This window comes from Saccostrea echinata, unplaced genomic scaffold (assembly GCF_033153115.1).
Source record: "Saccostrea echinata isolate AGI-Se365-2 ecotype Australia unplaced genomic scaffold, CSIRO_AGI_Sech_v1 ptg000054l, whole genome shotgun sequence".
NCBI lineage: Eukaryota > Metazoa > Mollusca > Bivalvia > Ostreida > Ostreidae > Saccostrea > Saccostrea echinata.
In genome coordinates, this window is record NW_026889803.1 from 11,196,568 (window position 1) to 11,320,885 (window position 124,318).

At 33.4% G+C, this 124,318-nt stretch overlaps 4 protein-coding genes across 5 annotated transcripts; 2 read left to right on the forward strand and 2 right to left on the reverse strand.

The window, feature by feature from the left end:
* The first annotated feature begins 64,180 nt into the window (after nt 1–64,180).
* LOC133205500 (uncharacterized) lies at nt 64,181–91,790 on the forward strand. The gene is made up of 5 exons (XM_061341328.1): nt 64,181–64,241; nt 68,616–68,669; nt 81,010–82,246; nt 88,584–88,649; nt 91,403–91,790. The coding sequence occupies exons 3-4, from the start codon at nt 81,028–81,030 to the stop codon at nt 88,604–88,606; spliced, it is 1,242 nt and encodes a 413-aa protein (XP_061197312.1). The 5' UTR covers nt 64,181–64,241; nt 68,616–68,669; nt 81,010–81,027; the 3' UTR covers nt 88,607–88,649; nt 91,403–91,790.
* A 5,164-nt stretch (nt 91,791–96,954) lies between these two features.
* On the reverse strand, nt 96,955–100,377 carry LOC133171613 (uncharacterized). Its single transcript, XM_061306400.1, has 4 exons — nt 100,278–100,377; nt 100,005–100,145; nt 99,080–99,196; nt 96,955–97,293 (listed from the first exon to the last, which is right to left on the reverse strand). Exons 1-4 carry the CDS (start codon nt 100,365–100,367, stop codon nt 97,141–97,143), a joined length of 501 nt encoding a protein of 166 aa, XP_061162384.1. The 5' UTR covers nt 100,368–100,377; the 3' UTR covers nt 96,955–97,140.
* A 3,826-nt stretch (nt 100,378–104,203) lies between these two features.
* LOC133172572 (large ribosomal subunit protein eL14-like) lies at nt 104,204–107,825 on the reverse strand. The gene is made up of 5 exons (XM_061307494.1): nt 107,752–107,825; nt 107,209–107,304; nt 105,723–105,917; nt 104,642–104,695; nt 104,204–104,332 (listed from the first exon to the last, which is right to left on the reverse strand). The coding sequence occupies exons 1-5, from the start codon at nt 107,764–107,766 to the stop codon at nt 104,237–104,239; spliced, it is 456 nt and encodes a 151-aa protein (XP_061163478.1). The 5' UTR covers nt 107,767–107,825; the 3' UTR covers nt 104,204–104,236.
* Nucleotides 107,826–108,036: 211 nt separating this feature from the next.
* LOC133205762 (probable D-lactate dehydrogenase, mitochondrial) lies at nt 108,037–121,693 on the forward strand. 2 transcript variants are annotated; one of them, XM_061341629.1, is made up of 12 exons: nt 108,037–108,154; nt 110,592–110,719; nt 111,822–111,963; nt 112,219–112,360; nt 112,514–112,673; nt 113,124–113,229; nt 113,678–113,771; nt 115,038–115,166; nt 115,313–115,440; nt 116,144–116,234; nt 119,085–119,196; nt 121,524–121,693. In XM_061341629.1, exons 1-12 carry the CDS (start codon nt 108,071–108,073, stop codon nt 121,690–121,692), a joined length of 1,485 nt encoding a protein of 494 aa, XP_061197613.1. In that variant the 5' UTR covers nt 108,037–108,070; the 3' UTR covers nt 121,693. The 2 variants fall into 2 exon arrangements, with proteins under 2 accessions (XP_061197613.1, XP_061197612.1); XM_061341628.1 differs by lacking the exon at nt 119,085–119,196 and adding an exon at nt 119,223–119,337.
* The last annotated feature ends 2,625 nt before the right edge of the window (nt 121,694–124,318 follow it).

Sequence of the window (124,318 nt, forward strand, 5' to 3'; positions counted from 1 at the left end):
CAGTCAGGGATAAACACAAAAAGTGGTACATCTAACTACTACAAATCTTGTCACCATGAGCGAATATTTCTCAAGAGTACTGATGTGTAACCTCAAATGTGCCTTCATCAACTATCACTCTTAGTCTCTTACAGAGCAATTGTAGTAGATGATGTGCAATAGAAACTGTATTAGCAAACACTGGCAATTGGGTGTATCTTGAGCAAAATGCCAAAAATTGAGAGATTCGGTGTGATAGAGACTTCAAACTTAATATGGGTATAACATCCTACATCTTATTTCTGCTCTTAAAATAAAGGAGCATGCAAATGCCTCAGGCCCTCTTTTATGACAAAAATATTATTAACAATTGTTAAATGCCACAGCTGTATCACCATCAGTGACAAAAGCTAACTTTCCTATCTGATGCATACTAATCAAGTATTTCAAACCTGGAATGCGTTACTAATTGCATTAGAATCACACATCAGCAATGATGTGTGTTCAATATCCTAAACATTTTCACCCTTCGTTAAAACCTGTTCCTGTCACTTATCTCAGATCTTTCCAATAAAAGAAAAAAAAAGTGCAAGATTTTATAAAATGTATGATCTTATACCATTGATATGCAACTTGTTCTGTGTTTTTTCTTTAGTAAATTGCTTTTCCACCATTTTGGGTCATTGCTTAAGCCCATAATTTGATTACATACTTAGTGTATGGTGAAAGTATTGATCCATGGGCAAAGGATTATTAATGCCGAATAAACCCCTAGTCTCAAAGAACATTTTCAAACATTTTACACTGATATGTCTTATTTCACATATAAAACAACATTATTAGATGTTAAAATATTTTTTTTTATTTAACATGCACATACCTTAATGGTTATGGAAGCTTTTTTCTTCAAATAGAACTCTGCTATGACACCAAGAAGTGCAACACTCACTTCCAGCTCTATATTTAAAGTCAGTGAGAATTATCAGCCACCTAATTAGTGAATTATGTAGCTTTACAAGATTAATAATAAAACACACTGGATCTGCAATAAATGCCTCCAGTTTTTTGGGTAGGAGGGTTTGCATTCAATATAACCTTTTTACTTTTTGATTGGAGGAATGCTGTGAAACTTCTTTTTATTATAATTGACCCTCTAGAAGATAAGTGTCTTAATTACAGCAAGCCTCCACAACTCTAACCCTGTCATAATATTATTCATTGAATTTTTTCTCGATTTGTCGTAATGGAGGATTAATTTGCATAACCGTTTGGAGGAATTGTTAATTATTCAGCATTCTGTCGGCATTCAATGATTGCAATTATTGTCATTGTCTTTGTTTCTTTTTTATTCTGAAACTGATTTGGATTAGTATCAAGCCTGCAGATACTAAATACATCATGGAATTTACCATTTAAATGACCAATCCCTCTGCCTTTGGTCTAGCTGATTCATGTTGGTTTTCAAAAATCCATAATTAATTAAACTGAAAACGGCTAGAAACAAAACATCCACAACAACAATAAAATCTCATATAGGAAATATAATTCAATCTCTGAAAGTGCAGCACAATTAGAAAATTTCTAATACTGCTCTTAGAGAGTGCAGACATTTGCATAAATTGGAAATTAAGTATATTGCATTTGTATTTTTATACATTCAATAGAAATTTTCTTCATTTATATGTAGTGCATTTGCCAAGGGCATCTTATTTTATTCAGATTCAATCAACTTTCTTGAAAATGTCAAATAATTGGCATTACATTAAAATTTAACTGCCTTTAGGATAATACACTTAATGAATATCAAGAATGGGAAATAATAAACACTGGAATTTAAACAAAAAATGCAAATATCCATGTAAAATTGGCAATGAAATTAAAAAAGACAAGAGAAAGACGTGTTCTGTATGTATAATGTGTGCCACTTCTAAATTATTTTCTCAGAGATGTTTCATGCTTAGTGGAGTTAATCTTGATCATCAATCAACAATGTCTCATAATGTACCCCACACTGCATCCATACTCAACTGGATTCTCAATGTGACTTTATTTATTCCCTACCTGGTTCATTATAAATGTGATTGTGATATACATGGGTTAAATCAACTCATAGAAAGATTGCATTACTCATGAAAGATTGAATATATATCATTTCTGATTATTTTAGAATACAGTGTAGAATACAAAATATAATTTATGAACACAAAAATAGGTCTGCTAATAACGCGGCACAATTGGTACCCATGGAAATTCCAACAGAATTTTGGAAGACCTGATCTCCAAAAACTACATAGATATTGTCAAACAGAAACTCAGGCGTCTTTCTAATATCAACTTCAAAATTAAAGTGAACCTGCTTGCAAGTTTACCAGAGTTGGTGCAAATAAATGTTGTGGTATGGCCCAGCCCTAACCAACCATCTTTATTTTGGGAATCGGGGGGACTGGTGACTGGTTATAAGCTTGCAATAATATTTGCATAAACATCCCTCCCCTATTTTTTGAACGCAAAGTTGAAATTACAATGATTGATGATTGCTGCCTCTTTAGGAGCACTGGGGAATGGTTATTCTACTATTCAATAGTTAAGCACTTAAGTAAACTTGAATCCATCTCACCCAGTGATGTTTCATAAAAAGTTTGGCTTAACTGGTCCTCTGTTTGAACTAGAGAAGAAGTTGAAAATGTGAAAAGTTTACAGACTGCTCAACACTTCAATCTGGAAAGCTCACTCAAGCTTTAATGGCTCAGGTGAGCTAATAAATACTATTTTTCTTGATCCTTTAGCTCTTTTGAAGAAAGCAAAACAATGACATACTCTAAACATAGTTCTTGTTAACCTCAAGGGGCAGCCATACTTAGTATTTGTAACATATCCAATATTGTTATTCTTTTATCTGAAAAATATCTTATTATGACAGAAGCATTCCACTAAGAACATGTTAAACATATTTAATATAGTACCAATATAATGTTTACTTGTGATAAAATATCTACTTCCTAAAAGACATGCATGGTCTTTGTTTTTTTCCAAGAAAAAAAAAAAGAAAAAGAAACTTTCATTAGAATCAGAGTCCAAATTCTGGAATTCAGTCACTCAGATGATTGTTCTATCTGCATAAAGGGTCTATAACTAAATGCAACAATTATATACACAAATAATTGTTTGTTTCATTGACATGTTATAATGATTTAAAAAAAGAATTTTTGATATCCTCAATGTGACACAGCAGAGCAGCTAGTATATGTATCTCATATAGCACCTACTCAATCCTAGTATCAAATTAGTCACTTTACCTATGTTTCCAAGTGTCAAGAACTCTATATTTCAATTCAATAATACCCACACAGTTACATAAACAATCTAAATGAATTAAAAAAGGAACTGTGAAAAAATCCACTAAATTCTCCTGTATTTATCAGTTATTTGATCGGGGTATTTTCGATTAACATAAGCTAGCTGTAATAAATATATCATTTCTGTAAAACCTTAAATTGACCTTATTACAATAAGAAATTCTTTTGTTTTCATTGTTTCTATTATTTTTCTTTTATAAAAAGGGTTTTCAAATTATATTAGCCTTGACATGACTTTTAAAATCCAATCCAGTAAACTTGACTTAGAAAGATGACCAGAGTCAAGATCATACATCTTTAGATAAATATCATTTAAATTAACGTATCAATAATAAGAACATAAAAATATCATGCCATTAAAAAAGGAATAAAGTCAATTCTGTGTTATATGTAGTTGAAATATATAGTTGCAATTTAGTTCTTTGTTTCTTACATTATATATTTAGCTGCAGAACTGTAGCTCTCTGATTGAGAAAATTTGGACAGACAAACCACAGAGAGCTACAGATCCAAGCATTGTAAAAACCCTTTGATTTATGGCAACACTTTTTGTCGCTTGCTTCGGGGATATTTTCTTGTATTATATGTGTCCCCCCACTTAAAACATGGTTTTCATTAGTTAACCATACACTGTGAAATCACTGATTTTCATGGGGGAGGGGGGTCATTTTTTCATGGCATGGACATACCCATGAATTCAAGTTCACAACAAAATGTTTAAATTCAACATTACAAGTTGATGTTTCTTCTACCACAAAACTGAATCCCCTTGAACCAATATTTTTTTCCTCAAACCATGAAAATTTGACCCCATGAAAATAAGTGATTTTACAGTATTTTAAAAATATTCCTGGTACTTTATTTACTTTTCAACTGTTCTAAACAGGCCTACATGTATATGGCCTTTAAAACTGACATTTCGACATCCAAGTCATAGTCTTCCTAGAAAATACCCTGAAAGGTAAATAAAGTATCAGGAATATAAGAAAAAGATATGGTTAATTAACAGAAACCATGCTTTAATCGGGGGAACACATATAATACAAGAAATTATTCTTGTATAGTGACAAAAAAGTGTCACTGAAAATCGGTTTTTACGATGCTAGGATCTGTAACTCTCTGGTTTGTCTGTCTGAATTTTTTCAACCAGAGAGCTACAGTTCTGCAGCTAACATTGTATAATATGATCTCTTACACACAGTTAACTGTCAATCATTCTGACCAAACTAATCTAAGGTGAACATGTCATTTAGAAGAGATGATTATAACCCAACTAAGTCACCATATGTAACTGTCATCTGGTTCAAAACAGGATGTCTTTTGAGATTAAAGCAAAATATTTTTAAAACCATTCAAAATTTTGACACACCTACAATAAATGTGAAAAAATTATCCTAATGACAATTTAGTTATTTATGAAAAAAATAATAATTTTAAAAAAAACTAACCAAACACTACAAAAATTTCACAAAATTCCAAATTAATTCATTGGAATTTTCAGCTTTTATTTTGCCCTAAAGTAGGTTTATAAATAAATGAATATATATATAGCCACAGAAGGCATATCTCTATGGGGCCATTTTTAATGGTAAAATTAGCAATACCAGAGAGAAGTGCTTTGATTTCTGTCTGAGTTGTCATACTTCATCTCTCAAAGGAGATAAATCAACGCAGATAGATGTCCATTAAAAAACTCTCTCGTGGTCAGTGTATTAAGTAAGTCTGATATATATATATATGTATGTAATACAGACATGATCTAGGTGTGAGATTATGTATGTATTATTTCATTTTTTATTTTTGGCCTCCAAACTGTTCCAATGTGGAGCATGAACTGAATGGAATGTAGTCATATAGATAAAGATGTTTTTTATTAATTTCACTTCACACACCTTTAAAATTAAAAAAAAAAACTTCAAGTAATAGCTAAAGTCTTCCTGGTACAAACAATAAAATCTATAAATGCCCCATTGATAAATGGTATGTCCCTTGATACATCCCTCCTCCTATTACAAACCATATGTTCCTTTTTCTTTTACTTAAGAATAAACAAATTTTATTTATTTTACATATTTATGCACATTTTTTAATTTGAAAAATACAAGTAAATTAATTCATTTGTTGATGAGGAAATGTTTAATAAAAGGACTTTAAACAAGATGTATATTGGAAGCTCAAAGCAATTACTCCATTTGAAGCCATCTTGACCTCATTTGACCTGTTGCAAAGAACTTACCATATGACATCTAAAATATATTAGGCTGGATTTTCCCCTTAGTGGTCCACATAATGCATATATAAAATCTTAAATTGGGCAATTACCTAAAGGAGAAAACTGTTACATCTACAATAATGGATTTTGCAAGTTAACATGAATATTTTTATCTTTTTTTGCAACCTTTATTTTAATTTTAAATCTATATAGAGAATCAACAACTTTTTATTGATATATAAAATGAAGAATATCCTGTTTTCTTGAAGTGCTTAATCACACTTAGAGGCTTCAATGGATTTTCCTCACCTCTTTTTCAAACAAAATTTACAATTCTTAAAACTTTTCTTTGTTCATTCAAAATTAAATTTAAAAAGTCAGGTACCCCTCAAACATAGCATCATGTGTTTTGATTCAGCGGAGATGCTTACCTGTTATCTCTGGTCAGACTACTGGCCACCGTCCATCTAACCTGTTGTGTCAATGCTGTGGCCTTTGATATAATATTGTTTAATTAATTCAGTGTCCAATTAGTGACCCATGATTCATCTTTCACCTTTGATCCAGTCTAGGTCTACATCTATATTTTATTCACATGGTCACTAGCAGTCTGGCAAAAGAAGACTAATGTTATATGTCATTAATTAGTCTGTCTTTCTAATTAATTCAGGTCCCTTTCCCTACAGAGGGGAAAGATTGTCCATTACATGCATTTTATGATCTCAAATCAGCATATTTTCTTTGTGTTAAAAACCTTTTGTTTTAATATGTCTTGGCATTAGTTCTACAAAGCTGTTGGGGCTTCAGACATAACTCTTGAATAGAAACTTTGTATTTTTAACTAATTGTCTCAACAATTTTAGCAATATTATATTTGACACTTAACCCACCTTATATTTTATCAGCAACTTTTTTTTTCTTAAAAACTTTATCTTTTAATCAAACTTCTGCATTTAATCTAAATTTTCCATATGCTAAGATGAAAAACATATTTCAAGATAATGAATGCAAATGTTATAAGGGAAAATGTTCTAATTCTGAAAATTATGTTTTCATTCTCATCAATTTTCCCTGTACTTCCTTATCAGTGATAGTGGCCAACGATAACAGAGAAATCAGCTATACCAGGCACTGAACAAGAATTTTATCTCTTCCCACCAACTAAATTAGAATATTCTGTAATTGCATAAAAAATTCAGCCCAGCATTCTATTTACAAAAATCCTAATATTTGTTTCCTTAATCATAATGAAATAAGGGGGAGAGGGAGATATCACTGCCGATATATTCATCAGCTTTGATAATATTAAAAGACTTCACCTGGGTACTGTCTGAAAAAGAGATAAATATCTCGAGAAAGAGTTCTTTGCAAATCCATTAATACAATCCGAAATACACAATCGCTAAAACACAGTGCTGAAAAATGACTAAATTCACAAAATTAATTCCCCATGACATCAAAATCTATCTTATCATGAATTTTGCCCGTTTCAATGTAAATAAATATACATCATCAATTATCATTCAACTCCCTAAGACATTTGCATTATCTTGTGTGAGCTAGAGAAAACACACCCTAATCTAGCAGTGCAAGAATTTATAATTTCGATGAGATCATCCAAATGTTTATTATATTCGATGAAAAATCAAGAAATCTAAAAAAAAAAAAAAAAAAAAGTCCCTCATTACCAACACCTATGTTGTGATCACTTAATTATCTATGATTTGAGGATCCACTCAGAGTCAGGAAATTTCTTCAAAAATCAAAAGAATACTACTTTGAAATGTGTAAAAGATAAGCCTTATAGTGTTGCATCTCCTCTTATTAATTGACATAAGGGCAAAATAGTTTCGAGTTCCAACACTTCATTCAAAGGAGCTCGGGTATTGTCACTTTTAACTGATAAAAATGATATAACTTAAATCTTCATTAACACTTGATGATAAAATTTTTAAATAGGACATGAAAGAAATACCGAGAGAGATTTTCTCTTGAAGTCAATGAGAAATGAATTCTTAATTCTGATAAATTTCACCGATAACTATTTTTAGAATATTTTTCATATTAACACAAGTGTTCGATGTGTTTAATTCTTCTGAAACCTAATGACGTCAACATAGTCTATGAGAATGAATACAATTGTATCTTTATTTGATAAAAAGACAAGACAGATATTTGATCAAAACATAAATTAATCTTAAATCTGGCAAATCACCAAAGTTTCACTTTCTCTATATTTTATTTAGATATATAGATATTTATGTGCATTTGTGTGTGTGTGTAGGGGGGGAGGGAGGGAAGGGGGGGTAAAAAAATAATTTTAATATTGTAAAATGTATCTGATCTGACATTCAGTTTATTCTCGATATTTATGATCAAGCAAATATTGAATACTATATAAGTTTAATGGTCACATTTGAAGTAAATTTACTAACCACAATTATCCAATCAGGGTTTGAAAGATCAGTGCCAACTAAAAGTCTCATCAATAAAATCGTATCAAACCACAAATCATACTCTTCCTATAAGAATTTAGCATTATAGAAATCATCACTCCACATTTAAATAATAAATCTACAAGACATTAAAACAAACCTACTTTTTGGGTTCAATATAAAGGTAAGTGTCTTCCAACACTGTGGTTCTTGGAATATTTTCAGATAATTTAAAAGTCAAACTATTTTTATGATTTCTTAATTATCTCCCTTGGAAAGGAAAAGCCCTTCATTTAATAGGAAATTAAAAAAAAAAGGTAAGAAAAAAGAATCTTTTCTAACGAAGAACGTTTTCTGCCAGGTTAGTTAAAATTGCCTAAAGGTTCTGGGAAAAATATCACATGTGAAAAGTTTTCAGATGGAAGAAAGGACTATTTTGTATACAGACAGACAGACAGACAGCAAACTTTGATCCAAAAGGTTCATATGAACTCAGGTAACTTCTTTAAAAGTATTGAATATTCCTAACTAGTAATAAGTCTGGCAAAATAACTTTACATTCAAAATACTGTCATGTACTTGTTTCTTTTTAGGCTATAAATTAATCTTATTTTAGGGACCCACCAGTCTTGCTTTTAAAACTATTACCTGTGACTTCGAGGGAAATGTGTGCTATCAACATACTGATAAAAAAAAGAAAGATGTGAAAATGAAAAAAAAAAATGTTTCAAATCATAATTTGCAATACACAGACATATAGACGAACATTAGATTGAAATGTGGACTGAATCTTCACATGTAGTTACACAGTACATTCTGAAACAATATCCAAGTTTCTTTAATGCATTTCATTACACAAGGTCATTAAATTAAGTGCAGATGCCGTATGAGGGAAAATGTGACGCCAGTAAGATCATAAAGTCATTTATCTTCTTTCCTCCCAATATTTGAAATCATTGGAGTTTAATTCCTTTTAAATTCTAGATGAATTTCAAATTCAGACAAATCCTTGGTGACAATTAATAAAACTTCATTGAATGTGCAAACGTAGGGGAACAGCAATATCTGACAGAGGGTCCTCTGTCTGTCCGCTTCATAATGAATTCATTAAGTTAGAGACAGGGTGGAAAAAGATTAGAAAACTTTAATATGGATTGGCAATGCCAAACAATGCAAACACTGGAGAAGGTCCTAAAACATGTTAATGACATATGCACATCACACAGGATTACAAACTTATTGTGTACAAAGGGGCATACTATCTCCTTAAGATTATTCTGGTGAGAAAAACAAGTTGAATAGGTGTAAAATTATTTCAGATGAAGACAGAACCTCATAGGTAACCGGTCATTATATCTGACACTCACTGGGTGCAGTATATTCATTTCATTATTTCTTTATCTATGTTATTATCTGAATGCATTAAAACATTTTACAGAAAATCCCCATCTTAGATGAACCATGAGGTGTAAATATGTTAATTAAGACTTTGGTACAAAATGCATACCGAGAACGCCTAACTTCCAAAATTACTGAAAATATCAAGAAGATATCATTAAAAAACTGAAACAAGATAAACACTCTGATGAGGAATTATAAGAATTCCCTAGTAGGCTAAAGTCATGAAACTCACCTTGTTCACTGACAATCAGTGATAAAGGGGCATATGGTGTCACAATTATGTAGGTAATTGTGCATAAATATGTAGTCTAAGATCATATTAGATAATAAGACTGCAAAGTCAAGAACTGGTTCACTCTGGCAAGTTCAGAGCAAAATAGATTTTTTTATCTTTCAAATAGATACCATCTATTCAAAATTTTATTTTTTCTCTATTTTAAGAATTGCATAACTGCAATCAATCACTGTGTATTTGAAACTGATGCTTTTGAAATATGATGCTCAACTAATTTAGGAGTTCAGGGATGAACTTGCGTACATGTACTGTACAAAGAATTGACCAGACATATATTATTACTATTCTTTAAAAAAGTTTACTTAAAAAACTGTTCATATTTATTTATTTTATCTATGGTTACTGCACTTCATAATCCCTGTGCACTTTAAAGGTGACATATAAATGAACAAGAGATGTTTGTGAAACACTTATGCCCCCCCCCCCCCCCCCAATAATTGGAATTTTTCAAAGTCCAAGGGGCATAATTCTGTCAAAAACTGCTCGATTGTATCCAAAGCAGAACTTGACCTAGATATTCTTATGATAAATCTGTATACCAAATTTCATTTCAGTATGTGTAACCTCTGCAAAGAAAATGAACGGAAACTGTTGGTGGACTGACAGACCGACAGACAGACAGCAGCAAAGCAATAGGGGGGCATAAATATAGAGTGGGAAAGAATCAAATACTCTGCACCTGGAATTCCACAGTTTGCACAATACCCATGGGCATTCTTTGGGTAAAGCTGGGCACAGAGGAGGTAAGCTCTGGGCATGTGTTCTTGGACAGACTTGGCCCATAGCATTATTTCAGGCATCCCTTAATTTTGACCTCTCATTTAACAAGCATTTTTTAAGTCTTGCTAAAACAACATGTCATCTAACAGCTCCCAAAAAATCAATGCATAAATTATGACTGATTCCTGATATAAAACAAACCTGAGAATTCTGCAAATTTAAAATATATTAGTACTATGAAGAGTAGTCATAATGGACGTTGTGGCATCATATCTCGTTATGCCTAGCCTTAATATTTTGAACTATTCTTTGTATACAACAATGTTCCAAATGAATGTACATGAAAATTTGTTGAAGTGTATGAAGTATGATGACAATATCTTGAATAGTTTCTTTAAAACTGAGTTTACACACAATAAATAATGAAAGACAAATTGCCATTGGGAAAGTCAAGGTAAAAGAGATTTGGACAGGTTAATAAATTCTCACCAAATTATGTTACAGTGAATAAGCTTGCATAAAAATATCTTGAATAATTTCTTTGAAACTGAGCAAAATGCAAATTTAAGAAAAGTGAGGTCCAAAAAAAAAGAAGTTCAAGGTCAAAATTTATTAATGCAGTTGAATAGCTCTCATCAATATGTATTAGAATATTTGAGTTTGATGAAAATATGTATTAGCATATGCAGTTTGATGAAAATATCTTGAATAGTTTCTTTGAAACTAAGCTAACCCTAATTTAAGAAAAGTGAGGTCAAGTTCGAAGAAAAGGTCAAGGTCAGAAATCTTGATGAAGTTGGAGTTACATTTAGATGTATCAGCATATAGTTTCATGAAAATATTTAGAATGGTTTCTTTGAAACTGAGTGAATCACTAATTGGGAAAATTGAAATCAAAGTCAAAGGAAAGATCAAGGTGAAGAAAAATGTTGATGAAGTTTAATAGCTAACATCAATATATGTATCAGCATATAAAGTTTGATAAAAATATCTTGAATGGTTTCTTTGAAACTGAGCAAAACACTTATTAAGAAAAGTGAGGTCAAGGTCAAAGGAAAGGTCAAAATGTTGATGCAGTTGAATAGCTCTTGTCAATATGTATCAGCATATAAAGTTTGATAAAAAATATCTTGAACAATTTCTTTGAAACTGAACAAAATACTAATTTAAGAAGTGAGGTCAAAGTCAAAGGAAAGGTCAAGGTCAAAAAATGTTGATGCAGTTGAATAGCTCAATATGCATCAGCATTATGAAGTCTGGTTAAAATTTCTTGAAGAGTTTCTTTAAAACTGAGCTTAAAGGAAAGTGTGACAGAAGGACAGATGGAAGGACAGAAGACAGACAAGATAAACACTATATGCCCTGGCCATATTCATGGCACTGGGCATAAAAAATCTCTTCACAACCTATGAAATACCTCTACATTTGTTAATAACTTAGTAACTTCAGTCAGCCCCAATATACATCATTAGAAATGCAATTTTTCAAACTTAACCAGCCTTGCCTCATTTATAATTATTCCACAGAATGTCATTCTTAAAATCAAAGTATAAAGAGCTACAAGCTCTCCCTGACAAGGGTCAAAATTCTGTTAACCTGAGCTGTCATGTTTAACAATTTAATGACAAAACTTTGTCACTATGATGACATGATATGCATTTTATTAATTACATCAAAGGTAACTATGTCAATGTCTTATCCTCATTGTACTTCTACAAGAAAGCATTTTCTTTGACTTCATTAATTAACGATCATTTCTTAATACATAAGAATCAAGATAAATCATATCATATTCTTATATGATTTGCATAATCAATAGTAATTACCCCTTGCCCCCCCCCTTTTTTTCTCACCACAATGCTAATAAAGAATTATTAGAACCTTTTCCAATTTTTTAAAGGCATTCCCTAAACTTCTAATTACAATGATAATGAGCAGAGATGAAGGCACTTTCTGGTCTTTCACCCAATTCATTACTTGCTTTTGATGTACTGTTCTAACATCCCCCCCCCCTTTATCCTTAATAAGCATCTGATTCACAGAAGTTCATATACAGGTGGGTTGTCTTAAACAATGGAAGATCACTCATGGTAAATACATATTCCTGGCCATGTTGGGATTCAAATCTGAAAAAACTGAGTTGACCACTGTCTCACTACTTCCCATAATCTCAAATTCATTAAATCCCTTGGTAACTTGTAACCTTGATTTAAGCGCAAGAATGTGTATTATGGTTTTATACATTGTTAATTTTGCCTCAAAATGAGAGATAATTTGTCACTCATTTACTGAAAAAAGGGTTCAGAGAAACTGCAATAGCTTTTGCCAAATCATAACAATTTTTCATGGTCAGACATAAAATGGAAACAATGTGCTATATGAGGTCCATGTCAGTAGGTGACAATGACTTTTAGATCTACTTGCACATAGAAATCAACTACAAAATCACTAAAAAAAAACATTCACTAATTCATCACAAAATTACTTTATAAATTACTTCAATTATAAGTTTAAAGTAAATTCTTTGAATATAAAAATGAGGAAATGATTTATGAATCAGCCACATGCAGAAAGCTAAAATAATGTACATCATATTAGAATTAATTACCTTTAAAATACACCATGTATTTCTTTCAAAACCAAGTTTTACAACCCACCAGCAAGTTTAACAATAAGGGGATTCAACATTCTTGTTGATTGAACTCCATGCAGTTTTTCTCAACATCAAATTATACAACCCTCCCAATTTCTGACTTTTTAATGACTACACCTCCTAATATTTACTTTTAAAATATAAGGTGACATTGCTTTTTTCTTCACAGGAAAATCGGTTCCATAAGAATTAAGAGGAACATCAAACCTTTAATTACAGACTTTAACATCTACTAATTGTTTACTCAATACCTGACCCTTCATTAATGAGGAAGCAATTGCTTTCTCCAAGTAAGAGGGCTACCAGTGGGGAATGAAGATCGCAAACAATTCTCTGCTTGGCAGAGAAGGTGTGTTTCACATGAACAATAATTAAATTTCTATTGAAGTTTCATTCACCCTTACTCAAAAATCACAAACATCAATTTACAGAATATTCTTGATAATTAAGATGAAGATTCACCTGTGTGCCTTACACGGATATAAACATCACCTTAAATGTACAATTAGGTATCAACAAAACCCTGCGACAAGATGTCTGGGTTTGATAATACCTCATAATTAATTCTGCATTTTCCACTTTACATTTTAATTCTGCCTTATTAATCTATGTCTTTGGGCCACTTTTGTTGCAGCAAACATCAGTGTCTGATCTGAAAATAATTTTTTTAAAGTCTAGAGGGTCACAGGCCGGACTGGAAAAATCTTTATACCAGGGTAGTCTATTCATCAACACTGATGAAAATAACATTCAAGTCATCATTTTATTGAAACCCACTTAAATTGCATGAAGTGAAGTTAGAATTTAATCTAACTGAAAAAAAATATATACTTTTTCCAATATATCATCATAAAAACCTTTAAACCTCTACAACTATACACTGCATCTAGATGTATAACTACTTTGTTGTATATTTTGAAATTAGTTAAAATTAACCAATCTCATTTTTTAACAGAGGACCATTCTGTATTCAGAAAATTTTTGTCTCAGTGTTGACCATTTTACACAGTTCTGCTTTGATCTTTGTCTTTGATTTCGAAAATTAGCTATAGGTCATTGCACACACTTTACTCTCTGGTTAAAGTACGATCCAAATTTGACAAAAGGGAGAGAAAATATGGTCACAAGGATTTCATACAAATATCTGCATTGACCATTGAATTACACCTTTACCGTCTGGCACTCTTTGGGAGAAATATGAGCCAAATGAAACCAAGGGGAGAGAAAATATGCTCATAACAATGATTTCACAAAGTGATTTAATAACAATGATTTCACCAAGTGATTTACTATGATCTTGACTTCTGACCTAGAAACTTGGTTCAAGGAAAGTGCACACCCTTTAACCACGGGAGGACCAAAATGAGAGAAAATGTGATTCAGACAATACCTTTACACATCATTTGTTTTACCTTTACCTGTGATTTAGAAGTTAAAATGGTTCAAGGTCACTGCACACCCTTTATCCACAAGCACTCTATGGTGAAGTTTGAGCAAGACAAGATCAAGAAGACAGAAAATATGGATTTTCCTCAGAGGTGCAATATTTTTTACCTTGACCTTTGATCTAAAAGCCTGTTCAAGGTCACTGCATATCTTTATCCATGGACATTCTATTGGTGAGGAATGAGCCAGATTTGGCCAAGGGAAGAGAAAATATTCTATACAATTTTTTGACCTTGACCTTTGACTTACAAACTTGGTTCAAGGTTACTGCACAGATTTTATCCATGCAAGGGCACTCTTTGGCTGAAGATGGAGCCAGATTTGGCCAAGAGGAGAAAAAATATATCTGGACAAGGATTTTACAGAGGTGTATTTTTATTTTACCTTGACCTTTGATCTACAAACTTGGCTCAAGGTCACTGCACATCTTTTACACACAGGCACTTTATGTGTTATGTCTGAGGCACATGGGGCTAAAGGGAGAAAAAAATATGCTCTGGAAGTGATATCAGATGGCTAGACAAGCAGACAGACTGATCTCACAGAGTGTGACCCCAGTTACAAATAGACTTTCTGTAATTTGTGTGTGGAAAGCAAATGAATGGTTTAAGTACACAGTTGGCTTTTCTATAGACTATAATAAATATTTTGTGTGGATATAGCAATACCACTGGCGGATTTAAGGGGGGGCATGGGGGGCGCACGCCCCCCCTAAAATTTTCAAAGTATGACATGACTAATATTAATAATGCCAAACTTTGGTTTTATAATTAATGGTCAATTTAAAAATGGTAATTTATTTAATGACCAAAAATCTGTTTTCTTAAAAATCAAGTCTGAAAACCTTGCATTCCGTAGGCTATGGATATTATCTCATAATTATTCAAACCGGAAAACGTCTCCCGATTTCGTTTGAAGGGTAGACTGCACTTGTCAATTTCCTATCATGATGCAAGGAAAAAAACTGCAATATTTAAAGGCTGGTCGAAGGTAAATAAATGAATTTAAAATCAGACGGTCTACGTTACAAACCCTTCCACTGATTGATGTATTTATTTATCAAATGGTGTAAATATGCAGTAATTTATTTACATAGATACAAGACTTTTTTCATTACACACATCTCATAATCTTTCCATATAAATGGAATTTAACGTCAGGATATAGGTAAGGATGGTGTAACTTCGACCACCTGGTCATAAATACCTTAAAATAATTTGTTCTATTATAGTGTACACACATCTATTTTATGCAGAAAGAAAATGCATTTTTCATATACAAATCAATGTCGATTATAATATGCGAAATTTATTTCTTTACTGGAAAATTACATCCAAGATTTAGAAGAAACTTTATCCCCCGAAAAATTACGGACGAGTATTTTTAAACCATTGCGGGGAATTATCAGTTTATCACCTCTGAAAATATCTTGTATATATAGAAAGACACAGTGGATATTCCTGGCGTGAAATTTATCAGCTATGTTTAATTTTGCGACTTAAATTCATACCTTTTTAATTTATAGTATTTAGTTTTTACAAATAAAATGCAAATCAGCTGAACAGAAATCGGCCGAAGTTACCCATGCATGAATACGGCGTCAGCGGGTAACTCAGTTCGACCAATGAAAATGACGCAATGCTAAAAATCATGGCCACAGTTCGTATAAAAAATTATTAGGATAAGTATTATGTACAAGAATACTCCGTAGAAACTAGTTCTAGAACAGTGAAAAAATCATCCGTTCTGTTTACATGTGGTTTAGATGCCTGCGTATATATATATACATTTGTAGCATGCCTTGACAAATCGGTAAATCAGTCTCTAGGCACCTGGTGCACTTAATGTCTTCAAATTAGGTACATTTTGAAAATCACTTCTTTTTTTGTCAGCATTTTTTCACAATCTTTTATGTTTTACAAAAGAATAATTTAAATTAATATATATTTTTGAATTAGAGATGACATGAATAATTTCACTGATATTTGCACATTGATTGAAAATACCCCGTGTGCGGTCGAAGTTACCCAACATACATATCTTGTAAATGTTTTTGTGTGTGTGTGTGTGTGTTTTCTTTTAAAAAGTGAAATATCATAGTGTACATCACTAATCAATACCACTATTTTTGTGCCTGGTTTTACTCTTAAAATTCACGAAAACCCAGGAGCTTCCGGGGACTTCGCCCCCTGGGCCCCCACCAGGGCTTCGCCCTGGACCCACTGGGGGCCTTAAGGCGGCCCCCAGACCCCCTGCCTGAACGAAGTTATCCACGCCCCCCCTAATCACAAATCCTGTATCCGCCCATGAATACAGCAATACAAACCAACTAAAATCAAGAGAGAGGATATTCATATGCTTAGTATATGTGTTGCCCAATCTTTTTCTAATTTGAATAAAATATTAATTACATGAAAGTAATAAAACCCATTATTTTAAATGACTTTGAGAAAAATTGCCAGTGCAAACCAAAAGAAGCTACTAAAAGGGAAGTAACTCTTGCAAAGGCAATAAAAAGAGCTATATGAAGAGTACACCCAGAGTGTTTTAATTGTTGTTCACAGTTTTTCAAGAAGAGCAGCAGATAACACAAGATGATTCTGGGCATGCTTACTTGACCCCTTATCAATTCTGAAGTGCTACATGGAGAAAAGCTTCAAGTGAAAAAAACTTAACTAGATAAGCAAATCATATATCACAAATGATAAAATAGTGTCTGCTCAACTCAAGTTCATCTCGTGAAACCCTCATCAGTGGCCGAGCATGACCAGTAAGATGCAATAAATGGCATACATCATCTACTTGACATGAACAGCAGGAAGTTAAACATATGTTTTACTTCACTTCCGATTAGCAGTTTGAAATCAAACTTTAAAACTATCTTCTAACTAGAATTCGCATTTGTTTTCATCATCTTTGGCTAAGTCATTTTACATACATATTTTTTTCGTGCACTCATTAAACATGCATAAATATTGAAAGAATATGATAGCTTACCAAAAAAAACAATAAGGTCAACACCCCCATATCAGTTGAAATTTCTATTTTATATGGAATTCCTTTCCCAAGATTTCATCAGTAGCAATAGGAGTCACCATCAGGGTTGTCAGGTTTTTCATACATTTGCAATATATGAAAATTTTTAACAGATTCAAACTTGGAACAAAAACATAAACTGTAATCAAATCAGCAAATCTTTAATCTGTGTATAAATGTAGAGGTATCTCTTTATCGCATCATAAAAGCACAACCATAAACTAATAATCTGTTCACATTTAAATTTTACTTTTTGTGAAATTTGGTTTCTAAAAAAAACATTGCTTCATCTATCAGTAAGCCTGTCACATTGCCATAATGCATTAAACATAATTATAACATTTTTGCCTCACAGTGTGTTTCTTATTTTAATTTACCTCCCTTAAATTTCTACTGATTACTAATCAGGGAAATGTCATTTAAGCCTCTGTTATCTCTAAAGCACTGTATCGTCTTTGTCCAAGGTCTGGTAATGAGAAAATTCTGATGAGAGAATGTGTGTTTTTTGGTAACCATTTCCAATTTTAATAGCCTTTATTATCTAGCTTAAATGAAAAATATACTTTATGAAATACTTGGCATGTACAGTTTATAATGAATAAATGTTAATGGTTGATAAAACTTGATAAGGCAAAAAACAGAACAGTTATGCATTAGCTTTAAGTAAAAGGCTCTTGAAGGGAATTCTTTGCACAAAAATTGGGAGGAATTTCTTGTTATCAAAGTTTTTAATGTACAAAAATGAACAGTTATTCTAATATTTCATCTTTTGTCAAGATTCTTTCACATTTTTTAATTAAAGATTAAAACATGAGAATTTCAACTCAATTCAAATGTGTTAATTAAGCTTCATTTGATCAAATTTGTACTATGAATTGTGCTTATGCCACTAACCATCTACATAGAAAAATTAATAAGCAGATGTAGATGTCAATTTACAGGTCGAAGATTTCCTGCAACAGCTGTTGACAAGATTAAGTCATCAGTGTACACCTAGTTAATATTATCAAAGTCTGAACTTCTTAGTCTTTTCTCCTTAACTTTCTTTTCAACCAAATTAATTCCCAATCGACTTTGCAGCTGTTGTGTTTTCAATCTCTATACATAACATGAAGCAATATGAAGCTAATTAGCAGTTCTGCAATAATACTGCAAAGAAAAGCATATCAATGAACAGTTTTTTGGAGTTAATTTTCATACCTTCGTAAAACCCAGATGAATTGTGTTTCGATGGTTATACAAAATGACATTTTCAAATTCAGAGCACAGTTCTTTAAAATTTCATTTATTAACAAGTACGTAAGAGAGGCCTGTGGGCCTTAGCTGTAACCTGTATATCATCATGATACTTTTTTTCTGTGACATACATTCTTAATCACCTCCATTTCATAAGCATGCTTCTGCTACTTCTCAATTACAAAATTTCACCTAAATATGACTATATTCTTGAGAAGATTTTTAAAGATTGTTTTCTTACTTTGATACCCTATTATTGTGGCCCGAACATACTCCTGGAGCCATGATATGAACAAATTTGAATCTGCACTGTCACTACCAAGGGTGATTGCATTTTAATATCATTATTAATTACATCCAGTTGTTCTCAACAAGAAGATTTTTAAAGATTTGTTATGTATTCAAATGTATAAAACTTTGATCTCCTATTGTGGCCCCACTCTACATCCTGGGGTCATGATTGGACAAATTTGAATCTACATTTAATTATGTCAGTAAGCTTTTACATAATTCCATCTTTTCTGGCTCATTGGTTCTGGAGGAATTACCTAAGCCTATTTTTTGCATTTTCTTCATTGTATCCCCTTGGAAGAAGGCTTGGCCCTTCCATACATTCATTCAATCAATCCTCTCTGTCCTGCCTGGTGCTTGAGACGAATGCAAAGGATCTCCACCTAGCTCTGTCTGCAGCTACTCGAGGTGCTGTCTCCATGGTCCTGGGCTTTCAAAAACATTAGAGACAGACAGTACTTTTGCAAAAAAAAAGAGGTGCCTTGTGGAAGCGATTTTAATAAAATATGTAACTGAATTTTTCTCAACTGAACATTTTATTGAATGTTTTTGCCAGTACAATCAGGATTTCAGCCAGGTAAAAGTACCAGGTATTGGCAGATTTTGAAAGGCCTGGTAGTCAGACCTCTGATCTTCAAGTCTTTGAAAAATGGCTCACCTCCAGGTCTCCTGTGGTCAGCCTTTGTTCCTTTTTCCCTGGAACAAAACCAAGCCATCACCAGCATCTTGGATGGTCTGTGATATTGTTGACATCCTGGTCCCATTCAGCAGTTCTTCATTAGAGATGGTGATAGGCCAAAAAAAACTGAAGAATATGTCTAAGAGATTTGGTTTGGAAGACTTCATTTTTTTTCAATGGGCAAAGAGGTCTTCCAGCATTCTGATCCATACAGAAGGACACTGAAGACATTGCTGTTGAGAATCCTAATCTTGGTATTGATGTTAAGTCCTGTGGATCTCCTTATGGGCTTCAACATTGCAAAAACTTGATTTGCCTTGCTGATCCTGGTGTTAATTTCCTTGTCACAGTGGCTCTTAATTGTGGCGTCTTTGCTTCTGAGGTTTGTGAACTCCTTAACATCCTTTAATGGCTTAACTGTTGATCATTACTGGATTGCTGTTGTTAGTGCTGTTCACTCATAAGTTCTGTGTCTTTCTAGATGTTGACCTTCAATCCAATTGTGCTAGCTGTGGCACCAAGAAGCTCAGTCTTCTGCTGGATATTTTGGGTCTGTTAGTAGGAGGCCATGTCATCAGCATAATCCAGGTCCTCTAGGACTGAGTTCAGTGCCCACTGCAATCTCTGTCTTCTACCTTGTGTAACATTCCTCATGACCAAGTTGATTGCTACAGAGAATAGCACAGGGGACAGAACACATCCTTGTTTCACTTCAGTGTTCATTGCAAATGGCTTTGTGAACTGGTCACTTGGCACTAAAAAGTTCTCATAGAGAGACTTGATGATATGAACTAGTTTTTAATGGATGCCTTAGTGATGCAGGATATTCCAAAGAAACTTGCATTGTAAGCTGTCGAAAGCCTTCCAATAAAAAGTTTGGTTATGTTGTTCCACTTGCATGACTGCTCCAGGATCTGCCTTAGGAAAAATTGTGGTCGATACAGGATTTTCCCTTTTTGGAATCTGGCCTGCTCCTGGTGTAGGATGTCTTCTATGGCAACTTTGATGCACAGTAGTATGATGCATCTGAAGACCTTGCTGAAAGAGAGAAGTATAACTCGAAGCCAGTTATTTCAGTCTCGGAGGTCAATTTTCTTGGGCAGTTTGATGATGACTCCTTTCTTCCAGTCATCTGGATTATCCTTTAGGCCCTTCACTTGAAGAAAACTGAATCTTTACCACAGGAGTTTTTTTTTGGAATGTTTGGTTGAAATTATCCCCGGGAATTATTTGGAGAAAATGTCGAAAATGTAAGGAAAAAAGTTAATAGACCAATAGACAGACAGACAGATATTGGACAACAGGTGATTAAAAGAGCTTAAATGAAATCTGGAAACCATTTCATACCATGTATGAATTTGTTATCTTGACCTTTTACCCTTTTGTCTCAAAATCAATAGGCTTCTTCCTTAAGATAGAATCACCTTATTTTTCATTGCAAAAGCTCAAAGAAAACTTAAGTTATCATCTTGAAATTATTTTATACAATATATGAATTTCCTACCTTGGTCTCAAGACTTCTTTGGCCCGAAAATCAAAAGGCCCAAATAATCTAAAAAGTTGGAAGTTTGTCACAAATAACATGTTTAAATTTTTGTTTTTCTTTAAAGTTTGTGAATGTGAAAGAATGAAACTAAATTGATACCAGGTATATGGAAAGATGCAAAAGACAAACAGGAGATCCATGGTCTTCTTGATACAATTCATACAAAAAATTTTGAAATGAATTTTAATTCAATATTAGATAAAGTTTTTAACTTCATATTCTCATGACATTAATTTTTCTGCTGTGATATACATCTATGCCAACCAATCTTTATACTATATACGTACATTAATATGTTGTTTTATTAGATTCATCATCTTAAATAAATACAGAAAGATGGATAAATTGAGGCAATTAACAAGACCTGTATCTAGAAGCTTTAAGTTTGAAACATATGTTTTCAAGGTTTGCTTACACTTGACATGTATCTAAGGATTCAGAGATGAAAAATCTGATTAATTCTTTAATTTCCTTACCTTTTCATTAAACCCAACACAAAAAATATTATTGATGAGGAAAACCTCATTAATGTACTGGAGAAAACAAGTGTTGCTTCTAATGACTTATTCATATCTAATAGTCAAACAAGCAATTTATTTAGATTAATATTGGTGCAATATCCCCCAAAATCAATAAATTAAATCATTTAGATTATTTATTTTCCTCTTACTTTTGTTTTTCTCCACCTTTATGAGATCTGATAAAGTCTGCATAATTCCCTTTTTCCCCCCAATGCCATGGGCAGGTCATCTTTAAGGGTCAAGTGGTCACTAAGTTTATTGTCCTTTGCAAATGAAGACTTGTTAGGATGTATTAATACAACAATATTGATCATCAGCCAAAAAGTAATTTAGAAAATGGCCTCCATTTTTGTACAAGAATTATGATTTTTGCACCAATATCTAAATTCACACCACAAATCAGAAAGATTTTGTATAGAGTCTGATCAGGAAGATAAAAAATACAACATTTTTAAGGGTGATTAAAAAGAAATGAAAGGGTCAATTTACTTAAGTACAAATTTGTTTCATTTTTTATCTTGATAACAAAGACAGTAACCATTGTTAACGAAGGAGGCAAATCCATAATGGATTTCTAGGAACAGACTCTAATTAGTGCAGTCTTATTCTTTTCATCTTCTTCCTGACTGTAGTTTAACAAAGCAACTTAATGAGATTGCACTTTCTTAATTCTTTCTGTAGAATATAACAACTTGATATCGCTGTTTGACAGACACACAGAACATTTTGCCATCAATAGAAAGCCCAGAAGGGAAAAATATAACATAAAAATTCCTTAAAATCAATTGAAAATGGAGTTTGGTCATTACTGAGAATTCCTATATGTAATGTGATTTAATGTTTTTCTTTGGTCCTGTCTCCTTTTTTTTTTGCTTCTTAACTGCACATATCTGGTTCAGGTTCATGATGATAGTCCCTTATCTTCAATTAAAATGGTTGTCTTGAAGCAATAAAAACACCTCTCAGTACAATACAGGCAATTTCAATATGCAGTGTTTGGATAATTCCGTGATTTTGTGTGGGAAAAAGTTTTCTTGAAACAAGATCTCATGTACTTGTCAAATTCGTCATCAAACCTTAACCTTGGATAAAAATTTAGATATGTATGCCCAGATACAAAACAAAATGCTTGAAAAATTTAACAAGGTTATTTCTAACCATTCCCATTCAACAGAACCATGGCTCAATGCTCTGGCTTTGCAAACTGAGAAAAAACATTCTGACTTCATCATCAGTTTACCAACTACACACTTTATTCAAAAGTTTTAGTAGTCTTGAGTTATAGGATTCAGAAGAAATAGAAATAGAAATACACACATTAAGTATGAAACACGTGAAAAGATACATAAATGGATATATTTTTGGAAAGGCTTAAGGAATTGATTGTTGTAGTTTTAAGTTCCTTTCAAGATTATTTCACTCATATGAGATGTCACCATATATTGGTGAGGGGTTGGGACTATTGAGCACTGCGAAGGATGTTTATCATGCCAGAGTCTGCTGTGAAAAAGGCCCTTTGTTTAAGGTCTCATCTGAAGACCTGCAACTGGCAAAGGAACATTTGAAAGGCATGAAGCTTGAAAAAAATTGAAAAAAATATATATATAATTTAATTGTCATAATAAGAAATAAATGCATTCGATTTACAAGATGTATGTGTTGGGTAACTTGGACTGCACACAGGGTAATTTTGACCACTGCGCCAATATAAACCAAACTAGATATCATTGAGATGGTGGCCATCTCAAAGGGCCCCGCTTTCAGCAACGAACATGAAAATGTAAGGTAGCTAAAAAGGGTTTATTTTGAACATTTGTGTACTATTAAGGGATGTGTTGTTTGAGTCTAAAGGGCTTCTATGTCATCCTTGTTATAATAAAAAAATAGCACAAAAATCATGAGTGCTCCATACCCTCTATCAAAAACGGCACAAAAATCACGAATGTTGTATATCCTCTATGAAAATTGTAGCATATCCTCTATCAAAATATGGAAGGAAAATCACAAATGTTCTGTACCCAAGTCGATTGGTTAAGTTTGAGGCTGACTGGACTTAAGGGAAAGAAATTATGCACCGAACAAATATTTTAAACAGAGAGGCTATTTTTGACCTTGACCTAGAAACTTTGTTCAAGGTCACTGCACATCCATTGACCAGTGGCACTCTGAGAGTGAAGTATGAGCCACACTGGACCAAGGGGAGAGAAGATATGCTCCGGACAAGGATTTTTCATAGCTATGACCTAAACTTAGACCTAGAAACATGGTTCAAGGTCACTTCACATCCTTTACCCAAAGGCACTCTGTGGGTGAAGTATGAGCCAGATTGGGCCAAGGAGAGAGAACATATGCTCCGTACAAGAATTTAAACAGAGAAGCTATTTTTGACCTTGACCCTTGACCTAGAAACTTTGTTCAATGTCACTGCACATCCATTGACCAGTGGCACTCTGTGAGTGAAGTATGAGCCACATTGGACCAAGAGGAGAGAAGATATGCTCCAGACAAGGATTTTTCATATAATTCTGCTATGACCTTAACCTTAGACCTAGAAACATGGTTAAAGCTCACTGCACACCCTTTACCCAAAGACACTCTGTGGGTGAAGTATGAGCCAGATTGGGCCAAGGAGAGAGAAGATATGCTCTCAGATGGACAGAAGGATGGACAGAAGGATCACTATAGGGTGCCCGCAGAACAGGACCCTAACAATTTGCGTCAACTCAAATAAAAGAAAAAGTATATGGATTCATATTATTCTGTTGTAAAACATAAAAGATTGATGTAAAAATACTGACAAAGAGAGACGGTCATTTTTAAAATGTGACTAATTTGAAGACATTGAATGCACCTATCAACGATGGTTACTGATTTGTCAAGGCATGCCACAAATGTACAAGCATACACATGCACAGATATCTAAGCCGCATGTAAATTGAACAGATGAGTTTTTCACTATTGTAGAACTAGTTTCTACTGAGTATACATGTACAAGATACTTTTCCTAAATCTTTTTACACGGTCATGAATTCTTTCTGGTAAAAGTCATATTGCTGCAGATTGTACATGTATTGCATCAATTTTTCACTGGTCGACGTTACCCACTGACGCCGTATCCGGCATGGGTAACTTCGGCCAATTTCTGTTCAGTTTTTCCATTTTAATTTGTAAACAAGAGGCCCAGGGGCCACATCGCTCACCTGAGCACTCTGGCTAGGAAAAAGCAGCAATCAGTTTAGTGTTGGGGGTCATGATTTGAACAAACTTGAATCTACACTACCAGAGGATGTTTCCACATAAGTTTCATCTTTCTTGGCCCAGTGGTTCTGGAGAAGAAGATTTTTAAAGATTTTTTTCTATGTATTTCTATGTAAATCTTTGACCGTCCATTGTGGCCCCACCCTACCCTGGGGGTAATGACTTTAACAAACTTGAGTCTACACTACCTGAAGATGTTTCCATATAAGTTTCATCTTACCTGGTCCAGTGGCTCTTGAGAAGAAGACTTTTAAAAGATACCATTAATTTTTCACTAATTCTTAATTATCTCCCCTTGGAAGAAGGTGTGACCCTTCATTTGAACAAATTTGAATCACCTTTACCCAAGGATACTTTGTGGCAAGTTTGGTGGAAATTAATGGCCCAGTGGTTCTTGAGAAGAAGTTGAAAATGTGAAAAGTTTATGCAAGACGCACACCCGCACGATGACGGACAAAAACAAATAGCCATAGGTCAACCGAGTGATTCAGGTGACCTAGAATTACATTTTGTTTCTGCATAAAATAGAGATGTATGTACACAATAAAAGACTATAAACAAAATATTTAAAGGTATTTATGAATGATCAAAATTACCCTGGTGGTCAAAGTAATACCACCCTACCCTAGACAAAAAAGCCAACAACTGCAGCAAAAACTTGAATATAATGTCTTAGACTTAACTAATACTGAGAATTAAAACATCCTACTGGATATTATTAATCTTTGGTCAGAAAAAAAACAGTTAATAATTGTATCCAAATTAATACTGTCAAAGCAGAAATTACAAAATTGTGTAATTGTTTCTGACTATTAAACTGTGTATTTGTTACTGTACGACAGTGTACGTCCTATTAAATTGTGTAATTGTTACTGAACTGTGTGTTTGTTACTGTACGTCCTATTAAATTGTGCAATTGTTACTGACCATTAAATCTCATCAGACTTTATATCACAGATTTATTCTTTAAACAGTGTATTATTTGAATTTGGAATTATTTTGATTATTGGAATTTGGGGTTTTCAAGAAAAAAGCCCTTAGTCAGACTAACTTAGACAACTAACAAGAATTTCCATTTCTTTTTGTGTTAGTCTTAACTAACTTAGTTAACTAACAATAATTTTTCTAATAAATGTTGGGTTAGTCTTAACTAACTTTGCCAACTAACAAGAAATATTCTAATAAATGTTGGGTTATTATATAGTAATACCACTAATAATATGTTTGAATTCATTCTTTCTCTTTAATTTATAATGATTTTGTGTTTATCAATTTTATTTTTCTTATATAATGTTGTTTGTGCTGGTGTTCTTTTTTATTTGGACTTTATTTTGTGGACTTGGCCTAAAACCAAGGCTTAGTCAGTGTTTGTTCAGTCTCAGCAGGGTTAGTTAGCGCACGCGCACCATAGGGGTTAGTTGTGCCAGGCATGACTAACCCCCTCGAGCCTTCAACACTACAACAATAAAAAACGTCCCAAAATCATTTCAACATCCGTGTTCTGAATATTATGCAGTCTTTGCACTCAAGATATTCAAGAATCCTCACCAACATGCGTAATTTTCGTAATTTCTATCGCAAGTCATTTCACTGGGCATGTCATTTCAACGTTCTCGAATTTTTCACTAACCTTGCAGATTACATTCGAAAAATCCCACCTGTCGCGTCAATATCGCCGAGGAAATGCTGTAGTAAACCAGAAGTCTCTGATGAGACTGTAGCTCTACTGGTCTGTTTGTATAACAAAAGAAAAGTAGCACTTGGATTTGAAACATTGCAACATGCAACAATGAATAGAATTATGTATTTTAATGTAGTCTACTTCTGTGCCAAGTTATATTGAAATCCAATAAAAACTGTAGGAGGAGTAGCGTTTTGAAAGTATTTCACGGAAATTTCTATTTTTAGTAACCATGACAACACCACTCACCCAAATAAAAAAAACAGAAATACATATTATGTATCGTAGTGTATTCTAACTGTGTGCCAAATTAGATTGAAATCAGACCAAAATTGTAGGAGGAGTAACGTTTAGTGGGAATTTCACAAAAATTTCTATTTTAAGTAACCATGGCAACACTGTCCATCGAATTCAAAAACCAATGCAATAAATTATGTATCTTAGTATAGTCTTCTTGTATGCCTAATTATATTAGAAGCAGACTAAAACTGAAGCAGGAGTAGTGTTTAAAAGGAATTTCACAGAAATTTCTATTTTTAGTAACCATGGCAACACCGTCCATTGAATTCAAAAACCGATGCAATAAATTATGTATCTTAGTATAGTCTTCTTGTATGCCTAATTATATTGAAATCGGACCAAAACTGTAGGAGGAGTAGTGTTTTAAAGGAATTTCACAGAAATTTCTATTTTTAGTAACCATGGCAACAATGTCCAACGAAATCAAAAACTGATGCACTAAATTATGTATCTTAGTGTTGTCTACATGTAAGCCAAGTTATATTGAAATCGGACCAAAACTGTAGGAGGAGTAGCGTTTTAAAGGAATTTCACAGAAATTTCTATTTTTAGTAACCATGGCAACACCGTCCATTGAAATCAAAAACCGATGCAATAAATTATGTATCTTAGTGTTGTCTACTTGTAAGCCAAGTTATATTGAAATCGAACCAAAACTGTAGGAGAAGTAGCGTTTTAAAGGAATTTCACAGAAATTTCTATTTTTAGTAACCATGGCAACACCGTCCATTGAAATCAAAAACCGATGCACTAAATTATGTATCTTAGTGTTGTCTACTTGTAAGCCAAGTTATATTGAAATCGAACCAAAACTGTAGGAGAAGTAGCGTTTTAAAGGAATTTCACAGAAATTTCTATTTTTAGTAACCATGGCAACACCGTCCATCGAAATCAAAAATTGATGCACTAAATTATGTATCTTAGTGTAGTCTACTTGTGTGCCAAGACATATTGAAATTGGACCAAAACTGTAGGAGGAGTAGCGTTTTAAAGGAATTTCACAGAAATTCCTATTTTAGTAACCATGGCAACACCGTCCATCAAAATCAAAAACCGATGCACTAAATTATGTATCTTAGTGTAGTCTACTTGTGTGCCAAGTTATATTGAAATTGGACCAAAACTGTAGGAGGAGTAGCGTTTTAAAGGAATTTCACAGAAATTCCTATTTTTAGTAACCATGGCAACACCGTCCATCAAAATCAAAAACCGATGCACTAAATTATGTATCTTAGTGTAGTCTACTTGTGTGCCAAGTTATATTGAAATCGGACCAAAACTGTAGGAGGAGTAGCGTTTTAAAGGAATTTCACAGAAATTCCTATTTTTAGTAACCATGGCAACACCGTCCATCAAAATCAAAAACCGATGCACTAAATTATGTATCTTAGTGTAGTCTACTTGTGTGCCAAGTTATATTGAAATCGGACCAAAACTGTAGGAGGAGTAGCATTTTGAAAAATTGTTTACAGACAGACGGACAGACAGACAGACAGACAGACAGACAGACAGACAGACGGACGGACGCCGGACACCTTACTATCGCATAAGCTCTTCTGGTCTCTGACCAGTAGAGCTAATAAAAAATGTTAACAATACGATTACATGCGTTGAAAATACGGCAAAATACGAAGTAATGTAGCTGCCTTCGTCCTAAACACAGCCACTGCAGACACAACTCGGCGTCACTTCCGCTGTGACGTCATATTCACTCCCTGCACTGAGTGAGAGTATGTAGGTGGATCCAAGTGTAACGGGAATTGCAATTTCATTCGTAACATACTTAAGACGGTGTTAGGCAATAATTTATCCAATGTTAATAAAGGCATACACATAGAGACTTGTAATGAAAAGTTTTTGAAACTCTATCACGCATAATTTAGTTTTAATGCACAATAAATTTATCTTTCTATTGCAGCTAATATTACAGGTATTTCTGTTCTTCTAATTGTTCACTTTTCATCTTTTGTTCACTCGTATTTATTGTCGAGTTTGTTTTTTCCTTGGTGAATGTTGTTTTCATAAAGATGAAAAATACGTCAGTTCAAGAATATTTATTTTGATGCAAGAATAAAATCTGATAGTGTAGAGAGATACTCCTTAAAGATAGTGGCAACATATCACAGGAGGAAATGATACTACTATGTTTTAGTGCTTAAAAAAAGCAACGAAAAAATTGAAGATCTGTGATCCACCTATTCATTTCACTGTCAGTTAAGAGACGCAATTTAGGATGCAAATCTTGAACTTTGGTATCAAAAGTGACGTATTACTTTATTGTTACGTCATAAAGTAGCTACAAGTGGAAAAGGCTGTAGAATATTGAAGCAAAGAAATCGCAGACTTATAGCTAGGTCTAGGATAATTCATATATCTTATAATTGTAAGCATGGGGGAATACAGGATTTGTGATTGGGGGGGGACGTTTTCCAGTTTGAATAATTATGAGATAATATTTATAGCCTAGGGAATGCAAGGTTTTCAAACTTGATTTTTAAGAAAACCGATACTTGGTCATTAAATAAAATTACCATTTTTTAAATTGACCATTAATTATAAAACCAAGTATGGTATTATTAATGTTAGTCATGTCATACTTTGAAAATTTTAGAAGGGGGGCGTGTGCCCCAGCCCCCCCCCCCCCTCCCCTTAAATCCGCCAGTGGTAAGTAATACAAATAATGAAAAAAAAAACGCCGATATGTGTTCATTTTGTTTTGATATGTCATATTATACCGATGAATTAGCTGTATCGAGGAAAAGGGAGACATTTATATACTATATCTATACTGTAGTACTATACTTCGGCCAAAGAAAACTTTCCTACATGTAAATACCTTAGATCCAAAAGTTTTGTTTTTTTTTAAACAATGAATACGAACCTCAAAAATTGCAATGGCCTGTTTTTACATTTATTTGATATAATGTCTTGTGATGATTCCGCAGATTCTCGGGATATGAAGAGTTTTCAAATTTCTGTAAAACGAAAGAGATTGAAAACCTTGGAGACACCCGACACCCCTAGGAAACAAGGACCCCTGGTAATATATATATAATCTCTTTTATGCTTGTCAACAAATTTCTTAGTCCGGCATTTGTTTTGGTTGCTGTGGACCTCACCCCTTGAAAAGATTCCTGGATCAGCACATGGACTGTCGCGGTAAATAATGGACATCACAATAAGTGAGAAGCTTTGAAAAAAAAAATTGTGTTAATTGCAGCTGAGGCATACTCAAACAAAATTTACTTCCAACATTTTTTTATTTCACTATTTATTATCCGGAAACTCGTAACAATTTTTTAACACATGTATAAGCTCCAGACAGCTTAGTATTACGTTAAGCTACAACTCCATATAATTATTCGTAAGGGAAAAGTAGTCCCGGAGAATTGACATTGTATGGATGTGGAACCCCCCCCCCACCCACCCCCCTTCGCACGTTGTACAATATGAAAACTACATGTAAAGGACAATAAAAAGGTAATGCAACAACTGAATGTATGTATTTCTAGTGTCAATGGTCATGAATGACACAGTATTATAGTACGTATACCTTTGTTTGATTTCAAGAACAATTTATATGTGAATATATTTTGCGGATACTGTAATAACAAATTTAGGGATGATACTAAGTAATTAAAAAAGTACATAACATCAGTTACATCACAAACTTAAGACGACAACTTTTGTCAGCCCTATAGAATTCCCGGTCTTATGTTGAACACATGATCTTCATTCTCGATATGGGGGCACCCTATAATTTTGGTTGCTATTAAAGGTGATTGAAATTTTCGGTATAATATGACTTATATGTTTTTATAGCATTTCACATGGAAATAAAGTAAAAAAAACAACAACTTATTTTGTCTGGAAATTATTGAAACTACAAATTTCGGGACGCGTTTGATTGACACATCTATGCACTTTCACAAAGTAAACTTTATCCTCAATACTTAAGAAAAGTAGAAATTTTGTTGTGCATTAAATAGAGAATAATACATGACAAAATCTGTATCACACCCCATATCAACCCGAGACTCCAATATCAGCCCGAGGGCCGAAGGCCAGAGGGCTGATATTGGTCAAGGGTTGATATGGGGTGTGATACAGATTTTGTCTTGTATTGTTGTTTTTATTATATATTTGAAAATAGTGTCCTAAAAATCATATATAAACTTGTAAATTAATTACTGAATTTTTAATAATTGAATGTGTTCTGTTTTTGTTGAATTTCCGTTTCTCAATCTTTTTTAAAGGCATATAAATGCATTCAGCGATACGAAATGAAATTATTATAAATCAAACAAATGATTATTTTGAATAACATAATATGTCTGATGAAATAAAATTACAATTTGAATAAACTTTGGAAAGAAATAGGAAAAGATCCGAGGTACTCCGAATGAAAAATACAGAGGTGTTCCGGAAAGGTGTAATAAAGGGTCTGATAAAGGGTGAAATATAGGGTGCTGATACAGGGTGTGTAATACAGGGCGCGTGCCTGTGCTCATGTTAGGGATGCAAAAATCCTGTATTATATAACAAATATATTTTATGAAAAATATTAAACTATAATCCAGAAAATAAAGAGTAGAAATGTGAGAAAGCAAAACCTGTGAAACGTAAACTGTTTTTGTAATCAGGGCAAGAGCTCTGTTATTGTTAATGTTTAACGTTTCACCGGGTGTGTTCAATTTTAAACTCTGCACACATCACTGAGAACGGACTGACAGTACTGGTGAGTTGGTTTTGCTTTCTTACATTTCCACTCTGAATTTTCTGGATTATAGTTTGAATATATTTCATTAATATACAAAAAAATTTTTTACTTTTCTTAAGCATTAAGGATAAAGTTTGTTTTATGAAAGTGCTAGGATGTATCAATCAAACGCGTCCCGAAATTTGTAGTTTCAATAATTTCCAGATAAAATAAGTTTTTTTTTATTTATTTCCGTTCGAAATGCTATTGCAACATATAAGTCATGATATTATACCAAAAACTTGAGAAAATATTAACTTCAAATCTGTGTCCAAGCACCTTTAAATCCACATAGGACTCGTGCATGGAGCTTCAGTAACACCTTTTTTGGATCCGCTCCCAAACATCAATATGACAATATATCATCAACAGTCATTTTTAAGTTTCCTCGTACAGATATTTTTCGGAATCCTAGGTCATCACCACAGTGAGGATTGTGTGAGATTTTAATGTATGATCTTTGGGTCATGATGTCAACATTTGTCCTCTGTAAGATGCTCACATGTGTATTTCTTACGAACTCAAAATTTGCAAGTATTGTGACCCTAGTTGGATATTCATCTTAAAAAGCATCTTTATCTTGGACCGTTTGACCTCCTCAACATTGTAGAGCAAACTGAAGAATCTAGGTGCTCTTTTGTCAAACTTCAGATGAAAATATGCGTGAATTTATTTTACTTAACAGGAATAGGGCCAAAATTCTCGAGGTCGATAAAAAGAGGAACCGAACATTAACAGAGAGCTCCGAAAGATCATAGACACTGAAAATAGAAAAAAGAAATAGAAAAGAAAGCACTGTATATAATACTGTGTCTACATCATAACAAAATGCAAAATATACCGTACGGACGTAATGCTGAAAGGATTGGGCATAATATTTAAATATCATCATCACAATCATAAAAGAAATACTACATATTACGATGAATATACTGTATATAATATGAGAAGTACATTATATATCGTTTTATTGCTGTTTCTCGGTCCATACGATGATTTAGCCACCTGAGGAATACAATATTCACCGAGCCAGAATATTGCATTTCGAAGGTGGCTAAATCATCGTATTGACTGAGAAAACAGCAAAAATTGTTTTATTATATGCATGATTCAATGATTAAGCATTCCATGCCATCTACATGTAATCCAATAGATCGCCGGTCCGAAATTTGCAAATTATTGACTGGCAGTCAATAGATCACTGGTCCGAAAGTCGCAAACTATTGACCGGTTGTCCAATAGAGCACTTCGAAGTTTTCTTTTACTTTTAAATACCAGTAGTTAGAATCGATTTTTATAAGGTCACTGCTATGAAAGATTTCTTATATGTGTCAAAGGTCAACTGTTTCAGTCTTCAATGTAACATATACAGATCGATAATACAATACTTTACATATTTCACCCTTTGAATAATTTATATATACATATACAAAATGAAATGACTTTTATGGCGATTAAGGGTTGCAGTTATTGCAGAAAAAAATGATTACATGGATTATGTATTTTTTTCTAGATTGTCGCAAAGTTAATCATCGTATCTTACTATTAAATGAGAATGCTTATGGTGGTTGAAGGGCTTATTATATAACAAAAAAAAATGTTGAATGAAAAAAGAATATACATTTTTAAGGATGTGTTTATGCATTTGTCCGAGAAAGGCCGGAAAAGAGAGGAAAGGGGGGGGGGGATCGTCAACCATATGACAACTTGTAGCAGATTGGGGTGGGGTGGGGGGCTGTAGACACCACTGTATGTTCTGTTGGAAAATGATGCGGGGAGTACCTATATATTTAAATATTAATTTAATGTCCTAAAAACGATTTTTAAATCTTTAACTTTTCCTCCTCTTCATCTTGTTCTAAATATCTACTCGCCAACCTTTGTCCTTTATGGAAATTAAGAACAGGCAGAATTGACTTAGTGATTATACGTTTTGAGGGGAAGACGATTTTACCTCAGGCTATGTATCAGTTGAAGTATACTTTTAGTGTATCACTCATGAACCACTGTTTATGTACTACTGCCAGCCATAGTCTTACCTAGAACCAAACCTCTATACCGAAGAAGGGTGTTGCTAAAACGCGGAACGGAACGGAAAATCTTGTATCAAATTATTTACCTCATGCATAAATAAATCATACAGGAACCAGTATTCTTTATCATACAGTTTATATCTCATAAAAAAATAACATAACAATGTAATTTATTCTTGACCCCCCCCCCCCCCCCCAAGAACCACATGCGCTGGTCAATGAAATACATACTAATTAGACACACAGCCCAAGTACATGTATCTATCTGAACGCCTTATTCATCACTCGTCCAAATCTAATTTTTAAAGCTTAATAATTCACCAAAGACAAAACTCTTTTTTTAATTATGAAACAGGCGATGGTGTTTTAAAACAGATGGAGGGAGGGGGCAGAGATAAGAGAATAATTATGTACACATTTGTGTTCTATACAACGATCACTGGCATTAAGGAAAGAATAAAGGACACGCTTATTACAACTACAGGCATCTGCGGATTTAAAGGGGGCTAGGACCTCCTGAAATTAGTGGAGTTATGTTACATAGTAAAGTAAATAAAAGAAAAATGACCTTGCCCCCCCCCCCCCCCCCCCCCCCCCCCGTGAAGTTAATGGTAAAAGTATACATTAAACGCTTTTTTTGACCCCCCCCCCTCCCCCCGAAAAATATCCTGGATCCGCGCTATCCAAGAGTGCATTTTCTGGAAAATGTGTGATTCCTCCATCATAACAATTTCAATGTTATACTCTGTTGTTTTTCTAGTTTCACAATTTGGCCAAATATGGGGGATGGGGATGCAGAGCTGTACGATATCATGGTTATCCACGCTTTTGGAACCTGTGTATCGAAAATTAGGCTGTGTTCGCCCGTATAAATATCGAATACTGGCCATTCATTTTGATCAGAGTGGTCTTTTAAAAAGTTACTTCACTCATATTTTACCACATTGCTGGTTTTTGAGGTCAATACGACGATTTAGACACCTGAGGAGTACAATATTCACCGAGTCCGAAGGGCGAGGTGAGTATTGTACTTCGAAGGTGGCTAAATCATCGTATTGACTGAAAAAAGCAATAATTGTTTTATTATATGATTCAATGATTAAATGACACACACTATTAAGCAGTCTTACTTGTTCACATCTGCTGAAGTACTAGCCGAACATAATGAAAGAAACGGGCTTAAAAAAAGCAGTTGTATTGTATTACTTTGAAATTTTTTGTTCTAGTTTAGGTGCTATGTAGAAAAAATAAATGTCAGGCACATGTATACGATTGATTTTGAAAAAGGGGGCATTTAAAGGGGGAAAAATGACGACTAACCTGAAAACAAATCTTTGACTAGCCCCCCCCCCCCCCCCCCCATAAAAAAGGAAAAAGGAAAAGAATTATCTCAAATCAAAATTTTGTTTGGTGGGATGTAAAGGTCCATAAACTTTTTCGAGGGGATGGGGGGGGGCTTTCATTGAATTTTTTTTATCCTTAGAATTTAAATAAAAACTTAACATTCTGAAAAGGTGGGGAGAGGGGCAGGCCTCCTGCAACCCCCCACCCCCGACCTCTTACCCAAGAATCAATGTGCCTTAATGTTATGGTCATATGAGTGGATGTCAGGTGCAAGTGAAATAATTTTCCAAAACTATTTTCATCGATTTGGAATTTCCCTATCTATTTCTGGTCCAATGTAGAATAAATAATTCTTTATATTGACCTGGAAGATCACGTGCAGGTCAATTTAACGTAGTATTTTTCTAACATTGTTGGATCTCAGCCAATCAGAGATGGGAAATATTCAATCATATGATAATTTATGATATACATGTATATGTACCATGTGTACCGCATTATATTTTGTGTTTTCAGTATACCCTTTGTTTTGCTTTTTGTACAGGAATCTTCATAAGAGAATAAACATGAATAAATCAATTCGTTCTTGATAATCAAGGTTAAATATGAACAACATACATGTATATAATGTATATCGGTTTGGTATATTTTATATATTTTCAAGGGATTAAAACTGGTATCATATTTTCTGTTTTCCGTTCCGTTCCGCTTTCCGTTTTTGTACAGAAATCTTCATATGAGAATAAACATGAATAAATCAACTCGTTCTTGATAATCAAAGTTAAATATTAACAACATATATAATGTATATAGTTTTGGTATATTTTATATATTATCAAGGGATCACTGTATATGTTATCAAGGTATCATATATTCTGTTTTCCGTTCCGTTCCACTTTCCGTTCTGCGTTTTAGTAATAACCAACGAGGAAGCGTACTTCCTCACTCAGTATATTCTCATTTATAGTCAGAATCATACATAAACATTGTTAGTCACATTGGTTTGTGAAGAATTCAAAATGGTAGATCAATTGCACCCATGTGCGGATCAAGAGGGTAGTAGATCCGGACCCCATTTTGAATTTTCAGTTATCAGGCCCGTAAACGCGGGGGTGGGGCGCCCCCCTCCCCATTTTTTTTCTGAGTATAGTATTTAGCTATAGAAAGTTTACCTTTAGATGCTGTTTGCCTCCCCCCCCCCCACTTTTTGTTGCTGCATGTAAGGTTGAGCACCGGCAAATTCCGGGATTTGGGCAGTAAATTGGGGGGGGGGGGTGTTTTAATATTTTGTTTATTTTTTTTGCTTTGTCAGTTTATTTTGGGAAGGTGGCCCCCACCCCACACACTCAGATGATCTTAACCCCCCTCCCCCGGAAACTCAGCCTCCTTTTAAGTTGTAACTGCATATAAATACTTATACCCTTGCAAGACACTGTGTACACTTGTATGAAATAATGCGAATTGTCAGATAAAGTTACTATACCCAGTAAATAAAAAGATGCCCCCTTCTTTTTTGGGGGGTCGATTTTTTAAAGGATGGACACATCCCAACCCCTTTCCTCCAAAAATTCCTGGTTCTGCATATGGCACCGGTCACATTCTATCGCAAGGGGAAAAAATCCGTAATACCTACAATATTAAACATGCTTTTAATATATTTCCTCTGCCTTTTTTCTTTTATTGAAATATTTTATCTCTGGAGCAAGGTTAGTAAAACAAGATATTTGCTATTATTTTCGAAAGATTGGCAAAGTACGTGTAGTTATAGATGTAATACCAAATTTTTCAGATTTAGTTACAATCACTGCATCTTACACATGTACTTGGTGATATTTCTACAAAAGTCAAATCAACTTTATGAATATTTTTTATTTATTTATTTATTTTTGAAACATGAAAGTAGGTGGTTGTATTTCTGACATAAAACATAATTTTTCACAGGGGCTTAACCCCTTCATAAATTCCGTATTTAGCATATTTTAAAATTTTTCAACTGACTTATTTTACCTAAATTTAAACAACCTTCACCAAGGAAAACTCAACATTGAAAACGAGTGAACAAAAGATGGAAAGTGAACACTTAGAAGGACAGAAATACCTGTAATATTGGCTGCAATAAAAACTGAAACACTGAAAGATAATTTATTGTGCATTAAAACTAAATTATGCGTGATAGAGTTTCGAAAACTTTTCATTACAAGTCTCTATGTGTATGCCTTTATTAACATTGGATAAATTATTGCCTAACACCGTCTTAAGTATGTTACGAATGAAATTGGAATTCCCGTTACACTTGGATCCACCTACATACTCTCACTCAGTGTAGGGAGTGAATATGACGTCACAGCGGAAGTGACGCCGAGTTGTGTCTGCAGTGGCTGTGTTTAGGACGAAGCTAAGGCAGCTACATTACTTCGTATTTTGCCGTATTTTCAACGCATGTAATCGTATTGTTAACATTTTTTATTTACTACAGCATTTCCTCGGCGATATTGACGCGACAGGTGGGATTTTTCGAATGTAATCTGCAAGGTTAGTGAAAAATTCGAGAACGTTGAAATGACATGCCCAGTGAAATGACTTACGATAGAAATTACGAAAATTACGCATGTTGGTGAGGATTCTTGAATATCTTGAGTGCAAAGACTGCATAATATTCAGAACACGGATGTTGAAATGATTTTGGGACGTTTTTTATTGTTGTAGTGTTGAAGGCTCGAGGGGGTTAGTCATGCCTGGCACAACTAACCCCTATGGTGCGCGTGCGCTAACTAACCCTGCTGAGACTGAACAAACACCGACTAAGCCTTGGTTTTAGGCCAAGTCCACAAAATAAAGTCCAAATAAAAAAGAACACCAGCACAAACAACATTATATAAGAAAAATAAAATTGATAAACACAAAATCATTATAAATTAAAGAGAAAGAATGAATTCAAACATATTATTAGTGGTATTACTGTATAATAACCCAACATTTATTAGAATATTTCTTGTTAGTTGGCTAAGTTAGTTAAGACTAACCCAACATTTATTAGAAAAATTATTGTTAGTTAACTAAGTTAGTTAAGACTAACACAAAAAGGAATGGAAATTCTTGTTAGTTGTCTAAGTTAGTCTGACTAAGGGCTTTTTTCTTGAAAACCCCAAATTCCAATAATCAAAATAATTCCAAATTCAAATAATACACTGTTTTTATATGTATAAGTTATCAAAAATACTTATATCCTATCAGTCATATTACTACATAATTAGAACAGTCAAGTGCACTGTTAGAATACTAAGAACAGCAACTCCTACTGATTCTCCTCCTACTCTATGTACAATACAATCATTCATCATCTAAAACCATACATCTAAAATGGTCTTATTATTCTATGACAACCATACTACAAAATAATCAGATGTCTTGGATATCCCTTGTAGATCAATGGGGTTACAAGGAGATATATCATATAGCATATTGTCATTAGTCATTATCTATATTTCTACTGGATACAGTTCTCAATATTATTACCAAATAATTCTACATGATGTTGATTTATTTTCAAACATATAAATCTAGGAATTTTATATGGCAAGTTAATACTCAATCTATTCCTATACAAAAAGGACTCCTTTTTTTTATTCTTGCACAATCCTTATTGCTTGTGTTGAATTTAACATCAGATATGAAATCTAAATTAAGCAGGTCATTCACTTTATTATCACTAGCCTTGATTTGCCTTCTTGGAAAAGATATCTGAAGTCATTTGAATCTCCTTCACTTAAGAATCGTTGTAGAATGTTTGGTTGAAATAGGCCCACTAATTCTGAAGAAGATTACAAACAGCTAGTGGACAAACAGACAAACATACAGTCAGATGGAACAGAAAAGCTCACCAAAGCCTCTGTGGGATGTAAATCGTTTTATTCTTTTAAATTTTGTTCCAGTTTATGAATATATTTACCTTATTTCCAAGCAAGAGGCCCAAGGGCCTTAATGGTCACCTGAATATACTACAACCCTGTGAAGGATCCATGGAATGGTAAATGATTCATTAATTGAACAAAATAAACTGAAACTCTAAACAAGAGAAATAGGATGATCAATAAAATAGTCTGGTAATCAGCAACAGCTCCAAAACTTGCTGATATATGCGAGTGCTATTTACACTCTATTTATACTATCAACAAATGTAATATAACAATAGTACTTCACCTAAAAATACAATGTTATTAAGCCTAGCACAATCCCCATACCATTGGTCTCTCTTGGGTCTTTAAATAATATTTAATAATTCAACTATTATTTACAAGTCTGCCTGACTATTAAAAACTATGAAAGTAATTATTCTATTACCATATTTGGCCCAACATAAAATGCATTGGTGTTAAATACGCACCACCCTATTTGGGCCTAAAAAATTCGGGGAAAAAAGCAATTCTGTTGTATTATATGCAGTCCAAAAATTGATCAAGCTGTAAACTTGTCTTTTTTTTATATTGTGGTGATTTTTACTGAAAATCTTCGTGGAAATAATGTATAGAAAATTTAAGCAGGATAATTTTTCATTTCCGGATTTTGTTTTTTGAGCTTATGGGAGTCCTGACTTTATGCATGGTGGTATTCTTTGTAGTAAAAATTAGATTTTAAAGGGTATGAAATATTTTTTGCATTTTTTTAAGCTAATGGCAATGCTGACTTTAAAAATCGTGGTTTATTTTTATTTCAACAAAGCACAAGATGTTGCAACAGTTCCATTAAATATACCGGGTAATACAGGCTAAATATATTTTTTAAAGCCCATGACAATCTTGAACTTAAACATTGTGGTAATCTTTGTCTGGAAATGATTTTATTCAACAAAGCACAAGATATTATTGCATTATTTCTTTTTAGCTAACTGAAATCTTGACCTTATACGTTGTCTTAATCCTCACAGAAATAATATTTTTTCAACAAAGCACAAGATAATGTTGAATTTCAGTTTGAGCCAATCAACTTCAATCTTTATTTAGCAATGTTAATCATAGCTTTATCAGTTTATACATCACAGTAATCTTCACAAAGAAAATCTTATTTTCTACAGAGTACAAGTTATTATAATATGGAAGTTTTAACAGACTTGATATTTCCTTTATAACTCTCAATTAATTAAAGAAGAGGCCAATTAATATAATGAAAAGGTAAAATAACATTTAACAAGTGTTTAATGACACCTATACACACGGAAGATGATGTACAAAGTTTATAAATCAACCACTCAATTACTGTAAACTAACTATTATTCGCATCATCTTTTATTCGCAATTCGTCAGTTTGAAATCAATCAAATTAATGAAATCAATGATTAATTTTCGCGACGGAAGAAACATTCTCTACAAATACAAAGCAAAATAAATGGTCCGCAGTGATTAATATTCGCGAGTTAGAGTAGGTCATGAAATTCGCAGATATTTCTTGCATGCAAATAAAAGTTGGTTTACAGTATAACAATGAAAACAAACAAAGCTATTAATAAGGGCAGTAAATAATAAGTGTTGTTACTGTAAAAACAAATGTTTTGGAATGGGTAGACAATTTCTATGTGACAAGTGACAAGAGCATGTGTTCACAACAATACTTGTAATTGGGACGCATATATAGAGGGGGTGTTAATGCTGAAATGAATTTTCACTGCGTTATTTGAATGTCATTGAATTCTTAGAATATTTGTGTAAGTTCAAATCATTAAACTGAAGTTATTTTTTTTAATAAAAATAGACACTTAAAATTGTAAACAATGCAGCTGTGTCCAGGCTCTTTTAACAGTGAAAGTTATGAAAATATTTTTAGTAGATATAATATCCAGCCATAGCCCAACAGCAAGAAATTTAGTGCAAATCTACTTCAAAAACACATATTTTATTCCCTTCACAGGGATTGAAATTAGATCAATATCTGCTATCCAATCAGTTTATATGTCAATTCTTTTCACTTCTTTTCTATATAAATTTATTTTGCAAAGTACACACAGTACATGCACTGGGTCATATTATCTTGATCAACTAGTTATACAGCAGGAATTTTCTGATAAAACAAAGTCTCCCAGAAAATCATGATGTAAATCAGGTTGATAATTAAATAATAAAATGTGCACTAACTATTCGCCATTTTCACAGTATTTGTGCTAATTGTGTTGCACTTGGACCAAAAAATAAAAAGTCAAACAGCACATTATTGACATGTTTTCTAGAAAGTACAATACCTATGCAAATGAGTCCCAAATTTTTTTTATATAAGCATTCTTAAGAAAAAAGTTATGCGAAGTCAAATTTTGGGCGAGACCTTGTGTTGTGGACACTACATTACACCTGTTATGTCTAAAATAAAATATTAAAGATATTTATTTATTCCAAACTTCTTGCGGGTTTTGATTATGTACCTAATTGCAGTGAAATAAAAGAAAAATCTTATGGTTCTCTTTGAAAACAAAAATTTTATTCACATTAATAACTTGCTATTTTTTTTGCCTAGTTTATCTCCCTTCCTTAAGTTTATCTACCTTTACAATCACACATAAGACCAATATAATCATCATGTGAAAATTAAATTGAATACTTCTAAATTTCAAATACATTTGTCATAAACCCTGGATATCTTCGTTTGTATCTTGTCTAGCTTTGAAAATGCATAGCATTTTTGTTGCGGACACTACAAGTAACCATAAGAATAATCTTTTGTCATTTTTATAAAAATAATTGTTGATAAATGTTCATTTCTAGGCTGAATTATATACCACCAGATCAACTCTTGAAAATGTATCATATAAAAATATGCAGAATGTGGTTTATTGAGATGAAAATAACCACATAACAAGGACCATTAATTATTTCTTGATGTATAATTGTTTTGCAGTTTTAAAAAATGTCTATGATTTTACTTATTTTAAAACAATTAAAGAAGTTATAACAAATAGTTTTATAGATAAATTCAATGAATTAAAGAATTTACTGAGGCATCCATAATTTTTTTTCAGTATTGAAATTGTTGCGGACACTACAATATATTGAAATATTGCTATATGACACCATATTTGGTTTTAATGGAGTAAACTGAAAATCTTAATCTCTAACTAGTTCTATATGTACAGTAAATGGTGTTACATTATAGGGAAATAAAAAAGGCTAGTCAAAAATGGCTATCCGGCCTGGAAAATAAAACCCATATATATACCAGTAAGTTTGAAGTGTTATTTTGTACAAAAATCACCATTTGTTATCTTAATCCAGTTAACTAATTGTATTATCAAAGGACCAAAATATCAGAGAAGTGTTTTACATTTCAAAAATATTTAATGAAATAAAAAGTGAAAATAATAAATGAATGTGGTATATAGTTATTACTGTAGTGTCCGCAACACAACTGTATTAATTAGAACTAGACTTATTAATTAACAATTAACATCTTGATATATTCTTTAGTTTCCACTTATTCAGTTTTAAATACCACATGAAAATATAACATAAGACTGACAATTGAAAGATTTTGAATATTATGTATAAACAAGTCGTTATGGGTGTTATTCAAAGTATGAAGTTATAGTTCCACTAAGTTTTGTAACCTTACACATTTGTATTGAATATTTGGACAATTATAGTGATGATCAATTGAAATCATGTTACATTTCTTTGAAGAAACTGTGAATTTAAAAAGCTGTTGCGGACTCTACAGCGTTGCGGACTCTACAAAACACAATATATTTGCCAGAATTCCAAGCAACACTGAGCTAAAGTCTGATATTTTTTGGTAGATAGATTAGTAGCTGTACTGGCCTCTTACATGTAAAATAAAAGAAATATAATTCATAATGCATTCCAGAATAAGCACATGTTGCGGACACTACAGAATTTTGGGACATTTTTATGCCAGTAAGAAGAAAATGTGTCATTTTCTAAAGTTTCGAAGAATCCACTCAAACTTTTCTTTATTGTTTCATTTATCATTTAACTCTAATTTTAAAATGAACCTAAAGTAAGAGTAATGCATTAACATATATTTTTTTAAACTGCAAGTTCAAACAGTAGAATTTTATTAAATTTCATAACGTATCTGCATTTTCACATATTTAAACATTATTTCGCTAATATTTTGTTGATTTACATACAGTAAATTGCATATAAAAGAGGGATAATTTCACAGTGATTTGACATCTATAACTAAGAGTTTCTGTTGTAAATCTCCTGAAACAAAAACTGGAAAACAAAGCAATTTTTCAGCTGCAACAGCATAACGCAAAATATACCCCATATTTTAGGTAGTAAATCTTTAATATTTTTATTGTCTAGAACATGGGAGTGTTATATATCATTTAACTTGTTAGGGGTACCATTTTGTCATAATTTGGTCATAATTGTTAGGGATTTAATCATATATTTTGATGCAGAGTGCATTATAACATAAGTGAGTATGAAAAAACACAAATACTGTGAAAATGACCATTATTAAGAAATGAACTAGATGTCGTAATGCCACGAATGCCCCCGCATGCAGCCAAAATTTCCAACGCCATATTTAGTTTTAAAGGACAAGTGCACTTAAGCAATAGAGATTGGACCCTTTTTCAGTGCCGTTTTAATACAGAATATAGTAGCGAATGGCACAAAGCGCCGCTTGTCAATAGCTCTTACAGCAATGCCTGGGTGAAGAGAAAATTCGGACTTTGCACATTGATCCAAATGATTTTTTTTTCCGCAGTAACTCTAGACCCACGATGCATCGCTTGTTAAAGCTACGTTCTTGCGAGAATAACAACAAAAGTTCACAAAAAATAAACTCACCTTGATTCATTGGATATTTTGCAGGTAAAATAGTAAACTAAAACGTTCTTCATTAAAATCAGCACTGTTCAGGCTTCAGTTTGGTAATGCAACCTAAATATGACGTCTTGTGACGTCAGAGTCTAGAGGTACCAAATATCACGTGTGATTTGAAGAGACGGGTCTAAATACAATTTATAAACAGTACACTGAAAACATGGAAAGGTATCTGCACTCGCCCTAACGGTCGCACCATCAACATATTATCAAATCCTTCTCTGTTGGTATTAGTTAAACATTGGTGGATATTTCTAAATTAAAATCATGTTAAACATCACCTACATCAGCATGCATTTTAAACAATTGATGATTTTTAATTTTAAATGCCTATAGGTACCCCAAATCATGAAAAGTCGTACCGAACCTAATGAGTTTTGTCTATTTAAATCAGGGGAAGGAGACATTAAAATCAGCACTTGAACAATCTGGTGGTGGATCATCGACGGGGGTGTTTGCCAAATGATACATCTCACATTATTCTACCTACCGTACGTATAATCCCTATTAACGGCGCTTAGAAAATTGCGAAAAGGGGGCGGTTATTTTGGTAGTCTAGTTATAATTTTTTATGTCATATTTTTACTTCAAAATATCTTTTGAAAAAAAATAAATTCAGAGAACCACTAAAAGATTGTCTAACTTTCCTTTAAGTTAAGATAATCTATCAAAATTATGCTATATGATTCATTTTTCCACCGAGAAATTAGAGAATACACAAGGAGAACAAATTTTATGGGTAACTTTCACTTTCAGAAAAACATAATGATTAGGTCATTCTAAAAATCTTTCACTTTCAGGAATACTTTACATACGAGTTACCCAAAAACCAAGTTTCATTTTCACTTTCTTCAAATTATGGCAGACCTTCGATACGATTCTGGATGATTTTAATTATTGTACAGAGTTCCCACATTTCCCGACAGTTGAAAAAGACCTAGGGGGGCGCTTATAGAGGCAGGGGCGTTTAATAGGGATTATACTCTAATAAAACGATGTGTCATTAACGCCAGGAATGCCCCCGCAAGCAGCCAAAATTTCAAATGCAATATTTAGTTTTAAATTTGTATTCAAACTTGACCCGTATATTCTGGTAAAATACCTGCATATGCAAAATCAACCTTTTACATACATCCCTACATAAGTTAGAGCAGAAACTGAAAATTTCTTTTTTATTAAGTTTAATAGGGATAACTCTTTCAAAAATCATGGGACCATGATCAAATTCGAACTTGACCTGTATTTACTAGTAAAATCCCTTTATATGCAATTACAACCTTATACATACATCCCTACAAAAGTTAGAGAGCAGAAACTGAAAATTTCTTATTTTTTTTAAGTTCAAGAAGGATAACTATGTCAAAAATCATCGGACCAAGACCAAATTCGAACTTGACCTGTATTTTCTGGTAAAATCCCTTTATATACAATTACAACCTTATACATACATCCTTACAAAAGTAAGAGAGCAGAAACTGAAAAATTTCTTATTTTTTCTAAGTTCAAGAGAGATAACTCTGTCAAAAATCATTTGACCACGACCAAATTCATACTTGACCTGTATTTTCTGGTAAAATACCTGCATATGCAATTTCAACCTTATACATATATCAATCCCTACAAAAGTTAGAGATCGGAAACTGAAATTTTTTTCCCCCCTAAGTTTGAGAGGGATAACTCTGTCAAAAATCATCAGACCATGACCAAATTCCAACTTGACCTATATTTTCTGGTAAAATACATACATATGCTGAAATGAACAGAAATTCAATGACAGAATTAACGGAATGACAGAATGATGGAACAAGGTAACACTATATGCCCCACGGCATATTTAGCATTCATAAAAAAATGCTACACAAAACAATTAAATTTTTTAAGGCCAAAAAAAATTAATCAATAGTTTCTCAGGCACATCAGGTCAAACACTGCCGCATTGATCAATTTTATTGACATATTGAAAAGGGAAATAACTCAATTTCGTATTTTTCCAAGTTGATAAAGAAAATTGAATTATTCCCCTTTTCAGAAATGCTAATAGACATTTTTTATAAGATAAACAGTACATTTCTTGTTAATAGAGTGTTTTATGAATTAACTTTGTTTGGAATAACATTATTTAAAGTTACATGCATATTATAATTAATGTATGAGTACAAAAAAGTAAGAATCAGTTGATATCATCATTTTCTTGAATGACTGACATGAAAATAAGGTATATAACACCTCCTTCCAAAAAAAAAAAGAAAAAAAAAGAACCTGCCTGCCACATTGAATTTCGAAATTTTTGGCCTGAGACACTATTTATTAATTTTTTATGGCCTAAAATGTGATTTTTGAGGACTAATAATAGTCTGTAGAATAATTATTAACAGACAATTCATTCTAATCAATTTCTTCTAGTCGATTTGCACTTATATTAAGTTACTGGTTTTAGCAAAAGAAAACATAAAACAATTTTGAATTTCTTTCCTTCTATCCAAATATATTGTATCAGAAATAACCATACCATGACAAATTTATACAATACGTATTGTATCATGAAAGAGGCCTATGATTTCACCCCTATCTATCACTTCATTTCTCAAATCAACTGCCTGTGACACCAGCTTCATATGCAAAAAATTCTTCTTTTAAAAAAACGATTAGTACTTGACTTATATATAGAACACAAGGTATGATCTAGATAAGAAATAATATCTGTTTTTCATCAAGAATAAATTGGATTTAAATCATTTGACCTTTCATAAATGTTAAAAGTTTGTTTCTTGATGCTGGTGAAAGACCAAACAAACTGCAAGATCAGCGAAGTATTTTAATTTTAATTCCTCTCATCAATTGTATCAGCTAGTGTTAAAAATCTGATAAAAATATCTTACTTTTTTAAAACTTACATAACTGCAAAAAGAATGATGAGGCTAGGGTTACTAGAAAGGACAAGGTAAGAAAATAAATAATGACACAGGTGAATTGTTCTCACCTATATGTATCTTTGAATGAAATTTATAAAAATTTTCTGAAGTGAAGTTCAAGGTCATGGTAAAGTATAAAAGTCATATGAAAGTCAAAGTAAAAAAAATGTGCCAGAGTTTAATTGTTCCTCTAATGCCCTGTTCACACAAATGTGCATTAAATATTTAATTTGCAGTAAATTAATGCAAAGTAAAATAATTCGAAATACACTAACGAAATTAAATTACTTTCACACAACAGTTAATGCGAAGTTAACTAATGCGCATTAAAGTTTTATTTCTAAGGCCATTATGAGTCATTTGCAAATCATGTCACCTTATACAGAGCAGCATATAGTTTAAATAATGTCATAGTATTTGTACACATTTTGGAGATAAGCATATTTTTGTCTTCGTTCTTCACTACAATATAGCACAAGTATCTATATCTGACCACCGACATTGGCATGTGACTTAAATTTGCCATAACATGTGTCAAAATTTTAATTTGAATTAGCTTCCCTTAGCATTCACATGGACCTAACGCAAAATATTTTAATGTGAGTAAATTAACTCAAATTAAACTAATTCACATTAAATTCTCTGTGTGAATGCGGTTAAAATTTAATTTGCAGTAACTTACATTTAAATTGAATTATACTCTCCATGTAAACAGGGCATAATCAATATGCATAGTCAAAAAATAATGACACAGTTGAACAGCTCCCAATTTGTATTGTGTATGGTTTGATAAAATATTATGAACAATTTCTTCCAAACTGTGCTAAATGCAAAATATTTAATTGTGAGATCAACATCAAGGGAACAATAAAGTCAAAGCAAATTATTAATTGACACAGTTGAAAAGCTAGAACTCATCAATTTGTATCTTAATTTGTATAAAGTTTGATGAAAATATCTTGAACAGTTTCTTTCAAATTATAATACAGCAAAATTATGATAGAGGGGTCAAGGTCATAGGGAAGGTCAAGTTCATAAAATTATGTCACAGTATAATAGTTCCATCAGTATCTATCAATTTACGAGTTTATATAGAAAAAAAGGACCCATCATGAAACACAAGTTTCAGAAGTTTCTAATGAGACTGTAGATCTCCTTTCTTTTGATTACGAATTATGCTAGGAAATGTAAGGACACATTTAGAATTTAAATTTCATATTCCTATCTTTAAGTGATATGTAAAATATAAACCACATTTAAGTCACACAGAAAGGAACAGCACTTCTAATGATAAATCAACACAAATCTTTTACTTCATTTTGCAGAGTTTTCAATTTTTACATTTTTATATACAGCCAATCTTTATCTCAAACTTGATGGGACTGAAGAACAAGAGGCCCAAGGGCCTTAACGGTCACCTGAGTATAATACAACAATTTAGAGGATCCATAGAGTATAAAATGAACTGAAAGGTGAAGCTTTATTGCCCAAAAGCAAGAACAAGAGGCCCATGGGCCACAACGCTCACCTGAGTCAATATGGCCCTGCTGTTCTTTGTCAGCAGATTTCTTCTTCTATATATTCATACGTAAAGCTTTGATCAACTGTTCTAGGCATAACCTATCCCCATTTGCCATGTTTTGAATGAAATTGAATCTAAACTTTCTGAGGATGCTTCTATATTCATATAACTAATCATGGTTTTGCTGTTCTTGAAACGGAATTTTAAAGATGTCTGCCATCCTACCCTGGGGGGAAGGAAGGGAGGGGGGGGGGGTTCAAGATTTGAACAAACTTGAATATACACTACCTAAGGATGCTTCCATATCAATATGACTAATTATGGCTTTGTTGTTCTTGAGAAGATTTTTTAAGATATTTCTTATATATATTCTTTTGTTAAACTTTGATCCCCGATTATGGCCCCACCCTACTACTGGAGGATGCCTTGAAAAAACTTGAATCAACAATACTTGGGGATGCTTCAATATCAAAATGACTAATCACGGCTTTCCTGTTCTTGAAAAGATTTTAAAAGATTTTTCCTATTTATTCCTATGTAAAACTTTGATCCCCCATTGTGGACCCACCCTACCCCCGGGGGTCTTGATTTCGACAAATTTGAATCTACACTACCTAAGGATGATTCCATATCAATATGACTAATTGTGGCTTTGTTGTTCTTGAGAAGAAAATTTTTAAAGAATTTTCCTATATATTCCTATGTAAAACTTTGATCCCCCATTGTGGCTCCACCCTACCCCCGGGGGTCATGATTTGAACAAACTTGAATCTACATTACCTGAGGATGATTCCATATCAAAATGACTAATTGTGGCTTTGTTGTTCTTGAGAAAAAGATTTTTAAAGAATTTTCCTATATATTCCTATGTAAAACTTTGATCCCCTATTGTGGCCCCACCTTACCCCCGGGGGTCATGATTTGAACAAACTTAAATCTACACTACCTGAGGATGATTTCATATCAATATGACTAATTGTGGCTTTGTTGTTCTTGAGAAGAAGATTTTTAAAGAATTTTCCTATGTATTCCTATGTAAAACTTTGATCCCCCATTGTGGACCCACCCTACCCCCGGGGGTCATGATTTGAACAAACTTAAATCTACACTACCTGAGGATGATTTCATATCAATATGACAAATCATGGCTTTGTTGTTCTTGAGAAGAAGATTTTTAAAGAATTTTCCTATGTATTCCTATGTAAAACTTTGATCCCCCATTGTGGCCCCACCCTACCCCCGGGGGTCATGATTTGAACAAACTTAAATCTACATTACCTGAGGATGATTTCATATCAATATGACTAATTGTGGCTTTGTTGTTCTTGAGAAGAAGATTTTTAAAGAATATTCCTATGTATTCCTATGTAAAACTTTGATCCCCCATTGTGGACCCACCCTACCCCCGGGGGTCATGATTTGAACAAACTTAAATCTACACTACCTGAGGATGATTTCATATCAATATGACTAATTGTGGCTTTGTTGTTCTTGAGAAGAAGATTTTTAAAGAATTTTCCTATATATTCCTATGTAAAACTTTGATCCCCCATTGTGGCCCCACCCGACCCCCGGGGGTCATGATTTGAACAAACTTGAATCTACACTATGTAATGAAGGTTTCCCATAAGTTTCAACTTCTCTGGCCCAATGGTTCTTGAGAAGAAGATTTTTAAAAAAAGACACCAAATTTTCACTTATTCTTAATTATCTCCCCTTGGAAGAGGGCATGGCCCTAATTTGAACAAACTTGAACCCCCTTCTTCCAAGGATGCTTTGTGGCAAGTTTGGTTGAAAATGGCCCAGTGTTTCTGGAGAAGAAGTCGAAAATGTGAAAAGTTTACAGACGGACGGACGGACAGACGGACAGACGGACTACGGACAAAATGTGATCAGAAAAGCTCACTTGAACTTTCAGCTCAGGTGAGCTAAAAATACTAGGGTGATCAGGATCAACAAAATAATTAATCTAGTATTCATTGATAGTTTATGAATTAGGTTCTAATCTGTTCCCCATTTATCACTATCACTATACAGTGTATTAAAAACCTATCAGTGCTTCTGTACTATTTTGATTTCTTGTTGAAATCTTTTACATTGGCCTCTCTTGGTCTTTGATGAACATTTAATAAGACAAGTTATTTTTGTTCCATTTTTATTTATCTATTAGTTACAAGTCTATCTGATCATTAAAACTACGAGAATACTTTTTGTATTATACAATAAAAATTCTTGCTTAATTCTCTTATTCTATTAACCTTTCAAGTACATTGTTTACAGTGATTAATTATCAAAAGTAAATGGCAAAGGGGAATAACTCCTCTCAGTAGAATACAAATTAATAGAGCCCTGGCCAGGACCAGAACACTTGAACAAATGGTCCAGATGTTCAAAAATCTGGTAAAAATACCCTTCCTATTAAAACTTTTAATCTTTTTGCCTCTGATATGCCCAAGTGCAGAGAAAATTTTTAAAGAAATAATGCATTTTTACTTCAGATTCACTATATTATCAATAGAGCCCCCCCCCCTCCTCTCCACCAAGAAACACTAGAGTCCCTCACCCTGGAACCAGAAGTTTGCTCATCATAAGTAATCACTTTGTTTATCTGCTTAACACTAAGGAGCAGACAGGATTATTTAATAGAATTAATGCATTTTAACCAGGCATGGGCACGATTACTGAAAAATGTAATCGATTAATAATCGATTACTTAGAGGAATTTTGTGTAATCGATTATTAATCGATTACATTCTTTTTTGTCCTGTAATCGATTGTAATCGATTACTTTGGAAGTTGTAATCGATTAATAATCGATTACTTCCAAGTTTTTATCCCCTCAAATTAAATTATTTAAAGTTATATGGAAATGTTGATGATATCCACTAAGTTTGAATGTGTTCCTGCAGATTTAGTGCAGATTCTTGTAAGGTTTTATTCTGGTTTCATTTCATATTTTAGACCTATTATTTTCACTAAATGCCCAAACGAGGGATTCTCTACCATGGACAGTGGAGACATGCTTCCTGCTATAAAGTATGAGAGAAATAAATTATTACTTTCGACACTGGATCTGAACCTCCATATTTATTGACTTTGTTTGTAGAAATTATTTAATAATTTATTGTGTTTTGGAGGATTTGGACTGCCCGCATGTTGGCAGTACACATAAAACATTCCTGTCTTCTCTCGTAAATAATAAGTTTAGAACTTTTATTAATATACATGTAAATTAAATGTGCCTTTAAGTAAAACTAATAGCACAATTGCATTCTGTGTTGAAATATTTTAGTGTTTTGAGAGCTATTAATTGTTCTAATAATATTGTTTGTCTTCAATGGAACTATCAATTATAAAAGTTAAACAATAGGCAGGTCAAAGCTCACACCTCATTATCTACATGTCAAGGATGCCCCAGACAATTAGCCAAGATAAACAAACACGGTGACTCTTATCCCCTGTCTTTAAAAATACAGACACCCATAAACTTTCACTGACAAAACAAGTAACCTTTCAATTTTGAATGAAATCATGAGAATGATTTTAAGGTTACTAAAAGCACAACAAAACAGATATGAATATTAAGTATTTTCATCTTTTTTCCAAATATAATGTAGTTTATTTGCCATATTATTTATATCTAATACTGCACTTTAAATCTGTTTTTGCTATTTAATATATTTTTATGACAAGACAAAGTTTTTCAACATCTGAAATACGAAAAGGACATACATGTACACCAAGAGGACAGTGAGTCAAATGTAAAATGCACACAAAAAAATTGTATATTTTATTGATAAATAATTGAAATATACATCTGAATTATTTAATACTAGACCAGTAGGCCTGTAATGCAAATTTTATTGTGAACATTATCAAACTTTTGATCATCATAATAAAAGTTAGGAAATCAACACATATCACTAGGTAATTTTTTTTAAATATTTATATGTGACTGACTGGAAATTATTCTCCAAAATAACATTAAATTTTATTTATGTATAAAGTAATCGAAAGTAATTGAAAAAGTAATTATAATTACATTGAAAATTTTAGCTGTAATTGATTAAATTACGATTACAAGTAATCGAAAATCTCTTCGATTACAGATTACTGTCGATTACTTGAAAAAAAGTAATCATTACAATCGATTACGATTACTCGATTACAATTATCCCATCCCTGATTTTAACTATATTATCAAGAGCCCCACCCTTACACCAGCACATCTGACCCGGGTCATGCAATTCACTACTCTTGCTCATTATAACTATATACTTAGCTTCTTTGCTTTTTAACCAGAAGCAGAAAAGAATATTTTCAAAGAAATTGTGCTTTTTCACTATATAATCAATAGAGCCCCCCCCCCCCCCAACCTTTTCATTAGAACCCTTGATCCTGGGGTCATGAAATTCACAATTTTGGAAGAGGCATCCTTGTGTATCATAACAATGTATTTAGTTTGTTTAAATAGTACCCAGGGGCAGAGAAGAAGATTTTCAAAGAAAAAATTCACCTTCACTATAGGATCTATAATAGCCCCACCCTAGAACCAGAACCCCTGTCCCTGCATGGGGCCATGAATTTCACAATTTTGGAAGAGGCATCATTGCTTATCATAACAATGTACTTAGTTTGTTTCAAAAATACCCAGGAGCAGAGAAGAAGATTTTTAAAGCATTAATGCATTTTCACTATATAATACATAGAGCCCGGCCCTATCATCAGAACCCCTGATCCAAGGGTCATGAAAATCACTATTTTGGAAGAGTCACCCTTCCTATATCATAACTATAAATTTAATTATACCCAGGAGAAGAGAAGAAGATTTTCAAAGAAATAATGCACTTTCACTATATGAGGCCATTCCAAGTTTTTTCTCTGTTTAGCGTCCACCCATCTTTCAAAAACCTAGCTACCTATTCGCAAAAAAACACACAAGCCAAAAAATCAAACACAGACTTTAAAGTCTTAAAAATGACGTCATTCAAAGCATTTAATTTCATTAATCTAATTTTCTTGAAGAAAAATCTATTCTTTAGCAAAATCAATGTATTAAATGCTTAAAATAAACATAATATGATATATTGTAGAAAAATATTTATAGAAATTGATATAATTTAAAGAATTTAAGAGATTTTGACCAGAAAAATCAATTTTAGGGCTTCTTATTTTGTTTGTTTTTTCTGCTATGTGGTGTCAAAAACCAAGGCGCACGCGGACGCTAAACATAGAAAAAACTTGGAATGGCCTGATCTATATAGCCCCACCCTAGCACCAGAACCCCTACCCTGGGGCCATGAATTTCACAATTTTGGTAGAGTCACTCTTGCTTATCATAACTATGTATTTAATTTGTTTCAATAATACCCAGGAGTAGAGAAGAAGATTTTCAAAGAAATAATGCACTTTCACTATATGATCTATATAGCCCCGTCCTAGCACCAGAACCCCTGACCCTGGGGCCATGAATTTCACAATTTTGGTAGAGTCACCCTTGCTTATCATAACTATGTATTCAATTTGATTCAATAATACCCAGGAGTACAGAAGAAGATTTTCAAAGAAATAATGCACTTTCACTATATGATCTATATACATGTAGCCCCCCCCCCCCCCAGCACCAGAACCCCCAACCCTGGGGCCATGAATTTCACAATTTCGGTAGAGTCACTCTTGCTTAACATAATTATGTATTTAATTTGTCTAAATAATGCCAAGGAGTAGAGAAAAAGATTTTCAAAGAAATAATGCACTTTCACTATATGATCTATATAACCCCACCCTAGCACCAGAACCCCTGACCCTGGGGCCATGAATTTCACAATTTTGGTAGAGTCACTCCTGCTTATCATAACTATGTATTCAATTTGTTCCAATAATACCCAGGAGTAAAGAAGAAGATTTTCAAAGAAATAATGCACTTTCACTATATGATCTATATAGTGCCCCCCCCCTCCCCCTAGCACCAGAACCCCTGACCCTGGGGCTATGAATTTCACAATTTTGGTAGAGTCATTCTTGCTTAACATAACTATGTATTTAATTTGTCTAAATAATACCAAGGAGTAGAGAAGAAGATTTTCAAAGAAATAATGCACTTTCACTATATGATCTATATAGCCCCCCCCCCCCCCTCCCCACCTAGCAACAGAATCCCTGACCCTGGGGCTATGAATTTCACAATTTTGGTAGAGTCACTCTTGCTTATCATAACTATGTATTTAATTTGCTTCAATAATACCCAGGAGTAGAGAAGAAGATTTTCAAAGAAATAATGCACTTTCACTATATGATCTATATAACCCCACCCTAGCACCAGAACCCCTTACCCTGGGGCCATGAATTTCACAATTTTGGTTGAGTCACTCTTGCTTATCATAACTATGTATTCAATTTGTTCCAATAATACCCAGGAGTAAAGAAGAAGATTTTCAAAGAAATAATGCACTTTCACTATATGATCTATATAGTGCCCCCCCCCCCTCCCCCTAGCACCAGAACCCCTGACCCTGGGGCCATGAATTTCACAATTTCGGTAGAGTCACTCTTGCTTAACATAACTATGTATTTAATTTGTTTCAATAATACCCAGGAGTAGAGAAGAAGATTTTCAAAGAAATAATGCACTTTCACTATATGATCTATATAGCCCCGCCCTAGCACCAGAACCCCTGACCCTGGGGCCATGAATTTCACAATTTTGGTAGAGGGCTCAATGCTTATTACAATCATGCCAACAGTTTGACTGCTTGATGTCCAGGAGTAAAGAAGAAGATTTTTAAAGATTGCATTAATTTTGGTGGTTTTAGCCCCACCCCTCAGGCCCCAGGGGAGCAGGGACCATGATATTCAAAAATTTTGTTCCCCTTCACACATAGATGCCATATGCTAAAATTGGTTGAAATTGGTTCAGCGGTTTCAGAGAAGAAGCTGAAAATGTTCAAATGTTAACACACGACGGACGACGACGGACAAAAACAGATAGCAATAGGTCACCTGAGTGACTCAGGTGACCTAAAAACTTAAATAGCTAAGGATTCAAGATATTAAGTGTAAAATACTTAAAGAATATGTGGCTGGGACTTCTTAATCACTTCAACATATCCATGGTATTCAAGATAGGTGTTCAAGATACCGGAGATCAATATTTTTGACAAATTAATAGGACTTGCATATAAGCTCTTCTGGTCTCTATGTAAAGCTATACACCAAGAAGTTGGTACTATTCTTCACTTTCTAACTAAAAGTGACGCCCCTTTTCCCTTTGACACAAAATTGCCTAATTTTTTTCTACTGTTGTAGTCAGCAATATTTATTTTGCTATGGTGTCATCAAATTTTTCAAGAACAAAGTATTCCTGCTTTATTACCTTTAACATCTACAGCTCTCTTCCAAATAAAACCTCTTAACAGTCAGATCAATTCTGGGATTGTAAAAAGTACTTTTGGCATATTCAACTCACCTGAAATTTTCTGTTTCTTTGCGTATTTTTTTAAAACTGTACTGTTGAAGTAATGGACCACAGCGCAGCACATCTACAGGAAAGAACTCTCAATCTAAGCCACAGGAACCATTCACTACCAACTGAAGATGGAGAACATTCAATGAAAGTATGTCATTAAAAGATAAAGAAATAATATGTGACCTTAATGAAAGGAAAGTTTTCAGGCTACCGTTTCTTCCAAGACAGTGACCTAGACTTGGAATAATGTAATTAGCAGCATTTTCAGGCAGACACCAAAAACTCTATAGTTTTTATGGAACTGATTAACATATTAATTAATCAACACATGCTCTGGTAATTCTTCTATATTGATTTTGGCCAGTGTGGTTCTTTAATTTCTTTGGTATGACTCACATTCTCTTCGGTATTAATTTGTCCTCTGAATGCAATTAATGAATCCAACCAGTCTACTTCATTAGATCCGAAATTTAACTATTTTTATACAGGAAGACTTAACACAGCATATTTATGTGAAATTATTTCTCCTGTTACGTTTTAGTTGTAAGTGTTTATTTCAATGTCCGAAATTTATTGATTAGGCATTTAGGTCTCAACTGATCATGACCCACACTGTAACTATAGTTAAAACCGGTATATAATTGCTGCATCTTTGTCTTCATCTTTTTCTTCGCCCCATTTTAAAGATTATGAAGAAATTGTGTCAGTTTATCACAACTCTCAATTTAATTTCTGCATAGTTTTCAATTAACAAGTAACTTTTGAACAAGGTGTTTCATTTGTGGTTCTCATAATACATGTAATGAATTTTCTTAGAACTTGTAATTCTTTCTTAGAGAGCTCCCAAAGTAGCATGCCGATTCAGAATTAATGCCAGAACAACATGGTATATAGATAAACATGACCTTCTTAGAGGAGTCAATTAATCTATTAATTGTCTGGAAATTTTAGACAAGTAAATCAAGATCTGGAGTTGGGGCAAATTTCTGTTTTAGCCGTTTGTATGTTCTTCATCATAAAATGTAACACATGTTACCAGAAATGTTTATAAAATTGTCAATTAAGTCAACACAGAGTTAGGGAACAAGATCCTACCATTATAAACAAATGGTCTACTGTAATTATTAAAGTTAACACAATTATCTGACAGGGGTGGATGTTTGAAATTAATTAGTGCACCTAGTCTGCCACCATAAACAGGTGGAGGCCACACCATGGGGATTAAATTCCTTGATTTATATTTTTTTCTATGCATTGCAAAGTCTTCTTTTGCAATTCAAAACAAATCCACAATTTTCTAATTAAGCTGTTCATTTTTTTAACTTTAAACTATTTATTCAACAACAGGCTGATGTGTCTATAGCTTCCTCTTGCAGATTCAATTGAATTAAAAATGCATGCAAGCTTAAGCAATATTATCATACATTTTACTCATGGACTAATATTCCTTTCTTTAGTTTATATTCTGTCTTGAAATTTTTTATCAATTATACATTAATTTGTAATGCTGTATATATATTATATACACATATAAAAATGTTGCCAAAAAGTTCAATTAACTTCCAAGACCACTGCAAGAAACCTGCACATACTGATCAATACCCATTTCTCGTCCTAATACTACCCCCTTCCCAACTTATTTTTATGCATTAATTAATTAATATAAACAATATACATATTTTTGACAGTTTGGACACTTGCATGCATGGCATGCATGGCTATTGCCGACAAAATAAAGATAAAGAAAAATAAAGTCCAAAATTTTGATCATCAAACTGTATCCACTGCATGGTTACCTCAGAGAAATAATTACCATGAAAGCATTACTTTTCTTCTGCTTATACACTTTTACTGATGCAAAATGAACAGTACCTGTCACTATTGTACAGTTCAGTGTGACACAAGTTGAAGAATGTCCCCACCTACTGCAGTCCAAACTATCAGCATAATTGCAGTAATTAAGATTTTACGCATCTAAAATATGTACTAATATATATATTTTCAAGAGATTATTTGGCACCAATATTTGACTAGTCTTGGATATGACAAAAATACCAACGCAATGACTAAATGCAACCCAAAAATGACCACTTTGGGACTCTCCGTTATTTATTATGAGGTTCTTTACTTTTTTACATTTCTTCCAATTTACATTTGTCTGGTTATCAGTTTCCCAAGAGAAAGATGGCAAATAAAAATTGTCTGCATTATGCAATGTGTGCCCGTCAAATCTGAGAAAGCCATGTATAATGTAATAACAGTGCAACAATTTTGATTTGACCAATCTCAGATATGCCTAATTGGGCGGAAACTTGCCATTCTATCCTGGCTAATCAAGAAAATATACAGAACTCTGGAAGTCTCCAAAGACAGCCAGACAAACAATATATAAATCTTTTGTCATAAAGCTAGCTTTTAATGAATTATGTCAGAATTAATACTAACAGGGGATAGCAATTTTCTAAATGAAAGTTAAGGTTATAAGGATAATTATCTTTTATGGAAACATCAAGCAAAGAGATGTTAAATGATGGAAGATCAATATATATAAAACAATAAACCATAAAAATATATGTTAGATAAGCCTTATTTAACAACAAAAATGGTCCATCCATCCTGACATCCTCAATATTTATCTTACGTCCATAATTGTTAGGCTCTGATTTTATAACAAACTTTAACATTTATATCTGCAGTGAAACTAAATGTTTGTTTTGGACAAGAAGTCTCTGAAGGGACCATATACCTATAACTTTTTAAAACAAAAATAGTCTAAACATTCCTTTTCCTTACTTCCTGAAATTTTCATTGAAAACAGACATAGAAATAATATTTTCAAAATTTTGAAGTTCCTACTGAAAACCCAGTTAAAAATTATACCCTCCACTGCATTTTTTTTAAATGCCTACATGAATTTTTCTTAGAAATGTCCTTGAATTTGCCACAATGACCTTGGTTCAAGAAAAATCACATCCTCTAAACTTCGACTTCCAATATTTCTCCAGAAAAAAAGTTGTGGATTTGATATGCATTTCATACTCTTCTCAGGACACTTTAAGCACTTTGGTAAGGAAAAAGCAGAAATCAGTTCAGTATATTGAAAAGTTTGGCCCCACCCTACCCCCAGGAGTCATGATTTGAACAAACTTTATCCTGCACTACCAGAGGATGCTTCTATATAAATAAGATTAATAATGGCTTTGCTGTTCTTGAGAAGAAGACGTTTAAAGATTTTTCCTATGTACAGTGATGATTCTGTGAATTGGCCAAAATATCTGAAAAAATTCGGGGATCGAGGGGCTGACAAAATATGGACTTTAGCAGGGGTTCAAAATTCCTCAAGCCCGACGTCCCGGACTAACAAATTCCGGATCCGGACTCGGCATTTAGAATCGCCAAAAGCCCTGGGACTTGGCAATGTTTCTTGTTTATCTTTTATTTAAGTTAAGAAAAAAGTTCGTAAAACTAAAAATAAAGCAAATTCTCAAATGTATTGAATAAAAATGTGGATTTTTTGGCGTTAATATACCCACAAAACATTACGAACGTCTCAAAAATACAATCCGTCTTTTTATGTTCCGTTGCGGTTACACACCTGCTTTTACGCAATTTCTCATTGTTTCCTCCCATATGACGTGAGTTTGTTAAATTTTGGTTTTACCAGTAAAGGAACGAGAAATAAAAGACCCCGTGAGGAACATGAAGCTGGGGATCAAAATAACAATTCCAAAGACGGAACCTATGACAAGAAGAGAGTTCGCGAATTCCAAAGCCACTGGCGTGATGATAGGCCGTGGCTTGATTACAATGACAATACGAAAACGATGTTTTGTTCATTTTGTCAGTTTTCCGATATTTAATGATGGTTTAAGTAAATATAATTTTATCTATCCTGAAAATATGGACTCAGAAATTTCTTCCTCGGACTTGCCTAAAATTTACTCTTTAAGTCCTGGACTTGACCGTGATAAAAAAAATTTTGAACCCCTGCTTTAGCAATTCCAAAGTAAGTTTAAATGAGTGACGAAAATTCAAGTGTGACAGTTTGTTCAACAACTTTTACATCCTGACCAGGCTGAATGAACCCGCTGCGCCATTCAAAGGAAGTCTGAATCATCCCCAAGTTTGTGTTTACCTTACTTGCAGATAAAAGCAAACGCTGGATGACGCAGACTAGATGAAACACGGATGAAACAATTTGAATTTCTTATGCAGACTATAAAATGGAAACAGGTCGCTGCAAAAATATAAAGTGCTGAAATATAGGAAAACACTTGTTAATATCGTATTCTTGGATTCAAATAAGCGGAATTCTGCTTAATATCGGAACAGAATCGTCACTGTATGTATTCCTATGTCAAACTTTGATCACCCATTGTGGCCCCACCATACCCCTGGGGGTCTGATTTGAACAAAATTAATTCTACACTACCTGAGGATGCTTCCACATAAATATGACCAATCATGGCTTTGCTGTTCTTGAGAAGAAGATTTTTAAAGAATATTCCTATGTATTCCTATGTAAAAATTTGATCACCCATTTTGGCCCACTCTTACCCCAGGGGAGGGGGTCATGATTTGAACAAACATGATTTTACACTATCTAAGGATGCTTCCATATAAATATGACCAATCATGGCTTTACTGTTTTTGAGAAGAAGACATTTAAAAATTTTCCCTACAAATTCCTATCTCAAATTTGATCGCCATTTGTGACCCCACCCTACCCTCGGAGGTCATGATTTGAACAAACTTGAATCTACACAAGTTTCATATTTTTTAGCACAGTGGTTCTTGAGAAGATGCCATTATTTTTTCACAAATTCATAATTATTTAGCCTTAGAAGAAGGCATGGCCCTACATTTGAAAAACTTTAATCCCCTTTACCCAAGGATTCTTTGTGGTAAGTTTGGTTGAAATTGGCCCAGTGGTTCTTCAGAAGCAGATGAAAATCTGAAAAAGTTTAACAAGGATGAGAATGACAGACAACAGACAGACAAACAAGAGGCCCATGAGCCACAGCGCTCACCTGAGTAACTTTGGCCTTGCTGTTTTTCACCTGATTTCTCCCCCCCCCCCCTCTTAGTACTTATTGTGGTCCCCTTCCCTACCCCTAAGGGTCATGATTTGAACAATTTAGAATCTACACTACCCAAGAATGTTTCCACATTAGTTTCAGCTTTTCTGGCCCAGTGGTTCTTGAGAAGAAGATTTTTACTACATATTTCAATGTAAAACTTGGATTCCCTATTGTGGCCCTACCCTACCCCCGGGGGTCATGATTTGAACAATTTAGAATCTACACTACCTCAGGATGCTTTCAAATAAGTTTCAGCTTTTCTGGCCTTGTGGTTCTTGAGAAGAAGATTTTTAAATATTTTTACTATATATTTCAATGTAAAAATTGGATTCCTTATTGTAGCCCCACCCTTCCCCCGGGGGTCATGATTTGAACAATTTAGAATCTACACTACCCAAGGACGCTTCCAAATATATTTCAGCCTTTCTGGCCCAGTGGTTCTTGAGAAGAAGATTTTTAAAGATTTTAACTACATATTTCTATGTAAAACTTGGATTCCCTATTGTGGCCCCGCCCTACCCCCGGGGGTCATGATTTGAACAATTTAAAATCTACACTACCCCAAAATGCTTCCACATAAGTTTCAGCTTCTCTGGCCTAGTGGTTCTTGAGAAGAAGATTTTTAAATATTTTTACTATATATTTCAATGTAGAACTTGGATTCCTTATTGTGGCCCCACCCTACCCCCGGGGGTTATGATTTGAACAATTTAGAATCTACACTACCCCAGGATGCTTCCACATAAGTTTCAGCTTCTCTGGTCCGGTGGTTCTTGTAAAGAAGATTTTTAAAGATTTTTACTACATATTTCAATGTAAAATTTGGATTCCTTATTGTGGCCCCACCCTACCCCTGGGGGTCATGATTTGAACAATTTAAAATCTACACTACCCCAGGATGCTTCCAAATATATTTCAGCCTTTCTGGCCCAGTGGTTCTTGAGAAGAAGATTTTTAAAGATTTTAACTACATATTTCTATGTGAAACTTGGATACCCTATTGTGGCCCCGCCCTACCCCCGGGGGTCATGATTTGAACAATTTAAAATCTACACTACCCCAAGATGCTTCCACATAAGTTTCAGCTTCTCTGGCCTAGTGGTTCTTGAGATGAAGATTTTTAAATATTTTTACTATATATTTCAATGTAGAACTTGGATTCTTTATTGTGGCCCCACCCTACCCCGGGGGTTATGATTTGAACAATTTAGAATCTACACTACCCCAGGATGCTTCCACATAAGTTTCAGCTTCTCTGGCCCAATGGTTCTTGAAAAGAAGATTTTTAAAGATTTTTAAAGATTTTTACTACATATTTCTATGTAAAACTTGGATTCCCTATTGTGGCCCCGCCCTACCCCCGGGGGTCATGATTTGAAAAATTTAGAATCTACACTACTCCAGGATGCTTCCACATAAGTTTCAGCTTTTCTGGCCCAGTGGTTCTTGAGAAGAAGATTTTTTAATGACCCCACCCAATTTTTGTATTTTCTTGATTATCTCCCCTTAGAATGGGACTTGGGACTTCATTTTAACAATTTAAACTCCCCTTTACCCAAGGATGCTTTGTTCCAAGTTTAGTTAAAATTGGCCCAGTGGTTCTTGAGAAGAAGTTGAAAATGTGAAAAGTTTACAGACGGACGGACAGACAGACGGACGGACGGACGACGGACAACGGGTGATCAGAAAAGCTTACTTGAGCTTTCAGCTCAGGTGAGCTAAAAATAGCACTTTAATGAAATCTTTCTTTTTTGGTAAAAGCACCGACCAATATAAAGGAGGCTCATAACACCACTTCTTGATGACATACTACACAGAAAAATAAACCTCCATTGTTCGTCCATTTTCTCCTGGAGACAAATTGTACAAGTTCCCTTATAAATATGATCTAAATCTTTCAAACACTTTAAAAATAGACTAAACATGCGATGTTGTAAACAGTGAAAACAATTAAAGTAACAGATTCATTATGAATTATAAGAAAGACTGTTTTTAAGTAGACACCAAAGAGAACAACAGTCAAATCTTCATTAAACAAGTAATGTTCAATTTAATAGCGAAAACAGCGAGCTCTACCAATGAAAACATGTATGTATGGAGGAAATTCGAGTTCATAACAATGACCTTGTTTAATTAAATAATAATTGACTTCGCTATTTACAGTATTCTTGATGATTTATATACTTGTCTTTATTTTTTTTTAAAATATATACTCTATAAATTTTAGCCTCAGTCTGAATTTTAGATGTTCAAACATCCCTTGTGTTTTGAGTCTAGGGGAAATAGGAAAGATAACTCTTGCAAGTGGACTTTTAAAACCAAATATTTTTAAATTGGAATTTTCATTTCGATAAACATTCTTCATTCAATATTTGTCAATTGTTATTCATTGAAATACATCCTTGTCTATTTCTAACTGATTTTCCAAATTATTCATGTACAGATTAAGAAGAAAATGCCATTAATTGTTTGTTTGTTGTTGTATTTTTAGGAGAAAACTATTTTTAATTTCTAATAAAGATAATACTGAATGTTATGAAGTATTGTCATTTTGTGTACATGTCTGAAGAAGATGTCCATCATTTGACACTGACATTTCTGCAATAAATAATAAACTTGAAATAAAGCATTTAGCTAAAATCAGAAAAAAAGTTCTTAAAAAATTCACAGAAAAATATTTATGGTATCATAACCTCCATTTGGATATTTGAAATCTACATTATAAGTTGTGCTCTAGGATAATGAAATCTACTTTGATAAACTGTGGGTGAAATGAGTCTCCTTAAACATTCTTAAAGATTCTGAAGAAAGGTATTTTCAATAAAATCAATATATTCTGGCTTCCTTTCACAACAATAGAGGGACAAATTCTGAATTCACTTCCAAGTTTGTGTGTTACTCACTTTTATTTCAGAGTACTTTCAATTTTAATCGCTCGATGCAATACACACTGAAACATTTCGCATGCGTTACACGCTCAATATCCCTGACATAGCAGCTAATTCGATTAGTATGCAAAAGAATCATACATAAATATATTCAAAAATATCAAATATACCTATATCCCATGCATTTAATTGCATGTTTACATAATGTTGCAGCATCCTACAGAAGCTTGAGATATGCACGATTTCAGCATGAGCATGACACGATGGCGGGAAAGAGAACTCTTCAGTGAAGGAGTAACATTTGATGGTCTTCCAACTAATGCATGCATGCGAGATTAGCTTCATTTCTCTTTAGGTAAATTTATCAGTCTGTATGTTACTGCTTATATTTATTTCTTTCAATTATTCTAAAAGCTTCAAAAGAAATAATATGTCATTTATAAAATATTAACGAAGAAGTACGAAATGTAAGGTATTTCGAATTTCCTCTATGATGTTACATCCTGATCAAAATGCTCATTAGGTTATTTTTAAAGTATTTGACTTAAGCATGCATTCAGGTATCTCTATAATCAAGTATCGCGAAAGCTGAATATTGAATTCTTTGTGGCATATTTCTGTGAAGCTTAAAATCAACTGGGTGAAGGTCCATGCTGAAATACAATCCAACAAATTAACCTTCTGGGGTCTATGGCAATCATGAGTTGTCTATGTCAAATTTTTAAACAGTATTGTCACTTTCCAAAATTATGAACCATGCATTCTAAGATTAAGAGCTCAAAGTTTCATGTAAAGTTGGTTTGAATTCAACTCTCTTTGTGGCGGTCAGGCAGATTTGATAGCCAGATAGCTCAGTTAGTAGTAGAGCACCTGTCTAGAGCTCAGGGGGCCCAGGTATGATTCTTGCATGGTATGGTCTGTCACATTTTCTCCCTTCCTGTTACATTTAGTGATATTATACTTTTAGTTTCATGTATATTGATTAAATCTGATTTGTCAAATTCTAAACATTTGATATTAAATACTGTTACCCTCTCAATGATGAAACGGGCATGCCCTTCAGCATTATAGAACATAGCAACAGTCAATATTATTTGATGATGGGTGGTATTCCTAAAAAATGTTGACTTATATGTGGAATTTATGCGAGTACGGTTCAATATTATTTGTATAATAACATATAACAATTACTGCACATAGTTGAGGGTAACATTGAAAATTTTCTCCCCAAGAAACCATTGTCAACAAAGGTTGCACAATAAATATATATAATATGACTAGGATATGACTTGTATAATATACTAGGGAAGACCCTGGGTTGATGTGTCTTAGAGGGAGAATTTAAGGCTTTTAAGGAGGGAAGAATAAGGGGCTTATAGGCAGGTTGGATCAAGTAAACTTATTCTGAGTGGATATAGTAACTTGCTTGTGTGTGTGTTCCACTTTGCGGTGCCCTTGTTTTTAATTGATTTCAAGACAGAAATTTTGTTTATATCATAAGCTTTTTAGCTTTATTGGTCAGAGACCAGAAGAGCTTGTGGGATAGTAAGGTGTCTCGTCTGTCTGTCCATCCATCTGTAAACAATTTTTCAAAATGCTACTCCTCCTACAGTTTTGGTCTGATTTCAGTATAACTTGGCACACAAGTAGACTACCTTAAGATACATAATTCCCTATATCAGTTTTTGATTTCGATGAATGGTGTTGCCATGGTTACTAAAATATAATTTTTCTTGAAATAATTTCAAAATGCCACTCCTCGTACAGTTTTGATCTGATTTCAATATAACTTGGCACACAAGTAGACTACTCTGAATTACATATTTTTCTTTATTGATTTTTAATTTTGTTGATTGATGTTGCCATGGTTACTAAAATCAAAATTTCTGTAAAATTCTTTTAAAATGCTACTCCTCCTACAGTTTTAGTCTGATTGCAATAAATCTTGCCACAAAAAGAGACTAAACCAAGGATCATTATTCTATTTATTGCTGTTGCAAAGTTTCAAGTGCAGTGCTTCTTTTATCTTTCTTTTGTTATAAGTACAAACCAGTAGAGCTACAGTCTCGTCAGAGACTTCTGGTTTTAATTTCATATTACTGGTAATTGAAAATTAAAAACACATAACAGGGATAATTAAGTCCTGTTATTATTGCGGGTATTATAGACTTGTTAATATAATAATTTCTACTTACAAACAGAAAATTTTTCATTGGTCTCTACTGTACATGTTCCTAATGATTTAATTTTCAGTTTGGGTGTGGAAAAATGAAATGAAACATTTGAAGATTTACCGGGTACTTACATAATTTTATAAGGTGATCAGTACTATGAATGTTAACAAAGTGTTGGGAACATACTTCCCTTTTTTTGCCTTTTTTTTTCAAAAGGTGTCACAGACACAAAAAAATACCCCACCCCACCTATTCTAATAAATCTCAAGGTTCACATTGCCACCATCTTGTTTTTCTTGGACAATTATATCAATTTTTAGCTTACCTAAGCTGAAAGCTTGTGAGCTTTTCTGATCACCTGTTTTCCCTCATCTGTCCGTCTATCTGTCCGTCTGTCTGTAAACTTTTCACATTTTCAACTTCTTCTCAAGAACCACTGAGCCAATTTTAACCAAAGTTGGTACAGAGCATCCTTGGGTAAAGGGGAGTTTAAATTTAAAAAACAAAGGGCCAACCCTTCTTACAAGGGGAGATAATCAAGAAAAGACAAAAATAGGGTGGAGTCATTAAAAAATCTTCTTCTCAAGAACCACTGGGCCAGAATAGCTGAATCTTATATGGAAGCATCCATAGGTAGTGTAGATTCTAAATTGTTCAAATCATGACCCCTGGGGATAGGGTGGGGTAACAAAAGGATATCAAAGTTTTACATTGAAATATGAAGGCAAAATCTTTAAAAATTTTCCTAATAATGCCTAATTTTAGAAGAGAGAGAGAGAAGAGAGTGTAAAGAAGTAATACCTGCTTAGAACTTCTTCTGTCTCGAGTTGTAATACAACAGTCGGTAATTACTTGAACGTTACAAAATGCAACAGCTGCAGACAATTAATAAAGGACATGAAACAACACATGTAGTTGATCCCTCTACTGAAAATTAAATAATGCTGCAATCAATAATAATATTATTTATCAAGACTTAATTTGTTATACTGTGTAAATGGATAGGAAGTACTTATTGGTGATAAAACCAATGGGTTTTTTTTTTCCTAACAGCTAACAGCTGCTCTTATAAACACCCCTAGATGGACATGCACGCATGTTTTCAAATATAATTAAATTCAAGAGTTTAGTTTACTTGTTAAGACGGTTGAATATGTGTCTAAGCTTAAATACCCCTCCACTTGATACACAGTATAACCATATAATATAATCATATAATATAACCATATAATATATGGTTCTGAAGATGCTATTATATAAATATTGCATGTAGTTGAGTGTAACATTGAAAAATTTCACCCCAAGAAAACCATTGTCAACCGAGGCGCAGCCAAGGTTGACAATAGTTTTCGAGGGGTGAAATTTTTCAATGTTACACTCAACTACATGCAATATTTATTATATTATACTGAATGTTTTATACAAATACATATAACAGTGAACTGTGCGTGCATAAATTCTGCGCAGTCACTATTTTTTTGGAATATCACCCGTCGTCAAGCATTAACTGTTGCTACGCTGGAGGGCGTGGCTTCATCATTCAGCGGGTAACAGTGTTTTTTAACAAATGTTTCTCGAATCAGATTCAACTAATCTACATGAAGGTATAATATTATACACTTATCCACTGACTGTGAGTGGGATAGCTCTTTTATCAAACCCACGACAGGAACTATTCCCCGAGGGCTTGCCCGAGGGGAATAGTTCCTGTCAAGGGTTTGATAAAAGAGCTATCCCAGTCACAGCCAGTGGATAAGTGTTTTATTATACTGATGTATATCATAATTTCTGAGGGTTGGATTTACCTGATACTACAGTTCTATAGTAAAAACATGAAAAAAAAATTATAAAAGTCCTGAACAAGTATCTGGAATAAGATAACACTGCTAGAATGAGCTGAAATCCTGATGACGTCACAATGCTACTGAAGTCAGTATGACATCATAAGTCTATAGATTGATTACAGGAAATCAAAAATGACGGCAAAAATTGCATGAAAATTTTCCGAGGGGTGGATAGCAAAAACTATATCCCGGGGTATAGCTTTGCTATGTGTGGAAATTTTGAGACTATAAAGATAGTTATTTTACCTTCTTAACTTTATATAGGAAACATTTTAACAGAAGTATAATAAAAATTAATGTTTTATTCCCAAGAAGGTTATTCTTGTGATATGATAAAGGTTTTTCAATTAAATGCTAAATAACTTTATTGACTGTAAAATCACTTCTTTTTGTGGGGTCAAATTTTCATGGTATGGGGGGATATTCTTGGTTCATGGCCTGATGGGGATTTGATTTTGTAGTTGTACTATAAATAGTTTTAAATTTTAATGTTTTGTGGAGGTCATGAATTTGTGGATTTTTTCATTCCACGAAAACAGCGAAAATTAAACTTCCACACTGATTATTGATTTTACAGTATTCATTGTTTATACAAAAAGCAAGAATTAAGTTTTTAAAATAACTTTCAACTTTTTTGCATTTATCCCATAAAACTATTTTTATAGTGTTTAAATTATTATATTGGAGTTAATTTTTTTTTTTATTTTGCAGTAGGAGAGGGTTTTGGAATAATCACCTGGGAACACAAGACTGATTGTTTTCTAGGTAGGTCTGTCTGCATTGGTAAACTCTACTGTGTAACAAAATGTAGCTAAGTCAGATGTATCTCTTCAGAACCAATGAGCCATATTTTTTTTTTTTACCAAACTTGTATTTTAGCATCCTTTTCAATGAGTTTCAAGTTTATTTGAATGAAATGTCATGCCTTCTTCAGAGGGGTTTTTGTTAGGGAATAAGAAAAAAATAGGTTGAAAGAGTTAAAAACCAGTGGACAAGAAATAAACTTATTTCCTATGTAACTTGTAACACAAGATTTGTTAACAAGCTGGGTGTTTATCGGCCTGTACACTGGACCGCAGTCAGGGGTAAAAAACATGACATCACAATGCATTGTCTCTCTACAAAAAAGAATAAGAATAAAGTAAATTAATAATCATCATAATTCTAAATTATAAGTATCATTACAAATTCAATACAATTAGTATAAATTTCTTTTTTTTTTTCTCCTGAGTTTTCAAGAATACAAAGTGGACCAGCTCTTACAAGCATTGCAGCTGGCTTGACGGCATGTACAAAATGTTGCATAGTTTACGAGTAACATTTTACACAAAATGCTGTATGTTTTACATAGGAAATAAGTTCATTATCCATTTTCTCTCAAGAGTGTACAGGGATTTAACCCGTGTCGTACTCCCTACACCCTTCGGTCTTCTGTCTCAGGGAATACAACATGGGGTAATTTTAAATCCCCATACACTCTTGATTGAACCAGGGTAATAATATGCCATGAATATGTTCGGGGCATATAGTGATTGTCATGTCCGTCTTCTGTCCTTCTGTTGCACTTTGCATTTACCTCAGTTTCCATTAAACAAGATATTTTAATCAAACCTTTAAGCTTATATGCTGATATTAATGAGAGCTATTCAAATGCATCAACACTTTTAACCTTGACCTTTCCCTTGACCTTAACTCCACTTCTTTTTAATTTGTTTAGCTCAGTTTCACCTTTCCTTTGACCTTCACTCCACTTCTTTTAAATTTGTTAAGCAGTTTCAAAGAAATGTTTTTATCAAACATTATATGCTGATGCATATTGATGAGAGCTTTTCAATTGCATCAACATTTTTGACCTTGACCTTAATTTTCTTTGAACTTGGCCCCACTTTTCTTAGATTTGTATTTAGCTATGTTTCAAAGAAACTATGCAGTATATTTATTTATCATATTTCATATGTTCATACATACATGTATTTGTGAGTGCTATTCAACTGCATCAAAAGATTTTGACCTTTGTGACTTTAACCTCTCTATTCTGAAATTTTTGTTAGCTTAATTTCAAAGAAATTATTCAAGATAATTTTATCTGAGCATATTTTCTGATACATATTGGTGAGAATTTATAAATTGTGTCCATTTTTTTCTTCCTTGACCTTCCTTATGATCTTTACTATTTGTTGTGTTTAAAATTCAGTTTCAAAGAAACTATTCAAGAGATTTTCATCACCTTCATAAACTGATACAAATTGTGAGGGCTATTCATGTGTGTCATAATTTGCTGACATAAACCTTCCATGTGACCATGACCTCACTATTCTTCATTTTTAGCTCATTAGCTCACCTCAATGAAGTTGGGGGAGCTTATGTAATACCCTCGACATCGGCGTTGGCAAATACGCATGGAGGATGCTTTTAGTATGTTTCATTGTACCAGTCAGGGTTTCAGATGCTGCAATTTCAGCTGAAGAATGACCAGGTTAATGTTTTTTGACCAGGTTAAAGTTCTTGGAGCAGGTTAAAGTTTTTGGAGCAGGTCTTATTTCCAAGTAACTATAAGCCTTATATTGACCAAACTTGCATGGATGATACATCTAAGGATGCACACTACCACGCTTGCTTCGAGTGCTGGACCTACATTTTCCGTATAAATGACCAGGTTAAAGTTTTTGGAGCAGGTCTCATTTCCAAGTTACTTTAAGCCAGATGTTGACCAAACTTGCATAGATGATACATCTAAAGATGCACACTAGCAGACTTGCTTCGGATGCTGTATCTGACCTACATTTTCCAGATGAGTGACCAGGGTAAAGTTTTTGGAGCAGGTCTCATTTCCAAGTAACTAAAAGCTCTATGTTGACCAAACTTGCATGAATGATACATCTAAGGATGCACACTACTGGACTTGCTTCAGATGCTGGATCTGACCTACATTTCCCGGTTGAGTGACCAAGTTACAGTTTTTGGAGCAGGTCTCATTTCCAATTAATTATCAGCTCTATATTGACCAAACTTGCATGGATGATACATCTAAGGATGCACACTACCATGCTTGCTTCGGATGCTGGATCTGACCTACATTTTCTGGTTTAGTGACCAGTTTAGAGTTTTTGGAGTAGGTCTCATTTCCAAGCAACTGTAAGCCATATGTTGACCAAACTTGTATGGACGATACATCTAAAGATGCACACTAGCAGACTTGCTTCGGATGCTGTATCTGACCTACATTTTTCAGATGAGTGACCAGGTTAAAGTAAACTATAAGGGCTATCAGAATCAAACTTGCATGGATGATGTATCACTGGATGAACACTCTCAAACTTGCTTCAGATGCTGGATATGACTTACATTTTCTGGATTAGTGACTAGTTTAAAGTTTTTAGGTAAGTCCATTCCCAAGTAACTGCGGACCAGAATTGCATAAATGTTACATCTAGTGATGCACACTACTAGATTATTAATATGGGACTTTGTCTTACTTAAAGACAATATTCGTTGAGGTGAGCTCTGTAGTCTCTGATTACCTATGTTCCCTAGTCTTAAACAAAGAGGCAAGTGCATTTTTTCTTTTCATGTTGCATTAGTAATGGACCTTGGGCAGAGCATTCATGTCCTATGGAATATTTCTGTTTTTTTTTTTTTCAAGCTTCCTCCTGAAATGTAAATTTATACTTATCTTGTAAAGAGGCCACAGAAACCTGAATGTATGGCCAATAAGAGTCAAATTTTACAGAGCTATATTCAGTAAAACATGCTTATAATGACGCTTATAGCGAAGTGATTTTCATTTCCCTTGACTTTAAAATATATCGAACACTTAATGATATTTAAGAAATAAACAACAATGTTAAAAAGTTCTCTGGGAAATGAACTTGGTCACGTGATCAAATCCTGTGAAGCCTGAAGGGCTTCTCAGAAGATTTGATCACGTACCAACCAAGTTCATTTCCCAATGAACTTTTAAACATTGTTGTTTATTACTTTTATTTACATTTGAGACAAATTTTCTGAAAGAACTGCATTTATTACATTAACGGCCCCCCTTATTGCTATGTTGTGACACGCAATGACCTAGAAGCTGTTTAGTCTTGAGAGTTCGCCTCGCTCCAACATTTGAATACTTACATTGATGTTCAGCAGTACAGTTCAGGAAATATCTGTTCATAATGAAAAAACAATGATCGCTACTGAGAATAATCTTACTATTATTGTATGAGTTCTTTATATATGAAGTCAAAAGCGGTGGTATCGTCTTCAGTTTACATACCTTCAAAGGAATTTCGGGTTAAAAAGGTAAGCGTGATTTTAGGCTAATTAAAAACATTCTTCACACCAAAGAAAGAACTAATGATCATTTGTTGAATATATGTTTCAATAATTTTATCTTTTTCATCGCTTTAACGGCTTAGAAGTTCCGAAACCAGTGTCACGGGGACAGAAATATGTAGACAAGATATCATCTCGCTGTTTGATTTCGGTCACGCCATGACCTCTGACCCCCTAATAAGTTCACACAGAATGGAACATATTTTCTCTTCAATAGGTTCATCTAAGAAAAATATTTGCAAATGTAAATAAAAAGAATTACGCTTATAACGAAGGAATTTTTTCATCCCTGGCATTTCATTATATGTGTGTTTTACTCTACTGCAACAAAATTTCTTTTGTAGAACTAGTCTTCAAATTGTTTACACAACTTGGGGGGGGGGGGGGGTTATTGTTGACTTCAACCTTTGATCTTTTGTCCTAAAAATCAACAGGCTTCTTTCCCTTACCACGTATTATGGAAATATCAGTCAAATTGTTCTCTTTCTATTTTTTCCACTAAATAAACTTGAAAATACTACTTTGCATTTCCTTTGGCAACTTTTCTTGCAAGTTAGGGATATGAAAATACTATTCTGCAATTCTTTTTGCAGCTTTTCTTGCAAGGTAGAATATGAGAAGACATGCTTACTTATTAACAAACTATTATGGAATTATTTTTTGTCTTTTTAATTCAGATTTGAATCCTAGGAAACTATGATGGGTAGAGGCTTAAAAGAGGAATAAATTTAGATATATCTATATAAGGAAAAAACTTAAATGAACAGGGGTTTTCTTTGACCATAGAGTCTGCTATGAAACTTTATTATCATTAACATTTGGAAAAAAAACATTTGTGGGGCATATTCTTTGTGTCATGAAGGCTTAAGTGACTTGAAATTGTGCCAAGAAAAATGTTTATGCAGGTGAGCACAATGGTCCACAGGCATTGCTTATTAAACTGTGTATTCTTCCAACCACTCCTATTTTATCCATAGCTATGACGTACTTGTGAATATAATTTACTAATTAGCAGATACATATGTAATACATTTTACTAATTAAAATCATACAGGAAGTACATTATTATTGTAAGTCCGTAGAATTGACATAAATACTTTAATTTTAACCTTTTTGTTAACATAGTGCAATTTGATTACAACAATTGATACAGTTTAATTTTTAGCTCTACTGGTCAGAGACCAGAAGAGCTTATGCGATAGTAAGGTGTCCGTCGTCCGTCCGTCTGTCTGTCTGTCTGTCTGTCTGTCTGTCTGTCTGTCCGTCTGTCTGTAAACAATTTTTCAAAACGCTACTCCTCCTACAGTTTTGGTCCGATTTCAATATAACTTGGCACACAAGTAGACTACACTAAGATACATAATTTAGTGCATTGGTTTTTGATTTCGATGGACGGTGTTGCCATGGTTACTAAAAATAGAAATTTCTGTGAAATTCCTTTAAAACGCTACTCCTCCTATAGTTTTGGTCCGATTTCAATATAACTTGGCACACAAGTAGACTACACTAAGATACATAATTTAGTGCATCGGTTTTTGATTTCGATGGACGGTGTTGCCATGGTTACTAAAAATAGAAATTTCTGTGAAATTCCTTTAAAACGCTACTCCTCCTACAGTTTTGGTCTGATTTCAATATAACTTGGCACACAAGTAGACTACACTAAGATACATAATTTAGTGCATCGGTTTTTGATTTCGATGGACGGTGTTGCCATGGTTACTAAAAATAGAAATTTCTGTGAAATTCCTTTAAAACACTACTCCTCCTACAGTTTTGGTCCGATTTCAATATAACTTGGCACACAAGTAGAGTACACTAAGATATATAATTTAGTGCATCGGTTTTTGATTTCGATGGACGGTGTTGCCATGGTTACTAAAAATAGAAATTTCTGTGAAATTCCTTTAAAACGCTACTCCTCCTACAGTTTTGGTCCGATTTCAATATAACTTGGCACACAAGTACACTACACTAAGATGCATAATTATTGCATCGGTTTTTGAATTCAATGGACGGTGTTGCCATGGTTACTAAAAATAGAAATTTCTGTGAAATTCCTTTAAAACACTACTCCTGCTACAGTTTTAGTCTGCTTCTAATATAATAAGGCATACAAGAAGACTATACTAAGATACATAATTTATTGCATTGGTTTTTGAATTCGATGAACAGTGTTGCCATGGTTACTTAAAATAGAAATTTCTGTGAAATTCCTTTAAAACGTTACTCCTCCTACAATTTTGGTCTGATTTCAATCTAATTTGGCACACAGTTAGAATACACTACGATACATAATATGTATTTCTGTTTTTTTTATTTGGGTGAATGGTGTTGTCATGGTTACCGGTACTAAAAATAGAAATTTCTGTGAAATACTTTCAAAACGCTACTCCTCCTAGTTTTCATTTGATTTCAATATAACTTGTCACAAAAGTAGACTACATTAAGATACATAATTCTATTTATTGTTGCATGTTGCAATGTTTCAAATCCAAGTGCTACTTTTCTTTTGTTATACAAACAGACCAGTAGAGCTACAGTCTCATCAGAGACTTCTGGTTCTTTACATTGATTGGAAAAGTGTTGGGTTGGTTCCAATCAAAAACAATGTGTTATTATCATATACAATTAGGCCAGCTCCTAGAATCGATTCCTCTGAAACAAAGCTTCACACTTCTGAGCGCTAATGACATAAAATGATATCAGTCAAGTTTTGGTCATTATTTATGTATGGATTATGCGGCTTGTTAATTAAACTTTGCAATCATCAAGGATAGAAGACTCGCTGAATCAATAGGCAGTGGTATAACACATATTGAGCATTTAGAGACAATATCAACTGAACCCCAATCTTGAACTGCTTATAATCCCTCACTTGTTTTGCTAATCAATTAGGGTACAATTTTACAAGAAGTATAAGGGAGGGAGATAATTTGCAAGATGATGCAGGCTAAATTATAATTATGGATCGTAATGCAATGTGATGGTTGATATATCGATCTGACTCTGACTCAGATAAGAGAAGTTTAATTTCTCTTTTTTGCATAAAAGAATATTACATTCTTGTTCTTTTATAGGAAGATTGCTCTACAATGTATTAGTTATACATAATTTCCCCAAAATGCAATCCGTGTAATTTCTTGTGAATGTGAGAGCATTTCATTCCTCTAGAAGTGTATCACTTACAGTCAGTTTAATTATTTGGAGTAATATTAGTTGTGGATTCAACAAGGCTTTTAACATAATTCAGAAAGAAATGTTTGTATGGATCCCAGGAACAATTTTTTTAATGTTAAAGGCCCGGTGTGCAGACATTTACAGTCGAACTTTGTTATCTTGACCTTATTGAGGCTAAAACAAGATCCAAGGATTTGAGATATAGAGGTCAAAATACATAAAGAAAATTTGGTGGTGGGGTGGGGGTTACACAAGTTTTGAGATTGTAGCTATCCAATGATAGAGGCACAAAAATGAACCATGGCTAGGGCTTTTAAAATGAATTTAATGTTAATGAAAGATTATTGTGTATAATGTCAAGCAGTGATGATTTGGATGATTATATTGAGCAACCGGTATACACTTTACATGTTTTACAAAATCTACTTTCAAATAAGTTACTTGAAAGCAAAAAAAAAAACCTTCATAGTCTTTGTGAAATAGACTCGACTCTTCCATATTTGTGCAAACCTTTTTCTAAAAGGGTAGTAGTCTTTGAAATTATTATAAAACTAGATTCTTTAAAATTATTTACTTCTTATTGGCTCACCTGAGCTAAAAACTCAAGTGAGCTTTTCTGATCACATTTTGCCCGTTGTCCATCTGTCTGTCCATTCATCTGTAAACTTTTCACATTTTCGACTTCTTCTCCAGAACCATTGAGCCTTTTTCAACCAAACTTGCCACAAAGAAAGCATCCTTGGGTGAAGGGGATTCAAGTTTCTTCAAATGAAGTGCCACACCCTCTTTTGAGGAGAAATAATTAAGAAGTAGTGAAAATTTGGTGGCATCAATTAAAAATCTTCTTCTCAAAAACCACTGGGCCAAAAAAGTTTAAACTTATTTGAAACCTTCTTTACATAGTGTAGATTCAGGTTTGTTCAAATCATGACCCCAAGGGTCAGATGGGGTCACAATGGGGGATCAAAGTTTTATATAGGAATATATAAGGAAAAATTCTTTAAAAATCTTCTCAAGAATAGCAAAGCCATGATTAGTCATATTGATATGGAAGTATCCTCAGGTAGTGAAGATTCAAATTTATTTAAATCATGACCCTCAGGGTAGAGTGGGCCACAATGGGGGATCAAAGTTTAACATAGGTATATAACAGAAAAAATCTGCTGATGAAAAACAGTAGGGCCATAATGATTCAGGTGAGCATTGTGGCCTATGGGCCTCTTGTCAGTTTTAATTTTGTGATGAATGCAATTTGCCCATATGTATTTATATCTGCTAAAAAAAATCTATTACTTAAACCTTGCCCATTACTTTGAAACCACATGTGATGGAGAATTTATATTTGATGAAGGTCAAAGCTGATACCATATCAAGGTCAGACTTTGTGATTGAAGGTCAGACAAATCTTTACCAGCCCTTGGAACTAGCCGGAGTAGAGGACCATTGTTTGTTTATCTAAAGTAGATTCTCTTGCCATCTGTTTCATATGGTTGCATAAACAATATAAGTATTATGAATTAAAAACTATATAGTTTGTAAATACAGTAAGGTAATCTATTTGGACAGGTAGAAATAAAATAAATATTGGAAAACTTCCTTAATATCAATTTTCATTCAATTTGGCATGTTTCATATTTTGAGACATTTTGACCTTTGGATATACAAAATATGTAATGTATTACTATATAGTCATAGTGATACGATACTTCCATATGCACTCTACAAAGTATTAGTATATATTTCAAAGTTAATCTACATATAAACACCAGCATTGCACAATAATTTAATTGCTTTAGATAATTATATATGGCAAAGTATTGAGTTCTACCATATTAGAGTACTGGAGATGATAATGATTTTTCTGGTATACATCAGAAGCTGCATGAGTTAGTAATCTCTGTAATCTTGCTGTACAATTATTTTTACATATAATTTCAGTAATTATGCTGTGATTGGAAATCTTTATCCTCATTAATTCTATTTAATTGACAGAGCTGTAGATCATTTTGGTGTAATATCCATTAACACAGCCAATATCCATGCTTTAATCAAGGCAGAAAGATCAATTAATGTATTTGTAGATCATCCTTTTTTTTTACCAGGGGAAATTTTACCAGTTAACTACAGAACATTTCAAATCCTGGCCTTTTAATTACATCAGAGAATGTAATAGGTTTCTTGGTACAATACCATGGTATCTGGTGTCACAGAAACATACAGTATGGAATGGAGATTTAGATTTCTGTCAATTAATTACTGACTTGTTCAGTCTTAAATCTATAGATAGCTCTTATAAATAAAATCTGCACATGCATTATTTGATATTTTGAATATTTAATAGATAAAATTAAAACACATTTCATTTTGTTGTTCATTGTTATGCCCCTCTTCGAAGAAGGGAGGGCATATTGCTTTGTTGCTGTCTGTCGGTCGGTCTGTCGGTCCACCAACAGTTTCCGTTCATTTTCTTCGCAGAGGCATGTACTGAAATGAAATTTGGTATACAGATTTATCATAAGAATATCTAGGTCAAGTTTTGTTTTGGGTATGATTAAACAATTTTTGACAGAGTTATGCCTCTTGGACTTAGAAAAATTCCAATTATTGGGGGGGGGGGGGGGGGGAGCATAAGTGTTTTACAAACATCTCTTGTTTTTGTTTTCTTTTTCTTTTGTATTTTGTTTGTTGTTTGTTTTACTTAATGATAAAAAAGAAGAGTCAAGTTGTTATATAAAGTTCTGCAAAAGACATTGTTATGATGATCAGTACCTGGTATTTATCCTAGACAACACGCAGTGCTGCAAGATGTTCTATAAACAATGAAAAATGATGATTATCTGCTTTTCACAAGCTAAGCCTTTTTTATTGATATTAATGGGATAAGTGGACCTCCTTGCTAATCCCTCTTATGATCTGTTTTGGCATGTTTAAACTTTGTTTCTTAGATCTTTTAAGGCTGACCTTGGCAACAACAGAATTTCCTTTCTAGGGAATTTTAGCATCATTTGTAGGTAAGGAAAAATTCCCATCAATTTTGGAATCTACATTATGTGGAAGATGTTTATTAAGCTGATAAATCTCTAGTTTTTTTACATTCAGGAATTATTAGGTACATTGATAGCCAATAGAAAAAGAAATGTTTAGATTTAAAGTTGGTTGAGTGAAAGAAATTTGCTATTTACATGTATATGTGCACATTCACAAATAAATGGGTAGAATTGATGGGCAATGAAAAAAATCATTGGTAGAGTCTTTGGAATTTTGTCATTTTCTACAATATTTTCAATGATATTTAATTAGCAAAAGAAATATTCTTTAGTTATTTCAAACTGACATTTTTGTGACAAATCTGTCTTTTTATTCTGTTCACAGGGAATAAACATACTGTAACTGTCAATTAAGCCAACAGATTATTTAACTGTGTTCTTTTTGAAAATCTCTTAACATGGCTGTCACAGAAATATTTCAAAGATCATTGCATTTTAACCAATCTAACTATATGGAACTGAAAAATGAGAAGATATTACCATTTTCTGTTGATTGTCTAAGTATTGACTGTGCATATGTGGTCCTATAGTAATGAAAGAGAGACAACTGTTTTCTGTGGAGAGAAAATCGGATAAAAGTCATTTGTGATTTTATTTGTACGTAATGGTTGGTGCTGTCATAATTCCGAGATTTATTATGTAATATAAAACCCTTGTTTTCTGGCAGTAAGTCCTCATTAGTAATTGCCTCAACAGATTCCCTTTGATTTTAAGATAATCATGTGTATGGCATGTCATTTGATCAGAGATTGACTTCTAATGACATAGGACAGATGAAAGTAAACCGTGTTGTTTTTAAACCAACTTTCCTTTATGTTCGTGTTCTGAGACTAAATGAGGGCTGGGCTTTAAAAAGAAAATAACAATGTATAAGGGTACAAAATTTCAAGAGATGAATATATCATTATAAATTGTACAGAATTAACTAAAAGCTCTGATTTACATATATGGGAATGTTTTAACTTATGAAATTGATATAGTTTAAGTTCTTTTATTGAACAAAGGCAAACAGAATTTGACGAATTATTCGACACCAGTATGCATCATGCGATAATCAAGTTTTGATGGCTGTGCCTATAGCGTTGTGTCAGTTTTCATTAGCCCAAGAATTCGTTTTCACAAATTGCAGTCTCTAATTTCTCCTACTTCAAGCGACTGCTGGCATTTATGATTGATATTTCATTAGAAAAGCAAAATGCAGAAGGACTTGTTTGGAAGAATTTCTGGTTTTGATGTCCGATAGTTAGGTCTGATTTGGTAGTAATTATAACTGAGTTAGGGTAAATTTATGAGCTCCACTGTTGCGCTCATTACATCACGAAGTCTTAACTGATCCCATTTTGGACTCATTTGCATTACAGGAAGGTTTAATGTATAAACTTGGACTTATCTTTGGCTTATATGGGCCAAATTAGTCTTGTGTCTGTTTCAATCTAAAACATGTGGTGCTACATGATGAAATTAACCAACATGTTTTACGTATATGCACTTCTTAATTTATGTCGTGTATTATTATGTAATGTTTGTTGATACACAAATTATTTTTATAAAGTTCTGGTATCAGGAAATTGTGAAAAATGTTAGCTCGCGTGCATTGGAGATAAGAAATTGTTTGAAATGAAAACACTTGAAGACCTGTGTAACAACAATACTTAACAACTCTGCCTTTTCTTAAACTTAATATACTAACATTTGTATTAAATTTGAACAGAAAGTGTAACTTGAAGAACCCACTGTACAAAAGCACTGATTAAAAGCCAAGGTTACTTTCTTATATATATATACGAGTGTATATATATATATATATTTGATTTTGCTGTTATTGGGACCTAGATATGGCTGATAGTTAGTCATTGACACAAGCTACCAAAGTTTCAGTTGCAATTGTAATATTGACAGAAATCTTTATTATCCCCTGCTTTCACTTAAAGTGGGTGATATTGATTTTGGTTTGTCTGTCAGTCATTCTGTCTGTCTGTAACACTAGGTCCTAAATGACACCTTTTAAAGTCCTCTAGCTTTAGCAATTTTGCAATTCTTAAAGAATTTGAGGTCAAAAGGTCAAAGGTAAAAATCAAAAGTGGCTGATAGTTAGTCATTGACACAAGCTACCAAAGTTTCAGTTGCAATTGTAATATTGACAGAAATCTTTATTATCCCCTGCTTTCACTTAAAGTGGGTGATATTGATTTTGGTTTGTCTGTCTGTCATTCTGTCTGTCTGTAACACTAGGTCCTAAATGACACCTTTTAAAGTCCTCTAGCTTTAGCAATTTTGCAATTCTTAAAGAATTTGAGGTCAAAAGGTCAAAGGTAAAAATCAAAAGTTCACATATTACATAAGATGGTTTCAAGATTTAGAGCTTTTGCAATGAAACTTAAAATGTTGACACTCTCTCTTTCTGTTTAAAGAAAGACCCCATTGATTTTGAGTCCAAAATGGTGAAAGGACATGGTCATTTTAAAAGGACATTTTTGAAGTAATGGGGATATATTTAATTTTAAAAAAATACTTTCATGTGTAACATCCATAATATGTTTGTGTATGCTTTTCAGGTAAATAAAGTTCTGAAGATGGAGGCAGACATGAGTTTACATTTCATTGATCATAGAGAGACAAAGGAGAGCTTTCCTGAGAGGCAAAAAGTTCATTCCCCAGACAAAAAGAAAATATTTGTTATGGAAGAAGTGAAAAATGATATGAATGGTAATCCAGATGTGATAAAGAACAAACAGGATACAGAAGTTGAGAAAGATGAATCTGAAGTTTTGTTGGAAGAGCTTCGTCGTTCAGATAGTACTATAGGGAAGGAGAATAAAGTTCATATATCCCAGGCCCTGGAAGATTCAGGGTTTGAGGAGAAGGAAAGTAGGCCGGAAGTGGAGCCAATCAGTGGGAAGAGTTGTGAGGATAGAAATGTTACAACCTTGTCAGAACATAAAGAGAATACGAAAAAGTCTGACTCCTTGTATGAATTTACTAGTGCCTCATCCATGTTCTTGTCGAATGAAAAAGTCAACAAAGGTGCTGAAACTTCAACCAAAGAGAAGAAAGATGATGTAGTGTCCGAATCCAGTGAACTTGTTCAGTCTCCTCTGTCTTTGCAATCAGAAATGATCAAACAAAGTCTTCAGAAGAATCAATTTAGCTCACCTGATCAGAAGCATTCATCTCCTGGACTTGATGATTCCAGTGTTTCCATTGAGGAAGATGAGGAAAAAGTCATCATACATTTAGATTCAAAGCTGAATGAGTCTGTCAGTGGCAGTTGTGAGGTTCCTCCTCTATGTCCAGTAGAAGTAGAGAGAAAGTTCAAGGTCACTGCAGATACCAAGATCAAACTGGTAGAAATTGGTGCTGAACTCCACAAGGAGAAAGTCTTTTTTGACAAGTACTATGATAATCCCGATTATGCCCTCACTCTGAAGGATTGTTGGTTAAGACAAAGAAATGGATCTTGGGAATTGAAGGTTGTAAATGGACGCCTTACAAAATTTTCTACGCAATATCAAGAAATTACAAACTATAATGAAATAGTAGACTTTCTAGTCAATCATTTCCGTAGAGAAGACCTCGGTGATGCACCGATTGACCAAGTGATACAGAAGCTAGATTTAGTACCATTTGTGGAATTCACAACAACCAGACAAACCTACTTCCTCCCAGAATGTACCATTGACCTAGATCTGACAGGATTTGGATACCAGGTTGGAGAGATTGAGGTCATGGCATCAGACAAATCACAGATTCCAAGAGCCTTGGACACAATCACCTCAGTGGCTGAAAAACTAGGTAATTTATATGTATATATATCTCTGTTTAAAACAAAATAATCTAGTCATTTACTGGATAAATAACTCTATAAGAAAACATTTTCCATACTTCTTGCAATTATTAAATGGGACCAAAACTTAGTAAATGTACAACTTCTGTAGTTGGCATTTGATTATCATTAATATTGATACATTTCTCTTAAACTTTGGAATTTAAGTATTGTAAGTATATTTTTACCAATTACAGATTTTTAGCTAGAAGCTACTGCTAGGAATGGTAGTTATAATATCCACACTCTTGTTTGATGCTAGGGTGTGCTCATTTGAAATATTTCTCCTTTTTTCTTTTTTTTTTGGGGGGGGGGGGGGCAGAGTTGGGTTAAGGTAATGCAAATTTTAAATTTAGATGATGTAAAACTCACCTTAGCTTGAATGTGAAGTTGTTAAGTATAGGGTGCTCATCAGCTTTAAAATTTAGGTCACAAGCAGCATCTGAAACAAGATTTGTCATATGTGTATCCCCCCAATTCAATCTCTCTGCAAGTTTAATCATTGTTGAGCTTGTAATTATGTGAAACTGAACCTCTGTAAGAAATTTACACCATCTTACTCATCTCGAAAATATAGGTCTCCTGCAGCATCTGAAGCATACTTAATGATATGCATCCAAAGGTGCAGTATCTACGCAAGTTTGGTCAATATAAGATTTACACAACTTCAGAATTAAAATGTTTATGTTAATGAAGTATTGAGGCAAATTATCCTTCCTTAACGATATGTTATCCATGAAATATTATACATTTATATACTGGGTTCGAGGGCAAGGTGTGTTTTGTTGGACCCAAGAACCAAACTGTTCTCCTCACAGCCTCAAGCAAACAGTTTGGTTCAAAGGGTCGATAAAACACATTTCGCCAAAGAACACAGTCAATAAATGCTTTGTTATACCCTTTACTCTTTTGACATACATGTATCTTGTGCTGGCTTCCATGATGTAAATTTTCTTTTTCCCAAATTTCGGTAAAACTTGGTCAATTCTGTTGAACACCAATGAATGCAAATAAGATTTAGCTGATCCCGCCCACAGTATGATGTAAGGAGTCCAATATCTCATCGACAAGTCTGATATCTCACTGCGGTCAAACAAAGATTCTTTATGACGGCTCAGAAAAACTTTTGAAATGCTACAATTTTTTAGTATAAATTAATATAGGAACCAATTTTTAAAGGTATATGTATAACGATGATCATTGTAAGACATATATTCACTTGCAAACTGACTTACTCTAAAAGTTTAAAATTTGATTATTCATTTGGTAAATATAGGTCAATTGCAGCATCAGAAGCATATTTAATTGTACACATGCTTGCATTATCGATGCATCTTTGAACAACATTATAGAATTTTAGATACTTTGGAGTGGAAGTATACTGTCAAAATTTTATTAATCTACTCACTCTTCTAGAAAAATGAGGGTCAAATGCTGCATCTGAAATATGATTGGTAATATGCTTCTGAATGTGCACAATCTATGCTTGACTGTTCACTGTAGAAATTTCTGGTATTTGGGACAGAATCTTCATACTTGTAATGCTGTACGTGACCTATATTTTCTGGATGAGTGAGCAGAAAGATTTTTTTTTTTGGAGAAGATCGATTCCCATTGGTAAAAGTCCTGGCTGGACCCATTTTGTATAGATGTGCATCTTAAGATTCATATAAATGATGGTTTCATATTATATAACCATTGAAAATTGATTATTTTAGATATTTAATCATCAGTACATTTAAGTTTAAATGTATATAGTAGGCCATTGGCAGGGACTTTTAATTAATGGTTTTCAGGTACTTGATATAGATATCCTGTTATCTTAATTGGTCACGTTAGCTCCAACTTCCTTCTTAAGGATTGTCTCTCAAATTAAGTAAGTTTATGTCTACAAATGCTTTGTGGCACTATTACCTCATGAATTTCATTTCTCAACAGATAATTCTCATATTTGACCAAGAAGTCATTATCTTTTGCTTTCATTAGAAGTTTCCAGAAATGCTATCATTATTTTAATGTTTTATTAGGACTGGCTGTGTTTTGGATTGGATGGGTAATAATGAATTATGATATATAGCCCAGCATTGATTGCAGTTCCAACCCTTCATTTATTCTTTACGCCCATCAGGATTTTTGGAGCATAGCAGAAATTCTTGTTAAGTGTCCAAAATTCATGACAAATTAATAAATGAAACAGAATCGGAAATGATTGATGGTCTGTACTAAGACAAGTTTTTGAATGTTGGTAATAAAAGATGGACCAATTGTCTATAATTGAGAAAACAAAGGCAGAATTTATGTCATAAAAAATTACAGTATTCATTATGGGAGCAGAGTGGCAGATCTTGGGGTAAAGTACGGAGATAAATAAAGAATTCAAATTAACTATTGATGGACGAAAAATAAGAAAATTGTGAGATTTACTTCCATTATAAATCATAAATGAAGTCATAAGATTTGAAATTGCAGGAATTTCGTCTCTAAGTTAATAATGTTTGTTAATGCAATCACTGGTCTTTGTGAAAACGAGATAGTCATTTATCAAATGAATATCATAAAAACTCCAAATGACTTCGAGTGCAGGCCAAGATAGATTACCAAATACATGCAAGACTTTATAACATTTGATTGCATTGATAGTGGGGGCTGATGCCAGGGCTTCTGGGGTGATTACCGAATACAAGCCTTTCTATAACCCAGATTAATCTTAATCGAAATCAAATTTCTGTGGTATTGCAATCAACTTTTCAGTGGAGAATTGGGATCTGTTACTAATTATAAATTAGCGGTATGCGGGAAGAAAGATTGGGTGTTTTTTTTTGGTATGTTGTTGATAGTTAACAGTGATCTTCAAATAAACAAACAAATAGTTAACAGTGATCTTCAAATAAACAAACAAACAAAAAAATTTGTTGCACCTCTAGTTTAATTTAACAGCTAGCTGTGATCCTTCAAGAATGCAGGTTCAAATCTTTGGAGTGAAAGATTTCTCCAGTTTCATGTTCTTACAAGGAAATGATTTGTCTTGTACAAGCAAACTAGCTTACTTATTTTCTTTCCTGGTTTTAAAGAATTGAACTAAATGCAGATTTCAAGAATATATTGGATGAACAAAATACTATAGATGTACTTTTTTTAGCTCACCTGAGCCGAAGGCTCAAGTGAGCTTTTCTGATCAAAATTTGTCCGTTGTCTGTCGGCAGCGGCGGCGGCGTCTGCGTCGTTGTTGTCGTAAACTTTTCACATTTTCATCTTCTTCTCCTGAACTACTGGGCCAATTTCAATCAAACTTGGCACAAAGTATCCTTGGGTGAAGGGGTTTCAACTTTGTTCAAATGAAGGGCCATGCCCTCCTCCAAGGGGAGATAATTACGAAATAGCAAAAAATTAATGGCATTATTGAAAAATCTTCTTCTCAAGAACCAGTGGGCCAGGAAAGATGAAACTCATGTGGAATTATTGCCAGGTAGTGTAGATTCAAGCTTGTTCAAATCATGACCCCCGGGGATAGGGTGGGGCCACAATGGACAATCAAAGTTTTACATAGGAATATATAGGAAAAATCTTCAAAAATCTTCTTCTCAAGAACAGCAAAGCTATGATTGGTCATATTTATTTGGACATCCTCAGGTGGTGTAGATTCAAATTTGTACAAATCATGACCCCCTGGGGTAGGGTGGGGCCACAATGAACGATCAAAGTTTTACATAGGAATATATAGGAAAAATCTTCAAAAATCTTCTTCTCAAGAACAGCAAAGCTATGATTGGTCATATTTATGTGGAAGCATCCTCAGGTGTTGTAGATTCAAGTTTGTTCAAATCATGACCCCCGGGGGTAGGGTGGGGCCAAAATGGACAATCAATGTTTAACATAGGTGTACATAGGAAAAATCTTCAAAAATCTTCTTCTCAAGAACAGCAAAGCTAAGATTGGTCATATTTATTTGGAAGCATCCTCAGGTGGTGTAGATTCAAGTTTGTACAAATCATGACCCCTGGGGGTAGGGTGGGGCCACATTGGACGATCAAAGTTTTACATTGGAATATATAGGAAAAATCTTCAAAAATCTTCTTCTCAAGAACAGCAAAGCTATGATTGGTCATATTTATGTGGAAGCATCCTCAGGTGGTGTAGATTCAAGTTTGTTCAAATCATGACCCCCGGGGGTAGGGTGGGGCAACAATGTATGATCAAAGTTTTACATAGGAATATATAGGAAAAATCTTTAAAAATCTCAAGAACAGCAAAGCCACGGTTTGTCATATTTATACGGAAGCATCCTCAGATAGAAGTGTAGATTCAAGTTTGTTCAAATCATGACCCCCCCCCCCCCCCCACTCCCTTTTTAGGGGTAGGTTGGGACCACTTATGCATTTATGCTTTTCAATACTAAACTGATTTTTCCTTTTTTCCTAGCCACAGTGCTCAGGTGAGCGATCTGGCCCTTGGGCCTCTTGCTCCACATGGGATTAATTTAATTATGCTATGTACGTGGTCACAAATTTTTGGTGGAAATTTCATTGTCACAGTGTACTTTAGGTGCATTTAAGATGTACAATGGCATCCAAGAAATCCGCATAATTTTCTAACCACAGATTGAATAAAAATTGTAATTCTGTGGAATTACTTTTCCACAAAAAACAAGAGGCCCAGGGGCCACATCGCTCACCTGAGCACTATGGCTAGGAAAAAGCAGAAATCACTTCAATCTTGAAAGGTTGAAAAGTTTAAATATAAAAGTGGTTGGGGGGGGGGGGGGGGTGTCAGGAATTGAACAAATTTGAATCTACATTATCTGAGGATGCTTCCATTTAAATATGACCAATCATGGCTTTGCTGTTCTTGAGAAGAAGATTTTTGAAGATTTTTCCTATATATTCCTATGTAAAACTTTGATCGCCCATTGTGGCCCCACCCGACCCCCGGGGGTCATGATTTGAACAAACTTGAATGTACACTATCTGAGGATGCTACCATATAAATATGACCAAGTATGGCTTTGCTGTTCTTGAGAAGAAGATTTTTAAAGATTTTTCCTGTATATTTCCTATGTAAAACTTTGATCGCCCATTGTGGCCCCACCCTACCCCCGGGGGTCATGATTTGAACAAACTTGAATCTACACTACCTGAGGATGCTTCCACATAAGTTTCATGTTTTCAAGCACAGTGGTTCTTGAGAAGAAGATTTTTTAATGATGCCATTAATTTTTCACGAATTCTTAATTATCTCCCCTTGGAAGAGGGCGTGGCCCTTCATTTGAACAAACTTGAATCCCCTTTACACAAGGATACTTTGTGGCAAGTTTGGTTGAAATTGGCCCAGTGGTTCTTGAGAAGAAGTCGAAAATGTGAAAAGTTTACAGACGGACAGACAGACGGACAGACGGACTACAGACAAAATGTGATCAGAAAAGCTCACTTGAGCCTTCGGCTCAGGTGAGCTAAAAAGGACATTCACAGTAACCTTAAAAATATCAATGACCCTGAAAATTTAGTCATGACCAAAAGTCATCATCTATCCCAAAAGAATCGGTACGTGAAGTGTCAAGTCATTGTCTTTTGGTTTCAAAAGCAATAAAACACTGAGAAAGTTGAACTCAGTGAGTGCAGTGACTGAGATATGCAACTTGAATTTAGGACATGTCACATGATCAGTAGGATGTAACATGTCATTTTTTTTATGGCAACAGAAATATGGACCAGACAAAAACAAGACTTACCTGTAACCACAATGACCCTGTCCTTTGATATGACTATCTGTACAAGCTAGTACAATTATTTTGAGATGTTTTTGTGAATAAAGCATGGAATAAAAAAAAAATATTTTGGCAGTACAAATTTGGCTAGATGAACTAATACTGACTGACTGATTGATTGATTTTATACTTTGACCACTGATCCATTTACCTGATCAACACAAAGGGCCCACAGCGGTTATGACAGGTTGACATGGGAATTACTCCTCCTTAGCACACCTGATCCCACCTCTGGTGTTTCAAGGGGCCCATGTTTTTGCCCTTTTCTTGATTCATATTGTTTATCAAATTGATGAGATTTATAGCTGTTCTTCATCACCTTTTTCAGAAAGAATATATTATGTTTATACCCCAATCTTTAAATCTTAGGTCTTAAAAAGTTTGTAAACAGTAATTCATACCATTTTATTAGATTCCATTTCCAGTATTTCCTAAATAATAATGAAAGATTTTTAATGACAAATGTTAATAGATATTTTTGTACATTGAAAGCATTGTTAAAATATATTTCATTTATCAATACCAACCATTTTTGTGTTTTGTAGGATTTGAAACTTTTCAGATGTAGAAGGAGTTAAAAAATAAACATGTCGCACCAAGAAGTGAAACAGGTACATTTGTATAATCTTGGTAATCTTTGCACCATCTGCTTCCAACCTCAGATTTCTCCTGTGCAATATTTTATTTCATTAATTACCCATCCTCTTGACATTAGCTGGATCATTTGCTGCATGAGTAACTAGTGGAGGGTTATGAGTCAAATTCCGAAAACTTAAAATTAAGCACGTCAGAAAAAAAGAAAAGAATTTTGCTTCCTCTTCTATTTTTTTTTTATTTTGTTATGTTAGCTTATTTTATGGTTTTGTGATGTGAATTATAGCATAAATTTTAAATTTATGGCCAGTCTTTTTTTAAGAAAGGAATTTCATTGTTACGAATATGGTCAGTTTGAAATATGAATTACATTGCTCTATTCTTTCATAAGTAGTGGTGGTATGCTCACATTTTTAGCCAATGCCAATTTTATTATCTTGTACAAAACAAAAATATTTGGCATTTTTGACAAAATTGATCCTCAAAAAGTCAGATATGAATTGATGTGTAGTTGGAGAGCTACTGCATCCAAAGAGAGACAACTCCTGTTACTGACAAACTATCTGCTAATTCATTTCATGGACGTGTGCTTACTGGAAAAGAAAGAAGATCCATAGATCCCGTCAGTTAATTGTTTTGCATCTGAATTTCATCAAGAGTCATAATTTGACTGTAAGACCTAGTGGGCTGAATGATGAAGGGGCTAATTGGTGTGAAAATTTTCTGTAATGATTCTGGAGAAAAATCAATAGAGGCACACCATTTAAATTGACAGTTCATTACAGAGCAATGGGATATCACTCCGGTTAATTACAATGCTAGCAGTTCATATATCTTCTATATTTTTCTTTCTATGATTAGCAGGAAATATGGACTGATTGGCAAAATTACCAGGGAGATATCTACCTTCTATGAAAATGATGATAAGAATTAGTATAGACTTTGAAGAAGTGGATTCATAAAAATTTTTTTGATTGGTCGAAAATTAGTGCTGTGCAATAATACCTATATTGCTGTTCATTAACAAAACATGTTGTATTGCAAGATCTTTTTTTCAATACCAATATACTGGCAAAATGCTTGGGCATTGGATTTCTTTAAGAAAATTAAAGTTTAAGATGTCAGAAATCGATGTTAGCAATTGTGCTAAACTGTAAGGTTATTGAAAGCTGCATTTTGGTGCACATATAACTGGAATTAAATCAACAAGAACTTTTTTTGTTATTTATCACAGTTATTTACCTTCTGCATACATAATTGAAATAAAATTAGATCATTTTAATTTTTATTGAAAGTATTGCTATACATTTCGCAATACCATTAATAACATCACAGCATATTGCAATATAAAATTTCCAGCCAATACCCAGCTCTATCAAAAATATGCATAGCTGCAGATCTGTGGCTCACTGGTCTGAAAAAATTGGGATAGACGACCAGAGAGCTACAGTGCTGCCCATAGAAAAAAACTTTGTATTTATTGCGCACAAAAAGTTGTGCTCGATTCTGGATTAATTTCTAAGAAAATCTTACCTCAACTGCACAATTTCAAAAAATTCCTTAGACCTCTATGAACAACTTTTGTATTTGACATCTGCAGAAGAGCGTTGGTCTGGAATATCTTGCCACCCAAAATGGCAGTATAAATATGCCAAATTTTCGATGGTTCCAATTTTAGACCCATGAGGACTATTGATAATTAATGGTTATAAGGATGTTTTATTGTGGAAATAGTAAAAGAATATGGTTAATAATATTTTGAGATGGCAGTCTGAAAAACACAGAGAAAAAAATCTAGAAACAGTGCACTTTTTTGTGTGCACAATAAATATACAACTTTTTTCAATGGGTGGCACTGTAGCTCTCAAGTCTATCAATATATTTTTTCAGAGAGCTACAGTTCTGCAGCTAAAATATGCATCATTTTATCGTTTTAGTTTTTTTTCCCTCTTAACTATCCAGTTGTAAATCATATGGTGTATCTGCATGAACTTCTGAGATAAAATGTTCACTCTCTTATATAGCCTTCTCCTGTCTGTCTACCTTTGATCTCTTGTTAACTAAATTTGTGTTTTTCATTCATTTATCCATATTATTATTAATTGGGGGTAATTGGATGTTCTGCAACATTTAAAGTTAAAATGTTGTAAGCATACTCTTTTTAGCATTAATCATATTTTAGCACCTTTCACACTTCTTCCTGTTTGCTAATTTAAGTACATGCTAATATATGATTTAAACAAATGCATATAAAAGATTGGCCCCAGTGCTCTAATTCATGATTTATATTGTAATCTGATGATGAGGACTTTTGTGCTTAATTTTAAGTATGCTAAGTTATGTATGTTTACAGTATGATAATGGTACATGTACATGCGTACTAAAAACTTTACCTGAAATTCATACAAATTTACATGTTCACATCAGACCATCTTTAAAATAATGGTCTGATGTGAACTCAGGGTAAAAAAGAAATTCCACAGAAAATTTCAAAATCAATGCTGAATTTTCAAAATATATTTAAATGTAAAGAAAAAAAAAGGGGGGGGGGGGTAATTTTTAGTACATGTATAATAGGCAGGGGAAAATGTCAGCCAGCCTGGCTGGAACTCTAACCCAGGACCTCTCACTAACCATGCTTGTGCTGAGTTACTGGGCCAACACATCCAGTCCCCATTTGTAATTTAGATTGCATAGTACATATACATGTATTTTGTTTCATGATACATTGTATGACTTTCCTGATTTTGATGTTTTTTTCTATTGGCAGGTTTAAATAAAGATACAGTCTGTGCAGGAAAAGTCTCACACTACTTGTATGAAAAGAATCGCCATTTATATGAACGATTAGTAGATAGTGGTGCAGTAACACCTATTGGCTAGCTGTTGTAGACAAAATACGCTAAAAAATGTACATGTATAACATTTATCTATTATTGGCCTGCTTTGATATACAGTATGTTGTAGCTCAATTATATTGTACTTAAAGTTGTAACACTGACAGATTTGAATTCTTTTTAAATGAATTAGGATTAAAGTATAAGGTCATTGTAAATATCTGATTTTTGCCATTGGTTGTTCACTTACATGTATTTCAGTTTATAACTGAATTGTTGATTTTGTTATACAGTGTAATTGAAGAATACTTTGTTGATTTATACACTTTTCCTATTTCTGTCAATATTGTTTTGTTGTTTTTTTTTTCTTTAAAATATTTCTTATTCTTTTATATGTTTTTGTACATTTTACACTATGTTTTTGTTGGAAGCCTGAAAAGAGCCCTGCCCATTAAAGGCCTTTGCTTATTGTCAATATATCTTAAGTGGTTATCTCTAAACCTTAATTTTGATCATCAATTATATGTGAGCAGGATTGGTGACTTAAATACATGTTTATGTCCATATTAGCTCATTGAAACTCTATCTAGTCTGATGTTGAAGTTAAAGAACTTTCAATTATACCCTATTAAGCATAATAAACAGTTCAGCTGCCTAATGAAAAGTCTATTCTGTAAAACCCTGAATTTATTTTTATTATCTGTCTCAGTATGATCTACTTGTTTTTCAATGTTATCTTTTCAACCACTTATAAATTTTAAAAGAATATGAGAAAGATTGAAAGTAGGAGTATTTATGGTTTCTTAAGCATTTCTGTGTTAAAAATATTTTTCAGTATATCATATTATACCCTGATATACAAAATTCAATTTTGGATAATGATATGTGATATTTCTGCTTGCTTTATATATTATATATGAAGGATGGAGATTTGTCTTATAAATGTCGTATTTCTTCTTCCTCCTGTATTGTGTCAGGCTCCAAAACTGAGCCATTTCACACATGTAATTACTTATATATTACAAAGTTCCTCAAATTTACAACATTAAGTATAGAATGTTTGTAAACAAGAAAATCAAGAGAGGTTATGGTTATGCCATTTTGTCAAGGTTTTAAAGTAAAAGACCGCTTGCTAGGTTATTATATTTTTTTTTTGCAAACTTGTCACAAAAGAATTTAATAAAAAAAAAAGAACTGTGACATATTGTTAAGGAACACTATTAACCCCCACCCCCTTTTATGCATCAAAGAAGAGAAACTCAGCTCTCTTTTTTCTCAGAAAAGTCTGTCTGGATTTCTTTTTCTATATCATTTACATGCCCCCCCCCCCCCCCCCCCCCAATGAATAAAATAAAATAAATAATAGAAATATCAGAAATGAAACAACAGAAAAATTATTTTGTTGAAAAGTTAAAAAGTCACCATGCATACTTAAGAGAAGTCTCCATCCTTAAGAGTATTGTGCTTATCTTTTTCAAATTCCCTCCAATTTTCAATTTTATACTGAAGAATGAATATTCTATGTGATTTATCCTAACAGTATGTTCATATAATAATATGTGGATATATTATATTATAAAAACATGGTGCATGTTTTTGATTTAAACAATGCAAGCTTTGGGCTTTCTCATAGAACAACACAGTTCATTGCAGACAGTTCATTGTATGGTAACATATGTTAAGGTGGATTGGCCAACTGTAAAGAGAGATAACTCTAAGGTTTGTTTTCCTTTGTGGTAAATTTTTATGCCCCCCTTCAAAGAAGGGAGGGCATATTGCTTTGCTGCTGTCTGTCATTCGGTCTGTCTGTCTGTTGGTCCACCAATAGTTTCCGTTCATTTTCTTCGCAGAGATTGCACATACTAAAATGAAATTTGGTATACAGATTTATGATAAGAATATCTAGGTCAAGTTCTGTTTTGGGTACGGTCATGCAATTTTTGACAGAGTCATGCCCTTTGGACTTTGAAAAATTCCAATTATTTGCAGTTTCCGTTCACTTTCTTCGCATAGGTTGCACATACTGAAATGAATTTGATATACAGATTTATCATAAGAATATCTAGGGAAAGTTCTGTTTTTGGTACGATCGAGCTATTTTTGACAGAGTTATGTCCCTTGGACTTAGAAAAATTCCAACTAATTGGGGGGGGGGGGGGGGGGGGGGATGGGGGGTCATAAGTGTTTCACAAACATCTCTTGTTCTTTTTGACAATGACTTGACTTAAATTTATTCCCCTATGGAATAAAACATTTGCTTGAGCTTCATTCTCCTGTCTACTTCTGCTAAAAGATTATCTTAAGGACAGATAATACAAAAAAAATGGATGCCTGGATTGGTACATGTATATATTTTTTAACCTATTTTGGTTGTAAATGATGAGAATAATAAATTTCTAAATATTAAGAAATTGTAAACTTTCTATGATGTTCAAAATTCTACCTTTCTGCAACCATCCTTATAAATCTATACAACTTTTCTCCACTTTAAATCCTATTATTGTGAACATTTGAATGAAAAATGAAAATCTATGTGGTTAAAGTTATTCATTTTACTCCTTTGAATATGACTTAATTCAAGATTTTTAACAAAAGTTTATACCATCTGTTCTTAATTGGAGAAAATGTTCATTTCAGTAAACAGAGGGTTAAAAAAAAGGTTTGTCTCCAGAGTTCAATATAATTATGTTGTTGTGTTTTTTTTTTTTTTCATTTTTTGCAGATCTTGCAACCATTGTCCTTTTTCCAAGTTATCTCTTGTTCTATGCATAAATAAATATTCTTTGCTTGAACTTTGGTGTATCTTTTGTTCATTATGCAGAAAAATTTCATGGTGGCATGTGAAGTCACAAGGGAGAATTGTTACATTTCTGGATTTTAAACACATCTATGAAATGACAGTATTGTTAGGGAAAACTATTTATTCTCCCCCAAGAACAATTGGCATATATAATGCGTGTATTGAAAGAGTGGGGGATCTGAAATTTCATTTGTTTGGCTTCCTTCAACAGTTCATTCTGCTGTTAACTTTTATACCCCCAACGTGAATAGCATTATGGTTTATGAAGTACAGTGATCTCGAACTCGATGGGACCGAGAAAAAACTTCGAGATATCTGAAGATTCGAGATATTGAGGGTAAAATACGTAAAGAATAAGTGGTTGGGGCCTCCAAATCACTTCAACATAGCCATAGTATTCAAGATGTCAGTGTTCGAGATACCGAAGTTCAACTGTATTTAGTACTGCATGTTTGTACACAAATTGCAAGTAAGTAAACGACAAATATTTTACCATTAAACCTTCTTTGGAGTTAAAATGAAGACATGGTAACTTTGTATACTATTTAGGTCACATCCATTTGTTGTCTGGCTTTTGCACTTTTTTTTCTCAAAAAACAAGCCACCCAATCCCAAATTTCCCTTGATCCATTTTCTACCCTCCCCCTTCGTTTAGTTTCGTCACTTGTTGTCAATTTATGTAGTCCGGATTTCGCGAACTTGTTATGAAGTAAAAACTTAAAATCTTTAACATGTGATTTATCTATGTCCTTCAGACTGAGAAGTTCTTCATCAATTTTTGTGATTCATTGCACAAGTCCTGATTTTGTTTTTATAATTTTGTAGTTTTTGGCCTTTCGTGATGAAGAATATGTTTGCCTCCATGATAAATACATGCTTTCTGACTTTTTGCTACATAGCAAATTTGATAATTCAGATCTGCTAACAGGATTATAAGACCCTAGACTCTCGCCGTTATAAAAATCAGCAATTAATTTTCGATGAATCTTTTCTTAATTTCATGTTTCTTTGTTGACGCCTGTGAAATTATATTTATACATGTGACCATTTTTTTTGGATTGAGATGGACGGCTTTGCTAAATTATAGACGATGGTGTGCAAGCATGCTAATATAAGGGCATTCAATTCCGCGATCTTTATGCATTACTTTAGGTTTTCTAAGTTAATGAACAAATATGTCTTTCATTCTAATTAAACGAGAACTCTGTTGATGAAAGAGAAAACAGTACAATTCCGTCCAGAACTGTTGGTTTTTACCAGAAAGTGCAAATGGAAGGCAAAGGAATTAACTAATTCTATCGATTAGACAGGAGGGTCGAGACCAAATCTTTTATTAACTGCTTGGGAGTTTAATCAAGCTCTTTGTGTTGCATACGGCATTGACAAAATTAAGCAGGGTGTCACCATTTAAGATAAAGATATGTTTACTGTTTGCAAAAAGGTTTGCCAAAATGTGATAACACTTTCCATGAATAAACCTAGTCGATGTCTCGCTACCGTTCAGCTTAAAGAAAGGGGAAAAACATTATTTTAATTCAGAAGTTAGTACCATTTTTTGTGGCACATCTTTCAACCAAATTTGGCTTCTGTTAACTTAAAGATGCATAATCTAATATTTTTATGCTCGTACACGATCTAGATTCTGCATGCTGTAATGAAATCAAAACCGTTGTTTATTTTATGATCGAAACACTAAGTGATATCTTAAATATGCTAGAGCCAAGGTTATGAGCATTTAATATTCAACTTCAACGAATGAGAACTATGGTCGTTCGAGTGAGGTTGCAAAAGCTAGAAGAGCAATTATATAGCAAAATGTATAATATCCAGTAAATTAACGTCTCTTTTTTCCTAATTCTATCGAACTGGCGTTAAAGAAATGTATGTGCTGCAACCACATCCACGTATTATCTTTTACGGAGAATATTCTTTGCAGAATATATTCTTTACGGAGAATATTCTTTGAATAGTCATTGAAAAACCAGATGCCCCTAAACCCCTTTTGTTGTAGTACCGTAAAACCTTCTAGTGTTAATGTATCAAAAATATTTTTTTACTGGGGGGGGGGGGGGGAGAGAGAGAGAGAGAGAGAGAAAGTTGTCTTCCAACCCACCACACTTTGAAAAACGATGCAACATGCCTGAACTAATATTAAAAGGAGAATGCTTCGCTAGAAATGGGTAGCTCTGGTAAGTGCACGTTTTTCTCGTCTTAATTTCTTTTAGCTTTATCATTTAATTTTATTGTACACACATTTTATATCAATACATGCAGTTTTTTTCTCTCCAAATCGACAATGGGATGCCAAAAACTAGCTATTACCTAACTGTCATTAATTGAACAAAACTGAAAATCGGACAGTATTTGTGAGCGAACTATTTTTTCTGGTAATGAGAAAATGGTAATTGTGGCGTCTAATGGCAGGATTAATTATTGTAATCTCTGTGGGCTTTCCATTAATGAACTATAGAGTCACATTAAGTCGGACATTAAGCCTTCGTTTGAAGGCGTATTGAATCAAGCAAGTGCATGTACAGTATATGTGTGAACAACCTTTGCCTCCATATACATGCATAATGCAAAAAGAACTATAACTCTGAAAATATAGTAACTTAATTGTTTATAAATTTTCCAAGGAGAGGACATTTTTAACATCTTAAAATAATTGTATTTCCTTTCAGTATGAATCATATCAATAAAATCTTATTAATTTCGAATTCCAACATAATTTATCGTACTATATAATATTTCGATGTTATTATGAATATTTTTTAAGCATGTTACTTTGATTGTGAAAATTAAACTTAAAGTTTACATGTGCGATTACATCAGATGTTTTTCTTCTAGTTTTGAACATTATTTCACGATTTCTCAATTGGGGGGGAGTCCTGTTCCGCGAGTGTAGGAGAAGCCTTGTGCCACGTGTTCGATCCTGACATGCGATCTACAGAAAGGTTCCAGACAACAATCTAATCTTCGTCCATAAGCCGAGGAACTCAGAACTGGCCATACCCTATTTTTCTCCTGCAAATGCAAAACAACAGGCAATATAAAGTGAGTTGTCCCCCTTCAATGTGCATTATTGCAAAACAACGGGCAATATAAAGTTAGTTGTCCCCTTTCAGTGTTCATTATTAAAATGATTTTATTTTGGTCTGACTTAGACAAAATAACCTTGCCTTTTAAGATATGTCTTCAAGGTCATGACACACTTTTATGTCGTAAGTAAAAACATACTCAAACTTAAATTCATTCTAATGAAGTGTTCCAAATTATGACAAGTATATGATTTCAGTATCTCTTGTTCATCGACCTTGATTATATAGACAATGAGTCTGACAAAGAACACGTTAAGGTTATGGTCATGGGGATGCACTAACATGTTTTAAGTTTGAACCCATTCATATGCAGCGTTCGATAATTTTGGCCCTTAGAGAGAACAAGTCAGAAATACGTTCAGTCAGACAACCACGACAAAAATATTTCTCATTCCGCTGAGAGGGACATTAAATACATAGATCCCCTGGTTAAAAGAATTGGGAAGGGGGGCACAAATCGACATGAAGATCCAGTCCGGGGAAAAAATCCCTTAGAGTTTCCTTCTTCTAGCCTAGCTACTGGAAAGAAAGGGGATCAGACTGGGAGATATTTGACTTCCTTCCACCTTGACTTTTTACCATGTGAAACCAATAGTAATCGTATTGTGTCTATAAGATTACTGAGTAATCTTACAAGTGTAATTGTTCTAAATTGAGGAATGAGACAAAATGTCCATAATAATCTCTATACGGTTTAAACATTATCCATCTTTTACTCTATAACCCAAAATCTACGATCTTCTTTCCCTTTCAAATACATGTAGAAGACTGTACTTATGCCCGAATGCACTCAGAATTGTTCGAACATACGACGTATAACACAAAACATAACTTGGGTGCTGGCACAAAAAAGATTCCTCACTACTTAATGACCATAAGAACCCAGTACAGGTATATAGGTGGCGTTCCCATTTCAGTGAAAAATTCTCGAATGAACACAAAGCAAAACACGATGAACGATACCAGATTAGTTACACATAGAGTAAAGATCGTCAAAGAGTATCTTGATTATTTCACGCTAAAATTACCCCAAATTCAATTTTTTTCTTACGGTATGTTTAAGAAATTTTCTACACTACAGCTGTAGCTCCTGTGGCGGATCCAGAAATTTCAGATAGGGGAAGGGGGGCAGTTTCGAAGATGGATTGAAACCAAAAAACAACAAAATCAAAAGGTTGGAGGGGGGGGGTTAGCTAAATCCGCATTAGAGCTCTCTGGAAAATGAAATTCTGACAAGCATGCCAGACATACTCTGCTATGTCTATTCGAATTTTATTATCCAGATAGCTATATACAATTCTGCAGTTATACTCACTGAAACATTTAAAAACAATGTTTGGTCTGACCATGGGGGAGAAAGTACCACCACTTCCAGCTATTCAAAGCATTGTTACGGATATAACCAGCCAAGAATAAGTAAGTTTACTGTAAAATTGAGGTTGAATTGACTTGCGAGTTCCTGTTTTTGACATGAACGAATTTCTCTTAGGACACACAATGGGATTCAACAAAAAATGTCACCAGAATTCGGATTCTTATGATTATTAAAACTGATTGCTTAATTTTATAACATTTATGACCCGAGCATTAGGATATTCCTCACAATACAGCACACCGTAGGTATATATCTATTTCTTAATGATTTTAATGACATAAACTCCTATATCAATTTTACTGCAAAATATCTGGAGATATTGACTTTAACATACAACCTCATCGTGAACGGCAATTCCGATTTTCAGGATATGGTTCCGATCATCTCGGTGGATCTTACTGTCGTATTCTTCTCTCGGGTGAAACAGTCTATCATATGTCGAAAAACTATCGGCCTAAAAAATGCAAAGATAACAGATGCTTACAGTTGAAGTGCCTTTTAAAAGAATATTCAATATATTTCAACATGGTAAACCTCCTTTTAGGTGTTTTACGAGAAAAATTAACAGCTATAATGAGAAAATTTTCCTCTGAATCTTTCATAATGAAAGGATATTTTTTAATGGCCCTTGGCCATGCACATTAAATTGTCACTAAAACACTTGTTTTTTAAATCAATTCTAATTTACCATTATAACCTGAATATGGAGTTTATTATGACTCCCAGTTGATTCGATACGAGCATGTTCTATGTACGAACGATTTCTAAAGCGATGCAGGCTAATGACAAATAAGTTGATGAAACAAAGATATCAACAATCTTATTTAAAGACAACATTTCGCAAATTCTATGGCCTTGTTTGCAGATAAAATATGTCTTTAAGTCGAATGTTGACTGACGTTTTTCATACAAATTGTTAGGCCATTATTTTCAGACCGAATTGTCTACGTTTTTTTTTTCGTTTACCCGATCATGACAAGAGTACACAGCGGGTGTGACCAGTAGACAGGGGATATTTACTCCTCAATGGCACCTGATATCCCATCTCTGTTTACAGAGATCCGTGTTGGCTCTGCTCAGAATTTGTATGCATGGTTTAAATGGACTTTTGAAAATGATCACTGTTTGTTATCTTCACATTTTACCTACATATTGCAATTTTTCAAGAATTTCATGTAATTTTTAAGAATTTGTGGAAATAAACTCGCAAAATTGTTTTAAATCGGGTTAAGTAAAAATGAAAGAAATAAGGTCTTAATTACCACAGTTCCTCTTGTTCTCTTTCCAAAGAAAGTGTCTTTCAGAGTCTCCAATTCATGACGTGACCACTGCTTCACTCCTGACCAATGTTTGGACCCGTCCCCTTTATTTGCCAGGTGGTTAAGCCGAATGGTTTCTGTCCTCTAAATTAATTATTCCCCCAAAAGTAATTATCAAATTTTTACGTCGTTCGATAACCAAATCGGATGTCATTACCAGATGCATTTTTATTCACTTACTTGAGCAACGATTCGAATTTGTTCACAAGTACCTACCTGAAGAACATTCTTCCACAGTCCAGCCATCTCTTCGGGTGATAGGTAGGATTTCCCATAAAGGGACATTTGTTTTCCTTCGTCTCCCATTTCTGCTACGTGTTAGATTGCAGGAAAACAAACTGTAGCCAAGCCTTTCTTGGCTATTATGACGTAATCTCATTAAGCTGATTGTGACGTCATCTCGTTTCACGTAAAGCAAGTGTAAGATACCTTGATTAAATTTTCGACTTTCAAAATTGATATATGAGGCAGGTCAATGAACAAATCTTTCATTTTTAAGGATATCCGCTCCTCAGCCAGGAAGGATAACTCTTAAAATTATTATTATTTAATTTAAAAAGTCTTAGAATTAGAATTGAAAATTGAAATCATTTTGTGCAATAATTTTCATTTCATGCATCGCAATATGATTCAAGGTTCTTTGAAGTCTTAGAAACGAGCTTTTAAAAAGTTTATATTTGTACCCTATAAAGGTACCGGTACCAAAATAAATACATATTTAGAGAAATTGAATTTCTTGCAATCTAGCCTTAGATACCAATGTTTATTAGAAGTGATCTGTGATGTCTTACACTGATAACAAAGAGGTTTTACACTGTTTATTATATAACAATTGAAGTAAAAAGAAGAACTAAAGTGTTTTAATTGTTTGTAACAATATAGTTACCTCCATCTATAGAACAGACTCGATATATCAGTGAACTTGAAATAAAAGACACCACATAGTCTGTCATATCTGTTTCATATTTGGATGTCTTATTGACTATTGACGATAAGGGTCAACTAACAACTAAATTGAAATAAAAGCAGTTATAGGCAAAGTCTGCAACAGTGAAATTAATCAAAATGGCAAGATGTCAATATGCATGTACTTAGCAAGCTTCAAAACAATATGTACACCTATGTGGCAATTATGGTCCCTGAAATTTAAATCCGATGATTCTTCTAAACATACAATTCTTGAAAACTATTGGAATTGTATAACTACATGTATTATGACAAAATCAAACGGTGTAATGAGATCGTCCTGTCTACAAATTTCAGAAATGTTTGATCCATTGGAGAAGCAGCCCCAGAAATATAAATTTGTTATTTATGTAGGGTTTGATTACTTTATTTATTTGAAAATTATATATGAAAATTGTAAAACAGACAATGGCTAACTAAACCAAATGGAATATATTTAAATATTTAGCAAACTCCTTCATTTGCAAAACCCTGCATATCACCCCTATGTTCTGTCTTTAGTAACAGTGACCAAGTTTTTTTATTGAATTAAAAAGGAAAAGTGGGTCGTTTGTAGACGTCAATATTAGAAAGTTTCAAAAGTCTCCGACAAGACTTTACTGGATTTCTTAACGAGGTAGAGAAAAATAGCACATGGACTTGAAACTACATGTACGGCAACACCAATAAATAAATTAATGATCCCTGGTTTAGTCTCTTTCTATAGTAGTCGCGGATTTGGAACATCTAATTTCAATTCGTAGCCATTCGAAAGATTTTCAAATAAATTACTATTTCTAATCACCATGGCAACATCGTTTGTCAAAATCAAAAACCGATATATAGAGGATTACGAATCTTAATGTAGTCTACTTGTGTACCAATTTTTATTGAAATCGGTGATTCAAGTGATTCAGTAACAAGATCGAAAAGCCCCCTTTTTTCCCCCATTTTTTTTTGTCTTGAATTGATTTTTAAAAAATGTGCATATTATTTCCCATGTTTCGGATTGAGTGAAATTCGTGAAAAACGGAGAGCAGCTTGCAATTTCACTTGTTAGCATTATTCATGCGAACGCAATTTTGAAATCCATGTATATGACTAAAGAACTACGCACGCTAACTCTCGATTCCCGCCTAAATTTTATACCCATTTTTAATTCAATACTAATGGCAATTTGGCCGTAAAATCTTTGTTGAATGCAAAGAACAGTTCAATGGTAATTGACTGATGATTTTAATTCCAGTGTTAAATAGTTAATCAACCCTAATTCCAGCTCTTTAAATAAGGGGGGGGGGGGGGGTAGACGATATTTTTCATTGAAATCGGGCTTTAATTAAAGCATCACCACATTTTAAAATATTCTTGGATATGAATAAATGTTCCTTAAATCTTTTCTTATGTTTTACTCATATAAAATTAAACATATATTATTAATAAAATACAATGTTTTAGTTGTAAACCCCTTTGAAATTGGTGAAAAAATAAGCATTCTTGTAGTTTTTTGTCTGTAAACATATGTCTCCCCCCCCCCCCCCCCGTGTAACACAAAAAGCTTTGGTATGAATTTGTGAAATGACAGTCCATATTACCTGTAAAAAGGAATTTTTGTTTCACGGGGGGGAAAGATGTTTTAAAAATATTTTCCATTTTCCGTTGATTTCTATAGTGAAAAACACAAGTTTTACCAAAATTTTAGAGTTATTCCTCTTTGTTTTCCCAAAGAAGTAATGTTTTATGAAAATTCATATAAATATCTTTATCGAGATGAAAAATCATTCAAATGTGTTAACTTTTGAAAAATTGACTTGGAGGTAGGCGGGAGAACAATACTATCGTTCGCAGTTCTTAGACCCAATCCAAAGCCAAGTAGCTTCTTCTCAATTTTTTTTTTTAAGTTTTAGATGACACTGGATGCCTAAATATTGCCCCTAACTATCTACTCAAGTACAAAATATAGGACAAATGCCGCTTTCATGCATAGCCAGACAGAACATCCTTCTATGCAGCATAAATTTCTGCTCATTTTCGTGTTAATAAGGGTGTTGTAGATCAGCATTGCACTTAGTATGATCGGGGGAGACAGAACTGGGGTAGGTTTGATTTTGATACGTGTGAAAAGCAAGAAGCAGACATTTATGCTGACCCTCATTCTGTAAAGGATAAAATCTAGGAATAAATCCAGCACCTGAAGCATGCATCAGACAATATTCACATAAAGCAATGTTTGGCTGCAATACACTGTATATCCATTGCAAAAAGCCAAGAACAGATCTATGACCTGAGAACCTAATCAATGGATCCTAAAATTAGGTCAGATGCAGCACCAGGAGCCTGCATCAAATTAAGTATCATCTTCAAGTTTAGCATCTTGAAATCAACCAGGAAATGTCCTACACACTAAGCTTACCCTTATGTCCAACAAGCAAAAAGTGTAGCTCAGACACAGTTCTGCAGTATGCATCCCACAAATATTTGCAAGTTTTTGTGGAGGTATCCCTTGACAGAGGCTGGAAAGACCTCGAAGGTCAACCTAGTAAACCTTATCCCCCCCCCCCTCCCCCAATGTGGGAGGAAAGGATACAAATTTTTAAAATTTTACACATCAAAAGTATTACAAATCTCCTTTTGGTCCAGTTTCATTCATTCACAGAAATTGGTATAAAATGGTTTGCACATTTGGTACCAAGACTTGGTGGATGAAGAACACCTACCACGGTTTGCTTATCACTTCAACTCACTTTCTCAGAGGTTTGGGCCAGAATAGAATTTTGTGCTCCTTATCCACTATGTTTTTTTTTCAGTTTCACAGGCCACACATGACAGATTCAAGGGCTTTTCCCTGCACATAGCTTTACAATAATTTCATCAAACGTACCTCAAGGTTGTACGACAATCAAACATTCAAGACATTTGTAGCTATAGTTTTCAGATAAAAGAAGTTTCTAACTGGGCTTTTATACTGTATCAGTCTGAAACACTCTGGCACCATGTACTGTAAGTCAGAAATCCTACCAAAAATGATGAAGGATATAAACTTCAAAAATGTATCCATGCATCTTAAATTCTGACCTAATATTACCTCTGATTTTGATGTAAAAGGATGCATTTAAGCACATTTGTATTTATCATACTGTGTACATCTTTGAAACACTAAAAATTCATCAATTTCAAGATCTCAAAACAACAAAATAGTATTATACATCAACAAATTTATTGATGCTAACAGTTTATTTCTTCACAGGTTTCCTCTTTCGTGGTTTAGGGGTAGGTCTTTTGTTTGTTTTCTTCAGTTTTCCAAACTCCACATTTATCAGACGATTTCTCTGAAAAGAATGAAGAAAGTGCTTTAAAAAACATAGTATTTACGTGTTAACCACCTCCAGTACATTTTTTATTCACATGTCTGACGTGGAGTTGTCAGCAGCATTAATCTGACGGCAATTCCTATCAATACTCAGGCTCTTCATCCATGTGAAAAATTTATACAGGCTGATCCAGCAAAAAATCATGAACATGATCAGTATCAAATACTTATTTAAAAAAAAAACAATGAATTTCTTCACAGAACAGCCCTTTCGATCATCATTGTCATGTGTTTAACATCTATACCTACTAAAGCTTGAACAACTTACAGATTGCTTGGCCTTCATCAGCTTGAACCTGTCAAAGTCTGTCAACTGAGCCCGCTGAAAGAAAAGTCATAATCTTAGTCAAATAGAGGATAAATCAAGGACCAGGATTCACTGATTTAAAGGAGCAAGCTGCATGTCTGACAAGGTGTTGTCAGCAGTTTATTTCTCTGACGGCATTTCCTATCAATTTTAGGTTCGTCATCCATGCAGCAATCTAATCAGACACCTATTAAACTACATGCATTACGACAATGATTTAATTGCCCTTCTCCCACAAATTCGGAATGATTAGAAAAAAATCAATTACAAGGTATTCAATTTGAATACTAGGTATCCATTAAGTAAAGTTCACAAAACACATAAACAATATTTCACATCTGTACTGTAAATGAACATAAATTAGTTAACTCAAAATTTAGTACAATCTTCCTCATCAGCTAATTTGCATAATCTTAAATTAGTGCATTTGGTGCAATGTTACTCTATATATATAGGTTTTAATATGTTTCAATCATATATTAGCGTGTACTTGATTTTGCAGACAAGAAGCAACGCGAAAGGCACTAAAGTATGATTACCACTAAAATAAGTATGTTTACAGTAGATATAAAGTAATGTTAATCTCATACTGCTTTTGTCCCATATGTTTTTTGTTTTTTTTTTGTAGAAAAAAAACTAAAATGTCTTACAAAGAAAACAATTTCATTGAAAAATGTTGTAAAATTTTAATAGATTAAGACCGATTATGAAGATGGAAAATCGTAAAGGTTTAAATTTAATACATGTAATAATCTAAGTAACATTTAAATAAATATTTTCTACACCCAATGTTCATGTGAAACAAAAACAAGGAGGGCATTGCATTTTTTTCTAACATATAAGATGTAGTACTTCTATATACAACTGAATGATTGAATTATTAAAGTAATGTCACATGTCTGACGTGGTGTTGTCAGCAGCATTAATCTGACGGCAATTCCTATCAATACTCAGGTTCTTCATCCATGTGACAAACTCATTCACGATCTTTATTTCAACACCCCACCCCCATCCAAATTAAATAGCAATCTTCAGATCAAACCTTTTCCTTATTTGCAATTTTCTTGGCCCAGGTTGTGCTTTCCCACTGCTTTTTAACTTCCTGTTTCTCCCAGGCTTTAGCGAGGTTTCCTGGGCGTAAACCTCGAGATATTTTCATCACAATTGACGTAAGCTGCAGGGCCTTGAAGTTAATCTGTTGTCTGGATACACCTGTGCAAGGGCCATCCACTAAAGCCTATATAAATGGAACAATACTTACACATTAAACAAGATTTGATGATGTGTGCTCAAAGAATTGAAATGTTCATGCATATAATGTATTTTGCGATACAGAACTGATGCAGAAACTTTTACTAATGACTCAAAAGAATACAAAATGAACACATTAACAATAAGGCCACTTTTTTTTTTCTTTCTTAACAAATTTTCAAGAAGCTGAAAAAAGGCTTTTCACATTTTTCCAAAAAAAAAAAAAAAGATTACATTTGATAACTTAAGTTTGTTAGCTTTTGAAATATCCAATGTCTCTTATAAATGGACGTTAAAGGTGTCATGTGAATAACAATTATTCTGCGAAGTACTTTTTTCCATGGGGTCATAATTCCATGGAATTTCAATTTCTGTGCAATCAAGAAAGAAAATTACAAAAATTTCTTAGATTGCCACTATATGCCTCAAATGTATTTTTAGCATGCTGGGACAATTTTCCGCAGAAAATTTGTGACCACGTGCACCCTAGGGACTTGAGACAATCTTAGCAAAATCGGGTATTGTCTCAAGTCCCTGTGACGTGCACAGTGTAATTAAATACCATGCGAAAAAAGTACTTCTACAGTAAAAGGTATGTAATTTTTAATTTTTGGCAGAGGGGAGGGGAAGGGAGGAAGAAATTATTATCAAATTTTTGTCATTTCTTTTTTACGACCTACCAACCCCATTTTTGGGATTAAAAAAAGTCTTTAAAAACAATAAATTAAAAAAAGGGGTGGCCTTACATTCTTCTGATAAATATTACGATTCAACTCAATAACTGTTATGAATATTCAATTAAAAGTCCAAATCAAGCATACTTAGTTGGAAGATAAATTCAATACAGTGGGCACATGTTCTTATGACAACCCCTGGGTGAAGAGAATTCTGACTTTGCACAATGATCCAAATGAATACTCTTCCCCAGTAACTTCTGGATCAACAATCCTTTGTGAATTGCATCTCACTGCAAACTACTTTCTCGAGGTAAAATAAAAGTTCACCAGAAAATAAACTAACCTTGCTTTGATGGATATTGCAGATAAATAGTACATTAAATGTTCTTCATAAAAATTTACATTTTTTCAGACTTTGTTATGGTAATTCAACTAACATATGTGTCACATGACGACAGAGTCTAGACATTCCAAACGTCGATGTGCATTTGAAGAAGCTGATCTAAATTAAATCTGAACAGCTATATGCTTTCTTCCTAAGGGTCGCACCATCAACACATTAAATTATAAGAAACATAAAATCATTTCATTTCAACACACCCTGTTTTGGTCTATGACATCAACAATAACGGCCAGCTTTCCAGCATCAGGGCCATAGGCAATCATGGCCACACGGCCAATTTCCACAAAGCGGAACTGTAACAAAATAGAATGTCATCACTATATGCTGCTTTAAGAATATATTTTGAAATTCCCAAATATCGTTTCAAGAAGGTGAAAGATTCATTGCTAAAGGAAAAACGTTAACCCCCCCCCCCCTTTCTAAGTTTAAGTACTTTTTCAATATGGTTTACATTTTAAATTACAATTTTTTTTTGGTAAAAACTCTCCCATACAAATCAACAATGTATCCCAGAAGAGTTTCCATTTTTTACAGCATTTAGAGCAATAATCTGAGAAAACTCGAACAGCCTGCTAACCCAACAAAACATATAAAGTTTCATATATTTTAACAATATCATGTAAGATAAAAGGACGCAATTTTAAACAACATGTAATTGGATTCTATTTCTCTTTATTTGTAACACAAAAAAGTTTGAAGAAAAGGGCTAATTTGAACTAAATTCGGAGACACATCTTCACCTGACTGAGAACCATGTTGGATCCCGAAAAAGAGGCACATGTAGGGAAGTTCTATGGAATTCTGGGAAAATTTTGTTAGTCCGTGCTTAAATTACTTTGCTTCAGAATAACATTTGTTGTATATATCGGATAGTAGAATAATATAAAATAAAATTTGAAAACATGTATCATAATTCTATTGAAAATGTACAAGTGCGATATTTATTAAATTTCTTGCATATTTGTTATCTTTCGAATATTTTACGATCGACTTATTATAATTTTAAAAATGAAAGTCAAACTTCGCAGCTGATAACAAAGATTATTAAAATATTCCAAAATGCTTTTGAGACGCATAACACGAGTGACACCTGCTGCTGTAAAATTTTCTGATCATCAGAAGGGGAGACGCTTCACAGCACAGGTTCAGTATACCAGTCTATGCTTCAACACATATATTGTATGAATTACTATACATCCTTTTTTTTTATTACAGATGATAAGCTACATATTTATTAAACCGTTCAAAATAGCATTTTAAACCTTTTTGGCATAATGGTATCGTGAATATGCATTTTCACAGAATGTACAAAAAGTTTCAGTGTGGTACTAATATTTAAGTTTCCCGTTTTCAACTCTTTTTATATCAATGCATGAAGAAATTGCTTTTCAAAATGTGTTCCCCTCACTAATATTCAAAGTATTCATTGTTAGAATTCTGAAAATTTTCGGGTTTTGGTCAGAAATTTATTTGTGACCAAACAGTATCTTCTTAAATGAGATAAAAACTCTTAAGGGAGGCTGATTTGTATTCTGATTGTATTTGTGTCTGGACAGAGGTAATCAAATGTATCCATGTCCCAGAGCACACAATGTGGTTGACAGTACCCAAAGAAAGGAAATACAATATATAATTCTGAAAGTATCTCAAAAGCAGAAATCAAGTATTTGAGTTTTTTTATAATGAGATACAAATCTGTGTACTGACATATTTATTTGCAACTTTCTGTATATTTTATAGATCTGAAGATCTGAAAAGGAATATTTGGGGGGGGGGGGATGAAAAAAAAATAATTCAAGTAGCTGTGTAGCCTGATCAAGATATTGTACTCATCCTTTACAACTAACATTCAGATTATTTGGAATACATGTTATCAATTTTGTATGTCAATTAATATCATACTTTTGTAAAGCTGAATGAGCTTTTAATGCTGATGTAAATGTATAATATAAGTTAGCAAACACAAAATTTAGAGCATTCTTCCTCATCAACTAATTAGCATATCATAAATAAGTGCAATTGGAACCAAGCTTCTATTTGTTTTAGTCATATACCAGCATATACCATAGTTGAATTTGCAGACTAGAAGCAGTGCAAAAGGTGTTAAATGTGATAAGTACATTTTCTGTATTAAGTTTGTAGGGTTTGGTCATATCCAATAGAACAAACAAAACATTCATTCTGTTATTCAATTATATGATTTACAAAATTTATATGCTCATAACATATAGTGTATCCACTTTGACAAATGCATATTTTGTTACATAAATTTCTCTTCCATATACAAGGAACCTATTTCAATTTTCATGCTGTATGTGCAAGTAAAGGGATTCATTTAATAATAGATATGATAGATCCAAGTCAATTTTTTATATTTCAGTGATAAACACTAGGATTTGATATATATTTTTCCTTCTGTTTGTCAACAATCAAGGAACAATTAATAATTTACTGATAAATAATGTAGATATTAATTCATTATTGTATTCTTGTATTTATCATAAGTGGGGATTGTAAGTGAGTATAAAGAACTTGATAAGGACAATTTTGTGCTTTGGCAGCTTTTTTGTACAGTGTATTTATCTTCATTTTTCTACTTACCTTAATTCTGTAAATGTGTAGTTACATAAACATTTCAGTCATCTCAAGTAACTTACATGTAAAAGGATGAATCATTTGTAAACATTTTTCACTTTTTCTTTTTTTTTTTTTTTTTTGCGGTGATTAAAAAAAAATTGTTTGATCTGAGTCCCCCATAGTCCTAAAGGAGTGGGACAAAATTCAAAACACTTAAATATTGTCTTTTCTACTCCTATGCACATAGATATAGTATGCCAAATAATAATATGATTTTAGTAAATATCAAAACCAGTCCTTGTATCAAAACTATATAATATAATTCATATCCATAGATCCAGGATTTAGTCTGCAGTATCTCTCTATAAATTCAATCTTCTTCTCCAGAACATTCAAGCAACGGAACTGTTTCCAAGATTGATGTGCCCATTACCACTACCAATATATAACTTAATAATACACATATGATTGTTCAGTGATATAGGAGTGGGTAGCAAGTTAAACTACAAAACCTGCTTATATAAGTATATAAATGTACACTATTCCCCTGAAATTGTTTAAGAATGTTGATGTCACAGATTTTGACCTCATCAAATTAGATATGTTTATCAAAGGGTTGGGTAACTTGCCAATTATGTACATTTTGAAAGTCTAAATCTATGAATTTAAACATTTTGTTATCTACAGCAATACATGACAAATTAACAGTTCAAAAGTTCACCTTTAAACATAGAAGTACATAGAAGTACATGACATTATTTGTATAGTTGTTCATGTTGATATGAACTAAATTTTGATTATACAATGAAAGAGCATAATTTGCATAAGTTTGAGGATGCGGATGAATAGAAATATGCTAAGATAAAAAAAAACTGATGGACTCAGTGGATTGACAATTACAAATATATGTAAATGAACCATCATTTGTTTGTGAGGGTACATTAATCATTCTTTTGGTTTTCATTGTTATTCAGTTAAACAGTGTGTGATATCATTGTTTCAGGCAGCCCAGAAAATAGCCCCTTTGTCAAATAATTTAGTGCAGAGTTTGGAGAGGATTGTAGGTAAAAGCAACGTATCAGAGGCTAATGCTGTGCGGGAGCAGCATGGAAGAGATGAGTCATATCATACGTATGTATATAAAAATAAAAGTTTTACACTGTCATTTATTGTATCAATATACAATGTACATATACATCTCACTAGTGTTATACAGGTAATTCTTTTTTAGAGGTGAACTTTTCAGCTTACTAGAAGGTACTATTAGATCCACCTTTTCTAATAGTCTTAGTACCCACAATCAACTGTTTGACCCTTGGCTCTCAGGATGAGGACATTTTAAAAAATCTCTTAATTTGGAATATACTTGTAGGAGGAGAAGCTATTACAAGACATTTAAATAATGAACAAAATGAACAGAATTCCTGATTCAAATTACTTTAAACTTGGATATTTACAAGAAAAAAAAACAGTAGCAGAAATCATATTCTACATACCTGTACATGTACAATGTATTGTTAATGCTTAATAAAATATACATGTATACAAAGACCTAAGTACATAGAGGGGGAAGCATTCCCTCTCAAAAACTTAGTGTAAAATAGCCCCCCCCCTGAAATTTCCATATTCATAATCGCTGAATTCCCTTTGTTTTATGAAAAAAGAGAGTAATTAGTAAGAAAAAAAAATATTTAAAAAACACCCACAAAACACACACATAAAGTTACACATTTACAATGATGAATTTCTTCTTTTATGAAAAAAGAGAGTAATTACTAATATTAGTAAGAAAAAAAATTTTAAACACACACACACACCAATTTATAGGACAAAAATGCAAAAAGTAACTATTGTAAGGGCTTCATCTATACTTTAATAGACAAATGAAACATAAATCTTTTTAAGCTTGCTGTTGTTTATTATTCTCTCCAAGTTAGGATTGTTCATTTGTTACATCAAACATCAAATAAACATAAACAACACAAAAACCCAGTGTCAGCATGTTTATTCATCACAGAAAAACATAATAGGGCTGGACATCAGGGAAAGCAAAGACACAAAAATAACCTTTAATGCTTTGTAACGAACATCACATTCATCGAACATTCCCCAGTTAAAGCTATTTATACTGAGTGAAAATGCAGTCATGCATAAAGTAACAAGTAAGTCTGTAAATATGAAAATTTATTGAAACTACCAACTAACCTAACATGAAGAAATAAATTTCTTTAAGATGTGCTCCACCACAAGTTGTGGCCTTTGCTGAGAGTGTGGAACAGGTGTCTGGTGTGGCCAGGTTGTGTAACGAACACAAAGTCCCCCTGATTCCATTTGGAAGTGGCACAGGCCTGGAAGGAGGAATCAATGCAATAAAGGTGGGATTCATTCCATTAGACTTCTGTCAAGGCTGAATAGTGCCTTTAAATTGGAGGATTTCTTGATAGAAAAGAAACTTTAAAGCTGAAACAGTGGTGTGTTTTTTCTTCATCATGAAATGAACTTTTAATTATGTAAGTGAAAGGCTAATTGTGTGCATTTGTGCAAGTATGTAATTGTCATGCTGAAAAACTTTGCAAGGTGTTAACTAATGTCTGTAACTTCAATGAACAAACAAGAAATTCTGTTTTTAGGGTGGGGTATGCCTGGACGTAATGAAGATGGACAAGGTCCTAGCAGTACACCCCGAGGACTTTGACTGTCAAGTGGAGAGTGGGGTCACCAGAAAAGCCCTCAATAATTACATTAGAGACACAGGACTATGGTTTCCTATTGGTAATGACATCAATCAGAACTTTGTATACATAGCATAATTATCAAACATGTTGCTGTTGGAGATAAATTGCAGTTAATGCAGTGGGCATGTTTCCCACAAATTTACATTCTGTTTTGTCCATGTTTTCTGAGAGGTTTGATTTTCTCTAACAGACCCTGGTGCAGATGCTTCTGTATGTGGAATGTGCTCCACTAGTGCGTCAGGAACAAACGCAGTCCGATACGGAACAATGAGAGAAAATGTCTTAAACATGGAAGTGGTACTAGCAGATGGCAGGATAATCCATACTGCGGGAGAGGGCAGACGTACCAAGTAAGGATTCAATCTCAAATGCCAGGTAGAAGAAGAATAAATTTATAGAATTTTGTATACTGACAGGAAAAAAAAATTGTTTTTATTACATTCAGTATTATTATCACCCAGATAAGAGAGTTAACTAATTCATTTGTTTCAAAATAGATTACATATGCAGGGTGATAACTTGTGATGTTTCCCCTGTAAATTCCTGTTAAAGGGAGGTAACTCTATTGTGAGATCATTTTAGAGATTTGATACACAAATGTGATATTCTACAAAGTCAATTATTAGCGACCTTTCACATAAATTGTATCATTAAGGGTACTTTTATCTTCATATAAAATGCAGTCTGTGCTGTTTGGAATAAGATTTTTTTCTAGTTAATGTCCTCACCACGTGCACATACAACCCTTCAGTCTTTCATGTTTAATATTGGCTTTAAACAGCATGTTTTTTCTTCTTCAGAAAAACATCAGCAGGATACAACTTGACCAATCTTTTTGTTGGATCAGAGGGAACTCTGGGAATTATCACCAAGGCAACACTTAGACTTCATGGAATACCAGAGTCAGTAAGTATTGTGGTGTTTTATTAATCTTAAGCCTAAGGAGGCAATGTTTCTGTATTTTTAATCAATGGAAGAAATCATTATGAATCACTCAGCATTTGTTCATGTCCAAGAAAAAGTAGAATTTGTTAATGTACAAGTGAAAAAAGATATGATTTTTCAATATACAATTGTAAATCAATGTGAATTTGTTGATTAAAGTAGATTTGATTTTGTTAATGTAAAAATGAAAGTAGATATGAATTTATTAGGTTAATGTTGGCAAGCATTCTTACTGCAATTCGGTCATCTTGAGACTCCCTGCAAGTTCCATTTAGATCCCCTTTTTGGCTATATTAACCTCAGGGAGCATCTAAACCAAACTAGGCAGATGCAATGCATCTGTTGATACTATGACCCTAAGATTTCCAGAGATATTGATTGTTTTAATACATACAGTGTATTATTTCAGTCGGTGTCTGCCGTGTGTTCCTTTGAGAGTATTCAGTCTGCTGTGGATACTACTGTACAGGTTTTACAGTGTGGAATCCCCATGGCGAGAATTGGTACTGATTTCATATTATTTAATTTGTTTAATTTAAATTTAAACAGGCATACATTGAGGAGTAATCTCCCTTTATTTTTATCACAGTTTGTAATGCCAGTTTTTAGAGTTGCTGAAAGTACATGTGTAAGAATTGTTTGGATGGATAAATCCCAGTGGAGCCTATAATTTTAAATAAGGCTTGCCAAGTATTTTTCTCTCTTAAATTTTATGATTTTTTTTTAACTCAGTCATTTTAGTCACCATTCTCACAATGTCAGGGGTCCTGAGTCCACAAATGGTCATGGGACCCCTGACAAACTTCATTCAATATTTTACAGGCTTGCTTCTCTCATTGAAAAGCACCAATCAAATTGGGGCTTTCATAAGTTGATATAATAGGTAAACAGAAAGTGAACAGATGACACAAGTGTTACAAGTTGGCTTAATGTGATTGGTCAAGAGATAAGAAAAAAATTAAGATTTGTAATATCCTCAAAAGACATAGCTGAGATCAGCCTGTAAAATATCCAAAAAAAAAGTTTGTCAGGGGTCCCACAACCCCTGGCATTGTGAGGATGTTTAATGACCTGAAGCAAAAAATATAAACTTTTTAAAAAAAAAAAGTATATTAAACATGTACAGGTACTTTAAATCTGAATCTGCATTTGAAAGATATAATCATGATTTAGGTACATTATGAATACCATAATTATACCCCTGCTCCGATGGAGAGGGGTATACTGTTTTACCCTTGTGTGTCTTTGTGTCTGTGTGTCTGTCCGTAGCAATTTTTCCTCACAGTTTTCTCAGCAACTACTCATTACAGATGATTGAAATTTTAGCATACTCTTTGTTAAGGCATGCCGTATGGTGGAATTCATTTTTGTTTGAATCCAATGTCAACTTCCTGTTTATCCGTGTGTCTGTCCGTACCAAATTTCTGTCACAGTTTTCTCAGCAAATGCTCAGCGCAGATGCTTGAAATTTTAGCACACTCTTTGTTTAGGTATGCCAAATGGTGGGATTCATTTTTGTATGAATTTGATGTCAACATGAGAGTGTATATTCACATCAGAGCGGGGGTATTACTAGTGAGCATTGGCTCAAAGACTTCTTATTTTTAAGTGATAAATGTATATGTAAAAGTTTACATTTTTAGTTTAAGATATGGAAATTTCAAACTTTTAACTCATTTAGGATTCATCAAGTCCTACAGAAAGTATTAAATATGCCTCCTTTTGGAAATTTTTACCATTTAATGTTGAGATTGTATGATCTGCTTCAGAGTTCCTGGATGAAGTGTCTGTTGATGCTTGCAATAAATATGCCAAGATGGACATGAGAGTGGCACCATCACTATTTCTGGAATTTTCGGGAAGCCCCAAGTCTCTGGAAGAAAATGCTGAAATTGTTGGTAAGTAAGAGAGAATTTTCAATAATATTTTAAAAGTTTAAAAATTGGAGCTGCCATGTGGTGCATATATCCAATTAAACACAAAGATATTCTGTAACTTTTTAATTGTAGTATGATCTGACTTGTAATTGACTTGTCATTTTAAGGTGAGATTGTTAAGATGAATGGGGGATCTGACTTTAGATGGGCCACAGATGTTGATGAGAGGAACCGCCTATGGAAGACCAGACATGATATCTTGTATGCTTGTATGGCACTCAGGCCAGGGTGTAAGGTAATGAAAACTGTTGTATTTCATATCGGCCTTGTATTCAGTATCTCAAACATTGATATCTCAAATACCATGCACAGATATGTCAAAGCGAGTTGGAAGTCCCAACCACTTTTCCTTCATGTATTTCTCAACTTCAATACATATATGTTGAATCCTCAGATATCTAAACTTTTTTTTCTCTGCACCATCAAGTTTGAGATGAGGGTTGACTATATTTTTTCCTGTTTTCCCATTATTGCAGACTATAGTCTATTGGTTCCTTATTCTTAGAGGATATTACTGTAAATTTTAAATAAGTATTTGAAAAGTATGTAACATAAATGCAATCATGCACATTAATTAATTAAGGCATGTATTTCGATAATGGCCATCTAATATTTATTATTTAACATAACAAGTGTGTTGTTTTAATGATATCAAAGTTTCATATTTAAGAGTTCCATGCAGACTGTAAATCTCACAGAACTATTTGTGTATATAATAATGCATAGAATGTATAAAAAATATCTTTGATAAAAAAAGCAGGAAAATTTGTTCAAAATTGTAAACTATCACAAGCAAAGGTTTAAAAATGCTTCTACTTAAAAGTTTCACAAAGAGTTTCTTTGGTGATAATATACATGTATTTGAATTTAGGTGACAATGTTTGCTATATCAATCAAAAAATTTTAGATTCATTGACAGATTGTGTTCGTTATTGTAGCCTTACTCCACAGATGTCTGTGTTCCCGTGTCTAACCTACCACAGGTGGTGGTGGAGTCCAAGAAATACATTGATGAAGCAGGCATCATAGGTAAGTTTTAATTTTTTCCTTTCTCTCTCTTTGCAAAAGAGTTGACTGTTAAAAAAAGGCATACTGACATATTTATCATACATATGCAGAATATGAAAACCTGTAAATGGTAATCATGGTCATTGAAAAGCTATCATGGATTTTAATATCACTTTTATTTTGAATGATTATTCTTTTCAATAGCAATTGGGAAAAGTTTTTTAAATATTTGCAACATGTTTTATGACTGTTCATTATTATTCAAATACATGTATTGCTGTTTTGGGTCAGTACAATGATTTAGGTACCCAAGGAGTAAAATAATCACTAAGCCCAAAGGGTGATGTAAATATTGTACTTTGAGGGTTGCTTAATCATTTTATTGACAAAAAACCAGCAATAATTGTTTTATTATATAATTCAATAATGAGATAATACAAAACCTTGCCGCTTTTCTTGGTTGTTTACATCTGCTTAACTTCTTTCAAGATTGTAGTAGTTAGCCTATCTACTACCCGGTAGCTATAAGGCTAGATATCTAGGCTTTTGAATGCACTGTGTGAATAAATGCTTGATGTTCCTACATAGCGTGTAGGCTAGCATATTATTGAAGATCCTTGCTGTTCATAGAGCTATGTAGCTTCTACAATCTTGAACACACTGCCTGAAGTCCTAGCCATACAAAGTGAGAGACCCAAGATTTCGTTGGATGACAAAAATAAACGTAATCAATTGTTTCTGATCTATTTTTGATCCAATAAAGAAAAAAAATGGAGTGTTATTTTCACCCGAAAGTGCAGGTGCAGGTGAAAACAACTTTTTATGTCCTTGTAATCGAAGATTCGGGGGCATATAGTTTTTGCCCTGTCCGTCCGTCTGTCTAGCTGTCTGACTGTTTGTCCACAAAAACTTTAACCTTGCCCATAATTTTTGATTGGTTGGAGCTATGGCTGTCATATTTTACATGTGTATTCCTTGTGACAAGACCTTTCTTTGGGTACCATCATATTTGACCTTTTGACCTTGATCTTGGAGTTTGACCGACTTTTGCAAAATATTATTAGACTTTAACCTTGGCCATAACTTTTGAACACTTAGAGCTTAGGCTTTCAAACTTCACAAGTGTATTCCTTGTGAGAAGGTCTTCGTTTGGATACCAACATCTTTGACGCTTTGACCTTGACCTTGGAGTTTGACCTACTGTTGAAAAAACTTTAACCTTGGCTATAACTTTTGAAAATTTGAGCTAGATCTTTCATACTTTGCATGTTTACTTCTATTGACAAGAACTTTCTTTGCATACCAACAGCTTTGACCTTTTTGACCTTGACCTTGGAGTTTGACCTACTTCAATTTTGAAAAATGTTAAGCTTGGCCATAACTTTAGAACAGTTGGTGTTAGGGCTTTCATACTTCACATATGCATTCCTTGTGACAAGACCTTCCTTTAAATACCAACAATCTGACCCTTTGACCTTGACCTTGAAGTTTGACTTACTTTTGAAAAACTTTAACCTTGGTCATAACTTTTGAACAGTTGATGTTAGGGCTCTCATCCTTCACATGTATATTCCTTGTGACAAGACCTTCCTTTGGATACCAACAATTTTGGCATTGACCTTGACCTTGGAGTTTGGCTTTCTTTTAAAATTTTTAACATTGGCCATCACATTTGAACGTTTGGTTCTAGGGCTTTCACATTTTATGATCATGTGTATCACTTGTGACAAGAACTTCCCTTGGGCACCATTTTACCTTGACCTTGCCATTTTACTTACTTTAAAAAACTTTAACCTTCGCCATAACTTTTCAACAGTTTGTACTAGGGCTTTCATATTTCACAGGTATATTCCTCAAGACAAGACCTTTCCTTGGGTACCAACATTTTTGATTTCTTGACCTGGAGTTTGCATTTAAGAAACTTTAACCTTCGCCATAAGCTGCCATACGGGGGCATCAGTGTTTCACAAACACATTTTGTTTTGATTTGTCAAAGGTTTGATGACAGCATATCAGATAACTAGGATTCATTTGACATATGATAAAATTGTATAGGATATACATGTATATGTATTTTTTCCTGTATATTTTCTCACTGGTCAGAAAAAGATTCTTTTGCAGCCTTTGCAGGTATATGTGTTTTCCATTCATTATTCATTTGCCCTCCAAGCATTTATGGAATATGTTATGCATTGTTTTTAAGTTCTGGCAACATAAAAGTTATTAAGTTCTTATTTAGTTATACCAGACAGACTTCTTTTAGATTTAATTTATGGCCAACTCATTTATTTTTAGCTCTACTAGTCAGAGAAAGAACTAATGCATTGGTTAAAGTGGTTGTTGTTCATATGCCTTCATGTCTGTTACAATTTTCCAAAATGCTACTTCTCCTACAGTTTTGAAAAAAAAAAAAAACTTGGTACACAAATAGGTAACATCAAGGTACATAATTCTGTGCACCTTTGATTTTAATGAATGGTTATTCCATTATTACTAAAAAGGATATTTCTGTGGTTTTTTCCTCCTCAAAGCACTACCCCAACAGTTATGATAGATTTCAATAGAATTTTTTTTACACAATTCCAAAATACATAGTTCTGATTTTGATGAATGATGTTGCCATCCTTATCAATTTGGTAATTTGTGAAATTCTTTTGAAAATGCTACTCTTCCTACAGGTTAGTTGTGATTTCAATAAAACTTTGTGCAGATTTTGAAAACATCATAACACGTAACCCTGTAAATGTAAAACTTGTCAAAAAGTGATGCAACTTTTCTCTTCCACTATCGCAAGTACAAATCAGTAGAGCTACAGTCTCCTCAGAGACTTCAAGTTTTCATGAACATTAATGTGCAAGCTTTACCCCTCAGGTCCCATGGTAGGGCATGTTGGTGACGGAAACTTCCATGTCTTCTTCCCTGTTGATCAAAACAACCCAGATGAAGTGAAAATTGTCCATGACGTATCCGTTAAGATGGCATTGTAAGTATTCCTATTTGTCCTTCCAGGTGCCTATATACTGGGCCATGTGGGTGATGGGAATTTTCACATCTTATTTATTATGGACCATACAAATGAGAAAGAAGTTCAAACTGTGTTGGATATATCGCATCGAGTGGCAGTGTAAGTCCAATCCAAAATAAATCTATTCAGCAAAAAAGAAAATGCATAGTTGCCGACCCCAAGCTTTCCTTTTATTTACACACACTTTTGCAACAGTTTACCACTTGTTCTATTTATTAAGTAACACATACCCGGTACACATATTTCACAAGACTAACATGATGTATCTTATAAAAAATTTTAAAGCTCAGCATTCATTGGGATATATTATTCAAAACTTTGTGTACATTGCGAAAATGTTGTTAATTTGTGAAAGGTATAATTGAATGTCATATACTTGCTAATGTATGGAAGCACACTATGTTCATTTAAGATTAATCTGTTGAAAATTTTGATTGAATTGATTAAAAACAAATCTTCATAAACTGAAATTGAGATCAGTTGTTTTTGTTAAAATAAAATAGTAGATGATGAAACCTCAACAAGCATGTTTGTTGATTTAGCAGTGTAAATCAAAATAAGGGCACCCCAATGTGGAGCATTTTCTCACAAAGGAGTATACTGATTGCAATATGAATTATTACTTGAACACTCACCCACTCCCCCCCCCCCCCCCCCCCCCCCCACACACACACACAAGTGCATTACTACATCCCCTCCAACTCATTGCGAGAGGATAATTAAATCAGTCAAAAGTCCAAATAGCAATGACAGTGAGAGGGCGAACACGTCTAAAAAAGTAAAATCTGTCAGAAATTACAACCTGACATTATTAAACTCATGCTAATTTAAGTTGTAATGTTTACTGTTATGCATATGCATTGACAAACTGAGATTAGTAAAACATGGTCTTGTAGCTATAAAATTGAGAATATTGATCATGCAATACAGTTATAATTTACCTGAATTTTGAATGCTATGATTTTAATAGTACACTTTTTTTTAACAAAAAGCTTTGTTGTGTTACATTTTCTTATCTGTTAAAGGTTGGCAACTATGAAAATGATGTATTATTCAGTATCCAAATCAGAAATCCACTCCAAAAAGTAGCATGCAAAAAAAAATCTAATGCCTGCCTCTTGGTGAAAAAAAAGTGGGAAAAATCAAGATATTTCATGATAATTTTTTTTTCATTTTAATGTATTTATTTATCATTTTAAGGAAGTGGGTTATAAAATACTGCAAAATCATGTCATGTGGGGGTAATTAAATGCAATGTTTTCTGAAAGATATTCCCACTTTACAGTATCATACAATTGTACAGAGTTCAAAGAACGGTATTTTAATTAGAATCTAATTAATTCAACTAACATCAGAATCCTCAGCTAAAACTCCCCTTCATTTTGATTCCTGAACCCCTCCTAAAATGTGTACCACTTCCCTCCATATTACTTAGTGCCAGTAAATATCTCGGGTCACCTTTGTCATTCCATTCATACTAATAAAGTGAAAGTGTTTCTGATAAACATCTCTCCTCAGATGGTATATTAGAAATTCTTGCTGTTAGGAATGCATTGGTCTGAAATTTTATTTCTCTTATGAATTTTACCAAATGATTTTTATGATATCATTCCTATCATATGTAAATTTTTTGTTTGTGTTTATTGAGGTAAGTAAACAAGAATTAATTTTCATTTTGACAAATCAAATAGCTTTTCATATAAATTCCAAGATTGAGTATATAAGTGAATGTCCAGATTTAAATTGAAAGTGTACAGATTAAGGTCATCAAAACATTGAATATTGTTCATTGACCAAAAAAGGTATATACAGGGTGTTGTTCAATGTATTAGATTTAAAAAAAAATTATTGCAATTTTTAGTAATTATTCATAAAATAAAATTTCTGAGACCGGTTATAGACTTGCAGAGTCTATCATACTGCTGAAATATCTGTATGTGATGTACTCTGAGTCCAAAGTTATAATTCATGAAGTAATATGCTTACATACAAAAAAAGAAGAATTAAATAGAAAAAACTTTTTCTGGAGGAAAATTCTCTGTTTACCTGTTTGTGGCCAGTAGGAATGGCAAGCAGAGGGCTCAAAGAAGAGTCAGATCATATCCGTGGAAGCCACTTGTGCATGTTCAGGGTAATTCATTTGGGGGAGCTAACCCTGTTTTTTGAAACAAAACAATCCACTCTTTATGTGTGAAAAAACTTCTTTTTTAAAATATTAAAGAGAAAATTATCAGTTTAAATATTAGAGTGCCAGTCCTTTCAAATAACTTTCTTACTATATTCAGACTGGCCCAGGAGCTAGATGGCACCTGCACAGGTGAACATGGCATTGGAATAGGGAAGCGAGAGCTGCTGTTACGAGAAATCGGCGAGAATGGAATTCAGGTCATGCAGCAACTGAAGCAGACCCTGGATCCAAATGGAATCCTGAATCCAGGCAAAATCTTCTTCTAAAGAATCCATGATTTTTTTCTACTGTTACTGGTATATTTATTTTCAGTGATTAATTTGTTAAAAAGGCTATAAAAAATAATCTTGTTTTTGTATGTATGTAATTTTTTTTAAAGACATTTATGTAACCTTTTGACAATAATAGAATTGTATAAATTTAAATACTATGATTTTGGAGCTATTCTTAAAGTTAATTTTCAAAAATCTTTTTTTTAGATTATCAGATTTTTTTCAAGTCATACTGTAATATGCTTGGCACTGAATATAATCAAGTTAGTGTTAAAGGAAATGACATGTTGGTTTATCAGTTTGATGAATTGAGGGTACATAAATAGAATATATCAATATTTTAACCATTGTAATTGGGCATGAATGTAATGGTGCTATGTCAAATTGTGAGAACAATTTGAAATGATTTAAATCAAGATTCAAACTTTTTAAAAAAAAAAATTGCGTTTTTCAGAGTTGTATATGTAGCATATATATTTGTTTATGAATAAAAATTAATTACAGACAATTCATATTTATACGTATATATATATATTTAGAGAGAGAGAGAGAGAGAGAGATTTTTGCTTTTATAATGCATTGGCAAAATGCTTTTTTTGGCATTTTATTGCAAGTGGTATTTGATGCTGTAAATGCAAGCCAACTTTTTGAAATGAATATAAGATATTGCACAATACTGATATATTTGCCCAGTGTTTGAGATGCAATATTATAACTAATATAATTCCTGTATGTTAAGATGAAGAAAAAAATCATTATATTATATTTTTAAAATCTGTGATTGAAAAATATATAATTATATTAATTGTTGTATAATACATACATGTATGTAAATGTGTTATGTAATCAGATTTCAATAATGTTATTACATGTATGTTTTCTTTGTTGATTTTGTAAATTAAAGAAAAAATAAACTGGAAAATTAATTATTCCCCCATCTCTCGTCTGTCTATTGGATGGTGTTACAGGAATGAAGACTTCATTTGTTGACATTTTTATAAGGACATAGTCGTAAAATATAGAAGACAATCTGGTATTCTTTTCTGAAATTGTTTTTTCGTCATTATTACATAATCGTTATTTTAAAAAAACCTTTCAGAGGAAATAATTTAATCAAAACAAGGTCTTATTAAAGATTTTGTTTGTCTTGTCCAAAGAACGACTTCCTTGTTTGAGAGGGGTGCAGTAGTCAACAAAATATACACAGATACTATCCATTCAAGAAAAGTGTCAAGAATTTCTGTTTATAGAAATAACCGCAAATTCATGTCAAGCACAGTTCCACCCACCTTGAAATCGCTGTAGGAGAAAACGTGTCCCTGACGTCTCACTGATCAATTATCTACTTTAGGAACTGGGTTATTGGTAACGTAAACCCCACAGGAAGGTAAAGTTCCAAGTCACAGGCACCTGACATTTATAAAATATTTTTTCCTCATAAATAAAAACATCTCCATTCTATAATAATAATAATAATAATAATAAACGTTATTATTATAGTCTGAAGCTTTTATTTATGAAGAGAAATCTTTCGAACGTCAAGTACTCTTGGTCCAAGTATTTTTTTTTTAATTTTATTTTATTTTATTATTTTTTTTTTGTTGTTGTTGTTGACGAGGATTTAAAAAAAAACAACCCACTGCCTTTTTTTTTTTTTATCTTTTTGCCTTTGAATAATAATTTTTTTTACAATGAATAGCAAAGCAATAGAGGATGTTAGAATAAGGTAGTAATTTTTCCTACCGAAAATTTCAGCAGCTGTATTTTAGTGACTGTAATTTTCATGTCTTTCAGGTTCACCGCCCCTCTGTTTATTCATATAAAAGGAGATGGGCGAACATAGCGTGCAGAAAGCCTATAGCTTCAGAAATATAAAAATCATGTTCAGTTTGTGAATTTAATATTTAGAGTAAAGTTATCATTATTGAAATTTATGTAATTGTGATAAATAGAACTTTTCCGAGGACAATTTTCTCGGCAAAATTTATTCTTTTATTTAAAAAAATAATGTGGTATTCGTGTGGTTCGAACCCTAGCAATAAAAATCCTGAGAATCATTTTCTTTCGAGACTAGCACGCTAACCACTAGACTACACAAGACCTGACGAACATGTTTGTGATATGACCTTTGACTTAATGGACTTCAAGTATTTCTCGAAAAGATGCGAATGTTATGTCATAAAAGTATATTTTTAAGCTATAGTGGGTCATTGCTCCATATTTTTGGTAACCAAAAAATGTATATTTTTATGCAAACTTTGAGGATTAACTTTCAAAAAGGTGGAGCGAAGACCCACTCATATCGTGTTATAGTATGCGAAAATGACTCTTTTTTTGCCCGCTTTAGTGTGTGTCTAATATTTCACAGGCAAATAATTTCAATCTTTGAGGGATTTTTGCAAATTGTAGAGATTTTACATAAAGTATATTTTAATGTTAGACGAAATATCAAGGAAAATTTTGATATAATAGAAATTTAATTTTTCATCTTCATGTTTGTCACACTATAGGCTTATCGCTCGTCATGTTCACCCATCTCCTTTTCTGCTAAACCTAATTATTTTCCAAAAGCAATCCAATTCATGATTTAAATGCACATATTTTCAGCATACCTTGCGGG

Excerpts from the sequence above, each read along its gene's own strand:
- LOC133205762 (XM_061341628.1), top strand. The coding sequence starts at position 108,071 with ATGCTTTTGAGACGCATAACACGAGTGACACCTGCTGCTGTAAAATTT. Across the intron at positions 112,674-113,123 it reads GGAGAGGGCAGACGTACCAA|AAAAACATCAGCAGGATACA; the intron begins GTAAGGATTCAA and ends TTTCTTCTTCAG. Across the intron at positions 116,235-119,222 it reads TGATGAAGCAGGCATCATAG|GTGCCTATATACTGGGCCAT; the intron begins GTAAGTTTTAAT and ends TTGTCCTTCCAG.
- LOC133205500 (XM_061341328.1), top strand. The coding sequence starts at position 81,028 with ATGGAGGCAGACATGAGTTTACATTTCATTGATCATAGAGAGACAAAG. Across the intron at positions 82,247-88,583 it reads CTCAGTGGCTGAAAAACTAG|GATTTGAAACTTTTCAGATG; the intron begins GTAATTTATATG and ends TGTGTTTTGTAG.
- LOC133172572 (XM_061307494.1), bottom strand. Across the intron at positions 104,696-105,722 it reads AAATTGCAAATAAGGAAAAG|CGGGCTCAGTTGACAGACTT; the intron begins GTTTGATCTGAA and ends CTTTTCTTTCAG. Across the intron at positions 104,333-104,641 it reads TGATGAAGGCCAAGCAATCT|AGAAATCGTCTGATAAATGT; the intron begins GTAAGTTGTTCA and ends CATTCTTTTCAG.
- LOC133171613 (XM_061306400.1), bottom strand. The coding sequence starts at position 100,367 with ATGGGAGACGAAGGAAAACAAATGTCCCTTTATGGGAAATCCTACCTA. Across the intron at positions 100,146-100,277 it reads TGTGGAAGAATGTTCTTCAG|AGGACAGAAACCATTCGGCT; the intron begins GTAGGTACTTGT and ends TAATTAATTTAG. Across the intron at positions 99,197-100,004 it reads AGAGAACAAGAGGAACTGTG|GCCGATAGTTTTTCGACATA; the intron begins GTAATTAAGACC and ends TGCATTTTTTAG.